The 108618-nt window shown below is 39.7% G+C and overlaps 11 protein-coding genes and 1 long non-coding RNA gene across 23 annotated transcripts; 3 read left to right on the top strand and 9 right to left on the bottom strand.

Moving 5' to 3' along the window:
• Positions 1–3209: 3209 nt before the first annotated feature.
• On the bottom strand, positions 3210–44148 carry dpr10 (defective proboscis extension response 10). Of its 6 annotated transcripts, none has more exons than XM_070214795.1 (8): positions 44070–44148; positions 40328–40616; positions 11343–11554; positions 9466–9676; positions 8039–8176; positions 5418–5545; positions 4790–4958; positions 3210–4013 (listed from the first exon to the last, which is right to left on the bottom strand). In XM_070214795.1, exons 2-8 carry the CDS (start codon positions 40365–40367, stop codon positions 3676–3678), a joined length of 1236 nt encoding a protein of 411 aa, XP_070070896.1. In that variant the 5' UTR covers positions 40368–40616; positions 44070–44148; the 3' UTR covers positions 3210–3675. The 6 variants fall into 6 exon arrangements, with proteins under 6 accessions (XP_070070896.1, XP_044249696.2, XP_070070897.1 ...); XM_044393761.2 differs by having other exon boundaries at positions 43976–44139; XM_070214796.1 differs by having other exon boundaries at positions 40328–40524; positions 43976–44139.
• Positions 5980–7533, top strand: LOC108056662 (scoloptoxin SSD976). 3 transcript variants are annotated; one of them, XM_070214803.1, is made up of 3 exons: positions 5980–5997; positions 6515–6590; positions 6645–7533. In XM_070214803.1, the coding sequence occupies exons 2-3, from the start codon at positions 6588–6590 to the stop codon at positions 7260–7262; spliced, it is 621 nt and encodes a 206-aa protein (XP_070070904.1). In that variant the 5' UTR covers positions 5980–5997; positions 6515–6587; the 3' UTR covers positions 7263–7533. The 3 variants fall into 3 exon arrangements, with proteins under 3 accessions (XP_070070904.1, XP_070070903.1, XP_070070901.1); XM_070214802.1 differs by lacking the exon at positions 5980–5997 and adding an exon at positions 6366–6441; XM_070214800.1 differs by lacking the exon at positions 5980–5997 and having other exon boundaries at positions 6371–6590.
• Positions 22637–23909, bottom strand: LOC108056661 (antigen 5 like allergen Cul n 1). The gene is made up of 3 exons (XM_017140535.3): positions 23734–23909; positions 23271–23677; positions 22637–23211 (listed from the first exon to the last, which is right to left on the bottom strand). Exons 1-3 carry the CDS (start codon positions 23881–23883, stop codon positions 22935–22937), a joined length of 834 nt encoding a protein of 277 aa, XP_016996024.3. The 5' UTR covers positions 23884–23909; the 3' UTR covers positions 22637–22934.
• A 5294-nt stretch (positions 44149–49442) lies between the features above and the next one.
• Positions 49443–61196, bottom strand: ect (ectodermal). 3 transcript variants are annotated; one of them, XM_017140540.3, is made up of 8 exons: positions 61027–61196; positions 55517–55752; positions 55127–55279; positions 54739–55002; positions 54190–54288; positions 50909–51143; positions 49838–50471; positions 49443–49765 (listed from the first exon to the last, which is right to left on the bottom strand). In XM_017140540.3, the coding sequence occupies exons 2-8, from the start codon at positions 55740–55742 to the stop codon at positions 49616–49618; spliced, it is 1761 nt and encodes a 586-aa protein (XP_016996029.1). In that variant the 5' UTR covers positions 55743–55752; positions 61027–61196; the 3' UTR covers positions 49443–49615. The 3 variants fall into 3 exon arrangements, with proteins under 3 accessions (XP_016996029.1, XP_016996030.1, XP_070071283.1); XM_017140541.3 differs by lacking the exon at positions 61027–61196 and adding an exon at positions 60785–60920; XM_070215182.1 differs by lacking the exons at positions 55127–55279; positions 61027–61196 and adding an exon at positions 60785–60928 and having other exon boundaries at positions 54739–54997; positions 55527–55752.
• A 1041-nt stretch (positions 61197–62237) lies between these two features.
• Positions 62238–66017, top strand: LOC138913149 (uncharacterized). Its single transcript, XR_011418773.1, has 3 exons — positions 62238–62640; positions 65440–65557; positions 65929–66017. It is a non-coding gene; the product is annotated as an uncharacterized lncRNA (long non-coding RNA).
• A 10730-nt stretch (positions 66018–76747) lies between these two features.
• Positions 76748–78446, top strand: LOC108056653 (uncharacterized). The gene is made up of 2 exons (XM_017140523.3): positions 76748–77418; positions 77833–78446. Exons 1-2 carry the CDS (start codon positions 76831–76833, stop codon positions 78154–78156), a joined length of 912 nt encoding a protein of 303 aa, XP_016996012.3. The 5' UTR covers positions 76748–76830; the 3' UTR covers positions 78157–78446.
• Positions 78447–81110: 2664 nt separating this feature from the next.
• Positions 81111–83087, bottom strand: LOC108056658 (insulin-like growth factor-binding protein complex acid labile subunit). The gene is made up of 2 exons (XM_017140531.3): positions 82180–83087; positions 81111–82112 (listed from the first exon to the last, which is right to left on the bottom strand). Exons 1-2 carry the CDS (start codon positions 82792–82794, stop codon positions 81111–81113), a joined length of 1617 nt encoding a protein of 538 aa, XP_016996020.3. The 5' UTR covers positions 82795–83087.
• Positions 83088–83222: 135 nt separating this feature from the next.
• On the bottom strand, positions 83223–84197 carry LOC108056647 (phospholipid scramblase 1-like). The gene is made up of 3 exons (XM_044393828.2): positions 83645–84197; positions 83429–83584; positions 83223–83366 (listed from the first exon to the last, which is right to left on the bottom strand). Exons 1-3 carry the CDS (start codon positions 84077–84079, stop codon positions 83325–83327), a joined length of 633 nt encoding a protein of 210 aa, XP_044249763.2. The 5' UTR covers positions 84080–84197; the 3' UTR covers positions 83223–83324.
• On the bottom strand, positions 83856–85278 carry LOC108056666 (phospholipid scramblase 1-like). The gene is made up of 4 exons (XM_017140547.3): positions 84699–85278; positions 84485–84640; positions 84360–84422; positions 83856–83994 (listed from the first exon to the last, which is right to left on the bottom strand). The coding sequence occupies exons 1-3, from the start codon at positions 85125–85127 to the stop codon at positions 84363–84365; spliced, it is 645 nt and encodes a 214-aa protein (XP_016996036.3). The 5' UTR covers positions 85128–85278; the 3' UTR covers positions 83856–83994; positions 84360–84362.
• Positions 85279–85317: 39 nt separating this feature from the next.
• On the bottom strand, positions 85318–86299 carry LOC108056665 (phospholipid scramblase 1-like). The gene is made up of 3 exons (XM_017140545.3): positions 85791–86299; positions 85576–85731; positions 85318–85513 (listed from the first exon to the last, which is right to left on the bottom strand). Exons 1-3 carry the CDS (start codon positions 86223–86225, stop codon positions 85454–85456), a joined length of 651 nt encoding a protein of 216 aa, XP_016996034.3. The 5' UTR covers positions 86226–86299; the 3' UTR covers positions 85318–85453.
• A 194-nt stretch (positions 86300–86493) lies between these two features.
• On the bottom strand, positions 86494–87550 carry LOC108056668 (phospholipid scramblase 2-like). Its single transcript, XM_017140548.3, has 3 exons — positions 87015–87550; positions 86774–86929; positions 86494–86715 (listed from the first exon to the last, which is right to left on the bottom strand). Exons 1-3 carry the CDS (start codon positions 87441–87443, stop codon positions 86668–86670), a joined length of 633 nt encoding a protein of 210 aa, XP_016996037.3. The 5' UTR covers positions 87444–87550; the 3' UTR covers positions 86494–86667.
• Positions 87551–87630: 80 nt separating this feature from the next.
• On the bottom strand, positions 87631–93813 carry LOC108056664 (phospholipid scramblase 1). 3 transcript variants are annotated; one of them, XM_017140542.3, is made up of 5 exons: positions 93445–93813; positions 91981–92365; positions 88745–89235; positions 88527–88685; positions 87631–88274 (listed from the first exon to the last, which is right to left on the bottom strand). In XM_017140542.3, exons 1-5 carry the CDS (start codon positions 93625–93627, stop codon positions 88215–88217), a joined length of 1278 nt encoding a protein of 425 aa, XP_016996031.3. In that variant the 5' UTR covers positions 93628–93813; the 3' UTR covers positions 87631–88214. The 3 variants fall into 3 exon arrangements, with proteins under 3 accessions (XP_016996031.3, XP_016996033.3, XP_070070520.1); XM_017140544.3 differs by lacking the exons at positions 91981–92365; positions 93445–93813 and adding an exon at positions 90213–90566 and having other exon boundaries at positions 88745–89222; XM_070214419.1 differs by lacking the exons at positions 91981–92365; positions 93445–93813 and adding an exon at positions 90213–90292.
• Between the last annotated feature and the right edge of the window lie 14805 nt (positions 93814–108618).

The raw sequence follows: 108618 nt of genomic DNA, 5'->3' as shown, positions 1-108618 counted from the left end.
AATTATTTGAAAATAGCAATATATATATGCCCAGATTTTATGTTTGCTTTCCCAAAAAATTGTTTTCCTTGAAATGCCACATTTAAAGCTTCCCCTTGCAGATCCGCCGATTTATCGGCTCGTGCAGTCCATCCATCTTGCATGCGAGGATGTGGTCCCGAAACCAGAGTATTCCAATCATCGTCGTCATCATCTAGGGTAATACTCTCTTTCCGGCTTGATGCGGGGGAACTTTCCGCTTCATGAGCCTTATGCGCCTTATTCGCTCCTTACGCTTTCCACTCAATGGATTCGGGGAAAAGTGGGCAGAGGAAGACGGAGAAGTCCTGGGTTGACGCGTTGTGCGCTATTAAACTTTTTGGCATGATATTACGGGCCGGCACAAACACAGCCACACACACACATACTTACTTGTCATATAATAAACTTTTATGTTAACGGCTTTTGATGTCTTACCAAAGCGCAAACAGAGTCCTGCCACACATGGCCCACTGCTAGTCGTAGGATTCGTAGGATTCGGTGGGACAGCTGCCAGCCAGGCACTTAATGCCCATTCTTCTTGCCATCAGTTTTGCGGCCCGCCTTTCGCATTGCGGCTTTATTAGGCTGAAAAATGGAAAATGCCGCCCCCGAAAAAAGCAAGAAAGCGGAGAAAACTTGCAGTCCCCCGTGGGGCCACCTCCGAAATTCCATTGTCTGTGGTCTTGTGCGTGTGGCCCATTAAAATTCCCTGGCTAAATGCATGAATGGCAATGGAGAATATTTGCATAAATCTTACCAGGATTCGACTCAGCATGTGGTTGGTGGCCCCACCACCTCCCAAAAATCAAAGAAAACTCGTGCTTTTGTTATACATATTTATCATTGGATGGTACACAGAGAAAAAAAACTAAGAACATTGCACTCAAATCAAGAACATTCGTTCTTAAAAACCGGGTAAGCACAAATGTTCTCATTTCGAGTTGAATGTTCTCAACATCAGAACGAAATGGTGTTAGCTAATAATCCGACATTGAGTTTATTTCGTTCTTTTTTCAAGTTGATTTTGTCCTTAATTCGAGAACATTTTTAAATCAAATGGATACAAAAATAAGTTCATTTGTTATATTTTCAGAACATTTGGCTCTCAATTCTATAGCATTTGAATTTAATTTTAGCTAAACATAAGAGTCATTTAGGATCAAAAGTAATTTATATGTAAAATATATGTAATATTAAGGTACTTGTCCAATTACCTTTTCCAAAAGTAACTTCATCCTACACCTTATAAAGGTGCGGAAGTTTATTAAAGGCTTAAGCCAGAAAAAAGTCTTTAAGTCTCAATATCTGACTTGGCCTTGGTTCATGAAGAGCTAGACCCAGTTGGGAATTATAAATAAGACGAAAAGTGCAAATCTAATGGTAAGGTCGTATTGGAGCAAAGGAAAACGGCCTAATGCGTGCTAGGTGTCAAACGAAAACATCCTAACGCTTTCTAGGAAATCCATAAAAATTAGAGAATAGAGTTTTGAATCACTTTAAGTTGAAATGCAACTTAATTTTTGTTCATTCTTTAGTCCTTTTCGTTCTCAAACTGAGAACATTTTGAGGGATTGTGGTTTTTGAGAACAAAATCGATTTGATTTAAGAACCCTGTGCTAAAATAGTAACGATTCGTTCTTATTTCAAGAACATTTTAAGCTCAACTAGATTTTTAGAACCAATTCAACTTAATTCAAGCACGTTTAGAACATTTTGAACTTAAAAAAGGCATTTATATTTTTAAGAACATTTTCAACTCAGATGAGAACGTCAGAATTCTCTCTGTGTAGTAACTAAAAAAACTTTATTGAAATTTTCCATACCGATTTCCATATTTACGTGGCTACTCGCTTAAAAATTAAAAACAATTTCATAATCTTTATAATGCGTTGCCATTTTGTTTGCAACAAAAGTCAACAGAGTTTGATTTTGTTTTGGTTTCTGCTTTTCGGCTCCTGTTATAATACTCGCTATTTTTCCCCATATTATGCTTATAACATATATTATTTTATTTGCTTAATTGCAATTATATTCATGGTTTTTTCTGTCCCGTTTATGGCAACATTAATTTACCCATTAAACATTCATTTACATGTCGCGACTAATTTTGCATGCGTTGGGTTTACATTTTTAATATCGATACATCCATGTATATAAATCCACATATATCTATTTATATATATACGAACGATTCGCGCGCTGTGTGTGCATTCTTATGTGTGTGTTTGCTTTCATATGTAATGTATGACTACCACACAAATACTCGAGTACAGTTTATAGTTTATTCATATGGTATATGCAGGTTTATTTACAATTTTGATCAGTTAAACTCAGCCCCATTTGCGGGCCCCATACATTTTTAAATGTGGCACAGGATGAAGGAGTTCGGTTTCCCGGACAAAGTCCTTCAAGACAAACCCAACCTGAACACATTCGACCGCCTCGGCAAATGGAAATGCAAATATTTTGTTGACAAGAGTGAAAAGTGACTTGCCAGTTGTGTCTTTCCCCCTTTTCCTTTTTCCGGTGGGGCGGCTTTAGGGCGTAAAAATGCAACCGGACATGCTGAAATGGGAGCTCTAAATTTCACTGGACTCGGAGCGAGAGCAACGAACTCATAGCAATTGCTGGGAGTTGGTAAATGGGAACAGGAACTGCCCACATGACTTGGAGAAATTCTTCTAAATAAATTGTTAGTCCGGCAAGTCGCACTTCGAACTGAGGCGGGTTTTTGGCAGGAATTTCCTATGAATTCTCCCAGTTCCCATAGATTATTGAGGGAGCCGAGGACATGTAAAATTGTTCGAAAAATTTGCTTAGGAACCTTTGAAGAAGTTCGTGCCGAAACAGTTAGCTACTTTGTATCTCTAGGTATTTACATGGCTTAAACTCTAGGCTATACAGGGTAACCCAAGGACACAACACACAAATCAAGAACGAATCCCATTATTATTTACAACGATCTGAGTAAACATTCGCTACGTATATTCTTAAGTTACTAAGGGGTCCTTCTGGAGATCCGTAGACATTCAAAGGCAGCAGTTAAGGTGTCCTGGTGCTGCGCTATATACAAATTAAATTTCCTTCCTTATGCTTATAGAACAAATTATTTTATACCTTAGGTTTTTAGAGCGAATTACTTAATTGCCGCGCCCAGGACACCTTAACTACCCCTGCTTTCCTTTCCATTTCATTTACTTTTATATTTATTTAAACACCTAGGCATGGCTCTATAAGCAAACCACTTGAATATAGTTCTCTAATTTGATGATTCGTTCGAAATGCTTTCCATTTAGCTAAGTTCGCTAGTGTGCTGGCAATTTACGTGAGAAGTTTATGTACATGGCTCTGATTTCCGCCTAACTAACTAATCCCCAGCCCACTTAATTAGAAACACACTTACTTACAACTTTGCCAAGGAGAAGCGGGAGGAGCAGCTCGCCAGGAGCAACAGCAGAAGCAGCAGCACGGCGTCTTCCATCATTAGCATAATTAGTTGGTTTTTCAGAAAGGTATTACATGCAGCTCGAGTGGAAGGACCTCAGATGCTGCTTCTGCGGCTCCCGATGCTCCCTCAACTTCGCCTATAAATCATTTCTGCTGCATTTGGGCGCTGCATTGGCGGTGGAATTCCAACTGGGCGACATTAATTTATCACCGTGCATTCCGGCTGCCATTATTGACACGTTCCTCGGACGTCGTCGAGGGCTCCTTGGGGTCGCCCGAGGATCTTGGGCGCGGCTTCTCCTGTCTCTCCCTGATGCGAGTGGTCCCGGCGACTCCTCCGCCTCCAGGACATCCTCCTCCTCCAACGGAACTTCCCCCTCCGCCCTGCAGGAGCAGCGAGGAGCAGGCCTCCAAGAGAACAAGTGCGGCCACCATTGTGCTAATTACCCTGACCGCCTGCGTGGCCTGGCCAAAGTGACAGGACCAACAGGCCAGGGCGACGGCTGCCGGTGCCGCGTTCGTTTGCATCGCCTCGGGTCGCTCGCCTGTCCGTCCGGGAAATGGGAAACGGCAAATGGAAAATGCAAAATAGAAAGCGGAGAGTGGTTAGAGTCGTGGGAAGACGGCACTAGATTTGCGCTGAATGAGTAACAATTTGTAGTTTGTCTGCGTCACAAAAAGGTTGTACTTTTAGAAATTGAGGTGGTTTTAAGGAAGCGACAAACTCAAAATATTTAATGAAAAAGGTTTTCAATGCTTTTAAGATTTTCTTTCGAAATTTGAGTGTTTTTGCTATTAAGTTTTAAATATTTTGAATTCTAAAACCTTTTAAATAATTTCTTACAAATATTATTTGTATTAAATAATTAAAAATATTTTTAGGTAAATGTAAATTCAAATTATTTTTAGGTACATTTCCTTATTCATTAAAATAAATATAAAAAAAATAAATAGAAAATAATTTAACTAGAAATCCTGTTAAAGTTGTTGAGTAATATTTTTTGTAAAAATCATAAATGGCTCTTTTAAGGAAAAACGATTTATGAAAAATTTTAATAAAAACAACTTTCTTTCATTCTGAAATTTTATTTTTTTTACAGTGTACTCTTCTGTTGTGGCCACTAGCTCATAAATTGCGCAAAAGTTGGCCCAACAAAGAAAGAACGAGATGCAAGTTTAATGCATACAAATCGAGGTCAAGCAGATGCATGAATGTATAATTCACATTATCAAACTCGAACATCCAATTAAGGCCTTAAAGAGAGAGCCTCCAAAAGAAAAAAAGAAAAATAGAGAAAACGAAAGCGAAAGCGAAACTCACCCTGAAGGACATGGACGCGTATGCTGGCTATCTCCGTGTTCGAAGGATAACACGAGTATTTGCCGGAGTGCAGGAGATCCGCATCGTAAATGAGCAAAATGGATTTGGTCTCCTCCGACTTGATGGTCTTAAATTTCAGCCGGCCGCCCGAAGTCTCCTCGCTGAGCACCTGAAGGGAAAGAGTGGGGGTGGTGAGTGGGAGTTGTCGTATTAAATGCGATTCCCCCTCGTTGGAGGAGCCAAGCTCCGCTGAGTGCTGAGCTAAATGCAAAAGCATGTTTTCTCATAATCATAAAAGCCAAAATTAAATACGTTGCGTATACGACGCGTAAACAAACGCGAGGAAGCGACAGCAAACTCGCACACACTCACACACTGGAGAGGCGCCAGCCCAGAGCTCATAAAAGTTAAAAACGTTTATCCTGCAGCAATTGGCTGGGCGTGGCCCCGCCCCTTACGCCTCCTGCCCACCATGCTCCACTTTTGCGCTTTTTACTGCGCACAAACTCAATTATTGCAAGATAATTTGGCACCAAAAAGGAAAACCTTAAATTGGTTTTTCCCCTGGCCCGCTTCTTCTTTTTTAGTAACTTTTTTTCGCTGTAAATTGATTTTAAGAGATATTTACCTTATCCTGATGATACCAGAAGATATGGGTCGGCGGCTCCGGGCTGAACTTGATGATGCAAGTGAGATTTATGGTGCTGCCCTTGTCCACGTACAAATCGGGTCCTCCCAGAATGGTAGCCGTGGGCACTGCGAATGGAAAGTCAGAGAGAGATATTACTGGCTATACACCATCCATTATGCAATCCATTTCCCATTCACTTTACCCCTTTATAAATCCCCGAAAATTCCCGAGCTCTGCTAATCACTGCGTTACGTCGCCTAATCAGCGCCGTTCACAGCTCCCCAAAACTCAGACGAGTTGTGAAATTGCCAAACGGTTTGTTCTCCCCATTTTCCAGCACAGCACTGCGCTGTGACATGTGCCCCCAGTTCCACCCACGCTGCTATCCCTCCCTTCTGACCAGGCCAATCCGGTCCAGTTCGGCTTTTGTTGCCAATTTCCATAGTCCGTCGTTGGGAGCTGCCGTGCCAGTCAAAGTCAGCACGTTAAATAATCGATTACCGCCTGTCAGGCGGCCAGAAAGCGCAAAGTTTGCAAAGGACAAGGCTGCACAAAGTTGAAGGCGACTTTAAGATGGGTAACAGCTCAATTTTATCAAGCCGTAAGAGTTAATTTAAAATTGAATATTTCAATTTATATATATAAAAAAAATTAGTTTTTTTTTGTAACTTTTCTTTATCCAACACCTAAAAAAATAAATAAATTAAATGTCAATAAACATAATTTCCAGCGTTTAGTCATAGTTTGCTCTGCGTTATGTAATACTTTTATGTTAATTAATTTTCCATAATTTTTCTGGTTAATATCTAAATAAAAAAAATAAATATTAATTTTCATTAAACTTCACATTAACCAACACCTAAACACAATTTTTCCACACTATTTAAAATGACAACAAAAAATATTTTCTAGCAGTTTAGTCATAGTTTGCTTTGCTGTGTTGCCTGGTTTTTAGTTGAGTAATTTTCAATAATTTTTCTGGTTAATTAGATTGCCTTTTGGCCATTTTGCCTATCCCTAGGTAGTTATTAGTTGTTAACAGACATGCAACGTTTGCAGTTGACTTTTTTTCTGAGCCCCCTTTTGTTTCTCAGAACCATTTCGGCCATAGACTTTTGTGGTATTCAGTCCTGCCAGGGCAAGCAGCATATTGGATGTGATAACAACATGGTGAGGTGAAGGTTCAAGGTTCTCGTGCTCTTTTTATAGTCCTTTTTTTTGCAGATGTTCGATGACAGCTGCCTGCGGTTTCATGGCCTGGTGAATATGTTGTACTTCCGCGAGTATTTGCTCGGTCTCCACAACGGATATCGGCAGGAGGTGGCCAGCAACATGTTTGTGGACCTGCCTTCAGCCCAGAAGATGCCCGAGTTGGCGTGGGACAACTACTTGGCTGTAGTAGCCGAATATCATCTGAAACGCTGCCAATTGGAGTTACCCGAAAACTCCTGCCTGGCCACCGATGATTTCGATGATCCGCACTTTAATTACGCCGAGGATTTCTATCCGAGACCTCCGTTTCGACAGTCGAATGTCCGCGAAATGACGATCCTGGCGGAACAATGGCTGGACGAGCTCTACGACATGGAGGACATTGCCACGGAGAGCGGGGAAAGTGAGATCAGGAATATCATCAACGATCGCAGCTCCTACATGGGCTGTGCTGCTGGCCAGGACTACGATCTGTGGAACGTGCACTTCATGCTCGTTTGCTACTACAGCGCAGGACCCTCGCACGAGGGCAGCCTCTACGAGGAGGGTCCATTCAATGCCAGCCTCTGTCCCTTCGGAAGGAGTGATCGATACCCCGACCTCTGCAAAACACTGACCCTGAATGACTAAGTCGCAGAATCCCCGGCAAAATAAATATTGCAAAGGCTTTGGGTATAATTAAATGTGCGAACCACTTGGGCCATGAATGCGAAAAGGCAGTGCTGTACTTTTGGATTTCTTTGTAGCTAGACATCTGTATTTTGGAGACCAAAAGTTCCTAAATTCGAGTAATAAATGTAGCTAGTTTAATAAAGGGTGCTTAGAAATCATAAACTTAAGTAGCAATTAATATTTTAGAATTAAATAAAATAAATATATAAGTTAAAGATTTTAAAAGTAAGTTACTGAAATATTGGAAATTATTATTCTTTGCCTGAAATATTTTTATTTAATTTTCTTGAAACACAAAACTCGTTTCCATTTTCACTGCAACTCCATTTTTTTGACGACTACAGCAATCATCTGGCTCTCAAATTGCGGCAACACTAGAGCAGAGAGACCGGGAAATTGCGAAAAGGTAGAAAATAATAGGTGGAGCAACAGTAACCGTAACAAGCTGGCAAAGTTAGTGGGTAAAAGCTTGTTGGAAAGCAATTTGTTCGTCATGAGCCAGAAAAGTGCTTGCCTCGGGCGCGCAGCACTTGACTCCGCACCCCTCAAACGACCGCTCCTCTTTCCACCCCTGGCCCCTCCTCAGCTGGCACGGAAAATGTTGTAAAATATTAAAAAATAATATGCATGCATGGCAGCCCTCGAGCAGACCTCTCATCTCCGTCTGGCACCTTATTTTCTGTCTATCTGCGGTTAGACTTGTCACTCGGCCAAAAAGCGGGTGTTTGACTAACCCGCAACTGTCTGAATGGGTCCGAACATCCCAGCAAACTCATCGTTACTGGACTGATACACCCGATTCTCGGCTATATAGAAGGCGTCGTCGTTATAATACTGCTGCATCATATCGCTGGTCTCGGCGTCTATCAGATCTGCCCATCGAATCGTCGAACCATCGGACGGGGGGTAACCAAAAATATAAACAAGGGAAAAAAGAAAACAAATAATATATGAAACAAAAATATAATTAGAAATAGAAATAATCGTTAGAATAGTTATAATAAGCCTTCGGCTAAAACTAATCAACCAAAGTACTCTGGCGGGCAGAAAGCCAGAAATAGAAATTCACCGTCCATTATAATTAGGGGGCTAAGACCACCTGGTGAATAATTCATGCGTAATTTGTTGGCTATTATTTTGAGAAAAAACTTAAAGTTTTGTTCCGTCAAATTGCGTTTCCAATCACGATTTCAAATTTGTTATTCTGGCTTTTCCCACTCCAGGCTCCACTCCTCCGCTTATCTGGCGCAGTGAGGGGCTGTCTGTTTGATTTGATTTGAAAATATACAAAATACGCTCGTAGCCCCGGGATTAAAGAGAATAAATGTTTTTTGTGTAAAATTGAATGGCTGCGAAATATTTTTATGTTGCGCATTCGGTTTTCGCCGTTATCTACACCTTAATTCCTATATAAATAAGGTCGGCTGTCGATATCCGCTTATGTGTGCGTTGCGGCGCCTGGCAGCTCCTGACAGTCCATCAATCTGCAGAAAGAATTTCGGGAAATTCCACTGTCATATTTTCCGGAAAAGTCGCGCCCCGCTTTTATATCCTGCTGCGACGATTGCCAAGTGTGCATAATTTACACTCTTGAAAATGGCATGAATATGCAAAAACAATACAGAGAAATATGCGATGTTCCCCAAACAAACAGAGGCTCTGAATTCTTTAGTATCTGTATGGTTAAATTTCGTTTAGCGAGCTGAGTTGGGATATTCGTGGATTCACAAGCTTTCAGAGAAATTTTTTCTGATACCTACACCATAATGAAAACAATTTTCAATTTGTAAATTCATACACAAAAGGCTGGAGCTATCAGTTTTACTTGTACAAAAAAGGTAAAGTAAATTAAAGCCGAATTTATAGATTGTGAAAATTGGAAGTTCCCAACAAAAAAAATTTAGAAAATTCCAATAAGAAAAATTTGTTTTATGAAAATATCTGAATGCTTCAAATTGCATTTCTTTTAGGGATCATTTATAATTTTAACAATAATTAATTTTTTACATATCTAAGGAGGTTTAATTTACTTATCCATAAATTGCATATTTGCCTTAATGTACTTTTTTCGGTTACCGAATACTATAACATTTTAAATGAATCATTATGTCAATTTTAGGTAATTTTTGACAAACTGCTTTTTATTGGTGTGGCTACTTACCCACGATGTTCAAGTTGACCGAGTAGCTGCGCACGGGCTGCGTGGATATCTGGCACTCGTAGACCCCGGCGTCCCTCTGCTGGGCCCACTTGATCTGCAGGGTCCACTCGTCGATGTCCCGGTGGTAGGAGGTCTGGAAGCGCTGATCGGTCGTATAGGTGTAGGTGCCCACGGTGAGGATGTGCAGGTCACGGTGTCGTATCCAGGCAACCTGAGGGAGGAGGGAAGTCCATTAATACCCTGTTCAGGGGACTTTAAAGGGCCCGGGCCCTGATTGTAGTTCGTTCGAGGCCATTTGCCACCGCAGAAACCGCAAAATTTATGCAGCTCACAGACTGAATTTTCATACAACTTCGAATTAGTGTGCGGAACGCATGACAGACCCGGAAAATGATACTCCCCATCCTGCGACATTCACTCGACATTGCCCACTACATTTGATACAAATTTTTTGTCTGTCTGTCTTTTTTTTCTGTTCCTTTTTTTTGGCAATGGAGGCTTCTTGTTTATGCGGCTAACTGTCTAACCAATAGCACATACACCCAAAACCAGAACCAGAAAGACAGACAGAGTCAGCCAACTGTATGGCATCCATCTGTGCAGTTCCACTTTCCTGCCTGCCCGCCTGTCTAATTCTGCAATAACAGCAAGAAAAAAGCAAAAAAAAGCATAGAAAGGCAACCCAAAAAAAGTAGTAAAGTAAACTTTAGCCCGGGTTGGCCATAAATTTACTGTTGGCCAAAAACCGAGCACGGCCAGTTAACTGGAGGATGTGTGTGTAGTTTACTGATTGCGGAAGCGGATTTGGCCTGGAGGAAATCTATGAGCCTCGTGACCGTGGCCAAATCGCTTAACGTAATCAACGTTTTGGGGCCTGCCAGCACCTGCAAACTTTCCCAGCGAAAAACGAAAGGCGGCGATGAATTTGGCAAGTGCGTGCAAAATATTTCCGCATTGTGTCTGCGGCAAATAAAATAGGCAAAACTATATAGCCGCCAATACCGCCCCTTTGTTATGGCAACCAATTTAATTTTGATTGCTGAAATGCAACACTTTGTTTCGGGGCCTCCGAAAACTTGAGGGGTAACAAGCCCCTAGGAGAGACTTTAATTGGGTCGGGTGGATCAAGTGACGCCATTCCAGAAAAAAATGGACCAAAATACGGACAAGTGGTCAGCATGTGTGTGTGTCGGCTGCTGTCACGTATTACATAATAAACTGGCAGCAAATTTAATAACCCCGCTCTGCCTGCGTCGGCCATCTAAGTGGATATTTGGTGACACATTCGCCACACTTGCGACCGCCCCGTTTCGGGGCTCTTTGTTTATTAAATGTAAATAAAAATCAAGATTATTAATACGAAATGTTTCCGGCTGTTGTCTCCCTGTTGACTTTGCCTGCACAGAGGAAAAATTATATTTCTAGCCTTGAAACAGGATGGGAAAATATAAAAAACAATATAATTTCAAAATCGATCTAAAAATTGTTCTGGTGTATTTTTATATAAACATTTAACTATCTTCTTTGATTCAGTATATTTTATTTATTACACAAAGAAGCATTTAGAAGCATTTTATCAGGCGTGCCAAAAAATAATTAAAAATTAATATAATTAATTAATTAATCTATAGTACAAAAAATCTCTATAGATTTAGAATCATTTAAAATATTGTCTTAAAGTTTTGTTTTTAAAAATGGAATATTCTACTTCGACTTTTACCTATTACGATTTTTATAGAGCTTTCTGTGGAATATTAAACAATTTTATTTAAATTTTTGTATCCTATTTCGAATTGTTTTTAAATTTGTTTTGCTTAAATGTATCATGTATCTTCTATTTTTTCCGTGTAGATTTAGTGCGTCACCCCGGGACTCACCGTCTTATTGCCCAGATGCTTGACACGACAGCCCAGATATGCGGATTTGCCCACCAGCGAAGTGATGTTCCTGGGCATCGTGAGATCAAAGTACGGCTCGTTCCACTTGTGGCCATGAGGATAATGCGAGGGGGGTGCGTGGGTGGGCTTCGCCTCGGCGTTGTTGTGATTGTTGTTGCTCACAGATTGCCGCTGGTAGCACACGGCCAGCCCTGGAAAATACGAAAGTAGGGAAGGAAATGGGACATAAGAGATATGAGAGATATAAGAGAGATATATGCGGTGGATATAACTTCAAGTGCGAAAATGGCCTGCCATAATGGGGCAAACACCTGCCGGCGAGGACGCACCCCCGATTTCTCTAGGCCAAAAAATAAAATTCAGGACATTTCAGGAAATAAAATAAAAGCTCCCGCGAACTGCACCTTAACGTCGCGTTCTTTAATTAAAGCGATGACACAACCCCCGTCATTTTTCCTGTTTTTGTTTTATATTTATTTTTTTTTTTGGTTTTGTTTCACGCTTTTCCCCCTATTTAAAAAAAAAGAGTCACTAAGTGGCCTTTGCCTGGCTGATTTTGCAAGTGGCGACCATGTGGAGTGCCGGTTGTTGTTGTTTAGTTAGTTGCTCGCACTGCGAAAACACAGTTGTTGTTTCATTTTCATTTATGGCCTGCTGGCAGGGGTTAATTTTCTAATTACTCGACGCGGCGACGACTTTCTATGACTTCGTCGTCAGTATTTGTAAAACGGCCAAAGCAAAAGCTTTTATAGCCCACTCAAACCATCTCCGCCCCTAAAAAAAAGAAGAAAGGAGAACATGGAACCCTTTTACGGCAAAATTGTAAAACTGTAAAACTGCAAAAATTTCATTTCCGCCTAAAAGGAATCCGGCTGGCAAACAAAACAAACAAACAAACAACAATCTAAACGGACTCCCAAATGGCGAAGCTCATAAACTTTGCCATTTACGAAATTAAGTGAGGATTGTGGGTGGGTGGGTGAAGAATTTTTAAAGTGGGTAAAATAAAACCGAAGCAACAATCAGAAATCACAGGAAATTATGAAAGAAATGCCCGATTGCTTAAATTATATTTACGAGTGCGATGGATATGTAAAAATTCCATCCCTCCGGCAATTGAATCAAGTATTTGCTGCAATCGAAATGGAATTCTGCCACAAACCGAAGACCGAAAGGAAAATTCGAGGCTGGCGGTGAAGGAAATGCCTTTGGTCGGGAAATGCATTCAATGGCCACCTGTAATGGCATCAAGTCAATGCTCATTTCGAGAAGCTGCACTGCGCAAAAAGTGCCCTTAATTGGCTGGCAGTTGGTAAGGTTTCAACTCATATTAAAATCTGTTTGCGACACATATGTATGCATTTTATTTTCATTTCAAGTTATTATTAAATGACAATTAATACGATGGCTACTCAGGTGTCCTTTTTTTTATTTTCCGTGTGGCAATCGAATGAAATTCGATTTGTTCGACATGCATCTCCTTTTCGAGTGCCGTTTAGTCAGAACTTCAGTTTTCTGAAGCCACGGACCGCAGAACTTAAAGAGCTGCCAGCCAGAAGCCCTAGAAGCGCTTTTCAGGGATTTCCACAGGGTTTTCCACAGGGGGAAAGCCCCTCGGAGGCAAACACTGCAGAAGAGTGAATGCAAATACCAGTGCTGCATTGGCATGCCGGGCATATGCGTATTGCTTTTATAAAACAGCAAATAGCAGGTGGGTGGATGAGTACTGGTACTGCATCACTCACTACCCACCCATTCCCCCCTCGAAAGTCCACAGACTGTTTGTACGGACTCGTTAGCCAGGCTTTTGTACTCGGCCCGCTTGAGCAACTCATTTATTCATGGCAGCAATTTAAGGGCGAACAAAAAGCTGCGGGCAAATCCGAAAATGGGAAATTATTCAAAAAGCGGATTCATGACAAAAATCTGAGCGAAAGGTCAAGGTGCTGACTGTGCATGAATCCGAATCGCAATCGTAATCGTAGTCGTGGCACAGCTTGCGCAATAAATATTAATGTGCTGGGATAGAATTAATTTCGGGCAATAAATCAATTAGTGCAGGTCCGCAGGGAGTGGCCAACATCACGTATACGCCAGCGACTTACCGACTCAAGCGAATCGTGGCCGTTGACAATCTATGATTGATTCGCCGTGCGGGTGCAGTGGCCCCAGGGTGCCGGAAGGTCCTTTAACCCTGCCACCCTGTCCTTTTCCCCTTCATTTGCATATATGCGCATGCAACGAGTCCTTCGGGAGCCATAATGAATCATCCGAGCGGCTGCTCAGCGCTCATTTTACGCAAAATTAGCCTTGGCATCCGCCGCAGACATTGCAGCTCACCTGATGGCAAAACAATTGGACCCAGGTACACACGATAACGATGACGATTACGGTTGCGATGGTGGGGTTTTCGAAAGGGAGTTCGACTCCCCATTTACCGACCACAAAACTACGGCTCAGCCCTGTGGAAACAATGGCAAACGGCTGTGGCAGGACCATAAAACGCTTAGTCCTGGCTCTGTGCGAGTGCGGCCAGAATGGCCGGGATTACGAATGCATGTGTGTGTTCTGTCTGTTTAATGGTCTTAAATATTTATAAAGCAAGCACTGGGCAGCCGCAGCGGCAAACGTCGAACTGGGGAGCTGCCGAGCTGCCGGAAGGGTTAACGATTAATTGAAACAAAGTTGAACTACTCCTGCGGCGCCAGGTCAAATATGGCCGGGGTCAACGCATAATACTGAGGCCAAAGTGGGGCGTTAAATTACATTAAATATATTTGAGCGATTGCGGTCGGTTCACTGGGACGCGGTTAAGTGTATTAACCATTTTAAACAACCTGTCATTAAATAACTCTGGCTGTCACTCGATTTTTAATGAAATACAATCGCTTTGAGTAAAATGTGTCCAGAAGAAAGACGACAATTCAACGAATCCATCAAAATATTTTACGTTGAAATATTGAAACAAATTAAATGAAATGCGGAAAACAAAATGTAACGTTTCTTTTATCGATTTTTACTTTTGCTAAAGTGTAAATGCTTTTACGAAAAAAATTTTACTACAAAATGTTATTTATTCGCCGATATATTTTCTGTACATATTAAAATATGAAAATGGTCACGTTTCCTCGAAACCCAAATAAATTTTTACTCATGAGTTCTATAAGGTTTCTAACATTTTTACCATTTTTCGTTTATTTTGCTGAAAATTTGAATTTCTAGGTTTTAAATCACTTTCAGAATTATTTATTTCTTACAATTTTTACATTTTTGTGTTGCATACATTTTGTAGGGCTTAATATCTATTTATTGGGAATTTTATTTTGAGTTCACTGAACTATCACATTCCGTTTTTCGCCCATAACCATATATTCAAAAAACAATTTTTTCTTTTTGTTCTTTTGGACTTTTAATAAAAAATTCAATGTATTATTTTGCGTGGACACTTAGCAATAACTTCATTCCCATGATTTTGGAAAATCAGAAGGGCAAACACTGTTATAAAAAGAAAGGATTTGTGTGGAAAAAACCCTGCGGCAGAACAAATTCATACCTAACTTTCTCCCCCTTCACTAGCCCCACTCTAAACTCAACCCATGTTTAAATGCCAACCGAAAGCAGATCCTGACAGACCAAAGGAGCTGACTGCGAGTATGAGGAGTGTGCTCACCGTGGCGTGGCAGACGAGACTTTTGTTGGTCCGCCGCCATCCTCGGTCTCCCTGCGCCGTGCTGAATGCTACCTCAATTAAAGATAAGTATCAAAGTGCATAGTAATCAGGAGGCAGCCAGGCGAGCGACGGCCCAATGAGCAGCACACAGCCGGAGGCCAATTCCGGGGCCAGGAGCTCGGAAGAGGAGAGTGCCTGTCAAAATGATTGTCTTACATGCATTACCCTCCATCCTGGACGTCCCATCACTCAACCATTTTATGTAGCGATGTGGGGAGGCGCACCTGGCGTATGCGCAATTTTTACCTGCCTGCGAGCTTCTCGCTTACTTGTTACTTTTCGTTTTCGCTCCGCTTCACTCCGCTCAGGACTTTTTGTTGCACATCGTTTTTCACAACAGCCACAAAATGTAAAATTTTTGCGCCATTTTTACTGCAATTTATGCACATTGGCAGGGGAAGAGGGGTGGAAAAGGGGCGGAAAGCCGAGGAAAACAGAGGAAAACGAATCCGAAATCCCAGTCCTGGCGGGTACGGCCCTCTTTGGTCATTGCTTGTTAACACACCCAATGGGAGTTATTAATGTTTGCGGCGCTTTATTTACGGCTGCCAGGACTCCGGCCGTATTCAGCCTGCCCAACGAGTCGATTTTTTACGGCCGCCCAAGGACTCGAAGGATTCGCTGACAGGCAGGCAGGACAGCACACCCTACCCCTCCTGCGAAAAACTTCACCCCTCTCTGCAGTTGATTTAAATTTGGTGTAGTTAATTTTTAACCCAATTTTTTACTCAGCGATTTTTTTATTTATGTGCACCGCCCTTTTAATGTTGCAACATTTTATTGCCTGGCGCCATGAAAAAAGTTCCGGGCTTAAAGGATTCAATTGCCCGAAGAGTCGTTGATGTTGGGTATTTTTAGGAGGGTTAACACAGAGAGTTCTATCTAGGGTTATGTATCCGTACTTTATGTTCATAAACTTTTGGGGAGTGCCCTGCCATCATTTTTAATCAGTTGAAACCTTTAACAAACATTTAATTCCACTTGCCCCGGCTCGTGTTGAACTTTCGCAACCCGACTTGTCGCATTTTCCTCATTTTCCCTCTTGACTCTGCAAAGTTTTCCACTTCAATTTCTTGCCATGTTTCTCTCTGTGTCATTTGCAAATCAAATTGTAATTGAAGAACTTGGGTAAGTTTTTCCCTCCAGTTGGGAAAAGGGGGTGCCACTCGCCGTACAACAATGTCGGAATGTCTTGAGCAGTAAAATATTGTTCGGAAAATTCTCAGAGAAAGTGTGCGTGTGCGTGTGTATGTGTGGCCTCTGGCATATCGAATTTTGATTTTAATCCCGGCTGCATTTGTATGCAAATGTAGCCAGAAACCGAAACTGAATCGAAATGATTCTTTACAATTTGGTTTGCCGTTCACAATGTTTGATTTCGCTTATTGGAATATATAGAGACTTCCAGTCGGAGTTCAAAAGGGTTCACTTGGCTCCGTTATCGGATGTATGTCAATTGGTTAATACAGAAAATCAATAGGAAAAGCTTTTCCGGGAAGCATTATGGTCGTCTGATTAAAAATGCATAATTGCCATGTTAAAGTCTATAGAGGAAGAAGAAGACGAAGAGCGAGGAAACGTCACGCACTGTCTATTTAACATATGCACACGTTGCTTACAGTCAGGAGCATAAGTATAGGGTTGTTGAATATTTAATCGAAAATTGGTAAGGGCCTATTAGGTCATATAATATTTACGTATTTATTGTATTTAAATTCTGTGGTAAATAGATTACTTCTAGTTTTACCCGAGTTATAAGGGCTTTGACTATACCCATTAATAAAAATAATGATGTCTATATTCAAGCCTAAATAAAAAATAATCTATTATTTGACTATGGATTTTCTAGTAATTTAACTTTATTATAATTTTAATTATTTTTTAATTACAGCATTAGTTTTAATCAAATTATCGTAGACCAAAAGACATTAAATAACAAAAATATTTTAAAACTACTAAGGTTCAGTTTGACTATAATTATAGGCAAATTTAAAGTCTTATAAAAAGTTGTCCATGCAATTAGGATATTTTAGACAATATTTTCTCAAGGAGTGTCCCATTTAAAAGCGTTTTGCATTACTGACTGGTACTGTATCCACCTACCAGTTGATGGCGATGTGAATGACCAACCCGACATGCAAATGGCGGTGCACTTTCCCGATGGCCCGACTCCAAGCCACAAAGGCCACTCTTCGGGCTTCGTGCATTTCATTGCATGTTAGCCAGACTCGAGATGGGTTGGCCATAATTCATATTTCAGGCAAGCTGATGTTTATTAATGTGCATTTGTCGTGGTGTTTATTTAAGCAATTATTGTTATTCAGCCATGTCATCCGGCAGGAGGGAAAAGCAGGAAGGGGTATTCTGAAATGCTAATTAGATTCGGAGGAGGATCGTCAGGAGGACATCTCCATTAAATGGCCATGAATCGAATGGGAAAATGAAATATTTGCCTGACACGCAACATCAACTGTCAATTAATATTGTTATGGCAAATATGGTTACGCTTTCAATTAAACTTCAAGCGGCCTGCATAAGCGGCAAATAAATTTCGATGGCGACCGAAGCCGAGGCCACTAATCGCATTATGTGAAAACATTCTTTGTTTGTTTTCCATTTAGCAAGTTCTGCGAAAAAATCTCCAAAACGAATGCGAAAGCAAGATAAATGTTCAGCGGACGAGAAGGAGGAGGAGGGAGTATTTTTTTAACAGAAATATTTGCGCAATTCACACATCAAACGAGGGCAAAGTTTTTATATTTTTTCCATTTTTCAGGAGTGGAGTGGAGATTTTCTGTTTGATGTTGTTCAGAGGCGGAAATTGCACAAATTGTAAAGCGCCACTTTCCGGCCATTCGGCAGCGCTCTCTTTCTTTTTGCCCATATCTGTCTCTATCTATTTGGGTGCCTGTGTCTGTGTGCCATGGCATCCAATGGCCAGGCGTTAATTGAATTATGTTTGCCGCACAATTGGCCACTGCAAGTGCAACAAAATTAAAAGTGACCTCTGCACATGTTTGATCACTGGTTTAGAAGTGAAAAAAACTGGTTAGTTACTCTAAAGAAAGAAAATAATATTGATACACCTGCCGTTGAAATGGCTGTACAATCGAGGCAAATTGCATGCTCAAATGAGCTGAATAAACAGCCAATGAAATTGGCAAATAAATTAAATCAGCTGGAATCACATTTCAAACGAATCAATTAAATCAGGAATTAATCGAAATGCCCGTATAGAATTTTTATAAATTAAACGGCAATAAAAAATATTAAAAGGCGACTAAGGGGATTGGTGGTAATGCAATAAATTTGAAAAGAGAAAATAATATGCTTTAATATTTAGCAACAAATAGTGTACCTACAGGTCAGCAAAAGCAACTTAATGGGTAATCCTATCATTATAAGTGGATCAAATGAACTCACTTGACATTTGCACAACCTTTATCGGGTTGTTTCGATCGCTGTTTTATTCATATCCTTGATGACCCGCACATAAGCAGGCCGAGGAGCTCATTACAAACAATCAAAAGGCAATAGGAGCCGGCCAAAAACTACACAGACCGCAGGGCTCATAGTTGGGGCCATAAAAGCAAATAGGCCCGAAAGCCCATAACCCACACGCATGTGAAGAGAGTGCCAAAAATAAATGAAACACTAAAACTTAATTTGGTGTTTATGCCAGAAAGAGAGGGAAATCGCAGAACGAGACCTAATGACAACTGCTGTCCATTGTCTGGCTCCTCGGAGGATTAATAAACCAAGTTCCTGGCCAAAGGGACCGCTAATGAACTGTGCCGTTAAGATCCTGTCTATGAACTTGAGCCGGCCAACAGGGCGTATGTGTGATGTCTGCTGTTCTGCTTTTCTGCTCGTATAAATTATTTGCGCAAACAGAGCAAACATTTGGCGCTGATTGCCAAATGCCTTTGGCAATTGTTTTCGGTTGTCCTCGCCAGCCTTGGAGCCACATAAAAAATAATGAAGAAAAATAACTTAAAGCGACGGACTATAAAATAAATGATCCGGCAATGGGATCCTCCGTGTCTCCATCTCCCCTCCTTCCGCTCCACATTGTGCGCATAAATTGTGTGGAAATTTGTGGCCAGCCCGGCCTGCGGTCATATATGTACATAAACAAAGCATATATCCGTCGTTCCGTTTGCATATCGCTATATAGCCTGGCAAATTTGTCGGTCATTTGCATTTGACTTGACACAAGAAGCCCAGTCCCATTCCTGTCCAAAGTTTTACTAGCCCATTTATTATGCTCCATGTATGACATTTTGGGAACTCAAAGAGGGATAAGCAGTAAGGGGTAAGGAGATGTCTCAAAATCCCCGGCTAAGCATTTGCGGCTGCGTTCGGGGAATTCCCCCAGCTCGAAGGACAAATAAATCAAAGCCTGCTATGCCATTTTATTGGAATTGTTGGCCAAATGTTATTTCCCCCACGCCAGTGTCATCAAATGGATTTGTATTTTTAGCGCAAATTGCATAAATCAAAAGTTTTGCTTTGTCAATTTTGTTTTTATTTTTCATATTTTCGCTCTTGTTGCTGCCATTTTCTTTTTGGCCAAACTTTTGATTGCCTTTTAGATGTTTCCATGACCGAGAGCCATAGACCAAAAGTCCGAGCCGAGACTTTGCATGCCAAGGCGAACAACTTCAAACAGTCGAAAGTGCAAAAGAATGGGAATGTTTGGCTGTAAGCCGCTTTGTGACTTATGAATCATAATTAAATACATTTCCATTCAGCCTGTTGACACATCTGAGTGCTCATTAAACAGTCAAATGGCCAGCACTAAATCAGGCCAGCTTTGTTTAGCTCCTCCTCTTCCCCAATAACGCACGCTTCCATAATTTATGCTCGCCTCCAACTAATATCATATTAACTTGTTTAAATTCAGCCACAATTAATTCAACGCATAGTCTTCCTTTAGGCCATAAATTGGCGCTTTCATTTTGTCCGGCCCATCAAATCATTTTCAACAATCAAATTTGTGAAGCGTTCAGGGACGAGCAGTCCATAGAAATTCTGTGTGTTTTGATTTCAAAATCTATGAATATAAATATTTTATACGCCATATTAAAAGACGGCATATTTAAGAACTGAAAAACTTTTTACGACCACATTTAATCATCTTAATCTGAAAGAACAATAAATTAATAGTTTTATATTTATTTTAAAAATTATGTATTTGAGAATATTTCCAAATAAATGGCACCCTATAAAAAGCAAAAACATCCATCAAACCCTAAAAAAACCCACATCGTTGTCCTAGAAGAATAATTTATATCACTCCGACCACTGACGCAACTTTGTACAATGCACACTGGGCCAGCCGATCAGATTTTTGGCCAAAAATACGTTTTTCTTTTTTAAGAAAATGACCGAATTGAGTTTGGGATCCTTTTTATAATACATTAAACTAATTTATGCCAAAGTTTCAAAGAATTCGGGCAAGTAGTTTTCTTTTACCATATTTTCAAAGTGAAAAATTCATAAAATATTGATGGAAATGAAAAAAAATTTAGAAGTCAAAGATGCTGATGTTGCTGTTCGACTTCTTTCCGAAACTTGCAGAAGGGATTATTTTCAACAAGTAAAAAATATAATATAGCTCTTATGTCTTGCTTGTTTGCTAAAATAAATGTAATTGTTAATTTTTACGCTTTTTTTCAGCAAATGAGTACTTTGCTTTTCGAGTGCCTTCGAGTGCCATCCCCAAATTAGTTCATTCCTTCAAAAAAAAATTCGTTGATCAATTTACTAAAAGCGTAGCCCACCGACTCGATGCGGTTTTGCCTTAGTTTTCGGTAATTTAAGTTTTAATTGAAGGCTTAACTCGAAGTCGAGCTATTTTGAAGAGCTTAGCTAAGAGAGCCCAAGAGTATGCCATACTTTATTTCTTCAGGTTTTGGTGAACATTTTGCGCTCAAAAATTTGATTTTAGTGTGACTAACATCTAAAATCTACTTTTTACGTACACTAATCGATTATGGTATTTTCCAAACCTATATCTATCTATTTAATCAGGACTATGCAAATAAAAATGTAGCATACTTTTGTGATGACTTCAGAATATTAACATTAAACAAATCAAAAAAACAATATTTTTAAACATTTTTTTTTACATAATTTGATTATATAAAACTTAAAAGGTAACAAGAACAAAAAAATAGAAATTTTTTTTAAATCGATTGTTTGATACACGTTGATGTGGGAGCCTCCGAAAGTTGCACTTTTTAACGGTTCATAAATTTTAAGTGACATAATATTTTTTAGTGATGTTAATTTTTGTTAGTTTGTTTTATCTCATACTTTATTGTTTTCGAAAATGGAAGAAGTGCGTCTTCTAGTTATTTTTTTAAATTTAAAAAACCGAAAAGTACGTAAAATTTTCCGACTTTGGTCTGGATTATCTATATCATATAAAATTCCAAGAAATTTTACTTTTAGTTCGTTGGAAAGTTCAATCTTTTAAGAAAAAAACGCAAAAAACTGCATCCTTCTAACTGTCCTAGGAAAGAAATTACAGATTTTTGGCCAAAAAATTAACTTTCTGGCCCAGTGTGCAATGTACATTATTTTATTTATGCGTGTATTTATGCTTTTATGAGCCGCGTGAAATATGTTGTTGGCCATGTTAGTTTTACACGCATTTAATGAGGGCCCAAAGCAACAACAAAAACAGCACTTTAGTGATTTTAATATTCCGGCAAAATGAACAAAACAAAAACAAAAACTGCACTAAAACGTAATTAGCACAAAAAATGGAGATATAAAGCGACATACATATTTATATATTTTCGGCTTGATAAGTTCATAATGGTCGCTTTTCGAGGTGCTGGAAACTAATTCCAGTTGAATTTTAATTAAGCCATAATGAATGTGGCCGGCATTAGTACGAAATTAATTATCGCGACGGAAAAAATGAACAAAAATGCTGCCTATTTTTCTCGCCTGACTTTAATGAGCCTCGGATTTGACAAAGTAACGGCATATTAAACGTAGGCCTCATCGCGGATGGACACTAAAAATAAAGCAGAGCCAAGGAAAACATTTTCTTTTTAGCCCCTCGTCGAGGCAGCATTATTAATAGGCACTTAGGGATTTGAGTGGCGGCGGCGGGATGGGGCGGGGTCCATATTACGAGCTGATGAAGACACGTTTTTACATTTTGTATATTGACGTTAAAATTAGATGCCAACTTGTCGTCGTCTCGTTCGCTTTTTTCTTCATACCCAAACAACGCGTATCATATTTTAGCTGCTGATGAGGATGATGACGATGTGGGGGAGGCAAAGTGGGGCAAAATGTGTGTGAGAGTGCCTGACTTGTAGTTTCAGCCATTTAAAAGCTATTTCTTTGGGTGTGTAAACATAGAGTTTTGGACGATAATGTCATTATGATATTAAAAATTAAGGATAATGACATTGAAAATGTGTAAGGAGTTTGATAATTTATTCTCTGAGATGGGTTAGTTAAAATATATAGTTAAAAAGATTATAAAATGTTATAAAAATATTACTTTAAAATTTTATAGACTCCAGGCATATTCAAATAATCTATTTACTATTTATTTACTAAATATAAAATCGTTTATTTAAAAAACATTGAATTCTCTATTCTCGCTTTCAAATTTTATTATTTTTTTAAATACCGACATATCGTTTTTTCTCACATGCTGGCATCACTGCCTCTTCAGGTGTCTGTGCTAATGCGGCTGTGAGATGATATATGACCGCCACGCACTGTGACACAAATCAACATGTTAAATAGACTGTGAGTGCACCTCCGCCCACTCCAACCCTTTCGGCTAGGTGTTATTTTTGGCACTCCTACAGCCTCCAATAACTCTTCGCCTTGGTGCTCTCCTCGCTCGGCAGCTCCTGGTATTGCTCTCCAGCCTTGCAGAGCGCTGAATATTTGCTGTCGGAGCCCGACTGACAGCCGATGGCTTTCTCCCGGTAGATTGGCCAATCTGGGATATAATTGCTGGCATAGTTGCAGGCCAACAGAAATTGAGGATGTCCCGCGGGCTTCTCGAACCGCAGAGCGGCACAGCCCACGAAAGTGTTGTTGTCACGGGCCATAACGGCGAAATTGCGAATGGAACTGATTGGGGGAAACATAATATCAAATAGAGAATTTAAACCAACTCAAGTCAAACGCACTCTCCCAACTTTCCCTTGGGGAAACGCTGCAGTTGCTCCTTCGTGATATTCGCACTCTGATTCCACCATCCACCAATAGACTCCTTGATGAGACACTCATCTGTATGATTTCCCTCTCCTTGAAGCAGGGTAATGTTGATCAAGGCTAGATTCTGACCAGAGTTGGCGAAATCCGGGGTATTGTGACAAGGATCGTGCTGCAAGGCACACTGCTTCACATTCAGTGTGGCCAGATCCGCCAGTTCGTCGTTCCACTGCAGTGTGGCCATGCGATCGGGTTGCGGTAAGTTCGTGACTTTGCCAGCAGCCAGGACATTTCGCAGGGCATTATGCTCATCCAGGATCAGGTCGTGCAAGCCACTGAGATTGACCAACTGGGCGTCAGGAGGACACTGCTTGCTGAACTCCTAGGAAAAATAAAATAGGGTCTGGAATTTAGACCAGAAATAAAAGGAGAACTTACTCCTTTGTTCCTGCAGGCAATGTGTTTTTTCAGTACAGAACACAAACCACTTTGACAGTAGTCCGTGGGTGTGGCAGTTGTGTTATCCTGACCGTACACAACCAGAAGGAATCCACACAGGATGAGGGCCACGGCGAGCACTGTCGACATGCTGCTGATTCAGTCTTTGACTGCTCGTTTGCCAGCCGGGTTCCCCTTTTATACTGCCGCCAGTCTAACAGTCGGCAATATCGGGGACAACTGTTTCTCAATCGGGCCACTTTCCACAGCTGTTTCTGCCACTGCAACTTGAATCAAACTGAAACTGGGGCTAAGCCGGGCCAACACAAACACAGCTAGCCGTCCGTAAATGGCAAAGTTAAGACCTGGTTGCCAAATGGGATGACACCTGCTTCGATCCTATCAATGCCAGGTGCACAGGCTCTCCACTCCCCCGACTTATGCCACTTGACATATTATCCCACTTGGCATCCCGAGCAAAAAAAAAGTGTAGATAGGGAAACTAAGAAATAGAAGCCAAATGAAAACGAATGCTTAAGTCCAAAAAATTCCTTTCATAGTGCAATTTAAACTGCAAACATACAAAAAGAAATGGAGAGGAGTGGGCATCCATTCATGGCAGGACCAAGAAAAAACATAAAAGGCAAAAAGAAAATGAAAATACGAGAGAAAAAACCTGGGGAAATGCCGCCATGTCCTTGTCGTTCATTTTCTACCTCAATTGAAATAGTTTTCTCCTCGGCTGCGAAATTGTTTGCTGTTGCTGCAACAGTTTTTCACTTTCATTATGGGGGAGAAGATTACGAGGGTGGCTTCAGAATTCATTCAAAAGTACTAAGATTTTAATGAAAGTATTCATTCATATCTGTGTTGATCTAGACTATTTTAATTTGAATAAGATTTAAAGTACTTCGAGTATTAAACCAATTTATAGTTCCTAAATTATTTCTGCAATTCATCTGTGGTAATATTTAATAAATATAAAAGTTTTAAATATTTTGACAAAATTACTATTTTTAAGTAAAAATTTGAAAATTATGAATTATAATCATTTTTTAAATATCTATGAATTTTGATTTAAAAAAGTACCAAAGCTTTACTAAATTGTTTTGTGTTCTCTCCATAAACTTGAATAATTATTTATGTATATCTCTATGCTTACAGATAAACAATCCTTTATCCAGAATTTCTAAAGAAAGTCACATTTAAATTTGAGGCTACTCGTTACCAAAATTGTGAGACGAAAATGTTCGCATATTTTCCAGAAATACTTCGAGCAGATTAAAGTGGCATTTTCGCATCAAAAATTAAGTAGGACTGCCAACTGGTGAAGCAACTCTTGCCACATAATATCTCATTCTCTTTCACAGAGCCCGTTTTTTCCCCTTTCTCCGCTTTCCATTTCCACTATTCCCCTTTCTCCGCTCTAAATCTCCGGGTGTTTTTGTGTGCAACACGCAATGACAGTTCACAGCAGACAAAAGTAAGCCAAGTCCAAGTCCAAGTGTAAAGAGTGAAGAGTGAAGAGCAAGGAGGAGGAGGCTTTGGTCCCAGATAACAGCAAAAGATTTCTCTCTTTTTGTAAACACATTTAACCATTATTATTTATTATTACTATAGCCATTGTTGTGCCTCTAGCTGGGCAATTTCATTTCATGCTTTGCAAAGGGAGGGTTTCCCACCGAGGAGCCAAAGAATAAGCGACACACTTGAGGTGGGTAAAATCCAATAGAGGGTTGGGAAAAGCTGGCTGGGCAGAGAAGGGAAAAAAACAGGCTAAGGTCAGCAGATAGAGTTACCCAGTTAACTACAGGGGGGAAATGGGGCTGCAAGGAATCAGGTGAGCTGGTCAGGTAAACGGCATCGGCTTACACTTGCTTTTCACTTAATTGGATTTGCCTTGGCAGCTTCTCCTTAGCCGGGCTAATAATTGCAGTTTGTAATTATTTCCAGCCCTCCTTTGCCCTCTTTTGCTGCCCGGGATTAGGGATGCACTTGCAAAATGTCAATTGGAAATTAAAACTTTCCCCCGGCTTAAGTTGAGCCCAAAAGTAAGGAGCCTTTAAGGGCAGGGCTAAGGAAACTTTGTGTGCGAGCGCGAAACAATTTCAATTTGGTTTAATTTCCTCATTCGCTGAAAATTTATTCACCCGTCCTTCGATCGGGTTTCGGGGTTTCTTTTGATTGGCATTGGGTGTGAGCAGGAAATTAAAATTCTCACACATTCGCACACACATTAGGGTGGAAGTTCGGGTAAGAGAAGCACTTGCCTTTGGCACTTTGTCAGTAGGTACTTATTTGCATATTTTAAGTAAAAATTTAAGTGTTAAGAAGAGGAGCCTCTTCGAAGCGTTCTGTGAGTGTGCGGCATGTCAATAAAACAATGACAATGTCATTTACTCGCCAGAGTCACAGACAAAGTCTGCAGTGCTCAGTTCCTCAGTCTCCCAGCTCCGAGTACTCACAAACTGCAAACTGTCACTTAAAATGCCCCACTCGAGTCGAGTCAACTCAATTCGTTTGTCCCATCGACGGGACTTGTCGGGAGCTCCAGTTTATGTCACGCATTATTAACACACGCCCCATCGGGTTGGACGGGTTGGACGGGTGCCGTGCAACGTGGCGTATGCGCAACGAAAGTTCTGAGGCACAGTCACTGCAACTCGGACTGGATGCCAAGTCGTGAGCTGATTGCTAAACGCATTGCCAACGACTGCACTGGAGGAAAAAGCTTAGATTTGATTTGAGATATGATGATTGAGTGCTGAATAAAGTATTTATATAAATGTCTAGCCTGAAATGTATTTCGCAACATGGTATAAATTTTATATCAAAGAGTTTTGCACTTAGAGGATATGTTTTAGAGGGATGAAATGGATCATGACATCAGATGCTTGGATAAAATATTTAGTATTTAGGCAAAAATACAGAGCCGTTTTATTATGTTATAATTTTACAAACTTTATAAAACCACAGGTAAAAAAAAAGAAAGCTAATAACAAAGAAATTTAATTTAATTTGAAATAAAAATAACAAATAATTATAACAAATTGTAATTTTATTAAAATCGATTTGAAATAGTTAAGTTTTTTTGCTCAGTGCAAATATCTCGATATGTGTGGCTGAGATTTGTTTTCTCACACGAGAAAAAGAGGAATCAGCAGTAGGAGCAATCGGAGGAGCAGCAAAAATATTGTCCTCGCCTTGCCCGTATTTACGTTTCATTTTTTGTTTTCCTCCACCTTTTTTGCACAACTGATTTCGTTGTCCGCCTGCGCTTATGCAATGCTTTTTGGCACGTTTCGCAATGTCCGGAACGTGTCGGTAGTTGGCCATGTGTGACTATGTGACTGTGTGTGTTTACGGGCCTTTGTGTGTGTTTGTGGCATGCAGCTGTGCGGCACTTGCACTAATGAAAAAGTCCTGTGGTCGCTCCTTCCCACTTCGGTGGCACTTTTTGGTCAAATTCTCTAGAAATTTTTCGACCAGGTGGTGGAAGGGTCTCTTTAGCAGCCAAACGACTTTCATTCCTCATCGAGGACGACTGCTAATGAAGCATCTCTCGGCTGTAAGGAGCTCTGCTCCATCAGCACTTGAGGCTCGCCATAGTGCCTCATTCTCCGTCTCTCTGGAGAGTTTCCCAAAAAGTTCGGTTCAAGGTCACCGGCTTCTGGCTTCTGCGAGTCTTGTCAAGCATATTGATGTCATTATCCTACCTAGGCAACAACAAAATTCCCAACATCAGCCTAGACAATGTCGGTTTCCTCACGGAAAATTCCCACTTCCCCACCACAGATTTCCCCTCCTACAAATGCAATCGAGGGAAACGGAGGCAGACACGCATCGCGGTATTTGCCACAAGCTTTTCCCCGGCTGCTTGTAGTCATTCCACAGCATTAACAGTTGGAAAAATTATTGTTCTACACTTAATAAATATTTATGACATATAGGATAATTTTATAAATAATGATGCTTCAATGTATCAGTTATATTTGTACTAGCATTCGATTTAACAAAATAAATATTAAGATGCTATTTGTTACAAAACATTATAATATTTATTGGCCTTAAAACTAGTTATTACTAAAACTAGACAATATTATTATTTTAATTTATTATTTTTTTTTGTCAGCTTACCGCTTTAAGATCTTATAAAGCTATAAAATATTTTGCAAGATAAAACGCATTTAACGGCTTGCTATGTTATTAGAAAACAATTTTTGTGAGTGCACTAAAGCACACATTCGCCCAACAATTTCACCCCAAAAAACACAATCCCCTAGCAAACAGTGCCAGCATGATGTCGTCGTTGTCGTTGTTTCGATGTTGTCGCCGCGGTTTCGGTGCCCCCCTCCCCATAAGACCCCCTCCCGGCTCCACTGTCTGCCGTGATTTCTTGCCAACTGATTTTGTGATTTTCGCAGGAACAGGCGGAGATATATGGCCATGGCTGCCTAGGTGGTTCGGGGATCCGGGAGTCTGCTCATTAAATACGCTTTGACAATCGCAGTGCTACGCTCTGCTTATCTGATTGTGGGGCAGACAATGATGGGCCTGTCGTACCGAGCACCTCCGGTTTATTTCAGACCTCTCCTCCGCTGGGTAACATGTGTGCCACCCTAATTAGCCGCTTGATCTTTAAATTCGAGTGCACTATAAAACACCATATGGCGAGGGGCGCTGACGCTGTGGATGGTAAATAACTGCAAGTTTATATATATATATGTTTAATCCAGCCGTAAACAAGTTGATGGTGCAAAGTTGAGCTCCCCCTCTGCATTTTGCGCATAATTGTTATGTTGATTGCGAATTTGCAACGCAACGAAAGTAAATTCCCCAAATGCTTGCTAAACAACACTGATGATGGCCAAATGGGGTGGACCAGAGCGGCGAGGGTGGCCCACAAAAACTCGAGACGCACTTTTGACATGCAAATTTTATGCAATTTTTATGCGCTCAGTGGGTGGTTGGGGGGCACAAATGTCAAGTGTTGTTTAACCCCTTGGCGACGATGTTTTCGTTGTTTCCGTCGCAGCTGCAATTTAATGTTGCCCCCTCTTCTACCCCCGCCACTGTTGTAATTAATATAATTTCTGTTTTCATACGCATAAATTTTGAAACATTTTCCCCGGCCGGCTTTTCCTCTGCGTGCTGCGTGACTTTTAACGAGCGCTTGCAGCCATTTTGTACTGCAATTTGAGCTGCAATTTTTCACACTTGACAACTGACCAACCCAACCGCCATTCTCGTTTTCCCACCCTCCCACTCCCTCTGCTTTGCTGCACTTTTTTCGTGAGCCGGAAAAGCCTTGGCAGCAACTAATTAAGAAAATATTTGCCAAGCTCTCTCGGCTGAGAGAAATTGGGTTGCTGCTGGGATTGGGAAAAGAGAAGATCACTTGGAAAAATTTCCAAGAAAGTAATTTATTAGAAAAAAGTCTATTAAGTGGGAAAAGTGGAAAAAATATTTTTTTAAAAATGTATGATATATGATGTGACTTTATTTAAATTATTTTTTACACTTATTTAAATTTATAAAAATGTTTCGTTACAAAAGATAAAAAGGAAAATATGTCCTATTTTCTTTTTTAGAATAAGGCTAATAAGACACAAAATTTCTTAAACTGTATAAATATTATTTCTTCGCTAAGAAAATATATTTCTTAAAGTGTGAAAAGGATATAGCCAAACAGGCAGCCGGGCAAGCAATTGCCGCATTCCATCTGCTGAGACCTGCTGCAGTTTGTATTGGTCGGGGAAAAGGGATTGGTCCGCTCCTTTCACGGGATGTGCTGGCCCCAGTACAATTCTCAAGAATCAACATCTTTCGGAATGGCAACATTAACTGAAGCAGAAAATTCGGCCACAACAAAATGAAATTTTCGCCATACCCTAACTAAACCAATAAAGCGACCAATTCCGACCTCAAAAAAAAAGAAGTGTCCCCTTAAGTAGAAAATAGTTTGATTTGTAGTTCTCAACGAGAAGTTGCCCAAACTATCCGCAGATTAAAGACAAACCCTTTGCAGTTTGGCCAGAACCGCAAAGGACAAAAGTTTTGCGCAAAGTTTTCCTCAAAGCTAATGTACCCCAATGGGATTCCCCTTTCCCGAGCTGTTTGGCCTCCGGGATCCTCCTTCGCTGCACCTCAATTCGCTCATCTTCCTTTGCCCTCCGACCTTCCCCGCCCCCCGTCCCCCCACCCCTTTTTGCAGCCTTCAACTGGGTCAGGTGGGTCAGCCCAGGTGCGATTGCCCAGGTGCACATTGGGGAAAAACTGGACCCCTGATTGTTTTACCTTGATGTTATATTGATGTAAGGATCTTAAAAAAATATGGCCTTTTTCGTGAGCTGTGATTTTAGCCCTTCTGTTTCGTGACCATTTTACCAGGTAAATAATAAATAAATAAATAAAAGTATATTTCCATTGCACAGGTTGCATTTTTTTGAAAGCTGATTTTAATCTTTAAACTTCTCTACCGAGAAGTTAATATTTTTTGGTTTACATCTTTTAAAATAATTAGAAAAATGGTTATTTCAGACTTCATTTTCATAGATACCTAATATAAAAATCCCCACAATAACATTTAAAAAGTTTGTAGTTTTATTACCACTTGAAGTGCAATAATTTTAATTTTATATAAATTTTCCGAGTGTATCTTTCAAAATCTGAAGATGAGCTGTTCCTGATGGACATTGTTCGTCAACTCAGAATTGCATTTCCTTTCACTCGGACAAGAAGGGCCTCGAAAGTTCTCAGCCCCGTTAAGTTATTCAAAGCCTGAGACCCGAAATGAAGCCATAGTCAAGGTCGCTGGTCAGGGGGTTTTATTTGGGCGGTGGCCCTTCTTTTGTGCAACATAATTTAAGGGGGCCAGCTCGCCTTGTTCATGCAAATTGAAGTGCGTGGAGGGGGATAATGATATACACCACCAACGATTGGGGCGTGTTTTCGGGTGGGTGGCTGCTAAATTCCTGGGTGGTTCGGCAATGGCGTCAGTGTAAACAAACCCGCCACATGCAGCGCCGCAAAAATTAATATTTGTATTAATAAAACCGTCGAAGGGCGAAGGACAGAGGGTGGTGGTGGCGCTGGCAACAGATGTGCGGTCGTAAGTGTTTACATAACATGTTTTGGATCCCAACACATTTAGTCAAGCGGACCAAAAGGAGGGGGGTGTGGCAAATGGTAGGGATTCTGTGCGGCGAGAGAAGATAAAACGAGAAACGTGCCAAACACCAAAACGCTTAAAATAGACGCCGAAACTTAAGCCATATAGCCATTCCCCCTCGACAGCTAAAACATTGACCAAAGAGGGATAGAAATCGCGCAGAAAGCGCCTGCAATTGAAGTCGTGCAGCGTACAATTCAATTAACGAAGTTTGCTCTCCTCTTTTTTTCCCACCCCTGTCTCCTATTTTTTTATTCCCATTGCGTTCCTTTTGCTGCGTTGGCGGTGACGTCTCAATTTTTAGCCACCGCCAATGCCGCAGGCCAAAAAGGCGAAAGCGATTGGAATGTCTGTGCCGCATTTAAAAGTCAGGGAAACAAAAAGGGTACAGATCTCGGAGAGCATTGCTTCAAACAGTGGTCAAATCCGCTGGAAAATAAACCATTTCTTAGGGAACTCATCCCTACTTTTATCATTTTTGTAGAGATAAAAAATAGAAAAATATTTTAATAATACTTTGCGAGAACTAAACTTTTTCCAAAGGATTCTAACAAAGTTAAAATCGTTGAAATTCAACACAATAGAGATATATGTAGTGAACACATTTTCTACTGCCTAAAAAGCTGTTTAAATATATTAAAAAGAAATCCATAATTTCCTTTGTGATTTTCAAAGCAAGTAAAACAAATTTGTGAACCCCAAATGTTACTCTTTTCCGATTCATCCAAACTTTGTGCATACGAAACCACTCATTTGTTTTCTGTGGGCAACATTCGCACTGCAAACTTTCGCCGAAACGAGGAGGCAGCACTAACAAAAGCCGAGCGGCTTAAGTTGTTCATTTTTTGCCCACTTGCCGCGCTCATTGCACCCATTGTTCGGCACTTCTCTTTCGCTGTTCTGGCAGCTTCCCTCACTTTCGCACTCCACGGCACCCGCACTCCGACACCTCGACACCACCCACTACTCGCCCACAACCTTGCGAATCCCAATGCCACCCACCGCAATCACTCACACCACCGAACACCCGAACATCCACTTGGCATTGCATTCTGGCCCAGCGCCTCTGCCTTTCAAATGGGTATTCATTGGGTGTATGCCCGAATTAAGAGAGAAAAATTCAGATTAATTTTCAATAAATGCAAATTTAAAAAAGGTCGATAATTTCTGATTAAACATGATATTTGAGTGTTAGGAAACTAATACCGGTGTTAAGCTAAATTTGTTTTATTTTTCATACCTGAATAAATATACAATAATAATAACAGCTGAATAAAGAATGCAATTTAAAAGAGGAAATATTAAGTTTTTACCACACACAATGATGTTTAAATATATTTCATTCTTTTAGAAAATTTTAATGACATTTTCAGATAAATTCAGTTTTTTTATCATTTAAATAAATATTCAAATTACACTTTTAAAATAATAGTATTAACTACGCATTAACATAGAAATTAAAATTTTGGAAAATATAATTTCTCACACATGTTTATCGCCATAAATATTTTTATGAGAATATAAACATTCTTTGGAAACCACTTTTTAATGATCATCCCAAAGTCGATGCTTAAAAATCGTATGTTTTTTTTTTGTTTTGCTGTTTCTGTTTTTTTTTTTTGCATTCTACTTCAACCGATTCGCTGGAGCGAGTGTGAATTGGCATTGAAGGGAAATAAAACTTCACACCATTACCGACACCTTCTCCCTTTCCATCCCGCAGGATTGCTGCTGCTTAGCTATGAATGAAATGCAATTAAGTGGATGTCGAAGAGAGTTTATAGTGGCCCACTGAGCAGAAGTTCGAATGTAAAGCCGAGACGGGCTCACAAAAAATATATAATAATATATTTTATAAAAATAAAGAAGTTTAACAGAAAATATCTTACAGGTACAGAAATTTACAAATATTTCTCAGGGTTTCATATAATAGTAAAGTTATATATTGTTTATATGTGTATTTCTTTCTGTGCAGCGACGGAAATAATAGCAAACAAACAAATCAGCTTCTGAATATTGATGAGTGTCCTGGAAATTGATGTTGAATTTGTTGAGTGATTGAATTCTCAAGAGCCTTTGGAATGGGCACATGTGTAGCGAGGGGGCAAAGGGTGGTTTTGTTTAAGTTCCTTGGACCTAATGAAGTCGCGCTCTAGTAGCAGTTGTCATGCCAGTGCCAGCTTATTTAATTAACTCAATTCCCGCCAACATGCTGCACACTCCAAAACGCTGCCACATATTTCAGTCGCTAATTAAGTAACAGTGCAACTCAGCTGCAATTGCATTGCTGCAAATACAACTGCATAGTTGTAACTGCAGTCACGACAACTCGAGCTGCAGGCCAAGCAAATATTATTAAAATAAACTGGCACTGGACTTCCCACTCACTCCTCTGCCCTAAAACTTTGTTGAGCTCAGTCAAACAGTGCGTTATAAAAGTGTGCACTTAAAGGGTATTTAACTGTGGAAAGCAACATTTTAAGTGGGGAAATGAAGTCATTTTGTTGAGGGTTTTTTAACTTACTTAATGCTTGAAATAATCAGAACGTAATGCATGTCACTTAACTAACCTAATCAAATTTTGTTCAATATAAAGTAATTTTTTATTACGCTTGTCCTTGAATTTAAGAAATTTTAGATTACGAACTTAGAAGATTAATAACTTTGTTTAAATACTTTTTTTTATAAATATACAATTTAATAGAATTTTTTTGCCCACTTCATATTATTTTTAAGCCGCAACTCTGAGACCATTTGACATCTTTTTACCAGACAATAATTTCCTGAAACATTCTATTTAAGTCAAGACATGTTTTTGTTTTTTTGTGGCTTTTTTGCCGGAATAGTTGGTAAAGTTTAATGAGCCACTATGCTGGTCCGCTCCGTGCGAAAAACTGTCAAACATTGGGAAGCTGGCAAAAGTTGCACACACTACACTACACACATGTCTGCCACGCCCACACACTTAGTGGGCTGTCTTCGTAATGGCTTTTGGTTAGTAGAATAAAGAAGCCGTCGGAGGAGGGAGGAGGAACGGGCCGAGGTGGCCGAGACAAAAGGCAAAGCAAAAATTTGCGGCTACAAGTTCATTTATCATTTTGCTTGAGTAATTGAAATTTCAACGTCGCCGGGCGAAAAGCAGAGCGGGGCAATCAAGGGGAGCTAGGTGGTCCAGGGTGGCCCAGGGTGGTTTAGGGTGGTGCCTTTCAGGAGGTGCACGAGCAGCATCCGAGGGACTGGGGACAGGGAACCCAAGTGGAGTCGGAGCCAATACATTAGACGCTTCCGCCGATGTTGCCGCCTGTCCGGACACATCTTTCGCTTTGAACTTAATGGATATGAAATACATAAAAAATGTATACATATTTCCCGACACCAGAGACTTCCTCTATGGAACATGCAAAAAGGGAACCTCGCTCAAAGTCACCAAAAATGGCGAACGGAAGCTCATTGAATGAGTCTCGCTTCTCCTTTTCACTTCGGTTTTTCATTTTTTTCTTTTTTTTTAAATCGATTGGGGATTACTTTCGGGGCATCGCTTTTCATTTTTACCTCGTTTCACATATTTATTTTTGGGCCCCTGGATTATCCCTCGGCCCGGTCGGTTCTTAAAGCTCTTTGGGGCGTTTGCTTACGCATCGCCGCACAAATGATTTATAAGTTAGACAAAGGGCAAAAATTGAGGCAAGGCCCGCCTTCCCATTCCCATTTCCACCTTTTCCCACCCACTGGCTGAGCTGACACAAAAATGAAATCATTTGACCATAAACATTGAACTAAATTCAAAATCAATTTAGCGTAATAATAAAAGCCAAGGGAGGCTGTCCTAGAAGTCTGCTGTTGGCAATTATGTCAACAATCGACTTCAATTGACGTTGAATGGCCTAGCATAGGGAAAATAAAATGAAAAGCTGATGATTTTCAAGTGCTTCGATGGGATTAAATAGGCAATAAATAAGATACACATTTGTTCAACACTTATTGGCAAAGATGATTAAGAGGATACCCTGGGCAACGGATAGCCAAGCACAAAACACAAAAACTTGGTGAAAAGTTCGGAAAAAGCTTAAGTAAAGCCAACTAAGAAACTGCTAAGTAAACTTCTTCGGCAGAATGTGTTTTTATTTTCTTGCGACTCGCAGTCTGTTGACTTTAAAGTTGCAAACTTTCGAAGCTGCCGCTGCGATATGCATATAGTAAGGGCCCATAAAGATGCCATGAAAGTCCTGGCCAACTCCGCCGACAAATAGCCATAAATAAGTGCCATGGCAAAATACCCATGCTTCTCAGGATTCTCATGCTGCTCGGTGTGTGTGCGTCCTACCTATTGGCCATTGTTGGCCCAGAATGGCGACAACTGCAGCAGTCCGATTTGGCCTGGCCCAGAGCTTATTTATGCCCCCAGTCTCAGGCGAAGAAGCCAAGGAAAAATAGAAAAAAATGGTGGCCAAAAGTCAAGTGAATTTCCTCAGCACACAGACACAAAGCCATGAAATGTAGTTTGTTATGAATTTCTGCTACATCCTTTCTCGGTTTTGGTTTGGGGTTTGCTTTTTCTACTTTTTCTGTTCTTTTTGTATTTTTTTCTTTTCATTTTTTGGTTGCCAGAGGAGCGGGTCGCAAACACATCCGTAAACAATTTGTTCATGCTCCTATTCGCTTTTATTTTGCTCAGCTTTTTGTTGCCGCTACCCGATAAGCAAAATAAAGAAATGAACAGGGGCAGGAATTGAAAATAGGCAACCCTATTACAAGGGATACAAATGGTGGCCCAGCGAAAACAATTCCAATGAACTGCCAACCCAAAAAGGCGAAACACGAGGAGCTGTGGAATTTTTCAAGTTTTTCAAGCGCCCCTTTGCCCATTTAAAAAAGGGTTAAAAAGGGGCAATCAACGCTTTGGGTGGCAATTGGCAAGAAAAGGGTTAAAATGGAGCGTGAGAAAGAGTTTCCAGTATCACGGTTGAGTTATGGCATATCGTTAATCAGGCCGATTATGATCCACCGCCTCTTTAATCTGTAAACAACTTTAATTATTGTTGTTCTCTTCCGAAGGTTGCCCAATGGCCTCGAGTAATTTAATTGCATTTGCAAGTGCCAAAATTTAATTGAACAGAGCTCACATTTTAATAAGCCCAACTATTCGGTAGCCATATTAGTGATTTAAGTACTCAATTTGCAAATCCCATATTATTTAACATTTCATTGATTTATAAGCCTTTTAATATCGTGATGAAATTTAATTGTTGGATTAATTTGGCCAGACTAAACTACATTGTTGTGGAGTTTGAAATGTTGTTAAGCTATCTCGGCTTCTAAAGCCCAGGGTTATAGGACTATTATTTTCAAATTAAATAAATTATGAATTTCATTTGATTTGTGTTTTTAGTTAAATTATAATTTATATAATAAATTTTAATTCAAAAATTTTAAGTAACCATTTAGTTAATTTTTAGAAATATATAGTTGCTGTTTAAAATTTTTTGAAATGTTACGTTAGAAATTACCTTTCAAGGAAAGTGAAGTGGAAAATAAACAGTAAATAATTGCATTAAACTGTTGCTGTAAGTTAAAGGAAAGTGTGGGTGGGTGTACGTCTAACTTGGCCAATTCCCCGTGGCGTTGGTGTGAGTGAGCCTTTTATATTCCGCGCCTGTGTGCGTGTATGTGAGCGTTTGCCTGTGTCAACGTAATTTCTCCCTGACTTTCTTTGCTCCACTTCAGCTCCCATTCTTGTTTGCCATTTCATTTCCATATGCACAAAGCAAATAGGCAAACAATTTCAAGGGACGTTCTACAAAAGGGGGGAAATCGGAAAAAGGGGGCGGCGGTGGGGGCGTGGTCTGCGAGCTGTGAGTGAATGTTAATACAGAGCCGATACAGTTTTGCCCCCATATTTTGTTGGTGGTTGTCTTGGCAGCGGGTTAGATTCCAGTCGGAGGTTTGCAGGACTCGCAGGATGCGAGGATCGGGGGCTGTGGCATCTTGACAGCCAACAACTCACTGCTCAGTGACACGTGTGAAATGTTATGTTCTGCGGGGTCAGGGGGCACCAGTCAAAGGAGGGGGGTTGGTGGTATTCCGGGGTCGATTCCAAGTTTTTTGACACATACAAGGGGCGAACGATGGCAAATTGGAAAGTCAAGCCGAAGTTGACAGGATTTGCGCGCAAAAGGATTTGCCCGGGAAATATAGCGAATAAAACAGAGAGAACAATTTTACTATGTATTTTATTTCTTTAAAATAAAGGGATTAGATAAAATTGAGTCGAAGATGACTGAATATTCCAGAACTGAATTTAAAAAAAATATGTAGCTTAAAAACAATTAACATGATGTTTTTACTTTTTTTATTACCAGTTGTAAAAACTGTAGTTTTAAATATCTGATTAAAATCACTGAAATAGTGCTAATATTATTATTATATTATATTAATAATTTCATATTAATATTTAGAGTTATAGATTAAACTTAAGTGAAAGAGCTATTTTAAATAAGCCCATTGTAAAAATTTACATTTTTTTCAGTACATGTATTTCTATACATTTTGTGCATTTTGTGTGTAAGCAAGTTGAACAGGAAAAGGAATTGGAGCAGGAGCTGTTGGAGCCGCCGCAGCAGGATAATCGACTGCCTGTCATTGTGTTTACACTAAATTTCAATTAAATTTTGAGGCCTCCTTTGACAACTGACAGTACAAGGAAATCGGGGGCTTTTCGGAGTGGGAATCCTCAAGCAGTATATATATAGAAGGATCAGCGCAAGAGAAACAATTGCCGATGCCACTTGCCACTTTTTGGCGAGCGACAACAAATCTCGACCAAACTTTAGTAACAGTCTTATGCGGGAAAGTGAAGCCACTTTTGCTTGGCGCCCTTAACAACAAAATGCGGAAAAAGAAATCTAAAAAGGCAAAAAAAGTGAAGAAAAATACCAGCAATCCTCCAAAGTGGGCGGGGATTTGCCAACTGGATTTAAAATGGAAATTATTTGAAAGAAAACCAATTCGCTTTATTACTTTGGGGCATACGCAGCTAAGTAAAACAAGAGCAGTCGACGGTAACGCTGCCAGCAACAATAACAAAAAACAACAGCAAAAAACAAAATACCCCAAAAAGCTACAACAATAACAATAACAAAAACAACTTAAGAACAACAAAAGCAAGCGACCATAAAAATTAATGCAATAAAAACACATGGCCAAAACTGGCAGGAGCAAAAGCCCAAACAAAGGACACAAACAATGAAAAGTTGGCTGCCAGAATGGCAAAGAAATAAAGCCAAATGGATGGAGAGTGTACAGGTATAGTGTTAGGATCGATAAGTTTTTGCTTACACAGCCCTCCAACATTGAATGACAAACATATATGTTAGCGGCAGGAAGAATATACATTTATCAAGATCTTTAGAAAAAATGTTGTGCTCTGTAAACACATTTTCAGAGATAGTCTTGAAACATGCAAATTTATAATAAAAATGATTGTAATATTATGCAATACTTATACTATATTCCGACATACAAAGATATTTTTATACCCGTTACTCGTAGAGTAAAAGGGTATACTAGATTCGTGCAAAAGTATGTAACAGCTAGAAGGAAGCGTTTCCGACCCCATAAAGTATATATATTCTTGATCAGGGTCACTAGCCGAGTCGATCTAGCCATGTCCGTCTGTCCGTCTGTCCGTCTGTCCGTCTGTCCGTCTGTCCGTCTGTCTGTCTGTATGAACGCTGAGATCTCAGAAACTACAAAAGCTAGAAGGTTGAGATTTCCCACACATATTCTTTGGCTTCCTACGCAGCGCAAGTTTATTTTAGCCGAGCGCCACGCCCCCTCTAACGCCCACAATCGCCCACTAACGATTTTAAAATGGGTCCTGCGCCCACATCTTTAAAGATTTCCGAAAAGTATAAATGCAATTTTGTTGTGTATATTTATACCTATCGAAATGTAGAAGACATTTTTCAAATCGGACCATTCATTAAAAAGTTATACGATTTATAAATTGTCAACATATATCTATCTCCCTCGCACTCCCTTTAGCTGAGTTACGATTATTAGTCGGTACACCAACCAGACACAGCGTTCGCACTCCCTTTAGCGGAGTGACGGGTATTAGATAGTCGGGACACGAACCCGACTATAGCGTTCTCTCTTGTTTTTAATTTAAAATAATATAATTAATACAATGTGATTTTTTGTTATTGAGCTGCAAAAGAGTAAGGAATATCTTTCCAATATTTTGTAAAATCAGTTAGGAACTAAATAAATTACGTATTGACAGAATAAAATTATAAATCGAAATCTTAAAGATACTTCCCATTTAACTTCCAGAAAAACCATTCCTTAGAAAAGTCTGGTGATGTCAGGAGGAGTTTTAATAAGTAGGGAGGAAATTTTCCCGAGGAAAAAGTAAACGGGAAAAGGGCATACTGCCGGGACTCCTTGGCCTTCCTCCTTGGCTTTTTCTTGCCCTTTTGCTCTGTGCAGGCGGGCACGCAATTAAAAGGACTTGCGACTCATAAACATTGCGCCCGAGTGGATGGCCTGGTGGTTCGTCTGCCTGGTGGTAGCCGCACCACCCGAGCACACCCACCCACAACTGTTGCTTTTCGCCTGATTGAGCTCACAGTTTGCGGCTCATAAAGTCAGAGTCTCGGGCATAATTACACTTTTCAATTATGCATAATTATGTGTAGAAAGCAATTTGTGTGTGTTTGGAGCGCGTTTAAAATTTAAAGTGCAGTGACACCAGGCACCCCATCCTTAACCCCTGAACCAACCACACTCCGCACTCCATAACCCTTAACCCCTCATTCCCCATTGGAGCTGCTGTTATGCGATATGCCCTTAAAGACGACCCCAAGCGACCAGCAAGCGACCGCATTTGTTTGCTTTGGCTCCACGTTGGTCTCTCACTTTTTACACTCGGAGAAAAAAACACAAAATCCGAAAATGGACCAAAGTAATTATACAAGCGTTAGCCTGAAAATATTAAGGTAAAAACAAGAAAGCCAGCTAAATAATATTTGAAATACTAAATTAATAATTTTTAATTTTTTTAAATTTATTTGAAAACTCAGTAAAATCTAAATACTTTTCTCCCAGTGTACCCATTGCTTTCACTGCTCCTGCTGCGGTTGGCAGTGGCCATGTCAGAACAGCAGCACAGGACTGCAAGGACAACGCAGCAGGCAGAAACATAAATCAGGATTTTCGCAGCCCGAACCACAAATGTTTTTAAAAGGATTCAGCGCCCGGCGAGGCGGCAACAATAACAACCTTGAGCGGGCCTATATTGTATATATGTAAATATATATATATTGCTGATAATCTTATGCATGCTTAAGCAGGCTACGGAATATGGGATAGCCACCATATATATAGGGAAGGGTCCCGGGGGGAAAGGGGAACTTGACTTACCCGTCAGGCAGCAGAAAAGTGCCGTCCACAGGGTCAACATTTTGCGATGACCCACTCGATTCTCGGTCTCTTTTTAGTGTTGCAGCTATATTTTTTCACTTTCCTTCCACTCCTCGTTAGATCCTTTTTTCTAACACTTTATCAGGTCTGCTTTGTGTCCTATCAATTCGCACTTTGTTTGCTTTGCGAGCTTTGATCTATGGCAATCTCCGGGGAAGATATATTTTTGTTTTGATTCCCCTTATTCACACACAACACTTTTTTGTGTCTTTCCTTCTATCAGCCCTTTCTACAGAGAGAAAAAATTATTGACTTAAGTTTACATTTAGTTTATATGAATTTGTTATCAAAACGTGAGCAAAGAAAAAGTTTAGAAGCATGTATTTTGAAGTCTTCAGTAGAATTTTGTAATAATAAAATGTTTTAAGAATATCTCATTTTATCTGGTTCACTATTTTAAAATAAATATATCGTTCTAAGTTAATATATTATTCGAAGAGTGATCTGCAATTTTTCTCTCTGCATCTGAGCCTGTTTCTGATTCTCTCTTTTCGTTTCGCGTGAATTAAACACTTGCAATGACATTTAAAACACTTAATATCAATGGCAGACAATTTAATCCTTTAACGTTCGTTTGTTGAACTTTTTCAGCATTGTCCTTGTTGTTGCACGCCCTTGTTGCTGCTGTTGCTGTTGTTGTTGCAGTTGCACTGCAGTTGCAGTCGTGTTTGCTCTTTTGGCTCGTCCTAGGCCGGAATAATATTTTTTGTTGCCCTGCCCGTTTCGCATTTCCATGAACGACTTTTTATTTTCTTTTCGCCTGGAACGTACCCAAAAAGAATTGATTTTCGTCTGGGGCTAAAGAGCTTTAAAAGGAATTTCATTTGTCCTGTTCTCGTTGTTTTTCTGCCGCTTCTCCTCTTGCTGTTATGGAACATAAATTGATTAAATTTGTGTTGTTTTCGGGGCTGATGGAGTGTCTGGCGAGTGAAATAAATTGTTAACTAAAACTTGGCATAAATTGGCATTTTGTTTTGGAAAAAGAGATTGAAATGGGTATTTTTAAACAATTTTAAAATATGTTTCTTCTATTTAAGTATTAAAAAGGTTTGAAACCTTTCCCCTGTCCTTAACCCTCAAAAGTTTACACTACAAATTAGACAGACACGGCTTTTGGGCAACGCCCAACCCAATTCCCTTTGAAATAGCTGCTCACATCGTACAATTAATTATGGCTAATGCATAAACCAGAATCAGTTATTGACAAAAGTTGGGAATTGTCGCTGGTCAGCTGCCCCTGCATATTTCATGGGCCGAAAAACTTCGGTGGCATGTGTCCGGATCCCAAAAATAGGAACCCGAAATTATGAGGAGTTTGTGGAGAACTGTTCAAAGCAGTCACGCCTCCTGGCCACATATATCCGCCTGCGGCTATTTTCAGACCTGCTGCCATCCATTCACTTTGGCATCAATCAATTGCCCAGCCCAGGGGAGAAACTTTGCTGCTACTTCGGCATTTCCCTCACATCTAATTTGTTAAACATTTGCTGGGGAATTGCCTTTTTCACACGCCCCTGGAAAAACGGTGTGTGTTTTTCTCTGGAAAATTTTTCCCCAGCACTGTGTGAAATTAATTAAAACTTAATTAATTGCAAACTTCGCTGGGCCAAAGGAGACAGACACACTAATGAGGAGCGGGAAAGGGATTAAGGTCCGAGTTCAACTGCAGGACTCAGTTGACATGCAGAGGAAACATTAAGCATACAGTACACAGAAAAAAAATTTAAAATTAAATGTAAACTCAATGATATGCAATTTGAACTTTAGGGACAATTATTACTGGATTTAAACTAATAGAGAAATAAACTTGAACGACGTTAAACATAATTTATTGATGTGAGATCATCTATCCTTATTTAGAATTTCTTTAAAGAGTAATCAAAGGAATAATATATTTAAGAAACTATCTTAGTGAGTTTTTTAAATATTTGTATTTGGGATCTCCTGATCCCAACTCTAGTTTCTTTCTCTGCAGGATCCTCACCCTGTGACTTCAATCACAAGTGGCTGCTGCTGACATGTTGTTCCCCCTCTGGCGGCTCCTGCTCCTGTTGGGAATCCTGCCCGGAATCCTTGGCCACTTGTCACTGTTGCTTCCGTAATGGAATTAGAGAGGGGCAGGCTCCTCGGGAATGTGGGAATCAGGAGGCCAAGGCCCGAGGCAAGGACTCAGGACTCAGGATTCAGAGACGGAGTCTGAGACTCCTGCCAACGTCAGCAGTGTCTCTCAAAAGTGTTAACGCACTCAATTGCTCTGCCCGTCTCTTTCTCAGCCAACTATGCCCCTCTCTTTCTAATTGCGAGCGTCTGCATTTTGCCTCTCAGCTTGGGGCCAGTGTCTGCTCTAATGCTTAGTAACTGTGATTAGGAGGCAACTTTAGTTCCGGGTGGGTTTAATTTGCCACCCACCCCGTGCCTTTCCTTTCCCCGAGGACAATCTTTGCCTTTGTTTCTGCCCCATTGTGTGTGTCGGTTAATTCCGGCTGTATGAATATTTTATTGAGCAAGGTTTCCTCTTTTTATCGGCTACATGGGCATTATGTGCGAGAACAAAGAATGGAAACAATTTAATTGTGTTTGGGGATGGCAGTCGGGATTCCACATAAGCTGTTGGCCTTAAAAGTTGATACCCCCGAAACAATAGTGCTGGAAAAAAGGAAAACGCTGAGAAGCCAAAGTACTTGACACTTGACAAAACTTTTCCATCAACAAATGCAGTTGAGGCAGGCGAAAGTTTTCGCCCAAGGCAACTGGATTTTCCCCAGCAGCCACAACATCTTATCATATCATCTGGGATGTGTGTATTTCGGTTCTTTCGACGACAGCGCACATTGCGCATACGCAGTGTGATCAGTCTGTCGTAAATTTCCCCGCACACTTGTTTTCCGTTAATATTTTATGTGTTTTCTATTAATTTTTGTCACATTCTTTTAGTGTTTCGGGCTGGCCTGGGCCGCAATATTGTATTACACAAAAAAGTGTAATAACGCTCGATATTTGTGGCAGCGATTTCTGTTTTGACGCAGATCAAAGATAGTTTGGCCCTGTTTTTTGTTTTTTGTTTGGCATGTTGGTGTTGTTTTAATTTGTTAATTTGTATTTGGGGTCTGGGCTCCCCTCGTTCGTCTAAATATAAAACAACTTAATTTGCTGCATGCTAATGAGGCGGCCAAGGGGGCGGGGCTGGAGGTCGTTGTGTGGGCGTTTAACACTTTTATAATTTGTTTGCCCGCAGACGGATTTCGATTTCGATTTTGCTTCTCCTGCTTTTATTCTGGTCTTTTGTCGCCTGCCACAGCTGACAAGCTGCCAACACGCACTGAATTTCGTTAGATTTCTTATTACTTTTTTGGTATATAATTTTTGGAGACGATGTCGTAAAATATTCGCGTGCCGAGAGCGTTTTGACTTAGCAGCAGCAACAACAATAACAGCAATAACAGTAACTGGAACAACAAAAAAAGCGACAAAAGGTCATTCAATTTTCGACTGCCGGCAATGGGGCAATGAGGCTTTTCCTGCGTTTTCACACGTTTTCCAAAATTTACGACCCAATTGTGCCCGCTTTTCTTATCCGTTTGCACTCACACACTTTAGCCTCGAGTCACAAAAACACTGCCACTCGCACACGCACACACACAGTGGTCCGGAAAATGTCGCGCCTCACGTATTCGGGCCTCACATTTCCATCAACTTTTTATTTGGATTTTCCACGCGCTTTTCCGCGCCTTCGCCTTTCGTTCACCGTCGATGTCGCGCTGAAACTGAAACAGAAACTGAAACTGATTTCTGCCAGCAGTGGAGCATTTTTCTGGGGACTCCGGGGGGATTTCCCGAACTCGCCCGAACCTTTATCAGCGGCGATTCGGGTTTGTTGTCTTCGTCTCGGGAAAAGTTTGGGGAAAAGGGGTGGGAAAATCGTGTGCCGAGCGGAACACTCCTGCTGAATTCGCCGCATTTTGCTCTTTATTTTTATTTAGCTGCTCTCTTAGCTACGAAACTAAGCGCTCTTTCAAGGTCTAACAATAAAATGTTTCAAATAGTTTTGGATATTTGCGATTATTTTGTTAGTGCCAACAGGGGGAACAACTTAATGACGCCGAATTATGTTCTCGAGCCAAATGAATGCTTGTTTTACGATTCTGTTTTTAAGGGGTTAAGTTGATTTTTATGGTGGGAACCCAAGAAGCGAGCAGGGATTCGAGTTCCTAAAAGCAGGGGAAATTAAATGGAAATGAAAGGTAATAATTCCGTTTATGGTTATGAGGCAGGCAGGGAGTCATAGATAAACATTTAAAAGTGTAAAGCATTTCTAAGGGGTTCCTTAAAAAGATATTATTAAAATAAATTTTTAGCATGTTAGCCTGATTTGGCTCTTGCTTAATATGGACTGACCTACTCGTGTAAATGGCATGGTGGTTAATACATTTTTCATTAACCCTTTCTTCATGAAAATAAAGTTCTTTTTGTCATTCAAGCAAATAAAAAAGATAAAGTTTTGAAGACTTAACACACCTTTTTATGAACTAATTTATTTTATTTTTCATACGACTTTTAAAATAATTGTTTTGTTCTAATTATACCCGTTACTCGTAGAGTAAAAGGGTATACTAGATTCGTGCAAAAGTATGTAACAGGCAGAAGGAAGCGTTTCCGACCCTATAAACTATATATATTCTTGATCAGGATCACTAGCCGAGTCGATCTAGCCATGTCCGTCTGTCCGTCTGTCCGTCTGTCTGTCTGTCCGTCTGTCCGTATGAACGCTGAGATCTCGGAAACTATAAAAGCTAGAAGATTGACACTTTGCATGCAGATTCTAGGAGTTCCTACGCAGCGCAAGTTTGTTTCAAAAGAGTGCCACGCCCCCTCTAACGCCCACAATCCCTTATATACGATTTTAAAAATTTCAATATTTCGGAAAAGTAAAAATGCAGTTTTATGGTGTTTATCAATACCTATCGAAATGTAGAAGAAATTTTTCAAATCGGTCCATTCGTTAAAAAGTTATGCGTGATCAACGTTTTCTATCTCTATCTCCATCTCCCTCGCACTCCCTTTACCTGAGTAACGGGTATCTGATAGTCGGGGCACCCGACTATAACGTTCTCTCTTGTTTTTTTTGGTATTATCCCACCAATAATAAGAGTAATCTAAATTTATTTAAATTATCCACTTTAAATTTGATTACTTACTAAATACTTTGACTAGTTTTTAACTTTCTGATTACTTTAAAAAATATAAAATATTTTAATTAAACATATAGAATATTTATATATTTTTTGTACATAACGTAACTAACTTTTCCTTTGTTATAATTTAATACACATTTTGGGTTACCATTGCAAATGATGTATTGCTGTATATATACTTTTTATAAAGGGAAAATAATCTTAGCATTAAATAGAATTTGAATTTCATATTAGGAATTTCTTCTTTTTATGGGAGAAGCTCCGTCTGCCTCAGACAATATCTTAAGAAAGACTGTCGGCCTTAGGTCAGTGTCAAAGAGTATGATTATACCCCTGTGAGAAGAGCGCGCATGCACTGAGATATTGTGCAGTTCTCTTAGATTTTTTTTACGGCGAATTGGATAATGTGGCCAGAAGGCAGGGATTTCAATAAAATACACTGGAGTTGGCACAAAAAGAGCTAATGACAATATAAATTCGCATGGCGTATGGAAATGCGTGGCAGATGGGAAGCCGGGAGAAACTGGCCGTGGGATTTCCCGCTCGTTGAAGGGAAAGCGGAATCAGGATGATGAAAATCGGGGAAAATAGCGGGTGGAAGTGGAAGGCAGCTGACAGCAGTTATCGCTGGAGCGAAAGGCAGTAATTAGCGTAAATTGAGTTGGTAAAAAGCGCAAGTGTTCAAAATCCACCCAGCCACTTGTGCCTCGCCACCCACAAGGGCCACCAAAAACCCCCTTTTTCTCACCCCACCCCTCCCCTCGTTCAGATGTAGTTGTCCCTTGTTTTTGTGGTTGCCGCTGCTGCTGTTGTTGATTATGTGGCAATTAGTTGTCGCTTTTGTGGCAAGCCGCGCGACACTTTCAATCAGAGCTCCTTATTCCGACAGCCGCATAATGCCCATCCAGGTGGGGCTTACTGAGCTAATTAAACAAGCCGATTACTGCCCGACATCCCGCTGACCTTGACCACCCACCCCCCTCGACCCACTCTAAGTCCATCCCGGAAAAGTTTGCCACAACTCCTAACCGACTCGACCCCATAACATTTCTCCAGTTATCAACTTTCTGCACATATTGTCAGAGGTGTTTAAAAGTCTGGGTCACTGGTGGGTTAAGTGGGCGGCGGGGGATACTGGGGGCGTGGCTGCAGTCTAATGAGCGGCATTCGGTACTTGCTCGGTATTAGAAACTTTACGAAAAGGCAAAAAACCAAAAGTTTCCAATTTGGTTGCACAGAAAATATTTTTGCAGGAATTTGTTGAACTTCTAGCCCAACGAACAAAAAATGCACTTTTAAATATATTGAAGAGAATATTAGAAATTTTAGTTTTGATTAAAACGAATTAAAGACAATCTTTCAAGGGTGGGGCTTGCTAAATTTATTTTTAATTTAAACTTTTGCCAGCAAGATAGCATAAGTTTAAAGTCAAAAATAAATTGCTAAAGAAAATAGTACCAGTCAAAACTAAAAGCAAACTTTCAAGTGTGCGGTTAAATTTATTTATTTTTTCATTTTCACTTTTGCAGTCAAATTTTGCAATTTGACTTCGAAAAACACTCTAAAAGATTTCCTCTATGATTGATGATTTTGTGTGAAGCCAAATCTTTAGTTTTTCGAGTAAATGTGAAAGTTCTTTCTATTCATTTTAATTTCTGCCCGGACTCTCACTCATTTGGCATCTTACAAAACATTTCCCCTAGCTCAACAGCCCCGGGGCAAATGCAGTTCATTTGCCGAGCGAAAATTTTATGATTTATGAAAATGTTCTACGAATATTTTTGTTCCCTCCCGCATTTAAATGGAAGGGTGTGATTCCGCCCACATTGTAATACAATCAGGATCTGGCTTGGAATTAAATCTGCTAACCGAGTTACAGCGCTCGAGGAAAGGGGGAGACTGGAGGTTCTGTTCTGGGGCATTGTTGCATATTCAACAATTGCATCTGCAAACCGACGAAGTAATAACAAATGCAAATTTTAAGCTCAAGAATTTTCGTTTGCAAAAATTGTATACATTTTTTTTGCAAGCTCATATTTTACTTATTTGTGTTTTTTGCCTTCGGCAACAGCAGGCAAAAGTGCAAATGAGTTTTGGCCGGCCCTCAATTCCCCTGACAATTGAATTTGTTTAAATTGTTGCCTGCTAAACTTGTGAGGGAGCGGCGGAATCGTAACCATGCATCAGCAATCAGGAAAGGGGAGATCCACTAAAACTTCAAGTCGGAACACATTGTCCTCCTCGCTGAGAGCCAATATAATCAAGCGGCAGCAGCTGGCGAAAAATGATGTGGCAATGTGTGGGTATGTGCGGGTATGTGCGGGATGCACTTGGGAAAAATCTAATTAATATTAATATGCATCTAATTTATTTATAAAAAAACTAAAACTAAATAAGTAAGTAGGATATTTACATATTAAACAATGAATATTAAATATGGAATTTTCAAACTTTCTTAATAAACTAATCTAATTAAAATCAAATCATTTATCATCATTTGGCCAATAAAATCATCCAATTTCATCACATTGAGCTTACAATTAGCGGATTATTTTTATTAATGTTAAGTAATATATACAAAAGAATTTCATATCGATATCGTTTACTAATCTCGAGATATTGAAGAAGAAAGTGGCTAATAATTACTAAGACCCCTTTTTAAACTAAGACTAATTTTTTATTTTTATTTTTTTGAATTTCTTTATCTGTAGATGGGGTGACTCCTGGGCAGCAGGCTGCAGGACTTGGGCACTGATGAGTTCACTTCAGTGAGCAAATGAAACGATATTGTTGTCAATTTAGGTGCAACAAAGAGCAGCAATGCGTCCCCTCTCTTTTCATCCGCCGGCAGACAAGGACAAGACAAAACAAACAGCATACGTGATGAGCGAGCGAGAGGGAGTCATTGGGGCTGCCGGATGTCGGAGGGGGAGAGCGATAGCTGGCGTAACAACAAAGGCAAACAACAACAAATTGCATGTCCTTCCGCCTAAGGTTGCAACACAATATACAACGCACTCATATTTACTTTGTTCGGAGGATCCTGTTCCAGGCTTTCTGTCTCTGTCTCCTCCTCTATCTCCGTCCCTATTTTCCCCCTTTCCCCCACATCCCCCCTCTCGCTCGCACCTGGACCCCGACGAACTCCTCGCCCAGTTGCAACATTAATGAAAACTGCAAGCGACCTGACACAGATACGTGTGGTACGGTGGGAAAAAGGGAGTGGAAAGTGGGCGGAGAAGGACACACGGCCACGGCTGCACCTTTATTTACAGAACCAGGGAGCGGAGGGTTCGGGAAGCTTTTCCAGAATTGGACAATATTTTTAGCCATTTTCAGTGCCTGATTTTCCTCCGGGTGATCTAGGATAATTGCCAACTAAACTGGGCTTAATGGTTTGGCAAGGGTCCGCAATTTAAGCAAACTCGTTTAGAGCGAAAGTTACATTTTAAGAAATTGGCAAATAAATGTTGGTAACATATTTGAAATGTTTTCACTGGTAGCCCAGATAAATGCTGGCAAGTTTACTCGATAAAATATATAGATAAACATAAAATGTTTGGAATTTCAAACTAAATTGAAATAAAAATGCCAGCCATGATTTATCAAAAATAGAAGCTGACGTAGTAACAATTTTCCAGGTAGCCGTGTACCATTTTTTTATCGATTCACATCTAACTCAATTTGAGAGGTTTTTCCAATTTTTTTAGACAGCTTCATAAATTAGTTTTGAGCAGTTTACCTCCAAATAAAAATATATAACTTGCCTACAACGTAGCCAAGTGCTAATTGATCTTTAATTGAAACAAAGCTTAGAAAATAATTCCTTATTTCTTTTGACCAATCCAAATTTACCAAAAACATTGAATAGACAGAGTTGATTTATTATCGATTGATGGGTTGATAAATAGATGGGTAAATAAGTTAAATAAATAAATAAATAAATTAGGAATTACAATTAGGCGTAGACTACAGCTGAGCAGAGCAGTGAGAAATGGCTTTTATCCTCGAGGACATCCCTTTGCATCCTTTGCGTTCAGAGCCTGACAACCTCGACGCCCTGAGGCGCGAATAAGGACTCGGCTGCCAATTTGAGCTTCTCGTTGACCAATTTGGCGATTTTTGGCGTGCGTCGCCACACAAATTCGCGGGTGCGGTCGTGATTGTCCTTGCTCTCCACCTCCACCTGTGTGCGTGTTTGTCAAAGGATCAAAGGTTGATTGGTCAAAGAAAACGGGTGGAATAGGCCTTCACTCACCTGCTTCGGCTGCTGCACCTTGATGGACATTAGGGTGGCCCGATCATCGAGGACGCTGAACTTGATGCGTCCAATCATCTCATTCGTCCTGGCCGTCGCACTCTTCACGCTCCTCACGCTGCCCTTCTTGAAGGACTTCTCCACCCGCAGGACCAGCGGGCCCAGGGTGAACTTGGCCTTGATCGTGGAGTTGCGTCCCTCGGCATCGCTGATCACCTTCACATTTCCCACCCGCTTCAAGGACGCCAGTCCGGAGAGTCTTCCCTCGGCCTTCTGCAGCTTCTCCACCGCAGCTCCACTCGAGGCCCCCGCCTTCGAGGCCCCCGCAGGCTGATTGTAGTTTCCTGATTTCACGCCAGACGCCTTTTTCGTGTTCTGCTTGTTCGAGGACTTGTTCTTTTGACTCGTTTTCGGCCCCGAAACGGTGCGCGTTTCCGCCTTCGGTGACTCGGCATCGGATTGGGAGGCAGCCGGGGCTGCGGGGTCAGAGGTCAGGGCCTCACTGGGCCTCTTCTCAACGGCTTTGATGGCCAGCTCCGACTGTAATTGCGTCAATTGCTCCTGCAGCTTCACCGCAGCCTCCCGAGCCTCCTGATTCGAATGGCCGGAACGAGGCTCCGAGCGCGTGTTCTTCCTGCAAAGGGGAACGAATTTGAGTTGGTAAATAGGACACGGCTTGATTGCAGTCCATGCACTGCCTTAAAAAGGATTCAAAGGATTCTTAGTCAGAAATCACAGAAGGCATTTTACAAAATCCAAACAACGGATGATTATAAAAAAAGACTCTAAGGGCCGTTTTCTCATCCGCATGCTAAAGTTAAGTTAAAGTTAAAGTACGCTTTAATAATTTAATCTTTAAAATTAACATATGAAAGAGAATTAAATTACAAATTAGTGATTAATCAAGTTAAAGAATTTTAAGTTCGAAATATAGGTACTTATATATCTTTATATGTGAAGGAATTGTTACAAAGAAAAATGGTATAATTTTATTACATTTTAAAGTATGACATTTAAATCAAAAAGAAACTTAGAATATTTATTTATTTAAAGATCAAAGAAATTACTTACAGCTTCTTGTGACCTCCGACCTTGCTAGTGGTGGTTTGCTTCTTGTTGGCGGCCTTGACCGTTGACCCGCTGGCGGCATTTGGCGAGGCCCAGCGACCAGTTAGGTTCACCACATAGGGATCATAGTTATCCGAAACAATACGATTGATTCTCGAGAAGATGGCGTCGATGAAGTGATTGTGGCGCGCCTGGAAAGCATCCGTGGACATATCGATGACGTTGTTCTTCAGGTCACCTGTGTGGGGTCAAAGGTCGTGGGGAAGGGGCGTGGGGTAAAGGGCGGCGAGGGCGGAAAAATGTTCACATTAGTACGGTTCAGCTGAACACATTGAAAGTTCAAATCGAGGGGGAAAACGGGAGTGGGCGGACATTGTGGTTTCATTTTCGTGAGGGTGAGTGAGTGAGTGGGGGTGTGGGTGTGATTTTCCATAGGCATTCGCTTTGTTTTCAACCTCTAATTACATTCAAGTGCAAAAGTGTGTGAGAGTGTGTGTTTGCTGACCACAGATACACACTAACGCACTAAGACCCCAGTGATTATACGTTTCCTGTGTGTTGGTGGCTGGGGTTAGCAAATAATGTGAAAAAAAGAACACCAACATTAAAGCCCCACCTCCAACAAGCAGTTAATTTTACATTCGTGTACGTAGTAAAAATCCAATAACCAAGGTTGAGCGACGCAATTTACAGCAGTTTTCCTATCATAAATCTTTGAAACTTTAGTGTTAATTAATAGGGTGCTTAATCATTTCATAATTAAGTGATTTGTTGAGCCTTTTTGTTATTGCAAAATAATTATTAAATATCAGAGTTTGCTATTCGATAAACTAGGTAAAATAATCGAACATTTAATAATAACCGTTTCTGGAGATAATTAAAAAAAGCATGGCTAACCAAAAATATTAAGTGACAGTGTCCTGTTTATTTATCTCATTATGCCAGATTCCGCGGCTTTCTAATTAGTTTTAAGGTATTTTTCGGGGGAAAAAACTTTCAGGAAGATCCAGCAAAATGCCACAGAGATGTCCCAACTTAGTGGTCACCTAACCCCATAAATTTATTTCCGAAACTGTCATCCTCGGCGAGAGGGTGTGCAGCGATTTGCAGGACATTGCCGTCACCCAGGACCCCGGGTCCTAATCCTTGTCTCCTCCTTATCGCGGCGACCCATCACCGGGGCCAGTTCCCTGTTCGTAACCCACAAGCGGATATAATCTCACACTAGACCACCGCTGAACGTGATGAGGTACTAATGTACTTTTTGCATGTTAAGCCCGCCCCACCCACAGTGAGTCCGTTAAGTACTCGCCCACGCCCAGAACAGGGTTCACTTTCAGCAGTTGCCCTTTTCCCTGGCTGTTAATTGAAGCGGGAATTTTAAATTTAAAGCGGCATATTCTAAAATAGATAATTGTGTGGGCGTTGGGTGGGGTTATTGCAGAGTTCTTTGGGGGTAAGAAGTGCACAATTACAAGTGGTTAAGAACCAGATCCTAACTAATTACACTTGCTGATGGGCGAGATGGATGATACATATGAGGATGATACATTTACAGAGATAGCTCGGAACATTACTGTAATGACGGATGCTGCTAATGATGAGTGTGTGTGAGGAGCGACAGAGAGGAGTAGAGGACAGACAGAGACAGAGACACCAGTACCTGACCTAAGGTGACGCTTGAAAGTATGCTACGGAAAATAAGAAGAACACAACATTTCCAATTCCACAGATTCTCCAATACCATTAAAAGTTGCACAAGGAATTTCATTTCGCAAATTTATTTAAGCAAATTTTCTTGTTGTTTTGTGGTTTGTTCTTCATCATCTTGCTTTTGTTTTTCTTTACAATAAATAATAAATAAATAAATAAATAAATAATAAATTATAAATTAAATGACCTAAAACGCAAAGTTTAACAATTCTCTATTTTTCTTGTGAAATTTTGCGCTGCCTTTCAAGCGTTAAACTTTTAGCTACAATTTGTTTGTTTTCGATTGAGTACTTTTTTCCATATTTTTACAAAATTTGCGTTATTTACGTTCGGAAAATTATGCGAGCCGAAAAAAGATAGAGGAAAAGCCAAAGATACAAAATGTACATCTTTCGTTTCATCTAAAATGTTCAATTGTAAGCCAAATGTGTGAAAGCAAGAGATAGCGATAGTGCTTAATTGCGTGTGTGTGTGAGTGCGTGAGAGAAACAGAAAAATACAGGTAGAGAGAGACAGACAGAGCGAGTGAGATAGGCAGTGGTTTACATCATGATAACTAATTCCGAATCTGTTTGTTTTGTTTAATTACACAAATAAATACGAAAAAGAGATTACAACTAGAAATAAATAAATTACACTAAGTGAACATTTCTTATTGCTGTTTTGTTGTTGTTGTTACATCAATTTAGCTATAAATGTATGCGGGGCGTGTGTGTGTGTGTGTGGGAGAGAGATAGAGAGATATGTGGATGTGATGGAGTGGGAAAGAGAGAGCAAGGGAAGCAATTCTTCTCCTTCTTCGATATCTCTTATCAATTCTTCTCTTGCTCTGCTTCTTCACATTCTTCCGCCTTCAATTCTTCTTCGCCTTCTTCTTCTTCTTCATCATCTTCATCTTCTGCTTTGTGCTCTCTTTGAATTCAACCATTTTTGTGCTTGGGCATTAAACATGTTGCTGTTGCAGTTGCAGCTGCAACTTGTGCTGCTGTTGTGCGTACAGTTGCTGTTGCAATTCTTTTGTCAGGTGAAACAGTCCGTGCGTAAATAACTCAACAATTGTGCGTTGTGGGGATAGAGTGGGATATTTGGGGATAATTGTGCTGTTTTCGTTGTTTTGCAGATAGTTTGACTAGCACCAAACTCTCGATAAATTCATCCCCCTTTTCGGGGGATGCGTAAACATATGTACTTAACTCAGTTTTTAATAAATTATAGGATAGCGAGGGGTGGGGGGAGGATAGTCAGTGCAGGCAAAGATGCAATTGCAAGAGTCCGGATCGCGTCCTGCCCCATGGGAAAATGTTCGGAAAATTCGCTTTCCTTTCTTTACTTTTTTTGTTTGTCTGCTTTCATGGGGCTTGTCATTCTCTGTTGCTGTTGTTTGTTGTTTTACTTTTGTTTATATTGTGGGTCCCTGTCTTTAGTTGTTGTTGCAGTTTTTGTTGTTTGTTGTTCATTCAGCAAATGGTTTGGTTAATGCTTCAGCTCTTTTTTGGCCTTCTTGGAGGGACTTGTTGATTTCTTGGCCTTGGTTTCTTTCGTCGCCGTTTCCGACTTCGATTTGGACTCACGTGCTTCGCGGCGGGCCTCGATAATGTCATCGCCGATAATGTCATCGTCGTCATCGTCATCATCATCGTCGGCCTCCTCGTCATCGTCACCGGCGATACCTGCAATTTCACCAATTTCATCGACCCCATCATCAATATCATCATCATCATCATCGTCCTCGTCGTCGTCCTCATAATCGTCATCGTCGGCGTTGTCAATGTCGTTGTTGTCGGTGCCAGCAGGAACATTCCCGGGAGCAACACCGGCAACAAGTGTCGCCGGCTGCCCCAAGGTCGTTCCACTGGCCACCAGCTTATTGTTAATGATGTGGTTGTTGGTTAGAGTGTTCTTGTTGTTGGCTGTGCTTGTGACTGATGTCGTTGCATGCTGCGATGAGGCCTGTGATTGCTGTTGCAGTTTCTGTTGTTGCTGTTGTTGCTGCTGCTGTTGCAGCCGTATGTTTGTTTGTTTCTGTTGTTCGTCAATTGCAAGGGTGCTACTTAAACTACTTGTGCCACCACTAACACCATCTACAAGTGCGTCTTCATCGTAAAAAACATTTTGTTCACCTTCGTTGTTGCTGGCGGCAGCGGCCTGCGCCGGAGCAACGGCAGCGGACACGGACTCATCGGCGGCATTTCCGGCGGCCACGACATCAGCGGCATTTCCGGACTCGGCGGGCAGATCGACGCCGTCGGAGATGCCGGCGCTCACGGAGGAGGCGGCAGCGGGAGCGACCTCATCCAGAGTTTGGGCGGGAGCGGCGGCCACAGCGCTCTGCTGGGCGGTGGCAGCGGGAGCCACCTCGTCATCATCATCCTCATCGTCGTCATCTGGAAAAAAATGTAGATATTAGCCTCGGAAATATTACAAAACTTAATCAACATTCAACGTTTTATTTCTTTGGCGCCCCCGGGTGGACATTGGTTTTTTTAACTTAGATGGTAGCCTACTTACCGCCCAGGATGTCGTCGAACAGCCTGTCTAGATAATCGTCATCATCATCGTCCTCCTCTTCGTCATCATCGCTGGCGGTGGCCGCCGGAGCAGCCTGACCCTGGGGCGTGTCATCCTCCTCGTCGTCGTCATCGTCTTCCTCCTCATCATCATCTGAAAGTCCCGAAATCAAAAGAACTTTGTTACCCAAGGAGAAGGGAGCCACAGAGGAGAGTCACAAAAAATATGTTGGTTAATAAAAGCAGGACAAATATCATTTATGGCTGGGTGCTTGTTGCATTGCTCAGTGGTTGAGTGGTTCAATTGTTCGGTGGGTCGAACAGTTCATACAGTGGTGCTGTGCTGGTGGTGCGGCCTGGTGCATTCAGTGATCTATATATTTGGACCTACCCTCATCGTCATCGATCAGATCTCCTAGATCGGGCTCATCGTCGTCGTCCTCATCGTCATCGTCATCATCATCTTCGCTGGCGGGGGCGACCGCTGGAGCCACCTCGTTGTTGACCGTCTGCTGACGGGAAACAGCCCGCTCGCTCCTCGAAAGTTGCTTAAGGGGCGATGCCTCGATTTGCAGCAGCAACGCGCTCAGCACGCACAGCAAAATGACGAACTTCATTTTGTAAGATCTGCAAGAGATTAAGGAGATGATGTATTTTAAAATCTAAAAATTATAAATGTATATTTTATAAGACTATTTTCAGATGCAATACTTTCTTATTCCCAAAAAAACTGTGATTTAATCCTGCCATAGCATAATTATATCTATAAGTTCCTCCCCAGATCAAAGCTTATTAAGCTGCCCTTCCAAAACCTCTAGAAATTTCTGTGCCGTGACTTCACATACCCACATTTTTTCTCTGTGCAATCACTTTCTTTTTCATGACTGCGAAATTACACATTTAGTGTGCAAACGTCGGTCAGCGGTGGAGTGGTCGTTCGGTCAATAAGCCAGCCACTGAAGAAAGCAGACAAAGGAGCGGCGCCCGTGTGAGAGTGCGAGTGTAAACATGTTTTTGAGCTACGCCTCAAAGTTGCCGCCGGCGGTGTTCACATGTCCAGTTGCTGCCACTTGACACACAGCAGCAACAGTTGCAACAGCGACAGCAACAGCAACAGCAGCAGCATCAGTAGCCACCTGAGCAACAACATCACCTTTTTGGACAGCTGCAGGCGCCACAATGGCAGTTGAAGGCTGAGAGATACAAGCGGGTCTCACTATCCTTCAGCTCGCTTGAAATCGGGCAAAAACGTTTGGCAGAGTCCACAGAGGAAGTCCGGCCTCAAAGGGTATTTGCAACTTCGGTTTGGTGTTGCTGCTGACATTGTTGTTGCTGTTGTTGTAGTTGTTGCCATTGCTGGTGGCTTTTTAGTCATGACAATCAGCACGACCAACAGCCAACGGCAATAGCAAACAACCGCAGCAATTGTTGTTGCTCTTGTTGCTGTTGCTGTCGCAGATGTTGCTGCTGTTATTGTCGCAGTGTCAAGTGCGGCTGCTGCTGCGGGCTCAGTGAAAGCGACTGAGACGCCGACTGCGACGCGGCGTTTTCCCAAAAACTTGTTCGCAGCAACAGCAACAACAGTTGCTGCCGCTTATTGAAAAATGAGTAAAACGCTTTCTGGAAATCAAGTCCAGCGCTGATAAGCAAACGGCAAAGTGGCCATAAACCAAAGTGAAAACCCAGTGACCTACTGGCCAACTGCAGTCCCAGCAGCAACACAAGCGACTCGAAGCGACAGCAGCAACATTGCAACGTCTCGGATTTGAGTGGGTTTGGGTTTCGGGTTTTAGGGCTCGAGGTTTGATAAGCCGCCAAGTCGCTGTTTTATGGCGTTCCAGTGTCTTAAGTTCTTCAAGTGGAAGACAGCCAGCAGCAACATCAGCATCGCGGCAGCAACATCAGCAGTTGCCGTCGCTTAATTAAAAGTTTTACCGAGCAAAGCTCCTGAGCGGTGTTTATTAAATACCGATGCTCCTGGCAAATACCTTCTGAGCCGTCGGGGGGCCTGAAAACTGGGCGGGGAAAGCTCTGGAAAATATGATGACATATCACCTCGCCCAGGCAACGGAGTCGCTAGAACAGTGGGTGTTAATTGCCTAGTAAACATGAGACAGGTAAACAATGTCCAAGATCCAATAAATTTTAATAGAGATTAAAATGAGAAATTCTTCTTTTTATTTAGAGAACACGAATACTAAAAAAGTAGCCACATAAATGTGTTAAACTTTTTCCCAGAAATCCCAGAAGTTGTGAATTTTCCCCATGAAATCTGGTAAATAAATAAAATAAGTCCAAGCTAAACTGACTTCACTACCCACCCTGTTGCACTTGCAGTTTTTCCACTGTAAGAGCCTCTCCTCCTTCGCTCTCCCAGGGGCCTTCTGTTTCGAAGTACTTATAAACTCCTGCCTATTGAAGTCTTGGGAAAATTGCATTTACTTTTCGCACCGTTCCGTCCCCTTTGCCGCAAAGCGCCTTTATCTACCATTTTTCTCACCGAACTCGGAACATTTCACGCGTCATGCCGCAAGAAAGGCAAGAACAAGAACAGCGAGGGAAGGTTGGGAGGTTCCAGTGAGTGGAAGGGTTGAAGGCTGAAGGGCAGGGCAACAATGCAATGCAAAACTTCTGACAAGCGTGGGACAGAAAGTGAGGGGGTGAAGTGGGAGGCGGGTTATAAGTTTTTGCAGTTCTTTAGCTTTGGCAACCACTTGGCTCTCTCTCTTCTGCTTCTTCTTCATCAGATTCTTCTCTTCATCTCCGTTCTGGTGTTGTCTATTGTAGGAACTAACTCATATGGAACGCTGCTCCCACTATACAATATTTTAATGCCCCCTTAGAAAAACGCAGCTAACCGTGTGTGCATTCTACATTAATATTCATGTGCGTGATGCTGATGGAAAAGATACCGGGTTGGGGTGCACAGAAAAAAATGAAATACCAATGATAAAATCCAAAATAAAAACTAAACAAAAAAAATCTCTTAATAAAATTGAGTTATTTAGTAAGAATTTTCTATTGATTTTTCTAAAATAATTAACATTTTAAAAGGCATTTTCAAGAAATTATATAAAATGAATGGCTTAAAAAAATGTTGTAAATAAATCTATTAGGGTTAGAGACTGGACATTTGTTTTTCTATGATCTAAAAGTTATTACTATCCCCATTATTAATATCTCCGCATTTTTCCAGTGCATTTTGGCAGTGTTTGCTGTGCACTTGCACGTCACATAGCCAGCAAAAATTACTTAAGCCCCAGAGGGGCAACGACTGGGATTCGGGGAGCTGGGGGGCAGGGATGGGGTAACTATTGAAGGCGGTGGCCTGAGGCGTGGCAGCTGCCACTTGACGTTGGGGTTCCTTGGCTCCGTCCTCTATCCGCATTGTCATATCAGCGTCATATCAATAAATATGCAGGCCGCACAAAAGGCCACGTGCAGACAGGATTTGCATGCCCTAACCCACCGGCACGCCCCCTCTGCACCTGATTTCCCACAGCCTGGGATCCTTCTTTGTTCGAGTTTGTCTCATATGTTTGCGGAGCCTTGTCTTCGCAGCTGCGTTGCAGTTAATTTTCCAAGACAATGGCCCACGAGGTGGTGTAGAAAAATAAGCTTTACACGTGCCGCTTCAACGGCCACGCCCCCTCAAAATTTACAGTAAGCGTTTTTTGGGAGGGAGAAGCAGCTGCAGTTGCGAAGAGTTTTTTCAGTGGGTTTTAAATCACAGAAAAAGAAGGGAATGGCTTCACAGGGAGATACACTTCTTTAAAAGGACTTGTAAAGAGAATAGTGAGTGTAAAAAAGGCGAAAAAATATTTCTCAAAGAAAACACTGAAAATATGTAATACAAATTCAATGCAAAACGTCTAAAACTTTGGAAAAAAAAATGTTATAAACATATTTTATTATGAAAATATTAAAAATAAATTTCTTAATTTCTGTATTCTTTTTTAAGAAACTTTAATAAAATCTTTTTGATTTTTATTACAGTACACTGTCTACGCAAAAATGGTTGCTATCGTTCTCTCTTGTGTTTTTTTGCATTTTGTTTGCCCCTCTCAGCGTTTCTTTTTCGCATGCACTCGCACGTCACTTGAATTAGGACTTTGTTATCGTCACGGCGGCGCCACCTGGCGGAACAAGCTGGCAGTCTCGGCTGGACGGGGGAATCCCCTCCGAAATCTCCTGACTGACAGGCTGCATAAACTTGGTCATGAACTAACTACTTAGAAGACCAAAAAGCAAAAAAACAGAGAACAGAAAAATAAGAACACTGCGAAAAAGTGGAAAATGAATTGGAGCTACTCGAATTGCCAGCAGACTTTGCTCTGTTAATAGCTTGTCCTTGCTGCAAGTACATACACCCCAATTCATCCGCCCCGTTGGCCCGAGTGTGTTTTGTTTTGGCAGCAAAGTGCTGGCCAATGTAAACAGTGTAAACTATAACTTGGCTGAAACTGGTTGAGGCCGAGATGCCGAGATGCTGTAGCTGGCCAGGAAACACTTAAATTAACTGCTTCAAGTCGCTCGTATGTGGGTCATCTGGGCAGAAGAAACCTGAGAGCCACTGAGAGATGATTACTCAACTTGGTTCGCATCGGTTCCGTATAGTTCTGTATGTATCGCTCGGTATGGTTTGGTTTTGGCTTGGATGGCTTGGTCTGCTGACCGCAGAACCCCAAACAACATCAGCAGCACATGTGAAAATAGAGCGCATAAAAACCAGAGAAATTGCCATTGTACCGAGAGGGGGGGATTCGTGTAGTAGTGTATTGTACTTGGCCCTAAATTGCCGCAGATACAATTTATGACCCGGCCAGTTAAGAGTCCGACTCCGGGCCCAAGTTGCCTTCCGCAGTTGAAAATCAATTAAAAGTTCTTGCCCAAGACGTTTGGCCCATTCCAAGGCTGTTCGGGGAAAATCTTGGAGGAAAAACTGGGCATGCAAACGCTTACATTTCCCACAAAAAAAAGTACAAGAGTGGAAGGTTAAGTGGAACAGATCGAAATCGCTGGCATGCCGCTCCACTTTCACGTACTTTTTAGTCCAATGCTAACTTGCAAACTTGACTTTAAGGATACTCATATTTTCACACAGCAAAATCGATGATAATCCTTGCAGCTTTTTCACAGTTTTCTTATCGGACTGCAAATATTAGCAGAAATTATTAACAAATTTGTAGTCTTCTCTAAATGCACTCGATTTGATTTTGCTGGCGAAATTCATTCTATATTTCACAAGTTTATAGTGAATATTTAAGAAATTTAAGAAATCAATTAGAGAAGATGTGCGATTTAAAATGTTATTCCCAAAAATAACTGGGAACTATCATCTTAACATCGTCACAAGGTAAGTTTTAAAATTTAAAAAAATGATTTAAATTATATTAGGTAAATGATAAAGGGGAAATATTTCTGAATTATTTATATAATAATTGTTCATAATCCTTAGGGCTTTACTTATGTTTTATATCCATTTGCAAAACTAAGAAAATTGAACTTGGAAATAAGCACTCAAGATAATCCTTTTAAATTTTAAAGCCATTTTCCAAGTCTGACTTTAAATATTAAATCTTGGAACACGAAATAGGTGGGAGTTACGAATAATCCTCTCCGTTATTGTATTTGTGATATTTGTAATCCAAAGGCTAACCTTGACTAAGTATTATTCACTGATCTTGGCACAGAACCGATAACAACCGATAATAGTTTTGGGTTTATAGACCGTTTCGCAGCGCTGCGATCTCCTCGAGTTGCCGTGAAAGACTGTCGCTGGCGAATTGCTTCTTGGATGGTTTTTAGTTTTCAGTCTGGCTGAAGGCTTCAGGCTACTGGCCCCCCTTCCTTCTGCCCGATTCTTGGGCAGTGACTTTCTTTTTTACCGCCTCTCTTTACCTGTTTCTTGTGGCGATTCGATTCGTTTCGATTCGAGTCGATGGTGGATTCTGGCCTGAGCTTGGTTGGCTTTTCAGAGATTTCGAATTCGAGTTCGGTTTTCCAACACCGCCGCGCACACAACTGTCTCGCTCGACTGACCGTCTGCAACTGATCGCTGGCAGCCAGCTCGTCTTACCAACATACCAAATACAACCCACCAACTTGGCTCAGAAAAAGCCGAAGCTCGGGCCGAAGCGTGAATTTACATTTTGGCTGCTTTCTTGCTGCTCAGCGGCTCAGCGGTTCGGAGCTCGACTCTCTTTTCTCTCGATTCTTCAATTAATTTGACGAGCTGGGCTGGCCTGGGAAAGTATTTGGCACACTAAACGGCCAGCTATAACAGTTAGCGGCTTGTCAGCGGACCGACAACCTCCCGGGCCAAACACTCGTGAGCTATGATCTAAGAATCCACGACGGGCGAGTCTCGTTGACGGCGGGGCAGTTTTATTGCGGCTCTAAATAAATAAAAAATTAAATGGAACAGGGGCGGGCAATAAAACCCATTTGAATTACTGCACGAATCATAAAACTCCAATTTTCAATTACACAAATGAGAAAGCCTGACCATAAAATGGGATGAGGTGGGATAAAATGGGAATTAAGGCTTAAAATTAAATTTTAATTAACCTCATTTTATATGTTGTAGATTTTGTGTTTTTAATATTTATTTAAATGTAATCTTTAAGCCCCAATTATTTAGTCATGTTGGTATTCCTATGAAATCATTCATAGTGAACTTATATTAAATGTTTTTTGTTTATAATTAAAGCATGACATATTCCTAAAATATTCCAATTTAAAAATCCATGTATTCTCATTTCTTTTTATAACATTTGTTTTTCTTTTTTTATTTGGATTAATAATTTTTTAAATTTGTTGTTCAATTGAAATTCTTTCCATTGACTTCTAGCCATACATAAATATTTTTTTGCCACCTGGAGTTGCGAATCGCCGAGTGCTATATTAATATTGATTTATTCAGTCATCGTTCCGCACCCTAACCCCATTCCGCATTCTCCCCATTCCGGCCCCGATATCGAGGTATCGATGGGTATTATGCATATATATCCCAAGTGCTAATTTCTGCTTCTGTCCGGCGGACCAGCCCATTGCAAAGTGAAATCGCAATGGGGCAGGTGGGGGAAAAATGAGTAAATACGGTCGATAGAAATACATCCGATGATAAATTGAGGTGTAATTAATTCGATTCGCCCTGACTGACGTTTCATTTTCAGTGTCCGGGACGAGGAAAATTGACAGTCACTGCACTGGCACTCAAAGTCAGAGCTTTCCCACATACTTGGGAAAATTGTTGGTCGTCGACGGCTGCGGCAGCGACGCCGACTGAGGCAGCGACGCCTACCGAGGCAGCGACGGTAAACTCCAACATCCAACAGTAAAACGTGTTCTACTCGTTTATGGCCAACACCACTGCGGCTGCTTCTTCTTGGGCAAAAGTTGTTTTTACTGTAGTGTAGCTGTAGCTGTCTATAACTTTCTTCTTGGCCAACTGGAGCCGCTGCGAGCCAAGTCAACTGGCTGTATGGCATAGTAAAGTCTCTCTGTTAACAGGTCAGTGGAGTTTTCTTAAACTTCCAACTTAGCCCGCTGCCGAAAGACAGAAACCGAAACCGAGTGTCTGCAGACTGCCGCAGAATGTTACGAAATTTTATGTAATGTGCCAAAAAAAAAAGAAGAAATATATATGGGAAAACAATCTGAAGAAAACAAAGCTCTGCTCGGCGAACAATGCCCAAACTTTCATTTCAAGGCAACAAACAACACTCTTCGCTTGGCCAAACTTTAACTTTAACTATTTGTGAGGGGAAGCCAGGGAAGCCGAGGCAAGTTCAAAAAGCATATAATTTTACATTTTAATGGCTTAATATACTTTGACATTTGCTCGGATTTTGGGGTCGCCCAGGTGGCCAAAAAAAAGGTAGAAGGGGCAAAACAATCACATCAACACTTGGTACACCCCTTCCCTTCGGGCCAATCTAAATCCTTCTTCTGCTAAATATTTTAGGGGTATTTTCCTGCTCCATTTGACTAATTAATTTCTGGCCAACTTGCTAGGCTTTAGTGAGTGGCTTCGTGGGGGGAAGGCCGAAAGTTTTTCCGGTTTATTAATTTTGGTTGCACTTGTTGTTGTTTGGCATTTCAGTTTTCCGGGAAAACCACCCGCTGAAAATCTTTGTCAGCGATTGGCAGCTCTAATTTAGAGTTTCCGCTCGCCTATTTGGCTCTAGATTCAGCAATTAATTATGCACGTCAAGATGTTAAGCGAATTAAGACTAAATTTGTACCTAAATGATTAAATAGCAAAACAAATTTCGTGGAAAATGGATAAGTTCGCAGTAAGTTTGCTAAATTAATTAGGGCTTGTTAGACAATTGAAAGATAAATGTTGTATATTTTTCTTATGTTTGTACTAAAAACAAATAGTCTTAAATTTAAATTTAATTCTTTAAATTTAACAGCAAATGTTTATAAATTATTATACAAATGTAAAAAATGTTCTTAATTCTGCAAAATGCTGGGTTATAATTTTCGAAGTATCTTTAAAAGTAATATTGAAATGGTCAAGTGCAATTTAAACCTCTTGGAATTAGAAAATATTTACAATACATGAAATGTAGTTTGTAATATGGTTTATTTATTTATTTTTATTTTATTTTATTGCAAATATTTAAAGGAGCTTTTGTAAGTATAATTCTCCATATAATACCCACCTTGGTACTTTAAGAATTATTCAAATATTACATAAGCCATAAATTCCAGTTAAAGGATAATTCAAATTGTGCAGCGTTTAATGGTTCGAAACTTTTAATCCTCTTAAATTTATGTAAAAGTAGCAACTTCTCTCTTTCGCAGCTTGTTCTTTAGTTCTTCTCCTCGTTGGCTGCTATCAGCTTATCACTAATTGGCCCGATGCGGTCCTTAACCGCTTTTCGTCCATGAAACTCCTTATTAACCCAATAATGCCCCTCCCAGAAACTCGTCCTCCCACCACCGCCCACCGCCACGTACATTGTTCATTTAACGCTCATTATTGTTCCGGCGCTCATTCAGGCAATCCAATTATCCTCACTAACCGACCTCCGCCGACAATTAAAGGCATGAAATTATTTGATTACCAACGTTTTGTCGCTGTCTCAAACGAATTTCGCTTTTCTTTCGAGCTTTTCACGAACACGAATTTTCTCGGCTTTTTCTTAACTGAAACTTCACGTGTGGCTTGCCGTAAGTATTTGTGGTATTGGTGTAATGGCTGTTATAGGTGAGATTATGCATGAAAGCGCTTCTGTGTGCCTGGAATAATCAAGGCTGGCACTTTTTCAGGGGCGTGGCCGCAGGGGGAGGCTGCTCTTCACACGCGCCAACTGTCAATAAATTGGGGGAGTGATTGGGGGAGGGACTCCCCACCTCTCTTGCTCTCCCGAAAACTAATCGATTTTCAAAAGCGGCTTATAGTTAGCGGCTAATATTGCTGCTGTTGCCACCGATGTTGCTGCCATGCCAATTGGTGTTGCCGCTGTGCGTACTGATTAAATGCAAAGTGCGTGCCGCTAATTTCGCTTTGTTTAAAGCGAATCTATGTTATGTACGTATATACATGCATGTCGCCGAAGCCAAATGAAAACCATTGGACATTGCCGGGATTTGTATTTGGATTTGCGTTTGACGCCGTTGAATTTCATTTGCGCATTACATTCAATTTTTTACAAGCCGAGCTGCCCTGCAATGTGGCTGCCTTTTGGTTTCGTTTTTATTTCTTTATGAATTCATTCACGTACCGCGCACAATAGGCAACTCAACTCAAACCCTCTTGACCGTTAAGTTCCTGCACAGGGAAAAATTTGAAAGCTGGCATAAAATGGGAATATTAAATATATAATAAACATAATGTTACGATAGACAATCTGTCATAAATATTTTGATAAATGGATAAGGTATTATTATTGCTTTTATTTTCATTTAAACCACCTTTATTCGTAGTAATTTTATACATATATCTTTAAAAAATAATAAGTTTGTTAGAAATGGAGAATTTAAATGATTTATATGTCTATGTATATCTTTTAATCTTGAACCAATAATATTACTGTACTCTTTCATAATTAAAATCAAACCATTAATTTATGATCTATTCTTTATCAGGGGAACTAAAAGTATGTTCTTTTAAATAAATATTTGCATTTGAAACAATACCTCTTCCGAAAGTGATTTATTGCTATTAAATCAAGGAAACCAACTTTCAGAAATTAGTCTATGAAAGTATGATGTATTTACTGGTAGGACATGAAAAATAAACCAATAATGCTATTCTTTTTTCCGAGTGCCTCTGCAACCGCCTTTGTGCGCCTTCAGTCTCATTTCGCATTCAATAAGCGAACGCATCCATCCATCGAACGAAAGCCAAGACAACCGAGGCAATTTCAATACAAGCGAACAAAATCAACGGCGGCAACGACGGCAACAAGAAATGGTAAATGAAAGTGCCCTCAAAAGGTTTTCTAAATTTGTACCTCCAAGTGCGCGAAGAAGAGTTTTTTCCAATTCCGTTTTTTATATTTTTCCGTTTTTACCCGGGCTTTTTTGAGGTTGGGCTTAATTGTGTCGCAGTGCAGTGACTGACTGAATGAATGACGATTGAGCGATTGAGTGACTGACTGCAAAGAGAACTCGCCGGCTTTCAATTAGCGAAAGTCCGATATGCATATGAAGCTGGTTCTACCCAAATCGAGGTGGGCGAAACAGAGGAGCAGAAAGAAAGAGCTGTCATCGACGGGATGGAATTGGGAATGAGATCGTTAAAACGCCATCTAATGAGCTGTTTATGCCTATTTTTACTTTCAGGCTAGCGGCTTCTTCTATTTCTTCTCCAGGGCCAATAACCAACGGCCAAGGCCTATTCAAAGTTGGCCAAGAGACAAGTGGGACACTGGAAAAAATTCAAAACGAATTTCTTGATTTTATCTAAATATTTATAAATTTGTACCTTTTAGATCTTTAAGTTTTCAATTTAAAAAGATTTATAATATTACAAATATAGATTTTATTGAAATTATTGAATAAATAATTATTTTGATACATTTCAAACTTACTAAAAATAATGTCTTTGATTGCCAAGCCCTAAAAAATTAAAATTTTTCGAAATTAAAAATTAGGTTTGATAAATTCATTTTGTTAAAATGTTTATAGAGTTTAAGGAAGCTTATTTTTAAAATTAAAAGGAGCAAACCAAAAATTATATTTTTTCTTTTGAATATTTTTATTTGACATTATATAAAAATCAATATTTATTGACGGAATGCCCCGGCATGAAAGGGTTTAAAAAAAGTTAAATTTCTCTCAGTGCACTCCACTGAGAGCGGAATTTAGCTCTCGCACAGGAAGGGAAAGCTGCCGATGTTGCTGAGCATCCGAGTGTGTGTGTGTGCCTCAGTCTTGTTTTACAGCTCCAAAGAAAAGCAAAAGTCTGAGGCACATTATGGCCAGAAATTGACATTCTTTGCCGTCCCGCCCCGCCCCCTGATCCGCCCGCCCCTCGGCCGACAAACCGCCGGCAGCATCAGCAACACATCGACAACAATTCGAAAAACAAAATAAGAGAAGAAAAAATACCGAAAAAAAAACTGGCTCCAGGCACTTTCTCTTTCTTTCACTGGCGATAACGGATGGCTAAAAGGGGGTTTGGTTCAAAGTGGGGGTTACCAAAAGGGGGTGGCCCAAAAGGCCGAGGGGTGAGGGGGGGGAAACAACAAAAAGGGAAGCACACACAATCATCGACAAACAGCCACAACAAATAGAAAAACAACATCATGGGCAATCGGAGTAAATAGACCAATTGCTCTTGTTGTTGCCCCTAAGCAATTTATAATTTATTTATGCCGCTAACACACACACGCACCCACACACACACGTACAGGCTCTTCATCTTGGTAATTGACACTTTAAGGCATTGAAATGTGGGCGTGGCTCACGAGTGACAACTACATTAACAAAATACCATTTACGCTCATAAAACTGTCAAATTGAAGTGTCGACTTGGCTAACACGCAACATCACAGAGATGATGAGATGGCTCGGTAGGGGAAGGGGAAGGGAAGGGGGTTTTGGCCAAATCAACGTCACTCCAAACTTAGATCGAGCAGGCTGTGAAAATCGCTCAACTCAGCCAAAAGTGGAAGTTTATCTCCCCGGGCGATTTTAATGTTATTGCAGTATGTGAAATGGAGAGATGGATTTAATAACAGCGCGTGGAAATGGTTAAATTCAACTTGAATTCCCAAATAGTTAAAGTTTCGACTGTGGCTCCTGTTTTTAAACAATTATAAAAGGAAAAAACTGTGAAAAAAGGTCAAAATGTGCAAGGCCATAACTCGTTGATTTATTATTATTTCTTTATCGATTCATGATTTTTGCGATGTTCGACAAAAAAAAGGAGATTGAACAAAAAGTGTTCTAATAATATTAATTGGCATTAAAATAACAGAACTATTTTTTGTTTTATTTTGACTACAATAAATATAACCTATGGAAAACGGTAATATGAGATAATTTTTTTGGAAATATTACGTTTATTAATTTTTAAGTCAAGTTTTGAGTTTTTATATATTTATCACTAAAACCGAAAAGACTTGTTAAATGTTTCCAAACAACAAAAATAATAAGACCATTGTGATAAGTTTAAAATAAATTAACCCAATTAATGTCTTTTGTATCAGATAAATAAACGTTTTAAATAACTATATTAATAGTCATTTTCCTATTATTTATTATTCACTGAGCAAAGGGATAGTTTCTTACCTCCCTCAAAATTGTAATTGGAAAAGACAGTCACTTGTAATTCCCTTTTTGGGTAACAAAGAAAATCATTCTGAGTTAAATTCCCAAAAACTACAATTTTATTGTCACGCATTGAAATCCCATCCATCGACAGACAGTTTCCGCTTGCCCAGCAGAAGCTTAATTTGTATCTTTCATCTGTTGTCGGGCCATAAAACTTGGTTCTATATTGAGCGAATTCCGCCCATAAACACTCCATGTTTAAGCCCCCTTTACCTTTTATTTATTTGTTATACATCAGTTTCTATGAAATGGAATAGAAGCCTGATAATGCTGTGTCTCTCTTAAGCCAAATATTTTATTACAACAGTTATTGGAAACAGTAAGCCAGACATTTGAAGGAACACAGCCATAGTTCCCGAATATAACTTTCTCCCTTATCAAACATCGCACATTGCTCAAATAAAGTCACAAATTTGACATTTACTATGCGTCAGACGGCGGGGAATGTTAAACTTGTGGAATTTCAGAGCGACTTATGCTGACTAATTTAATGTTTTCGCTTTAACAACCCATTTAGTCACGAGATGGAGGCCAAAAATCAATGCGAATGTCTGTATTCGCTAATGAAACCGCAAGTTTTCGGCAGGCGAACTTTGTGGGCCGAAACTGGATACCGATTCCGATCAATAAATCAGCTCAGCTTCAGCACATCGAAGGTTTCCCAACGCCCTTATCCCTTATCAAATTCAATCAGAAAATTTAATAAATATGCAAATTTCGGCCTGGTCGTGTAAAATTACTGGTACATGAGAATTTTTCGATTATCCTGCAGATAGGTGGGTCATCGAAAGTAATAATACCTGTGATGCAGATGGAGATTTAATGGCCATACGGCGGGAGTCTTTAGTTTGGCATGAAAACTATTGTTCGGGGGAAAAACGTGACTCAGCTGCCTGCACATTGCGCAATGGTAGAAATTCGTCGGGCTTCATTGAATTATGCAAGCCGGTGCAGAGGCACTTAACACACACGTTTAATTAAAGTCACTTTCTTTTCACACATCCGACACATCGCCTCTGCGGCTTTTGGCTCACAGTTTGTTTTCAGTGTTGCGTGTGCTGGGCATTAAATAATGTCGTTTGAATTAACACCCGGCGGCGGGGACATTAGCATAAGTTGTAGCCTACTCTCGGGCGAAAGGTGAAAATGAACTTGGGGAAGAAAAAGTCAGGAAAATTCAGGAAAAATCTGGGAAAATTGCGTGGGCCGTTTGACGTTGGCATGGCCACTCGATGTCTGTCTCGGCCGCGCTGTTAATAAGGTAAATATTTGCCAAGCATTTCGGGCTCCTTAAAAGCACACACCCACAAATCTCTGCCCGAAGGACCATAAATTTTGGCAACCTGAGCTCCGATTTTTATTTCGGGCATTGCGAGAAATTTAATTTGCATCCGAAATGCAAATGCTTGAATTTCCCAACTTGACAGCTGCTTTTGGGCCTGTTCATTTCGGTGTTTTCTTCTAATTGGATGACTCTGGTTTTGGTCAGTTGCATTTCCCAAACGAAACTAGAACCTGTTCGGGAGCAGAGCAAGAAAGTCGGAGTCCGATGTGAATACGGGGCAAGTGAAAGGTTTCGGGCAAATGTCTGAAATCAAATGTCAAATCCACATTGACTTGACGTCTAGTGAACCGGGCCTAACCTTGCAGACCCCAGCAGACCTGCTGTCGTCCCGTGACTCTATAGCTACACGGTGAAAAAAAGTGCATTGCATTAATAATTCATAATAATTATTTTTAACAAATAATTTTCAGTAATAATATCAGTTTTTTATATAACAATTTAATAAAACAAATTATGATTTTTTTAAAAATAAAAGTATACTTGATCCGAATTTTAATACTCTTTAGCAAATAATTCAATGTATACTGGTGAGTAAGAGTACTTAGAGAACTTAGTTAAAATAAGTATAATGACGTTAAATATGCTACACAATAAATAACAGTATAGACACATTAAAATAATAAGCAGCTAAATAAAATTGCCAAGAATATTTAAATCGTCTATAAATTTCCAAATTCAAAAAAATATATATAGGCTTGCAATTTTCAAGATTTTATAATTGGAATTTCACCTTTTATAACCTTGATGTACAAGATTTTTACCAGTGCATCAATCTCTTTAACCTGTGTCTTTGCCATGTCTTTTCCTTACGCTTCTCTGGCTGCTTATTGCCTGGGGCTAAGCTGAAATCTTTGAGGATTTGTTTGTTGCCCTGTCCTGGCTGCGAGTCCTGCTCTGGTCCTTTCTGTTTTCCGTCTCGTGGTCTGCCGGCCGCAAAGGAAACCCAACTTCCGGACGCAAATTCGATTTTCGTCGCATTTTTTGTTGATTCCAATTCAATTTTCCCGGCGTTTAAGCACGGTAAACAATAATTAGATGTGCCCACTGTACTGTGCGGTACTCTATATGCATGTCTGGGCATCTGTGAAATGGAGCTTCCCCTCGGACCCCCGGTCCCCTCGGCAAATGCAGCCTGTTTTGCGGTGGAGCCTGCGGTTTTGGCCCGACCGCATCTTTAACGATGAGATTTTGGTCGGGGCACTTCGATTTGTGCAAAGTGCAGAATCAGTAAAATTAAATTGGATTTCCATTGTGACGAACTGGACAGCAGGCCAGAGAAATTTGCGGTCACTCGGCTGGGATATCTTTCACTTTCAGGGGCGGGGAGAACCTTGGACCTTGGCATCTTCGGCTGTTCCCATTCCCCCTTACAGTCCCCCCTCGCTAAACACAAACTCGGGTTCAACTTGCTGCTGGCCAGTTGAACTAATGTTTTTTTAAACGCTGCCATTGTCGGTGGCTTGTGGCTGTATATAAGTACATAGTTATATATATGTATCGGGGAAGTAGGGAAGCAGCACAATGGGAACTTCGATGGGGATTTGCGGTCGGAACTCAGCGGGATATCACAATGGATGAATGGATTTATAAACCATTGTGCATTAAAGATAATAATTGTTGAATAGAAAAATATTTGCAACTTGGCAGTGAAAATTTTGTTATTTTAAAACAGTTTATGTGGCTTTAATTCATCGAACAAACATTTTTGTATTAAATTCAATTTAATTTTAATGGCTTTATTCAAATTGCATTTAGGGATATATGACACGCTTTATAAAAGCCCACATCAATTCTCCTCGTTGAGGCATTTAATTCCCAACAATAAGTAATTGCAAAATATTATTCTTTCGAAATAAGCCCGAAGCGCTTCTTTCCATCGCCCTTTGAGCACTTGAGTGTAGCATCCTTTTGGCGACAGGCCATTCTTTAATGATTATTCCTGCAGCCCCATTTCACTTATCGATAATCGCCCTATTGTGCCCGATAGGCAGCGGCTCCTTGTGGAATTGAGCAATTGCATGGAAACGCAATTATTCGGTGTATTCACTTTGAGAAATTCCCGCGCTCCGCCTGTCTGGCTCCCAATCTCCCAATCCCAATCATAATTATTATTGATCGCATTTCAATTTATTGGTGCGTTTTTATTTTTTTTATCCGCTGGCGTCCAAGCTGTCCATATTGTCAACGCATCGGCGTTTGTATTGTTGATGATTTTTCAAATGCGCTTAATGACATCGGGACTGATTCTCCCGCCTCAGTTCGCTCCTCCCCACTTTCTGACTCGATTTCCGCTCCTATTTGCACCCTGCCTCATATCATGTATCCAGAACACTCAAAAAAATAATATTTTATAAAAAATAATAATTATAAAAACTTAAAAAAAAATTTTAATTTAATCGAAAATATATGAAACAATTTTATTGTTTAAATTTGTAAAATAACTTTAATTAATTTGATGTATTTTTAAATAATATGCAAAAGCAATAGAAAACAATAATATTTCTCCCCTGTGCATCTCATTTTCCGTTAAAACGATTGGTGGCTGATTGAAGCTTCTCGCAATGCATATGAAATGGTAATTACGCATACGCCGCGTTGTTCCAGCGGAAGTCGGGAAGTCAGCCGGGGAATTAAATCGAAGTGCCAGCGCCACTTATTGCCGCTCATTTATCTTATTAATAGCTCCGAGCTGGTGGCACAATTTATCAAGCGGCTAAAAAACTCGAATTTACTTAGCTTTGTACTGCCATGCTGCTTTTGTCATTTCTATAATCGACTTGAAGGCATTGACTCGGCCCAAAGTCCTCGAAGTCCTGGAGGAGCAACGCGTTCTGACAGTCGCCTTGGTCTAGACTCGAGACAATGTAATTGTCGACAGCAGCAAATCGAGTGTCCACCCAGGAGTGGGATTTCGGGGCCTCCTAATAGCTTTTGCGGCGGTAAATCAACTGAGTCGGCATAAATCACCGGAACCAAGGATCCCGATTCATATGTTGCGGCTTTTAAATCACAAGGTGTCAGGCTGAAAAAATACCCCTCAGTCTATTTTTGATGAGGGTAAAAGTAAAAGTAGAACTATGGCGAGCGAAAGGGAATAAAAAGGGGCAAAAAGGAATCGGAATGTTGAACTAACCAGGACACCGGTCGCAGGTTCGTTTGTTTATTTATTTATTTGAAGTGTCCGACCAGTCGGCCGACCACTTGTCACCGCCAACAGTCGCAACTTGATTTATAAACATTTACATATCACAGGACTCTTCTATTTTTATAGCCCCCCTTTTGGTCCTTTCCACTCGCTTTATTGTTGCCCAATTAGGCGCAGCCATAAATTCTAGCGATTCAGGATTCAAGAGCGGGCCAAGGAAAACTTACGTCTGCAGTGCCGTTAATTAAAAAGTTTTTAACAAGTTAATTGAAATAGATCTCGATTGGAGTTTTTATTGATATTTGGCTGACGTTTGGCATTTGCCGCTGCGAAACGGAACGAAGCGAAACTAAATAATTAGTTTGCTGGCCTCTTTTGGGGCAAAACTTTCTGTGCCACTTGAAGCTCGAAGTTGAGCGAAGTGGAGCGGCGTTTTGGCCAAGGAGCCAAACTGTTTGCCAACAACTCGAGCACGAGCCACTCACTCGTCGGGGCGAAAACTTAACACATTATGAGTCCCGGGCTTTGACTTTCTCCCCTTTAAACCGAAGAGGAAAAAAACCAAACAAAAAAATAAAAACCAATGCATTTGACATTTACGCCGGAGCAACAGCTGCCACATAAATTAAAAAATGTAGCAGCCAGGCCCAAAGCCAAAGCCAATACAAATAAAAGAGCAATAACAACCGTGACAGGAGCAACTTGTATTGAGGGGACCTCTGGCCCCCTTAGCCCCTCCACCCCCTTAACCAGGCTCCTTGAGCCCCCGAGGGAGCCGGGCATAAATAATATGTACAAAAGAAAGTTTTTGTCAAAGCGCCCCAAGTGGCACTCGCAGCTCACCCTTTTCGAGATAAGTCTGCCGAACGCGATTGGGGGGCCCAGTCAGGAAATCAATAATGATTTGGCCTAGCCATCGGCTGAAAAACGGATGCTGTCCATCTGGCCGATCAGGGACTATTTAATGCCCTTATAAAACATATACAAATTATTCCTAGGGGAAATACAATATTATTCGAGACACTTATTTTAAAGATCTACTGAAATCTTTTATTTAGTTTGACTACCTATTTAGCCGATTTGCACATTATAGAAATCCTTTTATTACTAAAAATCAAAGACAGACTTTTTATTAATAAAATGTTAATTATGTTGATTACTATTTTATAGAATTTTTTCAAACAGCATATTGTTGCTATGGATAACGTTTCAAAATAGGTTTCATTTGATTACACTTATTCGATTTAATGTTACAAAATATTCTAAAAGATTGGAACCTTTTTTTTTAAATATGGGTGAGCATTTCAATATTTGGTAGTCTTTAATTCCATGTAAAATAGAGTAATGTAAAATATGTTTTAATTAATAAGTTTAAGCAAATGTCTTATTAATCTTATTTATCCTACTTAGCACACGCAAAAATTACAAATCTTTAATTGCCTTCTTAAGTATCCCGTTTAAATAAATTCCTGATACTCCCAGTAAACCCATCTACCTTTTATTTTATTCTAACGATTTCCAGGAATCCAGGAATTCAAACTTTTTAAGCCAAAACGAAATTCCAAGGAGCTTTTGCACCTTTTCGAAATTCCACAACAAGTACTTCCCGGGAAGTGGATCCTTTCACACTGAACCTGTCAGCCGGCCAGGCGATACATTCCCCTTTCGAAGATGAAATGACAACCTGGACGAACAGGACAATATGTCCGGGAGTCATTAAAAAGTTGCCACAATCCCCGCGGTGAGGGTAAAATTAAGCGAGCCATTTGAATGGCAACCATGGCGACAACGTCGAGAGCAAAAGACTTGGACGGTCATCAAAGTAAAGTGTTTTCCAACTTTTCTTTTCTCTGGTTTTTCTCCTGATGCTGCTGCTGCTTTTCCATGAATTTTTTTTTTTGATTGTATTGTTCTGAAACTTTGTGCAGCTGCTCCTGCGGCGCTTGTTATTGTTGTTATTTACTATTAAAGTTGGCAGGATCGTAAACAGCTTGCGGCCAAAGGGGGCAGAAAATCAAAAGGGGAAAAATGCGGATAGTTGCCCCTTTGAAGCGGTGATTGGCAATTGGCTATCGGACTACAGGACTATTGGCTTTGCCAGCTGCAATTTCGCAATTTCCGGCTCCATGTGGGCTTAGCTTTATTACCAATTAAAGTTATTCAATTGCCGCGCAAAAGTTAAAAGGTTGCACTAATTTCATTTCCCCCAGAAAACCCGAAAACCCAGTAAATACGCAATGCACATACATATCTATTTTATGCTGCCGTTTATTGTTTGGCCCAGAAATAACAGCAGCAATAACAACAGCAACAACTGCTGGTTGTTGGGCTTTTGCATGTTTAATGCATCTAATCAACATTAAGCCATGTTTTGGCAGGGTCTGTGGTCTGCATGCCTCACCCCCCGAAAATTCCCCTCCGAATTTCATTGTATTCCTGGGTCAACCGCCACCGCCGCCCGAAGCCCCAAAAAGATACAAAATTCAGTTGCAGATACATCTCTGCTGTTGCCGCTGTTGCTGTCACATTTACATAATTTCATTTGCAACACATGCTGGGCATTTTCCCCCTTCCACCCCCGCTTCGTGTTTTCCGCTGGCGGCAAATTATTACACGCTTTTATTAACAAAAATTATGCTCGACTGTTGATTTGCAGCGTCATCGGAGTGGTCCGTATGAATATTCATCACATAATATCAGGGCCCTATAAATAGATGCATCCTGTCAGCAGGATTCGGAAGCAGGATTCAGTGTTCAGGAGGCGGTCACAGGATCAAGGAGCAATGGCCGCAGGCTCTTTCATTAATTAAGTTCAGATTTTTTCCTCCTTTTTCGCTTTTCCTGCCGAGTGCGTAGTCGAGGGCCAGTGGCGGAGAAAATATGACTCAAAGGGATTACTGACTAAATGTATGCACGAAATATAATATAATATAATAATAGAAGCTCTAATATTCTAATTTGTTGGTAAACACAAAAAATGGCTTATCCAAAAATCAAAATATATTGGCAATATTAAATGCTTTACATTTCTAAGTCTGAAGAAAATCAATAAACTGATAGATTTCAAATGATATATTTGTCAGACAACGAAGTCCCATTAGGAATTCTTCGTTGGAAAGTTATTTGTCTGTAAAATATTTTCAATAAATCTATAGTGAATATATTAATATGTCTTATAAAATGAGAAACAAAAGTAAATAGATAATATATACAACCCCTTCTGATTTCGCCTCTGGCCGAAAACAGAATAGCAGCGATGACGATGCCGATGACAGCGATACACGAGCCACTCAATCTTGTTGAGTAAGCGCCACTAATTTGTTTCTAAGGTCAGCCTGGTCACTACAGCCACCGCCCACCACCCACCAACCGCCACCACTTTGCATACTTTATTGACCGCATCGAAAGTGAGCGAGTGTGTGTGAGTCAGGAGCCCAACCACAAATACGCTTTTAAGAGGCATTTCCAGGACGAAGGCACCGGTGACCTGGTGCAGCATCTAGCCCACAGACTTGCTCTTGCAATTTGGCTATTAAAAATCATTAGCAGTTGGGAATTTCCGAGCCTTCGGGCCAAATTTGAGATGTGTGCCCTCTTTCGAAAGGGGAAGCACCATCAGCATGCAGCATTGTTGCAGCTGCATAGTTTGTGGCGCTCCATCCAGGCATTTTCATTAAAGCGCCGAAGGCGAAAATGCCAGAAGTGAGAACAAGAGATCCTTACAACCTGGTAATAAGAAATTTATTCCTTTCTTTCGAATTTCAAAAGGGTGATAAATTCAGGAGACATTAAAAATGTGTCATTAAAATGTAAATTATGCCATTTTTTACTAATTTATTAAAAACCTATTTACAAAAACTCGAGTTTTATTAAATACGAAATTATTTTATTATAAAATTTAAAAACCAAAGTTTTGTAAGTGAACCTTAATTATTTCTAGTCGGTTAAACACACATTTGTTAACCTACTTGGTATATTTTTTTCTGTGTAGATTTTGATTTCTGATTTTTTTGACATTTTCTTATGCGGTTATTCCACTACATCGTTCGGATCATTCATTAGTACAATTTTTTCTCAGCCCATACGATTTTACGTAGGTGCGAGCAAGATCCGATTTACAGTAGCTCTAATAAATGAGCAAAATTGTACTTTTTAGATTCAATTTTGCTCATACAAAAAAAAATAAAATGGTGGCCTTCGGTTTTTAAAATTTTGCTCATTAATTGCTCATTGCAGCTGACATATATCTGTCTTGCTCGCACCTACGTAAAATCGTATAGGCTGAGAAAAAATTGTTCTAATGAATGAGCCGACCAATGTAGTGGAATAACCGCATTAATATTTCTCATTCTCAATTTTCACACTCTCAATACACTGAACATAACACAGGATAAACAAAGTAGCAAAGAACACAAAGATGGACTGCAAGGCTCCTGGACTTTTCGAATTTGGGAGTGGCACGGAGGTGACCCACTGCAGCATCTCCGCCCTGGATGACATTCCGATCCAGGAAGAGAACTCTGGCTCGGACTTGGAACTGTCGAAGTCCTTTGAGAAGCTAGAGAAGATGAAGCAGCGGGCGCTGTATTTACGGGGTCTTCTCATTCGCCCTTTGCAGACGAATGAAACCGAATGCCCTCCAGACTCTGACCAGTTTCAGGAGGAGATCGAGCAGAGCGGATCAGATAATGTCGAGCTGAGGGAAGTACAACAGGAAACCGCTCGAGCTTACCAGCAGATCAACGAAGTGGGTCGCCGACTCAAGGAGTCCAAGGACAGACTGACCAGACTGGACGAAAAGGTGCAGCGGAACATTCGAAGCACCAGGAAGTTGGCCAAAAGGCTGCTCGAGGTGCCCAAATGGCAGGAGGAGCTGAAACACCACACGGGATTGTGTTTGGAGCGGTACAGCGACCTGGACATTTCCCGGGGCAACTACCTCGAGTACAGCGACAACTACGTGCGACGCACCCAAACCAACATGAAGTTCTGTTTTGCTTCAAAGGTGGGTATAATTTTAAATTTCATTAAAATATATTTTTTTGGTATTGCGGAAACTTATTTTAAAGGGGTAAAATATTTTAATATTTTTTTTAAGGCGTATTACTTACATTAATCAAAAAGCCTACGAAATTAAAAGTTCCATAAAATTAAATCTTTCATCAGCCATTTATGCAAATTTTGTTTCGTTGTCTTTTTAATGAAAAATATAAATAATGGTATTTGTTTTTTTTTAATGTTTTCTACGATTTATTAAAATTAAAATAATTGAAGTTAAATTGTAAAACATATAATTATTCTTGTTTTCTCCTTCTTTATAAAACATTTAAATAAATTTAAAGCTAATCCTTGCATTATTTTTATATTTTTGCAAATATTTCTATAAATACTAATGCACTTACAATAATCCCACCCTTAGGTCCCCATTATTTGCTACAAGAAAGACTACACCGAATTGCAGAGCGCCTTGAGTAGAACCCGCAAATTGCTTCTGCAGTGCAACGACCATCTGATAAAGTACACCCAGAAATTGGAGGAGGCACTAACCTCGGAAAAGGACGGACACCAGCTTCTGCCATCGCTCTCTGAGCTTTCGCTGCTGCTGGAGCAGAACAGCCAGGTGAGCAGGCCCCGGAGATCGAGTACCAAGGTGCGACGATCCTTCAAGTTCGCCTGGGCGGCTCCTCTGCCGAAGCAGGAGAAGCACTGGCTGTCCATCAAGGACGCCGACAGAGATAGTTAAAATAGAGCAGCTGACCGCAGGAATGCCAATTTGCCAATGTTTGTAATTTAAAGTGCAATCCAGTTCCGCCTTTTTTCGGGGGCAATAATGCGCATAATGAATAGGCCACACTGACTGGCCGAATAAAACACACAATGACCGGGCTAATTGTGCAAAAATGTTTTGGCAAATATTTTGTTAACAGATTTTGCGGCCATTTAAGCCGCAGAAATGCAATTAGCCGTGAACGTAATTAACCAAACAAAATGTGAATGTGAATGTGAAAGCCATGTGAATGTGCAGTGGCCACTCGAACCGGAATTAAAAAAATATGCAAAAACCACCTAGCGGATGTGCAGAGAATTTGAATTTTTGAATTTATTTTAGAGAATATTAGGTCGGTCGATAGGGGGAAGAGGGTCGGAGATCCAAGGGGTAAATTGATGGCCAGCATGTCTTTGACACCTCGGCGGAGCTTCATTTCAGGTTTTTGACAAGGGTTCAGGACTCGTTGGCCCCGGGAATTTCCCCGGGGAGGGAGCAACAGGTTTTTGTCACGAACGCAACTCCGGCCAACCTGAAATTTCAGTTATCAAATTGGGCAAACAACAGCCCGAGCAAAGTTTGTTGCCAAATTAATTGAACGGCTCCTGTCCGCAGGACTCCTTTTGCTTGCCACACGAAGGTCTCGATGAAGCCCTCACCTTTCACCTTTGACAGGGCACTTAATTCATCTGGCGAATGTGAAACCGAAAATTTAATTTAATTACTGGTCGCAGAGTCGAGTCGAGTCGCTTTAAGTCCTCTCCTCGGAGTAAAACTTTTATGGCAGCTGTTGAGCAAGGATACGCCGCGTTACGCCCTTTATGCCCGTAATTGCGCATTGACTGCACATGTCCTGGTTGCCAACTTCCCCGGTCCATTGTCCTTTTGTTGCCCGTTTGAATACCTGGAATACTTGTGCTCGACTTGGCCTGACCCTGCGGCCTATTCATATAGTTGAATGCAAATGGGAAGCAGAGCCAAGTTTCCATGTCTTGTACTATTCTGTAAGGGGAAAACTAACCTTACCAACCCATTCATAAGTCGCTCATCATCACCCCATTGTCTTAAGGTTTTCCAACTCATTTCCAAACTTATCTCATTTACTAGCCCCTGCCCATCCATCAATCAGTCAATTCATTGCGGCCAGCAGAAAAAGTTTATCTGTTTGCAGAATTGGAAATTTTAATAAAAATTCTTGCGCTAAATTACGCTCAACAATCAAATCCCCACCTTCGCCACTCGGAATTCCCAATCCTCCGTCATTGTCGTTGTCCAACTGTTCGCCTAAGTGGTGTTAAGTATTTGAAAATCTCTGCTTCGGTTTTCCAACCCCCCTATTCCCAGTCTTCCCCCCATCGCATGCCTTCCGTTGTATTGTTTTACGACAGTTGGCCAAATACTTTGGCTAGCTAAAAGTTTTGCTCTCATGGTCATCCAATTGTCTGTGATTTACGGAGGCTTCTCCAAGGATCCTGCGGCGGACGTCCCGTTTAGTCCAGTCCAGTCAGTCAGCGGAGCGAAGCGGAACCCACAACAGAAACTGCAGACCAGCATTTAGTGGATATTGATTTATTGCCATTCCACTGGCTAGACAAATGCGTTTTAAAATCAGAAATCGAATGAATAATTCTACTATGATATATCGAGTAAATATATGTGCTTAATGTAAACCAAAAAAAATTAAGACTCACATTAAAGCAGATTTAAGTAAGAATTAAGACAAAATGAAATAAAACCTTACGGTTACAATAGTTATTATAAATGCGTAAATTTTCTGTTTATCGTTAGACAATTATTTATAAATAATATTGCTTCTCCACTGAAGAGACAAATGTGTTTTAAAATCAGGAATCGAATGAATATTGTATCATAAAATTTACATTAAAACAGATTTAAGTAGTCATCGCGTCAAAATGAAATATAACCATACGCTGAGTCATATAAATGTGTATTGAATTATATTTATATCATAAATAAGTAATAATAAGTTAAGACAGTAGTGTTCTGTTTATCTTAACACAATTATTTCAGAAATTAAATTGTAGTTTGAGGAGGTTATAAATCTTAAATCTTCTCATAGCTTTCGACGATTCCCTGAGCCCACCCAGAAAACAAAATGGACTAAAAAGGGGCCTAATTACCTAAAATTTTAGGAAATATGGCCAGAAAAACGCGCCAAGGCCATGCATTACCTAAAATGTTGTCCATGTGGACTATATTTTGTACGCAGTCTTGAATTTATTTCTGGTAATGGTTACCTAAAAAAATGGCTAGTGGACTAGATTTTTAGGTCAGAATTACCTAAATATTAGGTATTTAAAAAAAAGCTAGGATTTTTACTATTGATAGTAACATATTTGATTATTTTAATTGCTTATATTGTATTATTTGGAAAAGCAAATATTTTATCTTTCTGAAAAAACAATCACTTTATTTTGTCCTCGGTGGGAATCGATCCCGGGTCTTCTGCGCGAGAGTCCAATAGGCTAGCCTCTGGTCTACGGAACTACTTAAAGGCCCTGCGGCAAAACCAAAGCCTGCTTCAAGGGGCTCAGGCGAATTCTATTTTTAGAATAGGGCACTATTACCTTAAAAGTAGGAAAATAGTCCACGTAGGTATTGATTTTATATATTGAAACTTTTCCATCACTAGCTTTAAGAAAAGTCTAAAAAAATTTTTAACATTAAACTTAAAAAACCGAATAATTTGTTTATTAATATTAGGGACCAATATTTGTATTAAGTTGTGAGTGATAATCGACTTTAAATTATTCCTAAATTTTGGGTCTTATGGACCAATTTGAAGGTTACGATGGCCTATAAAAATCTCTTTAGCTTTACCTAAAAAGTAGGAACATAGTCCACATGCTAATATTTTTAGGTAACCCATTACCTAAATCTGAAATTTTAGTCTATTTAAATTTTTTAGGTCATACGTTACCTAAAAAATAGTCCCACATTTCTCTGGGTGCCCTCACTTCGTCGAGAATCCGCAGGCACTTATCCATGGGCGTGACCACGCAGAGGGGCTTCCTTCCACTGAAATAGGCGCTGCTGGGACGGGCGTAGGCCACCTGGTGGCCATTCAACCAGGAGGTGATCTCATCCAGACACAAACACTGCCAGGGATTTCCCTCCAGACTGATGTGCTGCAATTGCCGAAGACCCTGCCTTGACTCTGACTTGAGATCCGGCAAAAAGGTGAGCCTATTGTTGTTGATCTCCAGGTGAGTGAGTCGTTCGAAGGTGTCCAGAATTTCGTCATCGATCTCCTCCAGACGATTCTCGCCAATCGTGAGCCACTGCAAACGCCGCAGGGGTGCAAACATGCGAAGATCCAGGCTGATCAGCTTGTTCCTCCTCAGACGGAGTTCCTTGATGAAAGGCAGCGAGGAAAGGGCCAGAGGATGCAGCTCCGCAATGTAGTTGTTGCTCAAATCCAAATAACTCAGGTTGCGAAGAATACTTGCTCCAAACACCCCGAAACCCAACTTTTTGATATTATTCCTACTCAAATCCAACCGCTCCAAAGCTGTGAGATTGGCAAAGACTTCCTCGGGAAGAATCGAGATTTTGTTGCCCTGCAGTTGAAGGGATTGCAAAGCACTCAGACCCACAAAGGCTCTCGGATGGATCCTGTTGATCAGGTTGAGCCACAGATTGAGGGTCCTTAGCTTACTCAGCCGGCAGAAGACGGAATCCTCCAGCACCTTTACATTATTCGAGCTGTAATCAAGAAGCTCTAGTGGAGCTACTTCTCCGGGAGCCATGAAGAGAGTTCGCTTGATCTCATATAGATTGTTGTTCGACACATTTAAGACTCGAAGTTTGGGCAGAGCATAGAATATTCCCATATCGAGGGTTTCCAGCCAATTACTGTGCAGGTGCAGTTCCTCCAAACTAGGCAATCCCCGCAAGCGACACCATTGGAACTAAGGGATATTAAGGGGTTATATCAGACTTCTAAAGAAATAATATATTGGTATGTAGAACACCTACATCCCGCACATTATTGTTGCTTATGGACAGGTAACGCAGGTTTACATTCTCGCCCAGCGTCACGTTCTCCTGCTCGTTGGTGGTCAGGTCCAGAAATACCAGCCTTTTCAGATCCCTAAAGGCATTGGGCTCTATTTGCGCTATCAGGTTGTTGGAGAAATTCGCATACTCCAAGTTTGCCAATCCACTCATCAGCTTGCCAGTGACAATCTGAATGTCATTGAAGCTCACATCTAAGTTTACCAGTTGCGATTTGTTGGGAAAGTGCTGGGCCTGCATCTCCTCCAGCTGGCAGTGGGTGAGATTGAGATCCTGCAGGGCCTCAAAGTCCCGCAGACCCCTTTCGCCCAGAGTCACGCCCCCAGATTCGGATAGATCCAAATGCAAAAGCCTCGAGAGTCCCGGTAATTCCCCCTCATCGGCACTTTCAATACCAGTGTGCTCATTGACCACCTTTACACTTTTCCACTTTTCTCCCACATATCGACTCAGTTGCTCGAAACTCTCAATTTCCCGACAAAGAAAACTTCCTCTTCCCAGATCCTCGCACTCCTGCAGATCCTTTGCAAACACTCCCGATAGAAGCAGTGCGATCAAAATTCGCATCGCCTGCATTTTTGCAACTAAACTTAAACGTTCACTTTGAGCGGAGTGCAATGCATTAATTTGTGTTTATTTTTAATCAGAGCAAACCCGTTTCGGTTCTTACGAGGAGCCGGTTTCCACTTCCATTAACCGAAATCAGCTGATGAGTTAGTGATGGTCTCAGTTCAATCGAATAGAATTCTTCTGGTGGCTTCATTGTAACTTAACTTTATTAATACAAACTAACGCTTTCGGGTCTATATATATACACATTCAAATTTTCAGGTTTGTTTGCAATTTTATTAGAAACTCAAAGCCCAAACGAAGAAGAACCGTATGTATCATTTCCCGGATCAGAAAATCAAACGTTAAAATTTATGGATATATAATACACACACGCTTTAAGAATTGATACCTTGTTAATACTTTTAAAAACTTAACTCAAACACACAACACCCTTAAATTTTAAAAATGCTATAATTTCTCGGAGCAGAATATCATATGTAAAATTTAAAGGTGAATACACATACAGAATTTAGAAAATTATTTATTACTGCTTATTAATAAGGTTTTCTTCGTGATCCTTCATGGTAAAGAGCATCCTAAAAGAGTTCGATAATTTAAGGTTTAAGTTTATGCATAAATGCTTTAGCTAGAAACTCACTATGAAAAATACGGCGGCCAGAAGAAGCGCCTTGGTGCGGATATTCGCATCCTTAAACTCAACGTTGAAGTTGTCTGCTTCTGTAAACGCTTCTTGAAAGAATCCAGCGCATTTTTTTAAAATTTTACCTACAACTTTTTGATTGGAATCCACAACCTGCGACAAAAAAAAATATACATGACCTATCAAGTCTCAAAGGAATAAAAGATAACTCACTTTGAATTTATTGTCCTTCCAAACGCTTAAAGGTATGACCTTGTACATTAGGGGGCCCTTGGGATCGTGGATCTCCAGGTGATCCCGCCAAAAGCCCTGGTGGTACCTAATCCAGCCAATCTTGTTTCCGGGTGGAACGAAGACGTCCAGTTTTGGTCCCTCGCAACAATCGTGATGTTTTGCCCTGGACACGATCATGAGATCGGTCTTCGCGGCGTTTATTACCCGTATCGTCATATTATATTTAGATTTAAATTCACGTGACCAAAATCCGTTGTCCTGAACGGCGTAGAGAATGGGTTGGTCCGTCGGCTTACTTTTAATGGCATACCTTCTGTTACTACTAAATCCTACGAAAACATCCAGATAGTCAACTTTCTGATAAATCATAATACTATCTAAGTGGACCAAACAGTCGAGTCCCAGTGTCTCCATCGCGAAAATTTGTGTTCTCGGAGATACAAACTTATTTTATTTAATAAATACGGAGCTTATTGATGTGAAAAGGGAAAGATATGGAATAAAATAAAACTGAGCACGAAAACATCTTTTGAAATTTTCGTCAAAGGTTGTTGATTAAGTATCTTGAAAAACAAAAAATACGAATATTTGCATGCTTAAGAATTTATAGATTGATAATATTTTTAAATACATATCATCATAATCATATGGGAAATTTATAGATGTGTACACATATAGAATTTAGAAAACGTACTATTTAAGGACAGTTCCTAATCCAAGTCGGGTTCCATCCATATCGTTCATGATAAAGAGCATCCTAAAAATGTTCGAGTACTCAAGATTAAAGGTAATGTATAAAAACTCTAGTTAAGAACTCACTATGAAAAATACGGTGGCCAGAAGAAGCGCCTTGGTGCCGATATTTTCATCTTTAAACTGTACTTCAAAATTGTCTGCTTCTGTAAACTTTTCTTGAAAGAATCCAGCATTTTTTTTTAGAATTTTTCCTACAACTTTTTGATTGGAATCCTCAACCTGCGAAAACCAAGGATACATGACTTATCAAGTCTCAGAGAAATGGAAGGCAACTCACTTTGAATTTGTTGTTTTTCCGTGAAGGTACGACCTTGTACATTAGGGCGCCCTTGGGATCGTTGATCTCCATGTGATCCCGCCAACAGCCGTAGTGGTACCTTATCCAAGCAATCTTGTTTTCGGGCGGGACGAAAACGTCCAGTTTTGGTCCCTCGCAACAATCGTGTTGTTTGGCCCTGGACACGATCATGAGATCAGTCTTCGCGGCGTTCATTACCCGTATTGTCATATTATATTTCGGCTTAAATGCTCGTGACCAAAATCCGTTGTCCTGAACGGCGTAGAGAATGGGTTCGTCCGTCGGCGTACTCTTAATTTCATACCTTCTGTTACTACAAAATCCTGAGAAAACCTGTAGATAGTCAACTTTCTGATAAATCATTATACTATCTAAGTGAACCAAACAGTCCAGTCCCAAAGTCTCCATCCCGAAAATTTGTGTTCTTGGACATCTAACCTTATTTTATTTAATAAATGCGGAATTCATTGATGAGAAATGGAAAGATATAGAATAAAATAAAACTGAGCGCGATAACACCTTTTGAAATTTTCGTCAAAGGTTGTTAATAAAAAAAATTGAAAACCCAGAAATTTTGAATATTTGTATGCTTTAAGAATTGATAGTTTGATAATATATTTAAATGCTCAACTAGAACGCAGAAGACTCTTAAATTTAAAAAATTGTATAATTTCAGGGGCCGAAAGTCATACGTAAATATTATAGAAGTGTACACATATAGAATTTAGAACAATTTATTCATGATGGTGAGGTACCACGATCGGCATTTTATATCCTTCATGGTAAAGAGCATCCTAAAAGAGTTCGGTAATTTAAGGTTTAAGATAATGCATAAATGCTTTAGCTAGAAACTCACTATGAAAAATACGGTGGCCAGAAAAAGCGCCTTGCTGCGAATATTCGCATCCTTAAACTCAACTTTGAAGTTGTCTGCTCCTGTAAACGCTTCTTGAAAGAATCCGGCATACATTTTTATAATTTTGCCCACAACTTTTTTATTGGAATCCTCAACCTGCGAAAAACCAAGGATACATGACTTATCAAGTCTCAGAGAAATGGAAGGTAACTCACTTTGAATTTGTTGTCCTTCCAAGCGCTTAAAGGTATTACCTTGTACATTAGGGGGCCCTTGGGATCGTGGATCTCCAGGTGATCCCAACAACAGCCCTGGTGGTACCTAATCCAGCCAATCTTGTTTCCGGGTGGAACGAAGACGTCCAGTTTTGGTCCCTCGCAACAATCGTGATGTTTGGCCCTGGACACGATAATGAGATCGGTCTTCGCGGCGTTTATTACCCGTATCGTCATATTATATTTAGATTTAAATTCACGTGACCAAAATCCGTTGTCCTGAACGGCGTAGAGAATGGGTTGGTCCGTCGGCTTACTTTTAATGGCATACCTTCTGTTACTACTAAATCCTACGAAAACCTCCAGATAGTCAACTTTCTGATAAATCATAATACTATCTAAGTGAACCAAACAGTCCAATCCCAGGGTCTCCATCACAAAAATGTGTGTTTAAATACTTATGTATTTAAATTATATAAAAAGGGTTAGATATAATAAATAAATTAAAACTGAGCACGAAAACTATTTTGAAATTTCCATCAAAGGTTACTAATCATGTATCCTTAACACCAAAACATTTTAAATATTTCGGTGCTTTAAGTATTAACAACTTATAAAAATGTAAAGTTTAAATTTAACTGTATCAATTTAAAGTTTCTATAAAGCCACTTTATTTTAGTTATCATAAGATGTTAAGTCCTAATTAATTAATCATTCACAATTTATTGTACCTAAGTTTGTTAAAATATAATCAGATCGTTATAGTATGTAAAAGTTTTACAGTAAAACTGCTTTGAAATGTAGTAGAATAATAAATGACGTGATAAATTGAAGTCATTTTATCCGCACTGCATAAGTTTGAAAGATAGACCCACAGTCAGATGAGAAATTTACGTACTGCTGTTGTTTCAAAGAATAAGCCGTCCTGTAAGTGAAAGTACTTATAGATTTTAATACACTAATGATTTATACACCTCACTCACAATGAAAAAGACGCTGGCCAGTAAAAGCGCCTTGGTGCGAGTATCCAAACCCTTAAAATTGACTTTATAATTGTCGGAGTCCGTATAGATTTCTTTAATAACTCCTCCAAACAACTTTTCAATAAGAGCTATTTCTTTTTTATGAACATCAGTTACCTGCAAAATAGGATTTTCAAATGGTTTAGAATGAAAGAAATATTATAAATATATAATAATAAAATATAAATATCGGGAAACCTACAACGAACTTAGCCTCAAAGCCTCCGCAACAGTCGTTGCTGTTATTGATGACGTACTCCAACTGATCCTTGGTGTTCATGACGTGCAGAGTGCGCGGACAGGCGAAGCTGTGCAACTTGACGACGCCGATCAGGTTGCCGGGTGGTGCGAGGACCTCCACTCTCGGCTGCTTGAAGTAGGCGTCCGGTTTGATTCGGTCAATGTGCATTACTTGAGTACTTGATGGGTTCATGACCCGTAGTGTAAACATATAATTTGGCTTGGTAACGCGATCGACAAACTTGTTATCCTGCACGGCGGTTAGGATCGGATCTGTCTTAAGAGCGGCGCGAACGAAGTACCTTCTGTTCCTACTGAAGCCGATCACAACCTCCTGGAAATCGACTTCCTGATTGACTAAGACACTATCCAAGTTGCTCAGGCAGTCCATTGATCAATTTTTGTTTGCAACTTATTTTGATCTGTTTAAAAATCTTGTAATGTATGTGAAACACAAAAAAGTTGTACAATTTCTAATGAAGTTGCTGTCAAAGGAATTTATGTTTCTGAAATATTTTTGGACTGTGAAAAATTTATCATTAGTGCATTATAATCAAAAATACACTTTTAATAGCAAATACATTTTTGTTTTAGGATTTATTTAACCATTATAATAATACATAAAGAGGAAACAAAACTTTCTTCTGCAATATCGGTAGGGGTATATATAAAGTTCCTGACAGCTTAACAATAAACATTGGTATTTATATCTTTCTATACATAAGACACTCAAAAATACAGTTTAAAGTACATGGTTTAGTAACGGTTAGTTCGTTAGTTAGTTTTTGCTTCAGTGTGCATCGTTATAAATTCATGAATGAAGCAGATTTGTCGTTGAATACAAGTCGTTGATGAGGCGAAATAGCAAAAAATGCTTCATAACTTAAAGTTAACTTTAAATCCTGGCAATGTCCTCTCGAAGGAAGCCTGAGTTTAAGGGGTTTCATTTTCAGTTTGTTTCACAGGGAGTTCCGTTACTACGATTCCGTTTTCATCAATAAGCATTTGTTACAGAAGACTAGTACGCGACAGTTCACAGGGAAGATATTTGGATAAGGCGGCAAATCAAAATAATGTACAACATTTAATCGTCGCAATTGCAGTCAGTACAACAATCGGCCGCCTCGCATAAACAATCGCAGAACAAGCCACCGCCTGATTCCTATAGCATGCCGGGTCTGTCGGTTTCCTGGTTTCCGGACTTCTCAAAGAACATGGCATCCTGTGGGTGAAGAAAAAGCACACAATCAGTTGGGATAACTTTTAAGGATTAAGGACCTAGTGCCGGGCTAGCCTACTCAAACTAAGCTGAAGGATTTGATGGGCTGGGGGATTTAAATTACCTCAGCACCAACGAAATCTGCGCTGCAGACGTCTCAACAGCTTGAACCGATAGAAATGAACACTATACAACTGATTGGCAGGAGCCAACTATGGGTTACTGTGCAAAACTTAACGAAAACGAAGCACTTACAATCAGGAAGGTGGCGCCCAGGAGAACGGCCTTCATGCGCACATCCAAGTCCAATGGAAAACTGATGCCGAAGAAGTCCGCGTCCGTGAAAATTTCTCTTGCCAGACCCGACCACTGCTTCGAAATCTTGCCGACCTTCTCGCCCGTGAGCGACACAACCTAAAAACAGATATTATTAATAGGATATAGTAATTTAGAATAGCTATCTCAAAACATACATTGAACTCAACGTCGCCGCAGAGCGAAAAGGTGCAGAACGGTCCTTCGATGCGCATCACCGTGTCGCCCAGGTGATTGAGTATCCTGAACGAGGGTGAGCAGATGGACCACTCCTGCTCGATGGTGCCGATGACATTGCCCGGTGGCGCCGACACTTCGATGCTCTGCAGACAGCAGGGGAACAGACACGAGGAGCAGGCCAGCGGACGGTGCATGTGGATCACCTCCTGCTGGAAGTTGTCGAAGACCCGCATGTCGAAGGGACGCGAGGGTCCGCAGCAATTGCGCGTGCAGCAGTCGTTGTCCTCCGCCGCGAAATAGACCTTCTGACCCAGGGCGTTCTTGATCGTAAACTTGTTATTGGTCTCGAAACCGGTGAAGGCCTCGAGGAGCTCGACCTTCTGCTTAACTAAAAGCTGGTCGATAGTCGTAAGGTACTCCAATCCGCGCGGACAGTTCGGAATTCCGGTAGGTATACTCATCCAGTCTCCTGAAACGAGATCAATTATTAAAATTATATCTAAAATTTATGGGCAATGTCTTATAAATAAAATTAAATAAAATCCCATTTAAATAATAACCATAAATAAAGTGCTTCTAAAAATACAACTTTAAATGAACTTATATTGGAATGAACTTCTTATAATCTTGGCTGGTAAATTGAATTAGTCCACACAAAAGGGCATCTTGTTCAGCTCGTTCAGTTGCCAGTGTGTCAATTGGTCAATGTCACCGACACAATTGCTCGGCCTTCCTAATTGGAAGCATCACAATGGAACAGACCCCCCTTCTGAACATCCCATAGATAACCCCCCGTACGCAATCTATTATGCTAGTTCATGCATCACGGCTATTGTATCTTGTATCTAATCTGCGCTATTAAGATTTACTTTATCACGGGCTCTAAAGATAAACGCCTTAATAAATATTTAAGGAAACCTTGAGAGGATTTACATAATTGGGATATTTTTAGTTAAAGGTAGATTGAAGTTAAGTTTTTTGCACCCAAGTACAAAAAATAAGTATTGGGATAACGATAATAAAGGAATGGAGATAAATTTTAAAAGAAATCTTAGATTTTTTACTCTTTATATATTTTTTTCGGAGTTTTAAGAAGAGATCACTTAGAAATTATGATGAAATCATAAGGACTATTCCAAGCAGACAGTTTCTATAATTAATAGGCCACTATTTCTTGAAATGACCACTATTTAGTACTAGCTTAAATTTTAAAACATGAATAAAGGCAGTTTAAAACGCTGTGAATTTTTTATAAATTTTTAGGATAAAGTATAGAATGATCGTAAAGGTGATAAAACTATTTTCTTAAACCCACTTTAATATTTTTTGGACTTTTTAATAGTCTAATATTTTTTAAAGAGTATTTCGTTACTTGTCGTACCATAGATAATTTTGTAGGTACTCTTTTTAAGCCAGTCTCTATAGTCAATCCCATGACCTTCTCACCTTCTGTCCTCGTCGCTAATGTAGAACTCGTAGCCCTTTCGTTTAGCCGATTTATTTAGCCTCATGGTGTGTCTGAGTTTCTTGGGCAGCGGCTTGTTGGCCTCCCGGCAGACCAGTTGCCTCAGAGTCTGGGATCTTGTGCAGATCTGGTTGTACTGGGTGTACAGTGAGTGCCACAGGAAGCGCAGAACCTTCGAGCCGCTCCTCACACCTCGGCCCCCATGGGATTCCTCCGAGTTTCCTCTACTTTCGCCACTGAGGTCCAGCGTGGAAACGCAAGTGGCTGGGTTTTCGGTGGACATTTTCTAGACACGACACGACCAACTGCTCTGCTGCACAGAGATGAACTAACTACTCGTCGGGGAAAAATCAACGCCATCCATGGCGACGACGGGCGTTTTAAATGCCGCTTTGTATTATTTTATTGGCTCAATTAAGGCAGACGCTCCGCTTTCCGATAAGCGCCAAAGATCTGGCAGGGTTTTCTGAACATTTCGGACGGATCCGTCGCACGTGCAAACAAAAACACAGATAATAGCTCAGTCGGACCGAAAAACCTCAAAGCCTCTAACACTCTTCAAAGTGACTACGTAAATGTTTGCACCCCACATAGCATTTGGGCACCCTTTGTTCTCCGCCGATCTCGGCGAGCTAGAGCTACCTATATCTATCTGGGATGATGGGTTCAGTGGTTGCACCCTGAGAAGTCTTAAGACAACTGATTGGACATTATCTCAATCCCAGGGCAATGACACACGGAGCACACAAAGATGCGCTTTTGTTTTGATTCACTGGCTTACGTAGTAAGATTATATGAAAAGCATGAAAATCAATTAAGACAGAGTAATAAAAACCAGGAAACGAAAACCTGTGAAAACCTAGTGCCCTAAAAACTACTTCTTAGAATAAATTTATTATTATTTTATTTATTTGTTTTATCTCGAATCTTGGAAAATACATAGAAAAATCAAACTTTAATTCTTTACGCCATGTCTCAAAGCATAATGGCAATGCCTTTTTGATTGAAAGAGATGTTATGCATAAGTCAAACCTTTTTAAAAGGTAGAATAAATAATAGTTTAATTAATTATATTAATCTCTTAACGAATTTTAAAATAAATATACATTTAACTGAAGGTGAAGCAAAATCTATGTTTATCGATGTTCGCCTGTTAATGGTACTATGTGTACCTTTTTATCTACTGTCAGTAACATCACTGACCTATTCTTGCTATCTACAAGCAGTGACTTTAATTGATCATAGCTTATTAACTAATGGTCCGATTTGATTAAAATAAAATATAGATATAGGTGTATAATAAATATAAAATAAATACAAAATCACAACATTCTGGCTTGTATAATTTCCGAGATCTCTATGTTTATACGGACAGTGATACTGATCAAATATATATATATATTTTTTAGGGTCAGAACCGCTTTCCTCTATCTGTTACTGGCCTCTTAACGAAAGCAATATGCTCTTTTACTTAAAAAGTATAACAATACAAAGTACAACCACCTCGATCTATCAAAGAATGTCTGTACTTCACAGAATTTATCATGAAATCTAAAAAATGTAAGTGTTTCTTTTTTACTATAGCTGTTGATTGGAAATTTTCTTATCTGAACTTATGAAAGAAATATAATATTTCTTGTTTCCCACAGCTTATCACATTGAACAGTCATAAGTGCTATTTAAAGTATATAAATTTAATTCTAGGTGTTACAAGTTCGGTTGTAGGCAACCATTGTTTTGATTACTTGCCTGCTGGTCCGCCCTGAGCAGGGGGCATTCCCGGGCCCATTCCGGGACCCATTCCCGGCTGCGTGATAATGGGCTGTTGGGGCTGTCCCGGTGGATATCCGCCGAATGCATGTCCTGGACCCGCCGGTCCCGGCGGATATCCTCCGAATGCTTGTGGAGGTCCTCCTGGTCCTGCCGGTCCCGGTGGATATCCCCCAAAGGCCTGGGGCGGTGGTCCTCCGCCTCCGCCACCCACATAAGGGGGTTGACCACCTCCATAAGGTGGTTGACCACCTCCACCACCCATGTAGGGTGGTTGTCCGGCTCCATAGGGCGGGGTCTCTCCGTAGGGCGGCATCTGGGGAACTGGTGCGTAACCGGCTTGCTGGGGACCTGGCGAAAAGCCCTGCAACGATCGAGAGTCGAATGACGAATGAGAGGCGTTGTTTATTGAGGGGCGTTGTGGTAAGTGTTCAATTCTCGGGCGTGGAACCTAATCGGAACTTATCACCACTTGAGCTCCCAAGAGGCCGTTAACGTCTCAGAAAGAGCAACATACATTTATGTTTTCAAGACCCCTATGTATTTATATGCCCCTAGGATTTCATACATTAAATTCTTACAAAACTGATAAAAGATAAATTACGCATATTGAATACAATATACTTCAAAACTGATCAAAGATAAATGACGCATATTGAATACAATACAAAAAAAATATTACCTTAAAATCAAATATTTGATGTTATCCATACAACAAAAGAAGAATTTTAAATTGAAGTTAAAAATCAGCTTATAATTGGAAATGTAATTTTAATATTTAAAATTAATAAACATCTTAAAGATTAAAATAATAAAACAAAACAATAACAGAGAATAATCGCTTTAAATTAAAAGTTAAAGTGTTAAAACCAATATGTAATATATTATTTTGTTGGTAATATTTATAAAAAGTATTGTAAATATTTAATAACAAATGAGTTTATTTTGTATGTTTATAGTTTTGTAATTTGTGATGATAAAAGAGTGTTCAGACTGAAATGACCACATATAAGTCAATGCTGATGACTAATATATTTCCTTTACAATACTGAAGATAAAAAGTTACCATTTATATTAAGAGTATAATAGGTATTAAAAATTACATTTTCTCTTAGCCAAAGCAAATTTATTTGGTAAACTCATTCGTTTCGACTTGTTTATCCAGTCGGTATTACTGGTTTTAAAAAACATTGTACACAGTTGTTTAAGGGGACAAAAAAAGCAGTTGTTTTTATTTATCTACCCGCTGATTCCACGGATTCGCGTGCAAATCGAATGAATCTCTTTTGAGTTCACAGCAAACGGACTGTGTGATTATGGTTTATAAATAAGCAAATACCAACTGGCATGACGTCAGTGTTATCGTGTGTTTGAACAAGAGAAACCCCCTACCAACCCCCCTTTTTCTGACGCCCAAAAAGAAGGGACATTTTTGGAACTCACGTAATTCATGGGCGGCGGCGGTTGCTGTTGACCGGGGGCCGGGGGATAGGGTGCCGTGTGGATGCCACTCGTCGGCGGGGGAGGATATCCAAATCCCGCTGGCTCGGCGGGCGGAGCATTTGGCTGGAATCCGGATCCAAATCCGGGCGGAGCGTAACCGCCCTGATTAACGTTACTTTTCATTTTTTGATTTTTCTGGGATTTCCCTGGATTTTCCTGCTCCCGCTCTTCTTCTTCGGCTCTCCTCGTGCTGCGTTGTTGTTGCACTGGAGCGGTGTTGTTGCGGCCACGCCCCCAACGAAATCGCAACAATGTTGTTATTGTTTTGAACGCACAATCTTTTAATTAGTTTCGTTGTTTCGTTAATTTTACAAGGGAGGAACAGCGGCACTTTAGAGCTGGGCAAAGTATCGATGAAAACATCGGTGTTTCCCTAATTAATTATACTGGTGTGGAAAGTACCATTTTAAGTACAATTAAAAACCATTTTAAGTAATATTCGAAAATAATCGTGAAAACTGACAAAATAAATGAAATTTCACTGTAATTAGTGGGAGAAACACTTGCGATGTTTTGATACCGATGTTTTGACGCTCGATGTTCCACCTCTACATCTCTACACATCTGGCTACGCCGTTTTTTGCGGGAAAAAATTGAACTTGAAAAAATGTAAGTTTTATTTGCGCCAAATGTAAATTAATATTAATTAATATTATTCTGTAGATGTACGTGTTTTACATCGGTGACGCCCCTAGGGGCAATCGCAAACCCCTCGAGGCGCGGCCGCGGGACTTAGTAATTTTCCAATTACAGCGCCAGTAATTTCTATTACTTTGCTTTTAATGGCAGCAATTGTACTCTGGCATTTAGGGTCTACTTTTAATAGCCCAATTCTTATATGGCACCCTATTACGCTGCATATTTCCTCTTGAAAATAACTAAATTCATTTTTATGCAATGGCTCAAATTATAGTTTAAACAAAAAAAAAAAATTAAATTAATACATATTCAAACAAAGCTATAGTCGAGTGTCCGACTATGTTATACCCCGGTACTTAACCCATGCCACTAAATATTAATAATACACAGAGAGAATGAACATTTGACTCAAGTTAGAATTTTTGTACTCAAAATATAACCAAGTACATAAATACAAAAGAATATATGCTGATATTGAGTCTTTATAGATCATTTTTTCCAAAAAGGGGAACAAAATGAAGTTTGTACTCAAAATCTGTACAACCTCAAATTAAGTAACAAATAATATAACGTAATTTTACTTGATTAATTTTCTCTGTGTAGGGAAACTCAAAATACTTCGGTAGCGGGATCTATATTTACAATTAGGGGACAGGGTCTTTGGCATTAAAAATTAACGAATTTTGCGATTTTTTCTATAAAAACTGGTTGGGTGGATTTAGTTCAAAGCTTTTGTATATTATTAAGTGTCGTTTAAATAACATTCACTAATATTTTTAGCCGTTACTATCGGCTTATATTTCGGTGGCAAAGCGATTGCTAGAACACTATTAAAAAAAGGCGTTTTGCGGTGTTCACTGTACCTCCGCTAAAAATGATCGGATTTCCATTTTGTTTTTACATTTCGCTTAAGAATTAAAAATCCCCGCCCCCTGGGAAGACCGTTTTTTATTTTTCTATTTTTAAGAATTTTGTTTGATCTTCCAAAGTCAAAAATGCGTTTTTCAGCTAAAAAATTCAACTACTTAAAGCTAAAAAATAAAAAAGAACTCTTCCCAGGTGGCGGGTTTGTTTTATGCAGAAAAATATGCGACAAGATTGAAAACGATAGGTTTAAAACTTTTCTTGTATAGTCTTTAAGCGTTAATGAGTTAAAAAAAATATAAAAAAATGCATTTTTTTGCAAGACCCCACCCATTTCTTAATCAGTAATTTAGTGTGAGGTTTTAAAAAAATATAATGTACATACTAATAAACAATTATTCTAGTTTTACAAATAATATGCATGGCTAGCCTTAAGTACAGGGCAGTTACTAACTATTATTTACCAATGTTTTCTGTGGGAACACTGCCCTTCTTGAGGCGAGTTTCTTTTAAAGATGGATGAAAATACAGGCCAATAAAACAATATTTAATAAATATAATAAATATTTAGAAATATTTTGTTGAATTTTATTTCAAAATGTCTGATATTACGATAATAAATTGTTTTTTTTCATTGCTTATTTTAGGATTTACTTTATACTAATTACACAGGTACACAGCCAAAAATTTCCACGAACCATTTCAAGTTTTCCATGATATTTGGGTGCTCCTGAGTAAAAGTCCCATACAAAATTATTTTCCATCACCTACAGGTTCCGCGGTATAGCTAAGAATACAAAAAACCGATGTTTGCCGACATTTTGAATTACGTGGCCTATATAATTGGACCAACATTTATTATTTTCGGTAGGACCTACTCTCAATACATCACGGCATTCCTAAAAAATAGTCCCCATTGTAAACCATTGCCCATGTCTTTGGAATTCGACGCCAAAGTTGAAAATCCCAAAATTGTAGAGATTTTTCTGATGTAAAAACAATTCTGAGGATTAAATCTTGAATGGAAGTAATTTTAACTATTCATTGTATCTATTGTTCATTGTATGATTTAATTTCGGTTTAAAGCGTTTTCATGAGGACATTTTATTGGATTTCTTATACTAATAAAAGCTATTTTTTGATTTCATTATCTACTCCTAAATGTTGTCAAATTTTGAATAAGTCATGGCAACCTCTAAAACTAAGAAACTAAAATACGTTCACTGAACATACATAGAAAAATGTAAATGTTTACTCCCATTCTGTAGGATGCCTTGACTTTTTTTAAATTTGACAACATTTAGGAGTAGATAATGAAATAAAAAAACCGGTTTTATTAGTATAAGAAATCCAATAAAATGTTCTCATGAAAACGCTTTAAACCGAAATTAAACCATACAATGAACAATAGATACAATGAATAGTTAAAATTACTTCCATTCAAGATTTAATCCTCAGAATTGTTTTTCCATCAGAAAAATCTCTACAATTTTGGGAAGCGTTAAGCGCTAACATTTTGAGTGGTTTGAGTCTGTTGCATTGAGTGCTTTTCGTATGGCCGTTCACAGTGCGCAAGAAATTGAGTGGGAAGAGTTAACAGTGCGCACAAAGTTGAGTGAAAATTGCAGGGCGAAGTTAACAGTGCGCACGAATTGGAGTGGAATCGTTAACAGTGCGCACGAATTGGAGTGAAAATTGGAGTGGAATTCGCTCAATCAGGTGGCTTTCGTAGTGTAACTGTAACTTGGTTGCAAAAAAATACCGTGGGAGCAGTTAAATAAAATATACTGGATCCAAACAGGCTTATCTGATACACAATCCTAGCAAATTATACAACCGCTTACGAAGCGGAGATATCGTGTACTAAAAGCCGAGACACATTTTATAGCAGGGAACCGCTAGCCGGGACATACACCACATCCGCAAATTTTAGTAGATTAACGGAAGAGGAAGAATGGTTGGCGCCCTAATTTAAAAATTTCAAATGTATTGAAATTTTTCGTAGCTTTATGTTATTTATGTGAAGGGATATATGGGCACTTCCAAAATGTCGCTCGGGACATTTGCACACCTTTAAAGTTGAAAAAAAATTGTAACAAAATTGATTTTAATTTTAATTATGGGCTTTTCTTTTCACTCTTCCCAAGCTCTATTTTTGGTAAAAATCTTGATTTTGTACCACTTTTAGTTTTTAAGATATCGGTAAAAAACTGCCGTATTCGCTCGGGACAAAAACAGAAGTGGATTTCGGGGAAGTTCATTCAACACCAGAAATTAGCGAATTCTGATGGAATATTTGAATGCCAATTTTTTTAGAATGTTGTTCAAACATGTCGCTGTGAAATGGTTTTGGTTTTACTCAAAAATTGTTTTCCGTTGTTTTTTTATGCAGTTTCAAGCACATTCGCTCGGGACATGTCGCTCGGGACATTTTTTCCGACTGTTTTGTAAAGTGGATTTCTTTACCTCTATCCTTCAATTGCTTTATGTTTTGCTTTTAAATTAATAGTTTAACATGTGAATGAAGCATTCAGTACAGAAAAATGTCACATATTAGCATTTCTATAGGATAAATTAACAACAGAAGACAGGTCCAAAAATAACAAAAAAATGGCCAAAAACTAACTTTTGTGTATATTTTTGGGGTTTGTAATAAAAATTATCAAACTATACTACAAATTTTTAGTTTATCTCAGGATCCAACTTATTAGAAACTAATATGGCGGAAAAATCATGTGGAAATATGTTTTTTTCAAGTTTCAAGTTTTTTGGCTTGGTGGACTTTTTGCTGGAAGTGCCCATATATAAAAAATTATTAATATAAATATTTTTAAAAAAATAAAAACTTATGAATATTGCGGACTTTGCTTGTCCATTGTAATCTAATCTATTCAATTTTACAATGAAAGGACGTAAAAACTTAAAAAACCCTTTACAATAGGAAATGCAATACTGAAAACTAGGCGGCTCTTCTTCCCTTATAAAAATAAACAAATTATAGGAACAGGTTATATATGTATTGTTGCATAAAATGGTTTATTTGACTATAGTTAAACATTAGTTTTTAGTTAGTTAATAAACTACCCTTATTTTATGGGATTTTTAAACATTTTTCAGTTATCTACTCCCTGTATATAAAAGGTTACTATGCATTATATAATTGTCTTTGTTTATTGTGATTATTTTTTGTGTAAATATTAAAAAGTATACGAACTAATCCCATTTTAAAAAATTCTTTTTTTGTCAATAGTGAAATGAAGATTGTTTACCATTACTAAATATTCAAAACTAAGATTTATTGAAAAAGAAACTGAAAAATTCCATTTTGTATGCCACCCATACAACTACCTTAAAATACAGCCCACATTTTTTTCTAATGCGCAAATTTCCGTTGTGAGGGTGCGCCTCCCTTACACTTAGAGGGTGCGACAGAGAGGGGTAGCAAGGGTATGGTGGTGGTGGGAGGGAGAGACGAATAGAGAGGGCGGCGTAGTTAGCGCGCATAAAAAATGGCGGTTTCCGACGCAAGTAAAACGTAAAAAACAAATGAGAAAAAAATGAGACCAAAAAAAATCGGGCAGGGTGAGCGACTGCCATGGGAGCGACAGAGACAGACTGCTGAAATTGTGGAAAAAAATGCTAAAAACTGTGTATATAGAAAAAAATTGCGAGCAGAATTCCACCCCATGGTCATGGACATCCAGCAGACGTCCCTTACTCACACACACCAGTGTAATTACCCATACAAATGCAGCGAGAAATGGAGGAATCGTCATCAACTTCATCATGGTGGGGGATCCACCCACACACAGAACAAAATTTTACTATATCCTTCATATTCCCATAATAAATAATTTAGATTTACTCTAAGAATAATCGATATTTATATATCAAAACATTCAAATTTCTAGGCATTTAAATTTTTGTTAATATTTAACAAAATATTAGCATGATAATATATTAAACTTAATAAACTAACTACACTAATAAAAAAAATTTAAGAGTTTCCTTAAAATCTAGAACATTTTGTCTTGAATTTTCTTCATCTAGAAAGGTTTTCTATATTCAAAGGCAAATTTTCTAATAACAAGACCTTTTTTTCTATTTTCAAAGGTAGGCCGAGATTTCTAAAATTTAGAAATTAATTTTTATAAGTGTAGCCCGATGACTTTTGATTATAATTTTCTACTCTCAGTCCTAGAAATACCATCAAAAAAATCTTTTTTTATTCTTTTCTTGGTTTTTTAACATTAAATTCAATATAATTGAATCTAATTAAATATTTTTATTCAATAATTCAATATTCAATAATCAAGTATAACAAGTCTGTATATTTTGTAGTATGATTTAATACTTTTTTTCGTAATAATTATTTTTATTAATTAATTTAATTTTCTTTCCGTGCAGAGCGTATTCAGTGGATTTAGAGGGTCCTGGAGAAGGACTCATCAGGGTCAGGAAAGAAATCGTGAAATGAGCGCTTAATGCGCCATATAACGCGATATTTTTGCTTGTGTGGGTGAGTTTAGCACATTCAATTAGTTGACTTTGCAATGGCAGCAAATGCAGAATGCGAAAATAAAACAACCGCTGGGAATGGGAATAAAGAATGAAAATGGGAACGAGAACGGAACATATTTGCGGTTGGCAACCGACCAAAGGCACAAAAGCCGCAATTGTTGCCAGGCCAGCCCCCCATATTGCCAACTACCCTGGGGCCCCACCCATGACCTTTGCCATGGCCGCCGGTGAACGGTTCGGTGCAGAAGAGCCTCTCAAAAAATCAGGCAAGCGACAAGCAGCGAGCATAATGCAATGGTAAACAGTCATGCGGGTCCCGACCTTGCCCCCTACACTGCTATAAAAAGGGTAACAAAAAATTAGCTAAATAAAAATGTCAATAAAAAATTGTAACTAAATGCGTTGTTCCTTTTTATGGCTATAAATATTTTGAGTTCAAATTTCTATTTTATTTTTTCGGATTAATTTATTTATCATTTACATTTTGTATAAAAACCATTTAAAACATAAAAAATTTAGTCTTTGAGTTGCTTTATTTTCCGCAGTGCATAAAAACCTCCAAAGTCCTGGATCGGGTTTCGTTTGAGCCTTGCAAAGCGCCTCATTAGCCGCCGCTTCGTCCTTAAAGCTGCTGGCGAAGAACGCATTCCGGCATTATAATGCTAAACTGAAATTTCTGCCCGGACTATCGCAAAAGGCGATCTAATTTATGACCCTGTCCTTCGGCAAGAAATCGAAAGGAGCGGAGCCTGCGACCATAAATCAAGTTTCGGAGATGCCATCAAGTGGACTTCTAATGTTCCGATCGATCAAAGCTTCTTTGCCACGCGGCCAAAAATAAGAATCGAGTTGCAGCTGCTGCCGCGAGAATTCAGGAACCAATCAATCAATCATTGTTAAGATCGGGAAAACAAAACAAATAGAAGATGAGTGGGATTAAAATTAATTCGAAATATAATGTGTCAATAGCAATGCTGAATTAACTTCCAAATAAATTTTAGATAAAAGGCTTTTTAATTAAACAAAATCTGAACTTATAATACAAATATACTTATATACTTCACTTATTATTTTTCATATAAATGAAACTCAGCATTTCTGAAACAGTTAATCTTTAATAATATTAAAAAATTATTACTGGAATTTATTTACATTTTAGTTAAAATTTATTAAACTTACTAAAATCCTATAGTTTTATATAATGTCAGGCCAATATTATAAACAAATTAATATCTCTACAAGAAATAAAATAGAGCTGCTAATCAATTCCAGCGTTTTAGGGTCGGCAATAATCTATTAAAAATATATGGCTTCCCGAATCCGACAAATCTTGACCATTTAACCGAAACCACATTGCGTTGGGTCAGTAAAGCGTGGGAACACACACATATCCCCGTTGCGAAAAAATGAAGCGAAAAAATGTGTCAATGCCGCAAAGGGGGAATTGCACGTTGCAACTGCCACAAAGCCACTGCCACTGCTTTTGGTCAATGGCCAGTTGTTGGCCGTCCTTTTGGCCAGCTGCAGCTTCATCGAGTGCACATGTGCATATGCCAAATGCAATCACGATGTCGCGATTTCCAAAACGAATGACAGGAAGTGCAGAGCCACAGATACGAAAAAGAGTTGAGATGACCGAAAGAGGGGGAATTTACACACCTGGCTCAAAGCATTTCACCTTGCGTGGGTCAGTTTCCAAGCTCAGAAACGGAATGGCAAAAGGGGCGAAAGTGTTTCCCGGCTAATTGCTTAATTACGATCCACGGACAAGAAGGTCAGGCGGAAAAACTGGGTCAGAAAAGCCGGCGGAAAAAGGGTTGTGCGGCGAAATCTTAATGAGTTTTCATTCTCCTCCTCTCGTCCTTGGGAATGTTTTTCAATTAAAAGCACAATGACCCCTTTCCCGAGGCCCCATGCTAATGAGCCGGGCACGCACTTTACTTTTGGCCCGGTCCTCGCAAATTAATTACCCGGCGTTGAACTTGAACTTGCTGCTGTCTGACCGTTTTTAAAGCTGGTTAAAAATCAATAGAGCGACTTTTAAGGAACGGGTTTCAGGGTGGACCTTGTCTGGTCGCCACATGTCATGGCCAAAGATTTAAATCAGAGCCGACAGCCGGGCGAACTGTTTTTTCTTCCCCTTTTTTATTTGGTGAACCCTTTTCTGCGGCCCTTTGTCCTGGCCGAGTGGCTCAACCCTTTCGTTTTTCCTCTTTTTTATTTTCTGCTTTTTCGGCAGGACGCTGGGCAGGACTTTGTCAGGATGCTGGTCGCTGGCACACGGTAATTGCTTATTTAAGCGCGCGCCTTTATCCTTCAACGGGATGCCGGGGCATCGGGATATGCAAACAGGGGCAGCCCCGAGGAGCGCAGGATAAATTTGAAAAAAGCGAAGAGCGAACTGCGAAACAAAGGCCAAGTAAATGCCCCGTGTAATTACAGGCACGGGACGAAGCGGGGCGGGGCAGCTGTCTAGCCGGACCAAAGTCCAAAAGAATATCCTGGATTGAGGACTCGGTAGTCGGTAGTCAGAAGCATCCCGAAATGAACTGCAAATCAAGCTCCGGCCAGCGGGAAAGAGAAAGGTTTCGAGGGTTCGAACAGCAAACCACGGGTCACAGTGCGTGCATATTAAAAATGTTTTCGAACGAATTTTTAGGTAAATCCTGAACACTCAGAAAATAAAGGTAGTAATATACTTCAAATCTGAAAATGTGAAGAAAATCCAGTGTCAAAATAAATATTTTATAAATTCAATATTCGAAATATAAAATATAAAATTATCTAAATATTATGTTAAGTATTTTAAGAATATTATTAATCTAAGTTTAGATCCTTTTACTTAAGTCCAAAATGGATATCCATTTAGAGAATATGTTCAATATATACTAGTATTCTGAATTATTATTAATAATATTAATATTATTATTAATATATATATTATTATTAATATAATCTTCGACCATTTTCTTCGGGCTTTACTCCTCCAATTTTTTCCAATTTCGGAACCAAAAAATGCTAAATAAATAAAGTTTAAATGATTTGATCAATTAATGTGATCGTGATATTTTCCCCAGTGTAACCTAAAGGGTTAAGGCCGACTCGCGGGCAGCTCTCCTTGTGCAGTCAACTGCGAGGTCCTGGTCCTGGTCCTGGTGAGGTTCGCCTCCCTCCAAAATCGAGCAGCTGTCGCTATCTAGTCTGGCCTATTGCCATCTCGAAATCTGAACGGGTCAGGGGTCATCCCGGCCTTAAAGGGGTGGCTCCGATCGATCTGCCTGCCCTTCTGGGGTTTTCACAGACTATCGCGCTTCGGACTTCTATGGTGGATTAGATGGTGAGTTGAAGAGAGGGACTAACAAACAGACAAACGGACAGCTGGCCGGCAATCGCAAACAACTTTTGTTAACAACTCAATAAGCATGGTAACAATTGCAGAAAAAGCTGCCACAAGACCGTCCGTCCATAAATTATAACGAGTTGTCTTTGGTTGCTGCACAGAGGAAAAACACATTTAATTAGTGTGATAAATAAGTGGCATGGGATCAGTAAAATAAGAATGATATCATTATAAGAAATACAAAATAAAGTTAATACAATCAATTTATAAGCCTACCTAAACATATAGAAAATATTATTAAAATATTTCAATATTTATAAAATTGTTCTTAAATATTTATTTTCTTCAGTGTGGCCGACTTGATTAGTCCGCTGATCGGCTAATGGTTAGGGTCCAGCAAACGGCTCAGCATGTTGGGGCATTTTTCAGCCTTAATGACACTAAACGAAGGGGGACGACGACATGAGCTGGATATATACATATATATTTATACATATAACCTGAGAGGGCAAATCTCCATACGACTGCCACAAGAAATAACTGAAATTATTGTCAATTAATTACAAGCGACTGGAGCTGGTCTTTGACGCGTTTGACAGACGGTAGGAGTTGTCCATAAATAGCAGGCGTGTGACGTTCTCTCTGCAGTTCTCAGGTGCTGATTTGGTCAGGGGAGTAGAATTAAGGGGATTTTACTATAAGAAAAGTTTTAAAATGAATAACAAAACCTAAAGGCCTTTTTGAAGAATTTTTAGATCAATAAATATCAAATTAAATTGTATTTATAGTATTTATTTTATTTAATAATTTTAAAAATAATTACAACACACAATATTATTTGTAATTGTAACTATTTTACTAATATTGTCTGCAGTTTGGTTTCATCTTTATGTTTCGATTTTTTTTGGGAAAATTAAAATAGAAATATGGCCATTTAAATCCATTTTAATCCCCTTTGAAGGCAATGCCACTGGTTTTTCTGCACTTGCCTCTGCCTGTGGCCTTTACCAACGTGGCTAAGCTGCCTAAATGGCTCAAAGCGTTTTCACCAGACATTTGCATAGAGCATAGAGCCAACAACAATTGCTGGCATGTGAGCGGCGATTGAGGTAATAAACGTATGTAATAATAATGAATTTTAATGCCGCGCATTAACAATTCTTGCATTTTAATTGGTCCACCCAAACGATAGCGACTGGCTGCTCAGTCTGGTTCTGAATCCGAATCGAAATCGAAATCAGAATCCATGTGGGCCGGCATAAATTGTCGCTGTTGATATGATTTAGTGACATGGAACAATGCACTGGAATTTATGGCAAAAGCTCTCCAATGCATTTAAGCGGATTATGTCAGAGTTCTGCGGTTCGTCGTGTAAATAAAATTCAGCTGTAATTTGTCAGCAAACATGACAAAATCGGCTAACTCATTTTTTATGCCCCAGACCATTCGAATGTTCAGAAAATGTTAATGAATGCACAAATCATTTGAGAATGTTGCTCTCCGAAAGAAAAAAAATTACAAAAGGAGGCGTATCCACAGCAATCGATAAGCGGCAAACTGGGGGCGTTGCCAAACGGAAGGTGAGGGGATCGAGCTCTATAAATTGGGTCCAAGGCGGTGGCCAGCACTTCCATTAGGGAATCTGCTCAATCAGTGTCAACGATAAACTAATTTTTATTGCCTCGACGGTGGCCTCGATCTGATCCTTATACTCTTAGCATAAAACTACGGAACTTTTAGGAGGCAATTGGAAGAAAAAATATTACAAACTTAAGCCTTTTATAAATTTGTAAGCAGTAAAAACTATACAAAAATAAAGAAGTAGTCAGTAATGGGTAATCGAAATCTTAAGATACGATATTTTAAGTACTTCTTGGGTCATAAGATGCTAGCATCAAACAATATCCACCTATAAATTCAATTTTATTATCAAAACAACATAAGTCTTAACATAAAAACAACTACAATTAATAGAAATCAATGAAGCAACATAAATAATACCAACCATTTAGCACTTTATTGCCTTTTTATTGGTTGTAACAGTAAATGCAGGGTATTTCGAAAGCATCTTCATTCAAGCCAATCCCACACGATTTTACATCGCCCTGGATTCTGCAATCCTTTGCCTTTTGGCCAGGTCATAAAAGTTTTTTATTTGCGATGGCGCTACAAGCAATGGGTGGATCTTCATTAGCGCTAAAATGGTTTTCCAATTTGTTGCCACCGGCATAAGTTAGGCTCACCTTGCACCGCCCAAACCACTCGGTTTCTCGACCACACCACCGACCACCGGTCTTGTGGCCGCATCTCTAGAAAATAAGAGATGCCAAATTAGTTAAAGTTTATTTAAATTTGGTTTTGACCAGTTGTTTAAACGGTTGTTAAAAACAATCAAATTTTTAATTCTTTTTTAAAGTTACTAATCTCTTGAAATCCCTAGAAATTTTGTTCTTTAAATAGAAAGACATAAAACATATTAAAATCAGTACAAATAAATAATTTACTTTTTTTGCAGGTCTTATAAAAATGTTAAAAGAAATAATGACAAAAAAAAATGAAAAATGTACATTAACTTAATAATCTCAAAAGTATTTAAAATAGACAAATGTTTAGGAAGACAATAAAAATATAAGTGCTCGTATCGGAATTTTTAATGTATGCATTCCAAAATATTTATACTGAAAAAATATATTTTAAATTTGGTACATAATAAAAAATCTAACTTTTATCACTTTTGAATTTACTAATTCCACTGAATTTGCAAAGCTTTTGATCTTAATTTTTAAATTAACTAAAAACGAATCAATAAATACTCATGAATACAGCCTTTTTAGTCAGAAAATAGCCAGTGAGCTAACACTGCTGGCAATCTTGAATGGAATTATGGACTTCAGGGCGATCGCCCCGGTTGGACTTTGTTTATGAAGTCATAAAGAGCGCTGCGCTCCCCCAGACATTTTCCCTGGGTTTTTACTCCGGCTTTTCCCCGCAGGTGAGATGGGGCTTTTATCCAGCAGCAGCAAGTGCATCAGCATCTGTCACATGCAATTAGAAGTGCGCACCACACACTAATTAACTGCAAGGCGGCCTCCGCTCACCTTTTGAAGTGAAAGAGCCCCCCCTTTCGAGCATCCTTATAATGTCGCAGCGCCACTCGAGGATTTCCCTGAGGCAGGGACACAGCAGTTTGTCAACAGGAGACACGCGAAATGAAAAGAAATTGCCACTGTCTGCCGTTGGTTTGCTTTTTACGCCTGGCAGCAGGAAAAACGGGGGAAAATTCAGAGGGAAAATGGTGAAAAAGAAACGCGAAGGAAACGCAGCCATCTGCACGAATTGTAATTGAAAAGATTTCCCTTGAAGGAATTACAAGAGCGTGGCGCGAGGATCCCTACCAGTTTTTCTGCCTCCTCCTCCTTCTTTTCGTCCTTTTCCTCATCCTTTTTCCCCGGAGAAAGCTACGAATTTAATAAGGACACCCGCGGCGAGTTTATATTGTACTTTGTGTGAAAAATAATAGTTTTCTAACCAGACTGAATTGGCCAGCGGCGATAGGAGAATTTTCGGATGCCGGTGGTGCAATGGGGTGGGGTGCCAAGTTGGCTTGCAAATAATTTTATTAACCGGAAAATATTCAACAAGGCGACGGAACGAAATGCCCTCAAAAATGCGGCATAATGAAGAAATATTTATCTGTGCGCCAAAGCCGAATGGTATTTAACAGCCAGCTTTAAGGCATTTTCATTTAGACCTTCCCACCCGCCAGCAACACCACAGACTCCATTTATCCCGTTCTCTTCTCTTTTCTCTGACTTTCTGCGGTTTGCAAATGTGGCAATGGCAAATGAAAAAGCTGAGGCATTTTTTAATGAAATCCCTGAAGGGGAGTCAGCCACAAGAACTCTCAGATGAGCTGCAAGTGAAATTGATGGCCAAGGAAAGGTGCAAAAAGTGCACTTTTCTGGGATGCGTAAACCTTACAAAATGGATAAGGCCCGAAGGTATCCTTTATAACTATGAAAGACTCAGAAAGCTCTTCATTAGTGTTTAATTTAAAAATACTATGCAAACTATAATTTTATTTAAACTTCAAACTATTGATTATGAAACAATTATCTGGAATTTATTTATTTTTGTTTTATTTTAATGCTTATTATTAAATCGTTTCAATTTTAGTTTTTTAAAATTTTTATTTTTTTTATTTTGTAACGTTAAAGAATCCATAAAAAGTATACCTACTATATTCAAATTACTCATATTTATACTATAAATATTCTGAGAAGGTTCATTCTCTATTTGTAGGGGTCGCCTTACTCTTTGGTGACTGTACATTTATTTCTATTTTTGCCGGGTTTTCCCGCTCAGCTTTTTGGCTGAAACGAACTTCTTCTGGTTGGTTTGGCTGCGTCTGCGGCATTTTCATTTGGCATCCGGGCCACAAAAGGGTCAGAAAAGGGGAAGGAGGGCGGGAAAACCCTCGGGAGGCGCCAATGAACTCAGGTGGCAAATTAAAGAATTAAAATAATTACTTGGCTGCCACAGACAATGCAATTATGAGCAGCAAATTGTGGTGATGGACGGGGAAACCCCTAGGGGTGATAATTTCCCAAAAACCCCCAGCCCTTTTCCTTTTTCCTAATGAGAGTATCAACAATCAATATCCCAATCAATAGGAACCGCACAATCGATCAGTGCAACAAGAGTAGCCAAAATTGTAGTAGCAACAACAGCAGCTAAGTGAGCATTGATCGAATTCCGACCCCTGAACCCTTAACCCTGACTTTTGTTTGAGGGGTGAGATTCAGCAGGGGTGCAACCCCTCACAGTTTTTTTTTTTGTATTTTATTTTAGCGGAGGAGAAAAAGGTTAATAGGCTTACTTTTTTGTCATCCACTCTTGTTGATTGTAAAATTTGCTCAAGCACTTGAAACTGACAATTTTGTGACTCTGCTTTATTGACTTCCTGGCGGAAGACCGTCAAAATCCCATTTGTTTGTCAATAAATTTTGCAAAAAAGAATGCATGGAAATTTGTGAAACGAGAGGGAGGAAATAGATATAGAAAGAATTCTCCTGTTTCTATTTTTTCGTTTTTTTTCGACTCTGGTTGATTGATGTTCTCACATTGCCAAACAGATTAATGTGGTTTTAAGTTAGTGGAAGATTTTGATGGATGCTGATGAAGTTGTCTCAGCGAGGAAATCTACCGGAAAATGTGCCCTTAATTGGTGGATAGTTGATGGTTTGTCAGTGTCCATTAATCAAGCGAATTGGAAGACGGATAAATGAGGTCTACATTTTTGGAAGAAGAAGATGAAAATGGCATTAATAGGGAATTTATTGAAAAATATATTTTTAAATGATATTAGAGATTATTGTTTTCGATATTGCTATAATTTGTTTTAACTAAAAGTCGCATTTTAAGTAAAATCCATTTTTGTAAAGCTGCATTTCAACGATTTTATATTGGTTACACATTTATTTTACAAACCCAAAATTAGATTAGGTATAAATATTATTATGAATATATAAAAACCTTTTTTACTAAACAAATTTAAAAGGAAATCGCATTTAAAAAAAGTCGATAAGTTATTGTATCGTTTATTCTCACTGAAAATATACATTTCCTTAAGTACTCTAGCTCTCGACTTTAAATCTAACTTGATCCCGTCGCATTTATTCCAATTCGCTTTAACCTATTTGGAGTTCCTGTCGGACATTAAAATCCGATTTTTTATCCGCTACTTTGAG

This window comes from Drosophila takahashii, chromosome 3L, assembly GCF_030179915.1.
Source record: "Drosophila takahashii strain IR98-3 E-12201 chromosome 3L, DtakHiC1v2, whole genome shotgun sequence".
In the NCBI taxonomy this organism is placed as follows: Eukaryota; Metazoa; Arthropoda; class Insecta; order Diptera; family Drosophilidae; genus Drosophila; species Drosophila takahashii.
Note: the sequence above shows the minus strand (reverse complement) of the source record. Positions and strands in the feature narration are given on the sequence as shown.

Coding starts and splice junctions, on each gene's coding strand:
- LOC108056662 (XM_070214800.1), top strand. CDS start 6,465: ATGCAACGTTTGCAGTTGACTTTTTTTCTGAGCCCCCTTTTGTTTCTC. Junction 6,591..6,644: donor TTGGATGTGATAACAACATG/GTGAGGTGAAGG, acceptor TTTTTTTTGCAG/ATGTTCGATGACAGCTGCCT.
- LOC108056661 (XM_017140535.3), bottom strand. CDS start 23,883: ATGTCGACAGTGCTCGCCGTGGCCCTCATCCTGTGTGGATTCCTTCTG. Junction 23,678..23,733: donor TTGCCTGCAGGAACAAAGGA/GTAAGTTCTCCT, acceptor TATTTTTCCTAG/GAGTTCAGCAAGCAGTGTCC. Junction 23,212..23,270: donor CCCAAGGGAAAGTTGGGAGA/GTGCGTTTGACT, acceptor TCCCCCAATCAG/TTCCATTCGCAATTTCGCCG.
- dpr10 (XM_070214795.1), bottom strand. CDS start 40,367: ATGTTGACCCTGTGGACGGCACTTTTCTGCTGCCTGACGG. Junction 9,677..11,342: donor AGCATCTGGGCAATAAGACG/GTGAGTCCCGGG, acceptor CTCCTCCCTCAG/GTTGCCTGGATACGACACCG. Junction 4,014..4,789: donor ACGCGTCCATGTCCTTCAGG/GTGAGTTTCGCT, acceptor CCGGACGGACAG/GCGAGCGACCCGAGGCGATG.
- ect (XM_017140540.3), bottom strand. CDS start 55,742: ATGAAGTTCGTCATTTTGCTGTGCGTGCTGAGCGCGTTGCTGCTGCAA. Junction 55,003..55,126: donor GTTCGACGACATCCTGGGCG/GTAAGTAGGCTA, acceptor ATTTTTTTCCAG/ATGACGACGATGAGGATGAT. Junction 54,289..54,738: donor TGCCGCCAGCAACAACGAAG/GTGAACAAAATG, acceptor GTGAAATTGCAG/GTATCGCCGGTGACGATGAC.
- LOC108056653 (XM_017140523.3), top strand. CDS start 76,831: ATGGACTGCAAGGCTCCTGGACTTTTCGAATTTGGGAGTGGCACGGAG. Junction 77,419..77,832: donor AGTTCTGTTTTGCTTCAAAG/GTGGGTATAATT, acceptor TCCCACCCTTAG/GTCCCCATTATTTGCTACAA.
- LOC108056658 (XM_017140531.3), bottom strand. CDS start 82,794: ATGCAGGCGATGCGAATTTTGATCGCACTGCTTCTATCGGGAGTGTTT. Junction 82,113..82,179: donor GCAACAATAATGTGCGGGAT/GTAGGTGTTCTA, acceptor AATATCCCTTAG/TTCCAATGGTGTCGCTTGCG.
- LOC108056647 (XM_044393828.2), bottom strand. CDS start 84,079: ATGGAGACACTGGGACTCGACTGTTTGGTCCACTTAGATAGTATTATG. Junction 83,585..83,644: donor GGAAGGACAATAAATTCAAA/GTGAGTTATCTT, acceptor TTTTTGTCGCAG/GTTGTGGATTCCAATCAAAA. Junction 83,367..83,428: donor TGGCCGCCGTATTTTTCATA/GTGAGTTTCTAG, acceptor GAACTCTTTTAG/GATGCTCTTTACCATGAAGG.
- LOC108056666 (XM_017140547.3), bottom strand. CDS start 85,127: ATGGAGACTTTGGGACTGGACTGTTTGGTTCACTTAGATAGTATAATG. Junction 84,641..84,698: donor GGAAAAACAACAAATTCAAA/GTGAGTTGCCTT, acceptor TGGTTTTCGCAG/GTTGAGGATTCCAATCAAAA. Junction 84,423..84,484: donor TGGCCACCGTATTTTTCATA/GTGAGTTCTTAA, acceptor GAACATTTTTAG/GATGCTCTTTATCATGAACG.
- LOC108056665 (XM_017140545.3), bottom strand. CDS start 86,225: ATGGAGACCCTGGGATTGGACTGTTTGGTTCACTTAGATAGTATTATG. Junction 85,732..85,790: donor GGAAGGACAACAAATTCAAA/GTGAGTTACCTT, acceptor GGTTTTTCGCAG/GTTGAGGATTCCAATAAAAA. Junction 85,514..85,575: donor TGGCCACCGTATTTTTCATA/GTGAGTTTCTAG, acceptor GAACTCTTTTAG/GATGCTCTTTACCATGAAGG.
- LOC108056668 (XM_017140548.3), bottom strand. CDS start 87,443: ATGGACTGCCTGAGCAACTTGGATAGTGTCTTAGTCAATCAGGAAGTC. Junction 86,930..87,014: donor GCTTTGAGGCTAAGTTCGTT/GTAGGTTTCCCG, acceptor CCTATTTTGCAG/GTAACTGATGTTCATAAAAA. Junction 86,716..86,773: donor TGGCCAGCGTCTTTTTCATT/GTGAGTGAGGTG, acceptor TTTCACTTACAG/GACGGCTTATTCTTTGAAAC.
- LOC108056664 (XM_017140542.3), bottom strand. CDS start 93,627: ATGAAAAGTAACGTTAATCAGGGCGGTTACGCTCCGCCCGGATTTGGA. Junction 92,366..93,444: donor CGCCGCCGCCCATGAATTAC/GTGAGTTCCAAA, acceptor CGATCGTTGCAG/GGCTTTTCGCCAGGTCCCCA. Junction 88,686..88,744: donor GCGGCGACGTTGAGTTCAAT/GTATGTTTTGAG, acceptor ATCTGTTTTTAG/GTTGTGTCGCTCACGGGCGA.